The sequence below is a fragment of the Macaca mulatta genome, chromosome 10 (assembly GCF_049350105.2).
Source record: "Macaca mulatta isolate MMU2019108-1 chromosome 10, T2T-MMU8v2.0, whole genome shotgun sequence".
Taxonomy (NCBI): domain Eukaryota; kingdom Metazoa; phylum Chordata; class Mammalia; order Primates; family Cercopithecidae; genus Macaca; species Macaca mulatta.
The window spans coordinates 84,429,683-84,551,578 of NC_133415.1; the positions used below are offsets into that span (position 1 = coordinate 84,429,683).

The window sequence follows — 121,896 nt, forward strand, 5'->3', positions numbered from 1 at the left end:
GGCTGAAGCAGGAGAATCGCTTGAACCCAGGAGGCAGAGGTTGCAGTGAGCCGAGATTGCGCCATTGCACTCCAGCCCGGGCAACAATCTGAGACTCCATCTCAAAAAAAATAAATAGGCCGGGCGCGGTGGCTCACGCCTGTAATCCCAGCACTTTGGGAGACCGAGGCAGGCGGATCATGAGGTCAGGAGATCAAGACCTTCCTGGCTAACACACGGTGAAACCCCGTCTCTACTAAAAATACAAAAAAATTAGCTGGGCATGGTGGCGGGCGTCTGTAGTCCCAGCTACTCGGGAGGCTGAGGCAGGAGAATCACTTGAACCCGGGAGGCAGAGCTTGCAGTGAGCCGAGATCCCACCACTGCACTGCACTCCAGGCTGTCACTCCAGCCTGTGTGACAGAGCGAGACTCCGTATCAAAATAAATAAATAAATAAAAATAAAATAAAAATAAATAAAATAAACAGTTGGTGATGGCCGGGCACAGTGGCTCATGCCTGTAATCCCAGCAGTTTGGGAGGCCAAGCCAAGGCGGGTGGACCATCTGAGGTCAGGAGTTTGAGACCACCCTAGCCAACATGGCGAAACCTCGTCTCTACTAAAAATACAAAAATTAGCTGGGCGTGGTGGTGGGTGCCTGTAATCCCAGCTACTGGGGAGCCTGAGGCAGGAGAATTGCTTGAACTCAGGAGGTGGTGATTGCAGTGAACTGAGATCGCGCCACTGCACTCCAGTCTAGGCAACAGAGCGAGACTCTGTCTCAAAAATAAATAAATATAAACACTTAGTGATGAATTAATACTCTAATTTCCTCTGGTTGACCATTGTTCTTCCAATTATTTGGCAGTTCTTTTGAGCAGCAAACTATTCCCTGCCATCATTAATTTAGGATTGCTAAACAAGGCATAGGGAGTTGAGAGAGTTTTGGTGTGTGTGGTAAGGGGATGAGGAGTCTAGCTAATTAATTGATGATGTCTGTCTCTTTTGAAGCTGGTCTCACTGATTGGTTTGGTTTTCCTGGTTTCCTGATGTGGAGACAGAAGGCTCCTTTACTTTTCCCTCCTCCCCCAAACTTCTGTGGGAAAACGGAACCTGCTGATAACTCAGTGAATTCATTGCTGCGGGATAGTGGGGCGGAGGGGAGCAGGGAGGGACCATAATATCATCTTTCACTGGTGGGCACAGATTTTTACCCCTGCTAATGTTGTATGGCTTTAGGTGACTAACCTGAGCTTCAGTTTCCCCACCTGTGGCATGTCCAGAACTTTGCAATCAGACTGCCTGCTCTCAACAGGAAGCGATTGCATTGCAATACTGTACCCTCCTTATAATAACGCAACTATGATTATAACTCTCAGATGTCTTCTGGAGCCTCAGTTTCCTCCTTTGTATAAAGACACCAAATAGCTCCTCTCCTTAGAGTTGTGAAAAAGACTACAGAACTTGATCAAGCTGGGTGACAGAGTGAGACCCTGTATCATTATTATTTTATTTTGAGACAGAGTCTCGCTCTGTTGCCCAGGCTGTTGTGCAGTAGTGTGATCTCGGCTCCCTGCAACCTCCGCCTCCTGGGCTCAAGCGAGTCTCCTGCCTCAGCCTCCTGAGTAGCTGGGGGATTACAGGCGCGCGCCACCACGCCCGGCTAATTTTTTATTTTCAGGCACATGCCACCATGCCTGGCTAATTTTTTATTTTCAGTAGAGACGAGGTTTCACCATGTTGGTCAGGCTGGTCTCGAACTCGTGACCTAGTGATCCGCCCGCCTCGGCCTCTCCAAGTGCTGGGAGCCACTGCGTGAGCCACTGCGCCCGGACCCCGGTATCTTTTTTTTTTTTTTTTTTTTTTGAGACGAAGTCTGCTCTGTTGCCCAGGCTGGACTGCAGTGGCGCAGTCTCGGCTCACTGCAAGCTCCGCCTCCTGGGTTCACACCATTCTCGTGCCTCAGCCTGCCGAGTAGCTGGGACTACAGACGCCCGCCACCTCGCCCGACTAATTTTTTCTATTTTTAGTAGAGACGGGGTTTCACCGTGTTAGCCAGGATGGTCTAGATCTCCTGACCTCGTGATCCGCCAGCCTCGGCCTCCCAAAGTGCTGGGGTTACAGGTGTGAGCCACTGCGCCCCGTTTTTTGTTTTTGTTTTTGTTTTGAGATGGAGTCCCACCCTGTGGCCAGGCTGGAGTGCAGTGGCTCTATCTCGGCTCACTGCAACCTCCGCCTCCCAGGTTCAAGCAATTCTGTCTCTGCCTCCCGAGTAGCTGGGATTACAGGCGCACGCTACTATGCCGGGCTAATTTTTGTATTTTTAGTAGAGGTGGGGTTTCACCATATTGGTCAGGCTGGTCTCGAACTCATGACCTCAGGCAATCCACCCGCCTCAGCCTCCCAAAGTGCTGGAATTACAGGCGTGAGCCATCGCGCAGGCCTTCATTTTTTAAGATAAGAAATAAATGAAAAAAGATGATCAAGACAAACTCTTCACACAGTGCCCGGTGTACAAAGTAATGGTCACGTTTGTGATTATTAAAATACCAGGCAAATATTAAATATTAGGGCTCAGAGAGGGCATGCGACCCGCCTGAATCTACCCAGCTGCAGAGCTGGAAAGGGAACTCAGGCCTTTTTCCCCACGCTGGAGCGGGTAGCTGGGGCGGGGAGGTGGGGGGAGTAGTGAGGAAACCTCCCAGGCGGCCCAGGCTGTGCTGTGGGGAGATTCGCAGGTGTGGGGTGGGGAGGTAAGGTGACCCTTGCTCAGCGACCGCGCCCGCGAGGAACGCATTCCCAGGCCTCCCGCCCTTGGTCTGCAGGTGACGGGCTGTGGGGAGCGAGGGAACTAGCTAGCTCAGTTTGTCGTCTCCATGGCGACCGCCCGCGCGGCGCCAGCCTGACAGTCCGTCCGGGTTTTATGAATGGGTGACGTCACAGGCCTGGCGTCTAACGGTCTGAGCCGCTTGTTCAGACGCTGACACAGACCGGCCCGGGAAGGAGAGGGGGGAGACTAGCTCCGCAGCTGCTGCGCCGTGGGAGGGAGACCCTGCTCTGAGGTCTTTGAGAAAAAAATTTAAAAATGTAGCCAAAAATGGGAAAAAACATTTAAAAGTCACGAGTTGTTGCAGGTTTAGGAAATCTTTGCAAGGGGCTGCAAATTCAAGGTGGAATCGAATGCAGCCTCACTCCACTGCACTCTATCTAGTTCACTTCCCAGCCATCCAGCCTCAAACTTACTAGACCTTCCCGAATTAATTGCTCCGACCTGGGGGGGATCTGGGTAGGCCCTGCGGGTCTCAGGAACACGAACAGCAACATTATCTAGAAATTGAGAAACCCCAGGGGAGCAGATGTAAAGGAGCGCCGGCTTTAAGTTTCGGTCCTGATATTTGTAGATCAAGGTCCCACAGGTATCTTCCAAGAGGGTCCGGAAACCCAGGCTCTCTGGGCTATCCAGAGCCAGCCGCTTCTCCGTTTGGGCCTCAACTTCTCTCATCTGTGAAATGGAGCTGGAGAAGTGAGAAAGTGAATATGGGAAAAACTGATTCCTGAGGTCTTTTCATTATAAGGCAATGCCGGCTTAGCTTCCTTGCCTCCTTCACGAGGAGCCCAGTGCAGCCCTCGCCTCCACCCGCTGCCCTTACCACCCACCCACCCTAGCTGTTCTTGAAACTCGGGTAGTCTTTCCAGATTGAGAGGGTGCACTAGAAAAGCATAAGGCGGGACCTAGGAGCGCGGGCCACGCCCCCATACCGCCCATTGGCTGCTTTTGAACGTTCTGAGCCCGCCCCTCCGGGGGCCGTGGCATGTTTATAAAAGACCTGCGGTGGCTACGCGTTTTCATTCCACGTTCCTAACTGTTCCGTTTTCCGCCTCTGCTTCGGGCTCCCGCCTTCTCCGTTCGTTTTGCCCATTCCGTTTCAGCCAGTCGCCGGAAATCATGAAAGTAGCCAGTGGCAGCACCGCCGCCGCCGCAGGCCCCAGCTGCGCGCTGAAGGCCGGCAAGACAGCGGGCGGCGCGGGCGAGGTGGTGCGCTGCCTGTCTGAGCAGAGCGTGGCCATCTCGCGCTGCGCCGGGGGCGCCGGGGCGCGCCTGCCTGCCCTGCTTGACGAGCAGCAGGTGAACGTGCTGCTCTACGACATGAACGGCTGCTATTCACGCCTCAAGGAGCTGGTGCCCACCCTGCCCCAGAACCGCAAAGTGAGCAAGGTGGAGATCCTCCAGCACGTCATTGACTACATCAGGGACCTGCAGTTGGAGCTGAATTCGGAATCCGAAGTCGGGACCCCCGGGGGCCGAGGGTTGCCGGTCCGGGCTCCACTAAGCACCCTCAACGGCGAGATCAGCGCCCTGACGGCCGAGGTGAGATCCAGATCCGACCACTAGATTATCCTTATACCTACGGGGAAACTGAGGCCAGAGAGGGTGTGGGCGCTTGCACCAGTTCCGTCCCATCTTTGCGGGTAGCTGGCTATGCCGGGGGTGCCTAAGGAGCCTGGAAAAAGCGCTCTCCCGTCGTGTACTCCTGGGGAAGGGGGCGTCCGCTGCGCTCGGAGCGGCGTCCCTCCCAACGCTTCGGTCTCACCTCTTCTCTCGTTTTCACAGGCGGCATGCGTTCCTACGGACGATCGCATCTTGTGTCGCTGAAGCGCATTCCCCAGGGATCGGCGCACCCCAGCCATCCGGGGGCAAGAGGAATTAAGTGCTCTCCCCAACGCGCCTCGCCGGATCTGGGGGCGAACTAGACAGATCGGCGGCCACTGCGCCCTTACAGCATCCAGCCTAGGGCTGAGGGACTGGAGAGGAGAGGGCGACCCTCTCTCCACACCTACTAGTCACCGGAGACTTTAGGGGGTGGGATTCCACTCGTGTGTTTCTATTTTTTGAAAAGCAGACATTTTAAAAAATGGTCACGTTTGGTGCTTCTCAGATTTCTGAGGAAATTGCTTTGTATTGTATATTACAATGATCACCGACTGAGAATATTGTTTTACAATAGTTATGTGGGGCTGTTTCTTTGTTATTAAACAAATAATTTAGATGGTGGCAGTGACTTCTTGCATTGAGGGGAGGGTCCTCGGCTGGGGGTTGACCCCTGACCCTCTTCACAGCTGGTTCTGGGAGGAGAACTGGAGGGCTACATCTGGATTGTTGCTCTTACCGGCCTGAATGAGTGTTTCCGGTGTCTTTAAAGTCTATTCTTCCCCCCACCATCCCCGGCCATTTCCCTGCTCCCTAGTGTTATAAAACTAAATACTCTAGACCTCTGGGGTTTCTCAAGGTGATCATTGGGCCATCTGGATCACCTGGGGAGGTTGTTAAAATGCAGATGAACCTGCCAGGGCCCCCTCTGTGTTGGAGTATTGAGCAAGCCATTTAAGTTGGAGAACGTGGTCGCTGGACCACCCACTTCCTTGCCAAGATGTGGATAAAATGAGACCCAGTGGAAAAGGACTTGCTTAGGGCCATAGCTTGTGAGAGGCAGTGATTCTATCACCCCATTCCCCAGTAGGAGGTGCCTCCCCCAACAGCCTACCTCTGGGTTCCAGCAGGCCGCCCTGGGGCTCCTGGCTCATCCAAGTGGGTGAGCAAGTTGGCAGGGCCAGGTTGGGCACAGCTGCTGGGACACCTGCTCTAGGTCCAGACTCAGCCACATCACCCTGGCCTGGCTCTGTTGGCAGCTCAAACAAATCTCCCCCCAACCCCAGGGTTCCTGGGTAGGATCTGAGGAGTGGAATCTCATTCCCCAGCTCCTGAGCAGGATAAATACGTCATTGGCAACGGCCTATCTGCCTGGACATGTATGTGGATTTCTACTCAGGGAAGCGTGTATGGGTGTCTACTCCTGTGTACCTAACAGGAGTAAGCTGGTCTCCCCCTGCTACTCCACGGTGGGGATGGGCCAACTATTCACATATAGGCCTGGGGGTGTAAGTAGGGGTATGCTCGGGGCTGTGTGCAGAAGGGCAAATAGAGCACATGTGTTCTGCAGATAAGTGTGGAACCTCCAGCTGTTTGGGCTTGTGTGTTCTGCCTAAATGCATTGTGGGCATCTCTGCATGGGTCTGGGATGATGGATGGGTTTGAATGTCTGGGGGCCACAGAACCACACTGTGGGTTTCTGTGTATATAATTGTTCCATAGATTGGTTGGCATTCCTGGGCCTCTGCGGGTCTGGAGTGAAGGTGGGGACAGCTATGTTTGGGCAAATCCTTCCTCAAAAGTTCACGTGGCAACTCCCTGGGCTATCATTAGGTCCTGGGGGCACCAACCCTCAAGAATAGATGCCAGGTAAATCCCCATGTGTTACATATGGAGAAACTGAGTCCCAGGAATGGCAAAGAACTTGTCCCAGAAAGGTAAGGGCTATTCATACATTTTGTCAATAAACGATAGAATAAAATAAATAGCCCCTAGCACCGGAAGCCTGGCTCTGCTCAACTCAACCCTTTACAAAAACGGTTTCGTGGATACCTGTGGGGCTAAAGGCAGGATTGTGGTCCCCGTTTTACAGCAGAAGACACAAGCTCACAGACGGGATGAACAAAAAATCAAATGAAAGATTATGATTCCTTGAGCACTAACGTTAAGCCAGTTATACCCCCTCCACAAGCAGTTTATGGCTTTTATCAAACACAGTATTTGCAGGCGAATTATGTTCTTTGCTACCCCCTCTCCACCGGCTGCTGTATCAATAGTACTAACCTCACGGAAAGTAGTACAGAATAAATGAAAGTAAGTGGTTAAAACGTTTAGCACAATGCTTGGCACAATGTTGCATAGTTATATATTATCATGATTAATTGTCGCCTGTGCATCCTTGGAGTGTCCTCGGAGGCACACGTGTGCACGCACTCCCTCTCACGTGTGGGCCCTGGCCTGCAAGCCCACCCACGGGACGTAAGCAGGTTCCCCCTCGCGTACTCCGACATGCAGGGCCTTTCTTCCAGGGGAGGAAGGGGCTGCGGCAGGGGCCTGGGCCACCTCCCCCGCCATTCAGGCACACTCTGGATTCCACGTTCCCCTCTTTTCCCCTTTGGCCCAGGCCCAGCCCATCTGGAGGCCGGCTCGGCGGCGGCCTGGGAGCGTTTCCATCAGCTGGGCCCGAGGAATGCGGAGCTATTTAACCTGAGCATCCCCAGGTGTACGGAGGCGCCTGGCTGTCTGGGGCCCGCAGTCTTTGGCACGGCCGCGCTAGACAAACAGCGCGCCGCCCCCGCCCTGCCCCTCCGCCCGCAGCTGCAGCCGGGCCTGGGAACCGGCGGGCGCCGGCGGCTTGCATAAGAGGCTCCGGGCCTCGCAAAGGGAGGGAGGGAAGGAGGGAGGGGGACAGAGGCCACCGGTGTGTGTGCGTGTAGCACACAAAACCCTGCTCCTTTGGAAATCATTAACTCCTTAACCTCTCCTGGACAGGACGCAGCCAGGAGCTGGGGTGGAAGATGCCGAGAAACCCCAGGACCAAGTTTCTTGAGCACTGAACTCTGCCTTTCCGGGGATGTAATGTTAATATTATTTAAGAAATACGGAGAGCTTATTATGTGCTAGGCACCATACTAAACTCTTTACAATATCAATTCATTTAATCGTCAGAACTTTAACGAGGCCAGTGCTATCATCATACGGTCATTTGAATAACAGTAACAACCACCACTACCACAAGAGTAGTAGGCTAACATTTTAGTAGGGAGGCAGGTAGAACCCAAGCCCAGAATCAGCGTTGATGCTCATCACTTCACCTGTCAGAGCCTCTTTTCTTTTTTGGAAAATGGGCTTCAGAACCTGGGCCTCAAGGACTAATTGAACCAATGCACCTAAAAAGCATAGCACAGGCTCACAGTAGTGCATGTTGCAATAACGTGTTTTGAGTGGATTGTCTCAACAGCCCTACCAGGTGTGGGCCTACTGCTATATCCACTTTTTTTTGTTTGTTTTTCTTGAGACAGAGTCTTCCTCTATTCCCCAGGCTGGGGTGCAGTGGCACCATCTTGGCTCACTGCAGCCTCCACCTCCCAGGTTCAAGTGGTCCTCCTGCCTCAGCCTCCTGAGTCACCGAGATTACAGGCAAGTGCCACCATGCCCAGCTAATTGTATGTTTTTATAGAAAAGAGTTTTCACCATGTTGGCCAGGCTGGTCTCAAACTCCTGACCTCAAGGGATCTGCCTGCCTCAGCTTCCCAAAGAGCTGAGATTACAGACGTGAGCCACCGTGCCCAGCCTATATTCACTTTTCAGATGACAAAACGGAGGCATCAAACAAGTGTGGTGACCTGCCCAAGGCCACATTGCACATTGACTTAGAGGACTTTCCAGAAATCAGACTTGTCCAAATCAGGCTTATGAGGGGCCTCATGTTCCCAGAGTATGTCTAGTTCATAAAACCTTTCATCTTATTTCCAACTGAAATAATACCTGGTCATTATGTTTATTTGTTTTAAAAGCATACATCAGATAAATGCAAGAAATATACACATTTCACAACTTTTGCAACCCACGTTGGGGAATGTCTTTTTTTTTTTTTTAGACAGAGTTTTCCTCTTGTCACCCAGACTGGAGTGCAATGGGGCGATCTTGACTCATTGCAACCTCCACTTCCCAGATGCAAGCAATTCTTCTGCCTCAGCTTCCCAAGAAGCTGGAATTACAGGCATCTGCCAACACACCCAGCTAATTTTTGTATTTTTAGTAGAGACGGGGTTTTACAATGTTGGCCAGGCTGCTCTCAAACTCCTGACTTCAGGTGATCCACCTGCCTCAGCCTCCCAAAGTGCTGGGATTATAGGCATGAGCCACCGTGCCCAGGTTTTTTTTTTTTTTTTTCGTGAGACGGAGTCTCGCTGTGTCACCCAGGCTGGAGTGCAGTGGCGTGATCTTGGCTTACTGCAACCTCCGCCTCCTGAGTTCAAGCAATTCTCGTACCTCAGCCTTCTGAGTAGCTGGAATTACAGACGTGCACCACCACATCTGGCTAATTTTTGTATATTTAGTAGAGACGAGGTTTCACCATGTCGCCCAGGCCAGTCCTGAACTCCTGACCTCAGGTGATCCGCCCGCCTCAACCTCCCAAAGTACTGGGGTTACAGGCGTGAGCCACCACACCTGACCCATGCCAGTCACTCTTATTGAGCACCAGGAACTGCCAGCCAGAGAGAGCTCCCTGCTGCCCAGGGTCACACACAGCAGGCCTTCCTGGTGGCAGGCAGGCCTCACATCCCAGCACAGCTGCCAGAAAGAAAGGAGGTGAGTCACAGGGCCAGGCCAGGAGCTGGGTGAGGCTGGGGCCAGGGTCCAGGCGGGCGCCACTTTCCAGGAAAGGGAAGGGAAGGGAAGAGGAAACCAGAAGGCCAGGAGGAGCACAGGGAAGGGCGAGGGTGCCCTTATCTCCCTGGACCCGCCCTGGCTGGTGCTGCTTCCTGCTGCAACTCTTGCAAAACCTCCTTCCCAACACTGTCCTCAAGCAGGGTGCCCCAGGCCAGTACCAGGTTGCATCAAGGCCTTGTGCAAGGGGAGTTAAGAGGGGGACAGTGGCTGGGAGCAAGGCAGGGCGAGAGGTAAGGCAAATGTGGGTTCTAGGCCCAGTGCCACTTCTGGTTGGGCAGCTGCTTCACCTCCTGGGCTCTCAGGATCCCCAGCATTTTTTTTTTTTTTTTTTTTTGAGATGGAGTCTCACTCTGTTGCCAACCTCCGCCTCCTGGGTTCAAGCAATTTTGGGGGGGCATATTTTTTAGTAGAGAGATGGGGTTTCTACATGGCCAGGTTGGTCTCGAACTACTGACTTCAGGTGATCCACGTGCCTCGGCCTCCCAAATTGTTGGGATTACAGGCATGAGCCACTGTACCCTGCCATCCCCAGCTTTGTTTTGTTTTGTTTTGTTTTGTTTTTGAGATGGAGTCTCCCTCTGTTGCTAGGCTGGAGTGCAGTGGCATGATCTCGGCTCACTATAACCTCTGCCTCCCAGGTTCAAGTAATTCTCCTGCCTCAGCCTCCCAACTAGCTGGGATTACAGGTGTGCGCCACCACACCCAGCTAATTTTTGTGTTTTTAGTAGAGACGGGGTTTCACCATGTTGCCCAGGATGGTCTCAACCTCCTGACCTCGTGATCCGCCCGCCTCGGCCTCCTGAAGTGCTGGGATTACAGGCGTCAGCCACCACGCCTGGCCTCATTCCCAGCTTTTAAATGGGTGTTATACTCACTGTTTTGAGGTTTCAGTGATAGCATCCCAAACCTTTGCACTCCTCAAGCCTCAGGCTAGGCCATTGTACTTCTACCTGGAAAACTACTAGCCCCAACTGGTTCTTTCAACAAATAGTTTATAAAGCTTCTACAATATACTAGGAACAGGGCCCCAGGACTTAACAATTCAGATACAAATTCTTGCTGTCTTGGAACTTACATTCTTTTTTTTTTTTTTTTTGAGACGGAGTCTCGCTCTGTTGCCCAGGCTGGAGTGCAGTGGCCGGATCTCAGCTCACTGCAAGCTCCGCCTCTCGGGTTCACGCCATTCTCCAGCCTCAGCCTCCCAAGTAGCTGGGACTACAGGCGCCCGCCACCTCGCCCGGCTAGTTTTTTGTATTTCTTAATAGAGACGGGGTTTCACCGTGTTAGCCAGATGGTCTCGATCTCCTGACCTCGTGATCCGCCCGTCTCGGCCTCCCAAAGTGCTGGGATTACAGGCTTGAGCCACCGCGCCCGGCCAGGAACTTACATTCTTAGTGGGAGACATGCAGTAGATAAATATGCATATGTGTAATCAGAGGTGCATTTACCTGGAAATTACTGAAGCTTAAACTTCAAGCCTCCTCACCTGGAAAGAGTATCAGCCATGTGTTCACATGATTTCTGTGTGTTTTGCAAGATCTGCACAATGTTGTATTCTTTTCTTTGGAGGCTGTACAAACCTAGATCCTCTCCTTTAGAGGAGACAAAGCAGGGCCCAACTTTGAAGGCACAGCTGTAGAAGACAGGAAGAATCGTGTCTGTGGGTGCTGTTCATTTCTTGGGTTTGTTTTGTTATTTTTTTATTTTATTGATTTATTTTTATTTATTTATATATATTTTTGAGACGGAGTTTCCTTCTTGTCGCCCAGGCTGGAGTGCAATGGTGCCGTCTCAGCTTACTGCAACCCCCGCCTCCTGGGTTCAAGCGATTCTCCTGCCTCAGCCTCCCCAGTAGCTGGAATTACAGCGTGCAACACCACGTCCAGCTAATTTTTTTTTTTTTTTTTTTTGAGATGGAGTCTCATTCTGTCCAGGCTGGAGTGCAGTGGCACGACCTCGACTCACTGCAACCTCTGCCTCCTGGGTTCAAGCAATTCTCCTGCCCCAGCCTCCCCAGTAGCTGGAATTACGGCGTGCAACACCACGTCCAGCTAATTTTTTGTATTTTTAGTAGAGACGGGGTTTCATCATGTTGGCCAGGATGGTCTCCATCTGTTGACCTCATAATACGCCCGCCTCGGACTCCCAAAGTGCTGGGATTACAGGTGTGAGCCACCGCGGCCTGCCTATGTTATTTTATTTTTTGAGACGGAGTTTCCCTTTCCCAAGCTGGAGTGCAATGGTGCGATCTCGGCTCGCTGCACCGCACCCTCTGCCTCCTGAGTAGCTGGGATTACAGGCACCTGCCACCACGCCTGGCTAATTTTTGAATTTTTAGTACAGATGGGGTTTCACCATATTGGCCAACATGGTCTCCAACTCCTGACCTCAGGTGATCCACCTGCCTCGGCCTCCCAAAGTGCTGAGATTACAGGCGTGAGCCACCGCGCCAGGCCTGTTGTTGTTTTAATAGAGACGGGGTCTTGCATGGTTGCCTAGGCTGGCCTCAAAATCCTGGGCTCAAACAGTCCTCCCGCCTCGGCCTCCCGAAGCGCTGGGATTACAGGCGTGAGCCACCCTGTCCGGCCCGGTTTTTGGGTTTGAGACTCTAAAATATCCGGGCGGCAGAGAAGAGCTGGGAGGCGGGCCAGCGCTCTCCAGAGCAGCTGGTCTCATCCATGCAGCTGCAAACGCAGGCGCTGTGCCCGCTCCCGTCTTCCTCTGGCCACCAGCGCCCCCTCCCGAGCAGAGCCTGGGCTGCGCCACCGTGGGCGAGAAAGGCTGCGAGAGGCGGAGGCTGATGCCTTGGTGACCTCTAGTGGGCGCCTTGGGAACTGCAGCCAGAGCTGTAAGCATATTAGGAGAGTGAAGAGTTGTGCCCACAAGAGAGTTCAGCCCCCTCTCCCAGGGCCCCCTTCGCTACCGTTTCCCCCATTCTCTCATCCTCTTTCCTCTTCCTTTCTTGTGACAACCCCCTATAAGCCTCATTCCCTCCCTTTTAAAGGAGGGGATCTTGGGCTAATCTTGGAAATTTCTTTTTTCTTTTCTTTTTTTTTTTTTGGTAGCCCAGGCTGGAGTGCAGTGGTGCGATCTCAGCTCATTGCAAACTCCCTCTCCTGGACTCAAGCGATTCTCCTGCCTCAGCCTCCCGAGTAGTAGGATTACAGGCGCCCACCACCACGCCCTAATTTTGTATTTTTGGTAGAGACGGGTTTCTGCATGTTGGTCAGGCTGGTCTCGAACTCCCGACCTCAGGTCATCCGCCCACCTCGGCTTCCCAATGTGCAGGGATTACAGGCGTGAGCCACCGCGCCCAGCCCACTTTGTAGTATTCTATTATGTGATTTATTGCCCCAAGCTCCTGTGATGGACCTTTGGATTGTTTCATGGGCTTAGCTGTTATCAACAGTGCTGCTCTGAATGCCTTGGCACATATCTCCAGTGAATCTGTGTTAAAAGGAGTAGGATGGCTGCATCCTAGGTGATGCACAATTTAAACATTACTAGGTTGGATTTTTTTTGTTGTTGAGATGGAGTCTTGCTCTGTCGCCCAGGCTGGAGTGCAGTGGCGCGATCTCGGCTCACTGCAACCTCCGCCTCCCGGGTTCATGCCATTCTCCTGCCTCAGCCTCCCAAGTAGCTGGGACTACAGGTGCCCGCCACCACGTCTGGCTAATTTTTTGTATTTTTTTAATAGAGACGAAGTTTCACCATGTTAGCCAGGATGGTCCCGATCTTCTGACCTTGTGATCTGCCCACCTTGGCCTCCCAAAGTGCTGGGATTACAAGCATGAGCCACTGCGCCTGGTCTGGAGTCTATTTTGATTAAACAGAATAATCAGAACTGGGAGGTCCCTTACATACAGCTTAACCCAGTGCACTCATTGTAGAGATAGGAAAAGGAAAGCCTGGAGAAGTTCAGTGACTTGCCCAGAATCCCTCAGACCTGGCCTCTTGGGCTAAGGTCATAGCCTTAGAAGTGATTCTGGGAATGAGGCATGAGAATATATTTCCTTCTCATTTTGAAGATTAACAAGATATATTTTACCCTTAAAATTGTCTTCTAGGCTGGTTTTAGAATCTGGGCAGCCGGGCGCACTGGCTCACACCTGTCATCTCAGCACTTTGGGAGGCCGAGATGGGTGATCACGAGGTCAGGAGTTCGAGCCTGACCAACATGGTGCCACCCTGTCTCTACTGAAAATACAAAAATTAGCTGGGCGTGGTGGTGCACGCCTGTAATTCTAGCTACTTATGAGGCTGAGGCAGGAGAATTGCTTGAATCCAGGAGGCAGAAGAAAAAGAAAGAGAGAGAGAAAAGAAGAAGAAAGAAGAAGAAGAAGGAAGAAGCAGAAGGAAGAAGAAGGAGGAGGAGGAGGAGGAGGAAGAAGAAAGAAGGAAGAAGGAGAAAGAAGAAGAAAAAACAGGGAGGGGGCACATCGAGATCTGGCCACTGCACTCCATCCTGGGCAACAGAGCAAGACTCCGTCAAAAACAAAAAACAAACAAACAAACAAAAAAAAGAATCTGGGCAAACTAGAAACCCAGGATGCTCTTTGAAAACCATCCCACTGGGCACGGTGGCTCACGCCTGTAATCCCAGCACTTTGGGAGGCCAAGGCGGGCGGATCACCAGGTCAGGAGATCGAGATCATCCTTTCTAACATGGTGAAACCCCGTCTCTACTAAAAATACAAAAAATTAGCTGGGCGTGGTGGCAGGCACCTGTAGTCCCAGCTACTTGGGAGGCTGAGGCAGGAGAATGGCGTAGACCTGAGAGGCAGAGCTTGTAGTGAGCCAAGATTGTGCCACTGCATTCCAGCCTGGGCCACAGAGCAAGACTACATCTCAAAAAAAAAAAAAAAAAGAAAAAAAAAAAAAAAGAAAACCACCCCAAGACAAATACACATTCATACTCATTGCATCTCCAAGTCCTGCCAACTCTAACTCTTCCCCTCCACCCCACCAAAGACAAAGTCTCACTCTGTGGCCCAGGCTGGAATGCAGTGGTGCAGTCTTGGCTCACTGCAACCTCTGTCTCCTGGGCTCAAGTGATCCTCCCACCTCAGCCTCCCAAGTAGCTGAGACTACAGGTGTGTACCACCACACCCGGCTAATTTTTGTATTTTTTGTTTCGTCATGTTGCCCAGACTGGTCTCAAACTTCTGGGCTCAATTGACCTACCTGCCTCGGCCTCCCAAAATGCTGGGATTACAGACGTCAGCCAGTGCGCCTGGTCTTACCACTTTTTTTGAGACGGAGTCTTGCTTTCTTGCCCAGGCTAGAGTGTAGTGGCAGGATCTTGGCTCACTGCAACCTCTGCCTCCCAAGTTCAGGCAATTCTACTGCCTCAGCCTCCTGAGTAGCTGGGATTACAGGCATGTGCCACTATGCTCGGCTACTTTTTTTATTTTTAGTGGAGATGGGGTTTTACCATGTTGTCCAGGCTGGTCTCGAACTCCTGGGCTCCAGCAGTCCTTCCAACTAGGGCCTCTCAAAGTGCTAAAGTGATCCTCCCACCTCAGCCTCCCAAGTAACTGGGACTACAGGTGTATGCCACCATGCCCAGCTCATTTTTGCATTTTTTGTTTCATCATGTTGCCCAGGCTGGTCTCAAACTCCCGGGCTCAATTGATGCACCTGGCGCGGCCTCCCAAAGTGCTGGGATTACAGCATCATTTCACTGTAATCTGTTGGTTCAAGCAGTCACAGAAGCCCTCGCAGGTTCATGGGGAGTAGACATACACCCGCGTTTTGACAGGAAGAGTGTCAAAAATTTGAGGCCATTAAGAAATAAAATGGCCGGGTGCAGTGGCTCACACCTGTAATCCCAGCACTTTGGGAGGCCGAGGCAGGCGGATCACCTGAGGTCGGTGTCATGCATGTCTGTGTGAAGAGACCACCAAACAGGCTTTGTGTGAGCAACATGGCTGTTTATTTCACCTGGGTGCTGGCAGGCTGAGTCCGAAAAGTGAGTCAGCGAAAGGAGATAAGGGTGGGGCCGTTTTATAGGATTTGGGTAGGTAAAGGAAAATTACAGTCAAAGGGGGGTTGTTCTCTGGCAGGCAGGAGTGGGGGGTCACAAGGTGCTCAGTGGGGGAGCTTTTTGAGCCAGGAAAAGGAATTTCACAAGATAATATCATTGCTTAAGGCAAGGACCGGCCATTTTCACTTATTTTGTGGTGGAATGTCATCGGTTAAGGCGAGGCAGGGCATTTGCACTTCTTTTGTGATTCTTCAGTTACTTCAGGCCATCTGGGCACATATGTGCAAGTCACAGGGGATGCGATGGCTTGGCTTGGGCTCAGAGGCCTGACAGTCGGGAGTTTGAGACCAGCCTGACCAACATGGAGAAACTCCGTCTCTACTAAAAAAAATACAAAAAAATTAGCTGGGCGTGGTGGCACATGCCTGTAATCCCAGCTACTCGGGAGGCTGAGGCAGGAGAATCGCTTGAATCCGGGAGGCAGAGGTTTTGGTGAGCTAAGATGGCACCATTGCACTCCAGCCTGGGCAACAAGAACGAAACTTGGTCTCAAAAAAAAGAAAGAAAGAACAATAAAAGAAAAAGAAATAAAATAAGGCTGGACGCAGTGGCTCAGGCTTGTAATCCCAGCACTTTGCGAGACTGAGATGGGCGGATCATTTGAGGACAGGAGTTCGAGACTAGCTTGGCCAACGTGGTGAAACCCCATCTCTACTGAAAATACAAAAATTTGCCAGGCATGGTGGCACACACCTGTAATTCCAGCTACTCAGGAGACTAAGGCACAAGAATAGCTTCAACCCGGGAGGTGGAGATTTCAGTCAGCTGTGATCGTCCCACTGCACTCCAGCCTGGGCGACAGAGCAAGACCCTGTCTCAAAAAAAAGAAAGAAACAAAAGAAAAGAAACTGAGCCAGGGGTGCCAGTGTGCATCTGTAGTCCCAGCTACTTTGGAGGCTGAGGCGAGAGGATCACTTGAGCCCAGGAGTGGGTAACATAATGAGACCCTGTCTCTAATTATAAAAACAAACAAACAAAAACTGTCATGAGGACAATAAGCTATTCTAACTGCAGTATGTTCAGAGAGATTCAGTTCCTTGCCCAGAGGACAATTACAGATGTGAATGGTGATAACAACAAAAACCAGGTTGAAAGGAGATCGGGCCGGGCCTGGTGGCTCACGCCTTTAATAGCAGCACTTTGGGAGGCTGAGGTGGGTGGAACACCTGAGGTCAGAAGTTGGAGACCAGCCTGGCCAACATGGTGAAACCCCATCTCTACTAAAAATACAGAAAAACTTAGCTGGCTGGGCACGTGGCTCTTACCTGCAAAAATACAAAAAAATTAGCCAGGCATGGTGGCAGATGTCTGTAATCCCAGCTACCTACTCAGGAGGCTGAGGCAGGAGAATCGCTTGAACCCGGGAAGGGGAGGTTGCAGTGAGTCGAGATCGTGCCACTGCACTCCAGCCTGGGTGACAAGAGCAAAACTCCATCTAAAAAAAAAAAAAAATTAGCCAGGCATGTTGGTGCATGCCTGTAATCCCAGCTAATTGGGAGGCTGAGGTAAGAGAATTGCTTGAACTCAGGAAGGTGGAGGTTGCAGTGAGCCAAGCGCATGCCACTGCACTCTGTCTTGGGCAACAGAGTGAGACTCTAACTCAAAAAGAAAAACAAAAACAAAAACAGGGAACAGAAGAATTATTCAACTATGCTCCACCTTGATCCCTGACTCACAGAATCTGTGAGATATAGTAAAATGGTTGTTGTTTTAAGCCACTAAGTTTTGGGGTAATTTGTTATGGAGCATTTGTTATGGTAATTTGTTGTAGCCAGAGCCATCATGTTTATTTGATTGCTTACCATGTTTTCTGCCTCTAGAATGGGTGCTCCATGAACTGCTTTGTTCCCTGCCATGTGCTCACTGTCCAGCCCAGAGCCTGGCACATAGTTGGTGCTTAATAAATATTTGCTGAATAAATGAGAGAGTGGATGAATAGATGTATGCCCACCACACTTGGGTTCAACTCCGTGCATCCAGCTGGGTAGAGTTTCTGGGATAATCCTGCATATGTCTTGGCATTGGGAAGAGAGGCATTCAGGCACCTGCCATCCCCTGGCAGCCTAGTCCCCAGTCCTGGAAGGGGGTACTGAGAGTGGCTTTGGTTACCAAAACCTATTGTTGCATGAGGGCTCAGTTAGTGCCTACCTGCCATGACCTCTCTTTTCTGTTCCAGCCTCCAGACTTTGCACAAATGACTTCTGGTGATGTCTTCCAAGCCTCGTTTGTCTGAATTCACCTCCTCCAGAAAGCCGGTCTAGTTTGGAAACTCTCAGGCTCCCTTCCCGACCTCCAGAGACAACCTTCCTCCCGCTTGTTGACAGTTGCAGGGATTGCTTTAGGATCATTCCCACCCAGAGCCCCCAGGTGCCCCACACGGCCACCTCTCACCCTGCACAATTCAGTCCCCTAGCAATGACATTCCCAACCCAAAATACCTGCTATGTGTCAAATCCTGTGCTGGGTGTTTTGCTGCCGGTATCTCAGTTCAACACACTTCCACAACTCAGTGAGGTCAGATCCGTGATTGTCCCATTTTATGAATGAGAAAGGTGAGGCTCCAAGAGGAAACACTAGTTCCAGGTACCTGGCTGGCAGGTGCTCTTCTGGGATCCAGTTCATCATTATCATCATCGTCATCATCACCATTATCATCATCATGACTGTAACTTACTAAGCACTGACTGTGACGATAATGATCTACCAAAGGATGCCCAATTCAAGGGGTTAAACTTCAAGCAGAAAAAGGATATTTTCCTGGTTTCAAAGTATCTCCCTAAGTACATTTAATAACTACACAGAGTAAAATAATAATTTTTTTTTTTTGAGATGGAGTCTCTCTTTATCACCCAGGATGGAGTGCAGTGGCACAATCTCGGCTCACCACAACCTCCACCTCCTGGGTTCAAGCAATTCTCCTGCGTCAGCCTTCCGAGTAGCTGGGATTATGGGTGCACACCACCATGCCCGGCTAATTTTTGTATTTTTAGTAGAGACGAGGTTTCACCATGTGGGCCAGGCTTGTTTTGAACTCCTGACCTCGTGATCCAGCCGCCTCGGCCTCCCAAAGTACTGGGATTACAGGCGTGAGCCATTGCGCCCGGCCTAAGATAATAATTTTACAGTGGAGAAGTCCAGTAGATACTGCCCTAGATAACTGATCAAGGTTAACGTCATTCGTCATACATGTCAACATCAGGTGCTTCTGCAAGGATGCACTGAGGAAGGCATGACACCACTTCTGTGACATTTTCCCCATAATTCATGACTTCAATTTGATCACAAGAAAATTTCAGACAAATCCAACTTGAAAGACATTCTACTAAGCAGCTGAATAGGACTCTTCAAAAGTGTCAAGGTTGCAAAAAAGACGGAAAGACTGAGGAACTGTCACAGATTGAAAAAGACTGCCAGTGCCAGGTGTGGTGGCTCACACCTGTAATCCCAGCACTTTGAGAGCCTGAGCCGGGGAGGATCACTTGAGCGCAGGAGTTTGAGACCAGTCTGGGCAACATGGTGAAACCATCTCTGCAAAAAAAATACAAGAAGTTAGCTGGGTGTGGTGGGCTCACACCTGTAGTCCCGGTTACTCAGAAGGTTGAGGTGGGAGGATCGCTGGAGCCTCGGGGGCAGAGGTTGCAATGAGCTGAGATCACACCACTGCACTCCAGCCTGGGCCATAGAGTGAGACTCTGTCTGAAAAGAAAAAACAAACAAACAAAAAAACCTGGTTTAGGCCGGGCGTGGTGGCTCACGCCTGTGATCCCAGCACTTTGGGAGGCCAAGGTGGGCAGATTGCGGGGTCAGGAGATCGAGACCATCCTGGCTAACATGGTGAAACCCCGTCTCTACTAAAAATAAAAATAAAAATAAAAATAAAAATATTAGCCAGGCGTGGTTGCTTGAACCCAGGAGGTTGAGGCTGCAGTGAGTCGAGAGCGAACCACCGCACTCCAGTCTGGGTGACCATAAGAGACCCTGTTTTTTTTTTAAAAAAAAAAAAAAAGAAAAAGAAAAAAAGAAAAGAAATCTAAACTGCATAGGGATCTTAGGGAAAGTCTCTCTGAGATGATGTTTGAGCTGCAAATTGAAGGACATTGGTTGGGGTTTGGGTGTCAATACATAACAACCTCTTCTTTGTCCAAGTTCTGACACAACAGACAGCCAGATGAGGAATCAGGTATATTGAAATCAAAATAACACTTCCTTATTGTTCCAGTCACTGTTCCTGCATGACAAGCCAACTGGTGTTTAGTGCGTAAAATAACTGATGCTGATGGTTTCTGTGGGCCAGGAGGTCAGAGAGGGCACGGCAGGGATGACTTGTCTCTGCCCCATGAAGTCTGGGGCCTCAGCTGGAAAGACTCAATGGCTACGAGGGCCTTGATGGCTGGGGCTGGAATCATCTGGAGTTGTACATGTCTGGAAATGGATGCTGGCTGTAGGCTGGCACCTCAGCAGGGCCCTGAGCCAGCACATCTACACATGACCTCTCCATATGGTCTCTCCACCTGGGCTGGCTTGGCTCCCTCATAGCATGATGGCTGGGTTCCCAGAGAGAGTGTCCCAACCACGTGGCTTTTTTTTTTTTTTTCTTTTCTTTTTTTTTTTTTTCTGAGATGGAGTCATGTTCTGTCGCCCAGGCTGGAGTGCAGTGACACAATCTCAGCTCACTGCAACCTCCGCCTCCCGGGTTCAAGCAGTTCTCTGCCTCAGCCTCCCAAGTAGCTGGGATTACAGGCGCCTGCCACCATGCCTGGCTAATTTTTTTTTCTTTTTTTGAGACAGAGTCTTGCTTGTCGCCCAGGCTGGAGTGCAGTGGTGCAATCTCGGCTCTGCCTCCCAGGTTCAAGCAATTTTCCTGCCTCAGGCTCCTGAGTAGCTGAGGTTACAGGCGCTCACCACCACGCCCGGCTAATTTTTTTATTTTTAGCAGAGACAGGGTTTCATCATATTGGTCAGGCTGGTCTCGAACTCCTGACCTCAGGTGATCCACCTGCCTCGGCCTCCCAAAGTGCTGGGATTACAGGAATGAGCCACGGCGTCGAGCCTATTTTTTTTTTTTTTTTTTTTTGTATTTTTAGTAGAGACAGGGTTTCACCATTTTGGCCAGGCTGGTCTTGAACTCCTGATCTCATGATCCACCCACCTCAGCCTCCCAAAATGCTGGGATTACAGGCGTGAGCCACCGCACCTGGGCCCACATGGCATTTTTATGATCCAGAAGTCACATAGCAACTTTCACCATATTCTGCTGTTTAATGCTGTCACAAAGGTACATCCAGGCTGAAGGAAGAGGGACATAGATCCCACCACTGCAGGGCAGGAGTGTCAAGGTCACAATGGTCCAACGAGCATGTGGAATTGGAGATACTGATGAGGCTATCTTCTTTGAAAATACAACTTGCCACAATTCCTGATGAACTACTTAGTAAAGCATAGCTTTGGTCTGTGAGCGAGAGGCCAGGTGTGTTGCTCCAGTAGAGCTTTCTCAGATGGAAACAGGTGGTGGGAATAAGACTTGCCCTTGAGAGAAGAGCATTTTAGCAGAGGGAAGAGCAATGACAAAGGCCCTGCCATGGTCAAGGTTGGGTGTGTTCTAGGAACTGAAGCCCAGCGTGGCTGGGGCGTGGTGGGAGAGCAGGAGAGGCTGATGAAGAAGCTGTGTTTGGAAGGTTTGGTAGTGGGGACCTTGAACGTCAGGCTAAGGAGTTTATTGGGAAGCCAGCGGTGCCAAGAAAGGCTCAAGGATGCCATGAGGCTGTCCCCGCATAGGCTGTCCCCACATCTGGGGGCCAAATGCCCATGCCCATGTGCAGGCCAATTGTGTCTCAGCGAAGACAGAGGCCCTGGCCTCCAGGATGTGAAGGGACTAGTGCCTACCCTAGGGCACTCCCAGATCTCACCACCTCAGCCCCTTTGCCAGGTTGGCCCCCCTCCTCTAGTGTGTCTGCCCTGGTCGGGAGGAGGAAACAGGAATAGTATGAAGCGATCTGACCTGCCCCCAGGAGGTTTCCATATCTAGGCCACCTGTCATGTCCTGTCCCGGTGAAATCTAGTTAAGGGCATTCATCTACCCCTGATCACACTATGGGCTCTGTGGCAGGCCAGGAAACCTGCCATTAGTGGCATCCACCTCTATGGCAGTCCCAGCTCAATGTCAGTTTCTGTTGTTGTTTTTGAGACGGAGTCTCACTCTGTCACCCAGGCTGGAGTGCAGTGGCATGATCTCGGCTCACTGCAAGCTCCGCCTCCCAGGTTCACGCCATTCTCCTGCCTCAGCCTCCTGAATAACTGAGATTACAGGTGCCTGCCACCACGCCCGGCTAATTTTTTTGTATTTTTAGTAGAGACAGGGTTTCACTATGTTAGCCAGGATGGTCTCAATCTCCTAACCTCGTGATCTGCCCGCCTCAGCCTCCCAAAGTGCTGGCATTACAGGCGTGAGCCACCACGCCCAGCAGTTTGTTTTTTTGAGACGGGATCTTGCTCTGTTGCCCAGGCTGGAATGTAGTGGTGCAATCACAGCTCACTGCAGCGTAGAGCTCCTGGGCTCATGCAATCCTCCCACCTCAGCCTCCTTAGTTGGGACTGCAGGTGTGCACCACCACATCCTGCTAATTTATTTATTTATTTTTTGTAGAGGCAAGGTCTCGCTATTTTGCCCAGGCTGGTCTTGAACTACTGATCTCAAGCAATCCTCCCTCCTCAGCCTCCCAAAGTGCTGGGATTACAGGGGCAAGCCACCACGCCCAGCTCTCAGTGTCGGTTCTGACCTGGCTTGCCTGTCCAGGGTTTTAGAAGCACTTGCTGGACGGGCCACCGGAGCTGCAGGTCTTCCCGCGACGTCCTCCGAGCCTGAGCTGCTGCTGGGACACTCTCAGTGTTCAGTGACTCCCACGGCTCCGCAGAGCCTCCGCTCTCACGGGTGACCTGGGTGGGCCTTGCTCTCCGCTCCTGGCCACGGCCCTCGGCTCACTGACCACGCCCATCGGCTCGCTGGCCCTGCCCCCTCAGCTCCTGGTTTCCTTGCTGTCCCCTGGCCTCACTCCTCGTGGTTAGCTCTGCCCATTCCCGCCTCTCCCTGCTCCTTCTGTACTAGACCTCCTCCTTGGGTTCAAGGGGCCCTCGGGCCTCCCGAAGGGCTGGGAGTCCAGGTCTGTGATGTTTTGTCCAGCACCTCTTCCTATTTTCACCTTAGGGTCCTGCGTGAGGCCTAGCTCTTCCGCAGTATCCCCTCTAGGCTGGCAGGCTGGAGGTGGGTCCTCTGTGAAACCTAGAGCCTGGGTGGGGGTCTTGTTGGCAGGGGGATGCTGAGGCTGTGGCTCAGGTCTTAGCGTCTGGGCAGAATCTGGGGGTCTCCCTGGAGCCGACCAAGTGAGTGTGAGCTGCCATCCCTCCTGTTGGCAGGTCTTAACCTGTCCCAGAGCTCTCGGCATGTCGGCCCTGTTGTGGCAAGTGGCCTGAATGCCCTCTCCGGAGCCCTCTCCACCCTTGGACCCACCAGGGTTCCAGAAGACCCTTATTCCTTGGCTTTGGGACCCTGAGTGGCCTGCCTTAAGGGACAGTCCATCTCTTCCCAGGTTCAGGACCTCAAAAGGAGGCTCCGCAATCGTCCTGCAGGCTGTATTCCCTGTGAGCTGCTCAGGGCCTGCCTCTACCCCATGGCTCTCAGCCCAAGGGTGGGCTTCTCCCACAGATGTTCCTTATCACAGCATCACTCAACTTCTGGAACCTGATGTTCCCACAGAGGCTGGGGCGGAAGAGCGCAGGGAAGAACAGAGGGACGCCTTTCCCAAATGCCTTCCCTTGGGAGACCCTGTGAAACTGAGGGGGGTGGGGGGGAAGATTAGACCCAGAAATGGTGCCGCTTGGCCACTCAGAGTGGCTGTAGTAGAGCCATGCATAGACACAGGCCACTCACTCCAGTGCAGCCACCACCCTCCCAGCCACCCTGAAAAAGGTCTGGCAAGACTCATCAGCTTCTGCCTGGCGTGGTGGCTCATGCCTATAATCCCAAGCACTTTGGAAGACCAAGGCAGGAGGATCCCTTGAGCTCAGGAGTTCAAGACTAGCCTGGGCAACATAATAAGACCCTGTCTCTACAAAGCTTTAAAAAAAAAAAAAAAAGCCATGGTTTTTCCTCCAGATTCTTGAAGAAGCGTCTTCCCCTGTCCTCTGTCCATAGGACTACTCTATAGAACACCCTGCTCAGCAACCAAGAGGTAAGGGGTGGTCCTTTTTTTTTTTTTTGGAAAGGGAGTCTCACTCTGCGGGCCAGGCTGCAGTGCAGTGGTGTGATCTCGGCTCACTGCCACCTCCGCCTCCGGGGTGCAAGCGATTCTCCTGCCTCAGCCTCCCGAGTAGCTGAGATTACAGGTGCCCACCACGCCTGGCTCATTTTTGTCTTTTTAGTAGAGACAGGGTTTCGCCATGTTGGCCAGGCTGGTCTCGAGCTCCTGACCTCAGATGATCCACCCTTCTCGGTCTCTCAAAGTGCTGGGAGTACAGGCATGAACCACCACGCCCGGTCAAGATGGTCCTTTTGGGGGTCTCACATTTGGAATTACTTTGGTTGGGGAAGGGGAGGAGCAGCTCCCAGAGTGACCAGCAGTGGGCCCAACCTGGCCAGTTCTGGGAGCTGGACGTCTCATGGAACTCTGGAAGACTCCCAAGCTCCCTTCTCAAAGATTTGTCTCTGGCACCGTCTAGAATGGAGGTGATGTGCACTCTAGGGTCCCTCTAACACCTTCCCTTGAGCCCCTCACCTTCTAGGCTCATCTGCCCCCAGGACTAAGCCCCCTCCATTGATTGATTGATTGATTGATTGATTGAGATGGAGTCTCGCTCTGTCGCCCAGGCTGGAGTGCAGTGGTGCAATCTCGGGTCACTGCGACCTCCACCTCGGCCTCCCTAGTAGCTGGGACTACAGGCATATGCCATGATGCTTGGCTAATTTTTGTATTTTTAGTAGAGATAGGTTTTATTTTATTTTATATATATATATATATATTTATTTATTTATTTATTTATTTTTGAGATGGAGTCTTGCTCTGTCGCCCAGGCTGGAGTGCGGTGGCTCGATCTCGGCTCACTGCAACCTCCGCCTCCCGGGTTCACGCCATTCTCCTGCCTCAGCCTCCCAAGTAGCTGGGAATACAGGCGCCTGCCACCATGCCCGGCTAATTTTTTATGTTTTTAGTAGAGACGGAGTTTCACCATGTTAGCCAGGATGGTCTTGATCTCCTGACGTTGTGTGTGATCCGCCTACCTCGGCCTCCTGAAGTGCTGGGATTACAGGCATGAGCCACCACGCCCAGCAAGATAGGTTTTCTTCATATTGGCCAGGCTAGTCTCGAACTTCTGACCTCAAGTGATCTGCCCGCCTTGGCCTCCCAAAGTACTGAGATTACAGGCGTGAGCCACCACACCTGGCCAGTCTTTAGAGACTGTCTGGAGCAGGCCGCTATGGCCTCGTTAGGGTATAGGAACCCTGATGGAAGGCATGGGGGCTGGGCATACCTCAGGGACCTAGAGCAGGGAGACCTGGAAAGCTCTTGTCTCCAGGCCACCGAGGGGACCCCCAGCCCTCGCCCATTCATCTGCCATCCATATACTGACAGTCCCGGGACACATTTACTGAACTCGTGCTCTGCTCCATTCGAACACATCACTCCTTTTCTTAACTTTGGTTGCCTCCCACCTTCTTTTTATTTTATTTTATTTTATTTATTTATTGAGACAGGGTCTCATTCTGTTGCCCAGGTTGGAGAGCAGTGGTGTGATCTCAGCTCACTGCAACCTCCACCTCCCACCCCAGCCTCCTGAGTAGCTGGGACTACACAGGTGTGCCACCACACCAGTTTAATCACCTTCTTTAAATAAAATCCAAGCTCCTTACCATGACCTACAGGTCCTTCTTGGTGGTCCAGCCCACCTCTCCCTCCATCCAGCCTCCCCTTTAACCATGACACTCTGGCCAAGATGACCTCTCTTCTTTTATTGTTGGTTTTGTTGTTGTTTTGAGATGGAGTTTTACTCTTGTTGCCCAGGCTGGAGTGCAATGGTGGGATCTCGGCTCACTGCAACCTCTGCCTCCCGGGTTTGAGCGATTCTCCTGCCTCAGCCTCCCGAGTAGCTGGGACTACAGGCGCCGCCACCACACCCGGCTAATTTTTGTATTTTTAGTAGAGATGGGGTTTTGCCACGTTGGCCAGGGTGGTCTCGAACTCCTGACCTTAGGTGATCCGCCCGCCTCGGCCTCCCAAAGTGCTGGGATTACAGGCGTGAGCCACAACGCTTGGCCTAAAAGATGTTTCTGGAGTAGGAGGCTTTGGGCCTAGCTGAAAGGTTTGTGTCTTCAAAGGCCTGAAGAGAACATCCCAGGTGGGAGAAACAGCAAGGAGGGAACGTGTGGAGGAGGCAGGGAGACCCTGCTCTTGGGACTACTGTCTGCAGAGGGTCTCCAGAGGCAGGACCCCAGGGGTAGGGACACTGATGCAGGAGTCGCTCTGCAGTCCCTCCCCCCAAGCTGTGGGCCGGGGTGCCCCCAGGGACGCGGGCTGTGCGCTCCCACGCCCAGCCGAAGCAGGACGTTCCCACGCGGGGGCGGCCCTGAAAGGCTGTGGGGCGGGCCGGGGGCGGGCGCCCGCGCTCAGGTCCCTCCGCAGCGGGTTCTCAGTTGCTCTCTGGGCAGACCCAGGTCGCACTCCCGCTGCCGAGCCCGCGAGGTGAGTGAGTTGGCGGAGGACCCCGCAACCCAAGCCCGCGCGTCAGGGGCGCGGCTCGGTCTCCTGCCTTCGCCGCTGGGTCGCGCCCCGAGTGGTCCCTGTCTTAGAGGGTTGGGGGGCTTCATGCAGGTTAGAGTTGAGGGTTCCTGGGGAGCCCTCTGTCTGCATATGTATGCCATCTTTTTCCCCAAATACAGATTACACCCTCCCTCTCTGGATATGTGGAGCTCTCCCACCCACTAATCATAATCACTGGCTGGAGCTCCTCTTTTCTAGAAGTGCGGGCCGCCCCCTCCCACTTATCACCTGTAATGTGCCCCCTCCCTCACTCTATTTGTTGGGTGTCCCTCTCTCCCCCTAGATGTGGGATCCCCTTCTTTTCCCCAGATGTGTGTCTCCCTCCCTCTGACCCAGTTGAGTCCCTATCCTCTAAAGCCCCTCCCCACCCCCATGGATGCCAAACCCTGAGTCTTCCCTGGGGGTGGGGGACTGGGCTTAGCCGGTCTGGCTGAGCCCAGTCCCCCACCCCCAACCAGATCCAGCAGAGCAGGGCTGTGTGCACGTAGGCGGCCAATTATGGGGGAAGAGGTGGGGGCCAGACGGTCTGTCTGTTCTGCCTGTGCTGGGCAGGGAAGAGAGCCTGGGGACCTGCTCCCTCTCAACCTGGACCCCACCCAGCTTCCTCTGGGGAGCAAACAACTGAGCAGAGTTCTCTAGTCTGGCCAGACTGAGCTGGGGCTGGCACTAGAACCCAAGCCCTCAGCCTCAAACTCTTCAGACCCTGGCCCAAGACTTAGGCCTCCTCCCACTTCTCAGATGGTGAATTGAGGTCCCAAGAAGGGGCTCCAAAGGTCTAGGACCCCCATTGCCCCCCCTTCCCAGGGATATCAGACAAAATTAGAAGGGTCAAGGGCATGAGGGCGACCTTGAAACCCTGGGATCCCTACCACTACCATACCAGTGGAAAAGGGTTTCTCCGTCTGGCCCTAAGGTTTGGGGGCAGAGGGTGATGTGGGGGCAGAACTCATCTATACCTCCACGCCCCCAGATGCTGCCCAAAGCTGCCTGGAGCTTGGTGCTGAGGAAAGGTGGACGTGGAAGACGAGGGATGCACAGCTCAGAAGGCACCGGTGAGACCTGGAGTCCTTCCTCCCAGCCTAACTCCAGAGATAGGGGCAGGGGTCCCCTCTGCCCCCTTTGCCCTTCCATGCCACCCTGGGCCTGTTCCTACCACACTTCCTATGATCCCACTCCTTGGTCCCAGGCCAAGTTTCTCCAGGAAATGGAGTCCGTGGGGTGAGCAGACAGTGGCCATCTCCATTCCAAGCTTCCTTAGGAGCCCGCCCCCAAGCCTCAGGTCCCTAGGTCTTTTTTTTTTTTTTTTTTTTTTTTTTGAGACGGGGTCTCGCTCTGTTACCCAGGCTGGAGCATAGTGGCCGGATCTCAGCTCACTGCAAGCTCCGCCTCCCGGGTTCACGCCATTCTCCTGCCTCAGCCTCCCGAGTAGCTGGGACTACAGGCGCCCGCCACCTCGCCCGGCTAGTTTTTTGTATTTTTTAGTAGAGACGGGGTTTCACCGGGTTCGCCAGGATGGTCTCGATCTCCTGACCTTGTGATCTGCCCATCTCGGCCTCCCAAAGTGCTGGGATTACAGGCTTGAGCCACCGCGCCCGGCCTCCCTAGGTCTTTTGTCCTGAGGTGGAGGATGCTGACAGAACCTTGGACCCTGATTCCTCCTTTCCAGACCCCAGTTTGAATGCTAGTAAGAAGAAAGAGACCTAAAGCAGGAGAGACTTCAGCCAGATAGCAGAAGGGCCTTGCTGACCCATGGAGAATAACAAAGAAACATTTATTGAGCCCTTGCTAGTACCCCAAGCTATTATAAACCTTTTTTTTTTTTTTTTTTTTGAGACAGAGTCTTGCTCTGTCGCTGAGGCTAGAGTGTTCAGTGGCGTGATCTCAGCTCACTGCAACCTCCGCCTCCTGGGTTCAAACGATTCTTCTGACTCAGCCTCCCGAGTAGTTGGGATTATAGGTGCCCACCACTGCGCCTGGCTAATTTTTGTATTTTTAGTAGAGGCGGGGTTTCACCATCTTGGCCAGGCTGGTCTCGAACTCCTGACCTTGCAATCCACCCGCCTCGGCCTCCCAAAGTGCTGGGATTACAGGCGTGAGCCGCCAAGCCCAGCCACTTTCTTTATTAATATAGTTAGAGATAGGGTGTCCAAGGGGCAGCCTGGACTCAGCTCCCTCCATTGTGTCTGCAGCCCGTGGTGGGGGGAAGACGCCCCGCTACACCAACTGCTATGCCCAGCGCCACTACCCCATGCCAGAAGAGCCCTTCTGCACAGAACTCAACGCTGAGCAGCAGGCCCTGAAGGAGAAAGAGAAGGGAAGCTGGACCCTGCTGACCCACGCCGAAAAGGTGGCCCGTAGGTGTCAGGGTGGGGCTGGCTGGAGAGAGTGGGTTGGGGCCTAACTTTGGAAAGAAGGGCCTATCAGGGATCAGAGGGCAGAGAGAGGCCCCCAAGACAGCCAGAAACCTCCAAACACCTGAGGGGTGAAGTTTATGCCTTTGTTCGTTTCTTTATTCACTCACCTATTTGTGCATAGCCTGATGTTAGGCAATGCTGGGGACAAGAGGTGAATCACCTGGATAGTTCCTGTCCCCATGGTGCTCCCAGTCCCGTGGGGAAAACCAGTACAGACCCCAAAAATTGTAATACAGAATATGTGACTAGGGTGAGGTGTGTTCAAGGACTGTGAGATGAAATCTTGGTGGACCTCCCAGAGGAGGGCACATTCCAGCTCGCCTTTAAGGGTGAAGAGGAGGGCACTGCCAGGGAGTGGGAACTGCATAGGGAAGGGTGTCCAGAGCAGGAGACTGTGGAGGCTCCTGGAATTGAGTGATGTGGGAGAGATGGAACAGAGAGAGGCAGGTGAGGTGGTTGGGGAGGAGCCCTCTGACCCTGGGAGACTGGAGGGATGTGTGGTCCCTTGTCATGTCCACCAGAGCATCCCTGAGCTGACCCTTTGATATTTGGAGCACCTTATTCTCATTCCATGAATGGGAACACTCAGCCTGACTTCCAAGATTTCAAAGGATTCCTAGTGGGGAAAGGTTCATGCTTCTCAAATTCATTCATTCAGTCAACATCTTATTGAGCACCTACTGCAATACCATGCACTGGGAATGCAGCTGTGAGCCAGCCAGGCTCCCTTTCTGCCTGTGAGCTTGCATTTCTAGCCCTCTCTCAACACCTTTCCTCTCTCCCTCTCTCTCTCTCTGTCTCTCTTTCTCTCTCTCTCTCTCTCTCTCACACACACACACACATATCTTGGTTTTCTCTTCATTTCAGAAATTGACACTCTTTATCTGAGCGTGGTGGCACATGCCTGTGGTCCCAGCTATTCAGGAGGCTGAGGCAGGAGGATCGCTTGAGCCCAGGGGAGTTGAGGCTGCAGTGAGCTGTGATTGTGCCACTGCATTGCACTCCAGCCTGGGTAACAAAGTGAGACCCTGTCTGGGGGAAAAAAGAAAAAAAAAGAGAGAGAGAGAGAAATATAAATGACGGACATTCGCCAGGCAAGATGGTCATGAGCACCACCCCTAATATGTACTGCACGCTTACAGGTAGCAGGCACCGCTGTGGAGGTAGGTGCTCTCATTAGCTCACATTTGAGAGCCTCAACTCAGTGAAGTGCAGTCACTTGCAATGGTCGCACGGCTAGAGAGTGGTGGAGGCAAGATTTGAAACCACACAGACAGGCACCAGGGGTTTCACCCTTAGCTGCTATACCACATTAGCTACACTGAAGATTTGGTGGGATGCTTGGTGCATTGCAGTGTAGCCTCAAAGATCAGTTAAACAACTTTTTTTTTCTTTTTTTTCTCTTGAGACAGGGTCTCTGTCACCCAGGCTGGAGTACAGTGGCCCCATGTCGGCTCACTGCAACCTCTGCCACTTGGGTTCAAGCGATCCTCCTGCTTTGGCCTCCTGAGTAGCTGAGACTACAGGCGGGCACCACCACACCTGGTTATTTTTTTTGTATTTTTTGTAGAGACAGGGTTTCACCATGTTGGCCAGACTGGTCTCGAACTCCTGATCTCATGATCCACCTGCCTCAGCCTAAAGTGCTGGGATTACAGGTGTGAGCTACCACGCCGGCTATTTATTTATTTATTTATTTATTTATTTATTTATATTTCTGTAGAGACAGAGCAGTCTCACTATGGTTGCTCAGGCTGCTCTTGAACTCCTGGGCTCAAGCAATTCTCCTGCCTCGGCCTCCCAAAGCACTGGGATTACAGGCATGAGCCATCATGCCAGGCCAAATGCCTTGAGTCTTGTCAGACCTCTTCCAGGGCAGGCGGGCATAAGATCACATACTCCAACCTCAGCAGCAGAGTGAGACTGTCTCAAAAAAGAAAAAAGAAACGGTCTCACCCTGTTGCCCTGGCTAAGACAGCACTGTATGGGATCCTTGCTCACTGTAGCCTCAAACTCCTAGGGTCAAGCAGTCCTGCCTCAGCCTCTCGAGTGGCTGGGACCACAGGCACATGCCACTGTACCTGGCTAATTTTTTATTATTTATTTATTTATTTATTATTTATTTTTTTGAGATGGAGTCTTGCTTTGTCTCCCAGGCTGGAGTGCAGTGGTGCAATCTTGGCTCACTGCAAGCTCCGTCTCCCTGGTTCACGCTATTCTCCTGCCTCCGCCTCCCGAGGAGCTGGGATTACAGGTGCCTGCCACTATGCCCGGTTAATTTTTTGTATTTTTAGTAGAGACGGGTTTTCACCATGTTAGCCAGGATGGTCTCGATCTCCTGACCTTGTGATCCACGCGCCTCAGCCTTCCAAAGTGCTGAGATTACAGGCATGAGCCACCGCGCCCAGCCTTACCTGGCTAATTTTAAAATTTTTTGTAGGAACAGGATCTCGCTATATTGCCTAGGATTGTCTCGAACTCTTGGACTCAAGCAGTCCACCTGTCTTGGTCTCCCAAAATTCTGGGATTACAGGCATGAGCCACCATGCCTGGCCCCCTCCCTAATTCTGTTGAAATGAAATCCAGATTCTTCTCCATGGATTCTGACAAGGTCCTGTGTGAACCGGCTCCGGCCAGCCTCTCGTTTGCTAAATTCCCTCTCTTTTGCTCATTTCACTCCAGCCACAGTGGTCCTCACTTCACTCTTTTCCTACCCACTTCCTGCTTCTGGGTCTTTGCATTTCCTTCCGGTTTTCACCAATTTTCTCCCATTGATTTTTCAAGCCTCAGTTCCAATGTCACCTCCTCTGAGACACCTTCCCTGGCCACCCAACTGTTTGCCTGAAGCATTTGCCACGGTCTCCCTTCTTAACTCGACAAGGGCAGGGATTTTCATCTGGCTTACTCACTGCTGTCACCAGTTCTTGGTCATGCTGTGCATATAGTACATGCTCCGTAAGAATTTGCTGAATGAACAGCATCTGCTGCAGGGAGGCGGAAGCCAGGGATCACTTAGAGTGGATGCACCTGAGGCCCTTCCCCCCTCCCCCCCAATTGCCTCCAGTGTACCGGCTCCAGTTCAATGAGACCTTTGCGGAGATGAACCGTCGCTCCAATGAGTGGAAGACAGTGATGGGTTACGTCTTCTTCTTCTTTGGATTCGCAGCTCTGGTGATTTGGTGGCAGCGGGTCTACAGTGAGTAGCAACACCTCATCTAGATGCAATCCTGGGCCGTGACCTTGTGGTCACGGCCACCAGATGGTTTCTTAAAGGAACCATGCTGGCAGTCATCTGAAGAGTTGAAAATGTCTGAAGAGGTGTAGTGTGAAGGGCAGAGCATGGCTGTCTAGGTTTGAATGTAGGAACTTTACCTCTCTGGGCCTCAGTTTCCTCATCTGTAAAATGGAAATAGTAATGTTCCATTTCAGGGTACTTAAGAGGATTTTAATGAGAGAGGGCTATAGGCCAGTGTTTGGCTCATAGTCATGAATGGTGTTGTAACTGATTGTTGTGTATGAACTATGTGTTTTTCGGTGTGTATATATATATATATATACATACACGGAACCTCTGCCTCCACAGTTCAAGTGATTCCCCTGCCTCAGCCTCCCAAGTAGCTGGGACTACAGGAGTGTACCACCATGCCTGACTAATTTTTGTATTTTTAGTAGAGACAGGGTTCGCCATGTTCGCCAGGCTGGTCTCAAACTCCTGGCCTCAAGTGATCTGCCTGCTTGGAACTCCCAAAGTGCTAGGATTACAAGCATGAGCCACCACGCCTGGCCTATTTTTCAATATATTGCTTCAGCTACTGTAACAAAGAGTCCCCAACTTACAAGAGCTTAAATTAGATAATGGTTTATTCCTTTCTCACAACAAGGGCAGAGAAGCAATCCAGACAAATGTGGGGACTCCACAATGCAGGCTCCTTCTGTCTTGTTGCTCTGCATCCTTGACACGCAAGATGGCTGCTCCAGCTCCTGCCATCAAGCCTACATTCCAGCCAAGGAAAAAAGGGAAAGGGAAAATAGGCTCCTCTTTGAGGCCTAGAAGTTGCTCAAACCACTTCTCCTCACATGATATAGGCTGAGAAATGATCATGTGATCATCTGGCTACAAGGGAAGCTGGGAAATATAGTCTTTAGCTGGGTAGTCACATGTACAGCTGAGCTTTTATTACCTCTGAAGAGTGGTTCTCAAAAGTGTTCTCTGTGTACCAATAGCACCATCTAGGAACTTGCTAGAAATGCATATTCTCAGCTCCACTGGTCAGACACTCTGGGGGTAGACCCCAACCCCAACAATTTTTTTTTTTTTTTTGAGAGAGAGTTTTGTAGTGGTGCGGTCTCGGCTCACTGCAACCTCCGCCTTCTGGTTTCAAGCGATTCTCCTGCCTCAGCCTACCAAGTAGCTGGGATTACAGGCGCCCGCCACCATGCCCAGCTAAGTTTTGTATTTTTAGTAGAGATGGGGTTTCACCATGTTGGCCAGACTGATCTCGAACTTCTGACCTTGTGATCCGCCTGTCTTGGCCTCCCAAAGTGCTGGGGTTATAGGCATGAGCCACCGTACCCGGTCTGACTCCAATAATTATTTAATTAAATTAATTAATTTATTTATTTGAGATGGAGTCTTGCTCTGTCACCCAGGCTAGAATGCAGTGGCGTGATCCTGGCTCACTGCAACCTCCGCCTCCTGGGTTCAAGAGATTCTTCTGCCTCAGCCTCCTGAGCAGCTGGGACTACAGGTGCATGCCACCACATCCAGCTAATTTTTATATTTTTAGTAGAGATGGGGTTTCACCATATTGGCCAGGCTGGTCTTGAACTCCTAACCTTGTGATCCACCCACTTTGGCCTCCCAAAGTGCTGGGATTACAGGCGTGAGCCACCACATCGGCCCAGCAATTTTTATTTTAACTGCCCATCCCTCTGGTAGACCAGTGAAAGGCTCAGCACCTCCCATGCATCCTGGAAGGGCTAGTCTAGCCTAGTGCTTGGCACATAGTCGATGCTCATAAAGGTTGTTCCCTTCCTGCTTCGCTCCTGGGATAGAATGTACCAGGGATGGAGGTCAGGAAGGCTGAGTCAGCCTCAGGACCAGGTGGACCAGAAAGTAAGGTATGAGAGCTATTGGGAGCTCGGGCCTCCAGGCCTTTCCTGTCCCCATCCACACATCAAGGTGCCTAAAATGCCTCTATGAGTGCTTTCAGCTTTTAGGTTAAGTATTGCCTGTCCCACCAGATTTTTTTCTTTTTTTTTTTTTAAAAAAAAGACAGGGGTTTTTCTATGTTGCCCAGGCTAGACTAGAATTCCTCAGTTTAAGTAATCCTCCCATCTTGGCCTCCTGAGTAACTGAGACCATAGGCACACGCCATTGCACCTGGCTCTCCCCATTTTTTTTTTTCTTCTTTTTTTTTTTTTTTGAGATGGAGTCTCGCTCTGTGGCCCAGGCTGGAGTGCAGTGGCCGGATCTCAGCTCACTGCAAGCTCCGCCTCCCGGGTTTACGCCATTCTCCTGCCTCAGCCTCCCGAGTAACTGGGACTATAGGCGCTCGCCACCTCGCCCGGCTAGTTTTTTGTATATATATATATATTTTTTAGTAGAGACGGGGTTTCACTGTGTTAGCCAGGATGGTCTCGATCTCCTGACCTCGTGATCCGCCCGTCTCGGCCTCCCAAAGTGCTGGGATTACAGGCTTGAGCCACCGTGCCCGGCCTTTTTTATTTTTATTATTTTTTTTATTTTTAGAAAGAGTCTTGCTCTGCCACCAAGGCTGGAGTGTAGTGGCATGATCTTGGCTCAGTGCAACCTGTGCCTCCCAGACTAAACCAATTATCCTGCCTCAGCCTCCTGAGCAGCTGGGATAACGGGGATACACTACTACGCCCAGCTAATTTTTTGTATTTTTAGTAGAGACAGGGTTTGACTAGGCCAGGCTAGTCTCGAACTCCTGACCTCAAGTGATCTGCCCACCTCGGCCTGGGCGTGATTAAAGGCATGAGCCACCGCGCCCTGCTGCCTGTCCCCATATTTTTAAAGTGAACACTCTTACCTACTTCCTACTCTCAACCCCCTTAGAAAGTAAAAGGAATTATTTCATCCTTTACCCTGCCCAGCAAGTGGGAACAAACTCAGTAATTACATAATTATAGTAGATAACATGTATCAGGTGCTTAATATTTGTCTAACATTGTGCCAACAGCTTTGGAAATACTCAGTTCCCACAATCCTAGTGGATAGGACCTGCTTTTGACAGGTAAGGAAACTGAGGCTCAGAGAGGTGAAGTAACTTGTTGAAAGTCACAGGGCAAGGGAGTGGTGGAGCTGGGATTTGGATTCAGGCAGTCTTCAAATCAGTGCTCTTATTACCACAGGCCACAGAAGTAGGTAAGGCGACTGAGTTGGGAAGGACCTTGGCCTGGCTCCCACGGTCCTTGGAGTCTAAGGCAAAGCTGGGATCAGAACCGAGAGGTGCCTGGGGCGATGCTTTAGGAGAAAGTCTGGGGTGCTGGGCTAGACAGGGTGGAGGGAGTGCCTCAGTGCAGGATACCCCAACCCCGGAGTAACTTGTACCGTCAGCCTTGGGAGTAGCTGGGAGGCTACAGGGTGGCTGGAGACCCTGGCTGGTGGAGGAAGACTAGCCGGATCCTGAGCTCCCCCATGCACTCCCTGCAGTGTTTCCTCCAAAGCCCATCACCTTGACGGACGAATGGAAAGCCAAGCAGCTGCAGCGCATGCTGGACATGAAGGTCAATCCTGTGCAGGGCCTGGCCTCCCGCTGGGACTATGAGAAGAAGCAGTGGAAGAAGTGACTTGCATCCCCAGCTGTCTCCCTGCGGCTCCACCCTGGCTGGGAGCCTCTGCTGGCACCTCCCCTCCCCTCCCCTGCCCTTAACCCCAATAAAGCTGATTGGTTCTCTTCTGCCTCTCACCTCCACTTCAGACTTTACTTGGCATCTAAAATTAAGCATTTTACCAGGTGAAGTGCAAGAAGGGCTCAGAACTCATCTGGTCAGTGAGGGCTTCCTGGAGGAGTGGGGGCTAGAGCCAGGGCTTAGGTGGGATTAGGAAAGGCAAGAAGAAGGGAAGGCATCGGGGTGGAGCAAGTGGCTTAATCAAAGGTGAGGACACTCTTTTATTCAGCTAATTAACAAATACTTGGCCGGGCATGATGGCTCACACCTGTAATCCCAGCACTTTGGGAGGCCAAGGAGGGCAGATCACTTGAGGTCAGGAGTTCAAGACCAGCCTGGCCAATATGGTGAAACCCCGTCTCTACTAAAAAATACAAAAATTAGCCTGATGTGGTGGTGCATGCCTGTAGTCCCAGCTGGTCAGGAGCCTGAAGCAGGAGAATCGCTTGAACTCAGGAGGCAGAGGTTGCAGTGAGCCGAGGTCATACCATTGCACTACAGCCTGGGCGACAGAGAGAGACTCCATCTCAAAAAACAAAACAAAAAACAAATACTGAGCACCTACTATGTTCCAGGTTCTAATCCAGGCCCTGGGGATGCAGCAGTGAACAAGCAGGCAAAGACCTTGGCCTCACGGAGGAGACATTCCTCTATGCAGGGAGATAGAAAAATGAAAAAATAATGCAATAACTTGTAGGTTACATGGTAATAAGTGCCATGAAGAAACACAACAAAGCAGCATGAGGGGACAGGATAAAGGGGATTGGGGGTTGGTAGTGAAGGCCTTTAGGAAGAAGTGGTATTTCATTTCTTTTTTTTTGGTAGGGTCTCATTCTGTCACCCAGGCTGGAGTGCAGTGGCATGATCATGGCTCACTGCATCCTTGAATTCTCGAGCTCATGTGATACTCCCACCTCAGCCTCCCAAGTAGTGGTACAGGTATACATCACCATGTCCAGCTAATTTTTTTTTTTTTTTTTGAGACAGAGTTTCACTCTTGTTGCCCAGGCTGGAGTGCAATCTCAGCTCACCGCAACTTCTGCCTCCCGGGTTCAGCCGATTCTCCTGCCTGCCTCAGCCTCGCTGGTAGCTGGGATTACAAGCATGTGCCACCATGCCCAGCTAATTTTGTATTTTTAGTAGAGACAGAGTTTCTCCATGTTGGTCAGGGTGGTCTCGAACTCCCGACCTCAGGTGATCCACCTCCCTTGGCCTCCCAAAGTGCTGGGATTACAGGCGTGAGCCACCGCACGTGGTCATTGGTATTTTATTTTATTTTATTTTATTTTATTTTATTTTATTTTATTTTATTTTTTGGAGATGGAGTCTCGCTCTGTCCCCCAGGCTGGAGTGCAGTGGCACAATCTCTGCTCACTGCAAGCTCTGCCCCCTGGGTTCACGCCATTCTCCTGCCTCAGCCTCCCGAGTAGCTGCAACTACAGGCGTCCGCCCGCACGCCCAGCTAATTTTTTCTATTTTTAGTAGAGACAGGGTTTCACCATGCTGGCTCGTCTCAAACTCCTGACCTCATGATCTGCCCACCTTGGCCTCCCAAAGTGCTGGGATTACAGGCATGAGCCACCACACTTGGCTTTTTTTGGTAGAGACAGGGCTCCGCTATGTTGTCCAGGCTGGTCTCGAACTCCTGGCCTCAAGTGATCCTCCTGCCTCAGCCTCTCAAAGTGCTGGGGGATTTTATTCTAAGTGTGATGGGAAGTTGTGTCCATTTGGGTTCTTTGAGAAGCAAATGCCAAGAAGGAATTAACCATGTGAAGAGATTTACTGGGGGTAATGCCTGTGAGAGATAAAGGAGAGAGGAAGCAGGAGTAGGTTGGGAGAATCTTCAGACTGCAGTGCAGATCTGACACCTGTGGAAGAAGAGAAGGGAAGAAAGGAGAATTGCATAGGAACAGCCTCAGACTTCAGGGCCTCTGGATCATTCTGAGTCCCATCAGGAGACAAAAACCACAAAGCAATTTAAACAGGGGTTGTTTAATATGAAAACATTATTAATCTTACCCAGGAGAGTAACCATAAAGATGCAAAAGCCGGCTGCGGTGGCTCACCCTGTAATCCCAGCACTTTGGGAGGCTGAGGTGGGCAAATCACCTGAGATCAGGAGTTGAAGACCAGCCTGGCCAACATGGAAACCCCATCTCTACTAAAAATACAAAAATTAGCCAGGCGTGCTGGTGCACGCTTGTAATCCCAGCTACTGTGGAGGCTGAGGCAGGAGAATCGCTTGAACCTGGGAGGTGGAGGTTGCAGTGAGCCAAGATCACGACATTGCACTCCAGCGTGGGCAACAAGAAGGAGACTCCGTCTCAAAAAAAAAAAAAAAAAAAAAAAAAAAAAGAGACCTTTAAAAGATATCCAAGGAGAGTCCCCAAGGAAAGATAAACTTGGAAGGGGGTGCCCTCCCCAAGTGAGGTTCAGACCTCACTGGAGAAGGTGTGGTTGGTTGCAGCCCACTGGATGGCGAGAAGTTGGGTGGGTTGCCTACGGCCAGAGCTGGTCCACAGTCCACAGTTCCCTGGGTAAGCAGGAATAACCCTCAGAGGGCTAAGGGAGCTGAGACTGGTGGGCGGGTGGAATTGGGGCACATTTGCAGTTGTGAGGCCTAAAGCTTGAGGTGTCTGCATCAGGAGGTTTGCTGGAAGATGGTCCCCGGGCCTGAGGGCTGCAGTGTTGCTATAGGCTATGCACACTGGGCTCATGGCTGGGGCAGATCACCACTAAATGTCCTCACACACACTGCTAAGCAACCAAAAAACAGGAGCAAGAACAGCGCGCACACAGAAACCTCCTCTCCTGAAAGTCGCTTCTAGCACTGACTACTTGCAAAGCTCAGCATCTCACTATAAAGGAGTTCAGTTCATCTCCATTGTGCAGAGTGGAGTGAATTTGGAGCTGAACGGTAATACATTGATAACTGGCCCAGCATCTTTCAGAAAGTCTTGGCTAGGCCAGTGGGAAGTCCCAGAGCAAGGAATGCCCACTAGTGGAGTCCTGTATTGGGCAAAATTAATGCATCCCTAGTGTATTAGTCAGGGTTCTCTAGAGGGATAGGACTAATAGGATAGACGTATATATGAAAGGGAGTTCATTAAGGAGAACTGACTCACACGATCACAAGGGGAAGGAAGTTCCACAATAGGCCATCTGCAAGCTGAGGAGAAGCCAGCCTGAGTCCCAAAACCTCAAAAGGAGGGAAGACAATAGTGCAGGCCTTTAGTCTGTGGCTGAAGGCCTGAGAGCCCCTGGCAAAATCACTGGTGTAAGTCTAAGATTCCAAAAGCTGAAGAACAAACTTGGAGTCTGATGTTCGAGGGCAGGAAGCACCCAGCACGGAAGAAAGATGAGGCCAGAAGACTCAGCCAGTCTAGTATTTCCACGTTTTTCTGTCTTATTTATTTATTTATTTATTTGAGTTGGAGTTGCTCTCTGTCTCCCAGGCTGGAGTGCAGTGGTGTTAGCTCACTGCAACCTCTGCCCCCCAGGTTCAAGCAATTCTCCTGTCTCAGCTTCCTGAGTAGCTAGGATTACAGGTATGGGCCACCACGCCTGGCTAAGTTTTGTGTTTTTAATAGAGATGGAGTTTCACCATGCTGGCCAGGCTGGTCTTGAACTCCTGACCTAGGGTGATCTGCCCATCTTGGCCTCCTAAAGCCACCACACCTGGCCCCTCTGTCTACTTTCTTTCTTTCTTTCTTTTTTTTTTTTGAGATGGAGTCTCGGTCTGTCGCCCAGGCTGGAGTGCAGTGGCACCATCTCGGCTCGCTGCAAGCTCCGTCCCCCGGGTTCATGCCATTCTCCTGCCTCAGCCTCCTGAGTAGCTGGGACTACAGGCGCCCGCACCATGCCCAGCTAACTTTTTTGTATTTTTTAGGCGAGACGGGGTTTCACCGTGTTAGCTAGCATGGTCTCGATCTCCTGACTTCGTGATCCGCCTGCCTTGGCCTCCCAAAGTGCTGGGATTACAGGCATAAGCCACTGCGCCCAGCCCCCTCTGTCTACTTTTAACCTAGCTGTGCTGGCAGCTGATTAGATGGTACCCACCCAGCTTGAGGGTGAGTCTGCTTCTCCCAGTCCACTGACTCAAACGTTAATCTCCTTTGGCAACACCCTCGAAGACACACCCAGGAACAATACTTTGCATCCTTTAATCCAATCAAGTTGACACTCAGTGTTAACCATCACACCTAGTAACCCCATTGTGCTCAGTCCCTGGTTGGGAGCGGCCCAGAAAGATCATGGCCTCGGCATGAACACTACAGCAGGTCTGAAAGTGTGGCAGCTGGAGGTGGTCACACATCTACCCTCTTCATAGCAGGTTCTCTTGAAGAGTCTGAGTAGCACATCTCCATAGATACCCTAGGTGCCAAGGGAAGAATTTAGTAGAGCAGTTGTGACAAGTCATTCAACCAACAAACATTTATTGTGCATTTTAACTTAATGACTTTATTTGTTTATTTATTTATTTATTTTGAGATGGAGTTTCTCTCTTGTTGCCCAGGCTAGAGTGCAATGGCACCATCTCCGCTCACTGCAAGTTCTGCCCCTCGGGTTCAAGCGGTGCTCCTGCCTCAGCTTCCTGAGTAGCTGGGATTACAGGTGCTCACCACCACACCTGACTAATTTTTTGTATGTTTAGTAGAGACAGGATTTCACTATGTTGACCAGGCTGGTCTTGAACTCCTGACCTCATGATCCACCTGCCTCAGCCTCCCAAAGTGCTGGGATTACAGGCGTGAGCCACCGTGCCTGGCTTAGTCACCTCTTTTAAAAGGTCTTATCTCCAAATGCAGTCCCATTCTGAGGTGCTGGGGGTTAAAAGATCCACATATGAATTTGGAGGAGATACAATTGAGACCTTAATAGTTGGGCTCAGGGCTGGGCATGGTGGCTCACGCTTGTACTCCCAGGACTTGGGAGACTGAGGGGGGCAGATCACTTGAGACCAGGAGTTCGAGACCAGCCCGGCCAACATGGAGAAACCCTGTCTCTACTAAAAATACAAAAATTAGCTGGATGTGTTGGTGCACGCTTGTAATCCCAGCTACTTGGGAGGCTGAGACACAAGAGTCAGTTGAACCGGGAAGTGAATGTTGCAGTAAGCAGAGATTGTGCCACTCCACTCCAGCCTGAGCAACAGAGCAAGACTCTGTTTCAGAAAAAAAAAATGTTGGACTGAGGTTTATTCTGGTGTCTCTTTGTTCTGGGACCAGTGGACATCTAGGGCATGTTCTTCTCATGGCAGAAGTCTGAGACTTTGGCAGGGCAGAGGAATGGGTGGGAACACTCTTAAAGTCCAGGCCCAAAACAAGCACACACAAAACTGCACCACATTCCACTGGCCAAGGTGTTCCAATTATGATTGCTGCATTAGAAACCAGCCTGAAACTGAGTGGCATAAAACAATTACTTTATTAGGCTCAGAGACTCTGTGGGTCAGGGATTCGGGTCAGTTGTGGTGGAAACCACTTGCCTCTGCTCCAGAACATCTGGGGCCTCAGCTGGAAACATTCAAGGGCTGTGGCCAGGATTGGCTGGAGGTGTTTTCACTCATATATGCAGTGCTTGATGCTGGGACCACAGTTGGACCTGAGATCAACTGGAACACCACTCTGTGGCCTCCCTCCATGGTCCATCTGTGTGGACTAGTTTATTCTCCCTTAAAACATGGTGGCTAGAGGCCAGGCGTGGTGGCTCACGCCTGGAATCCCAGCACTTTGAAGAGGCCAGGTAGCCAGATCATGAGGTCAATAGATGGAGACAATCCTGGCCAACACGGTGAAACCCCATCTCTACTAAAAACACAAACATTAGCTGGGCATGGTGGCAAGCACTTGTAGTCCCAGCTACTTGGGAGGCCGAGGCAGGAGAATCGCTTGAACCCAAGAGGCTGAGGTTACAGTGAGTCGAGATTACACCACTGCACTCCAGCCTGGAGACCCAGCAAGACTCTGTCTCCAAAACAAAAACAAAAATACAGTGGCTGGGTCCCAAGAGAGCGGTGGGGAAGTGCTTTGTCTTTTTTTTTTTTTTCTTTTTGAGACAGAGTCTTGCTCTGTCGCCCAGGCTGGAGTGCAATGGCGCGATCTCGGCTCACTGCAACCTCTGCCTCCTGGGTTCAAGCGATTCTTGTGCCTCAGCCACTCAAGTGGCTGGGATTAGAGGTGTGCGCCAGCATACCCAGCTTTTTTGTGTGTATTTTTAGTAGAGATGGGGCTTCACCATATTGACCAGGCTGGTCTCGAACTCCTGACCTCAGGTGATCTGCCCGCCTTGCTCTCCCAAAGTGCTGGGATTACAGATGTGAACCACCACGCCTGGCCTGCATGGTCTTTTTATGATTCAGCTTCAGAAGACAAAAAGCATCACTTCTGCTGGAGCCCAATGGTCAAGTCACTACCAAAGGTACACCCAGGTTCAAGAGGGAGAGGACATGGACTCCACCACTCAGTAGGAGGTCATTGTAAAATGTGGGGTGCATGTGAGAGTGGAAATTTCTTCTTTTTTTCTTTTAAATTTTATTTTACTTTAAGTTCCAGGATACATGTGCAAAATGTGCAGGTTTGTTACATAGGTAAACGTGTGCCACGGTGGTTTGTTGTACCTATCAACTCATCACCTAGGTATTAAGCCCCACATGCATTAGCTATTTGTCCTAATGCTCTCCCTCCCCTCACCCCCACAGACCCCGGTGTATGTTGTTCCCTCCCTGTGTCCATGTGTTCTCACTGTTCAGCTCCCACTTATGAGTGAGAACATGCAATGTTTGGTTTTCTGTTCCTGTGTTAGTTTGCTGAGGATGATAGCTTCCAGCTTCATCCATGTTCCCACAAAGGATATGATCTCATTCCTCTCTTTTTGAGACCAAGTCTCACTCTGTCACCCAGGCTGGAGTGCAGTGGAACGATCCTAGCTCACCGCAGACTCAAATTCCTGGGCTCAAGCAATCCTCCTGCCTCAGCCTCCCAAAGTGCTGGGATTACAGGCATGAGCCAAGAGGCATCTGGCCAAGAAGGAAAATTTTTGAGATCATTTTTCGAAAATACAGTCTACCACCCAAGGTCAAGCCCAATGTTGATGGAGAGAGAAATATCCTACAGCCAGGGTGTGCATGGAGGCATGAGGAGAGAAGGCAGAATTGTGAGCAGATAATAAAATATTCTACGGATGTGGAGAAACGACCAACACAAAATCAAGTTGAAGGCCAGGTATGGTGGCTCACACCTGAAGTCCCAACACTTTTGGAGGTTGAGGCAGGAGGATAGCTTGAGGCCAGGAGTTTGAGATTAGCCTGGGCAACATAATGAGACCTGTCTCATTATGGTTTTTTTGTTTTGTTTTGTTTTGTTTGAGACGGAGTCTTGCTCTGTAGCCCAGGCTGGAATTCAGTGGCGCAATCAGCTCACTGACGCTTCTGCCTCCTGGGTTGAAGCGATTCTCCTGCCTCAGCCTCCTGAGTAGCTGGGATTACAGGTGTGTGCCACCACACCAGGGTAATTTTTGTATTTATAGTAGAGACAGGGTTTCACCATGTTGGCCAGGATGGTCTCCATCTCTTGACCTTATAATCCCCCCTCCTTGTTCTCCCAAAGTGCTGGGATTACAGGCATGAGCCGCTACGCCTGGCCATGTCTCAGGTCTTAAGATCCCTAGCTGGTCAGCCATCCTTCCACTTCTCAGAGTTTTCTTTTCTTTTTTCTTTCTTTCTTTTTTTTTTTTTTTTTGAGATGGAGTCTCACTCTGTCGCCCAGACTGGAGTGCAATGGCATGATCTCGGCTCCCTGCAACCTCTACCTCCTGGGTTCAAGCAATTCTCGTGCCTCAGCCTCCTGAGCAGCTGGGATCACAGGCATGAGCCACCATGCCTGGGTAATTTTTGTATTTTTGGTAGATACAGTTTTTGTCATGTTGGGCAGGGTGGTCTCAAACTCCTGGCCTCAAGTGATCCATCTGCTTCAGCCTCCCAAAGTGCTGGGATTACAGGCATGAGCCACGGCGCCCAGCCTGAGTTTTCTTATTCTTATTTTATATACAGTGTCAAAGGTTCTTAGTTTTACTTAGCAGGAGAAATAGGGAAAAGTACATCTGCTCCATCTTCCTAGATGTGGAAGTCCTGTGGTTCATCCTACTATATATTACAGTCTCTTTTAATATATAATCTCTCTGTTTCTCCCTACCCCTCCTTCCCCTTCTGTTTCATTTGTTGAAAAAAATGGAGTCATTTGTCCCGAGGATTTCCCACAGTCTGTATTTTGGTAATTGCAATCCCGTGTGTCACTTATTATGCCCCTCTGTCCCCTGTGTTTTCTATAAACGGTGATTACATTTAGAAGCTTGGTCAGACTCGCACTTGATGTTTTTGGCAAGAATATTTGATGGGTGTGCTGTGTTCTCTTGGCAGGCAGCACGTGACGCCTGGTTGTCTCTGTGTACCATTAGCAGCTTTCATTGGTCATTGTGTAGATTCATTAATGTATTAGGAGTACAGATGGCTTTCAAATACATGAAAAGATGCCGACCTCAATTAGATTTTTAAAAATGAAATTTTAAAGGATGAGTACTATTTTTTCATCTACCAGATTGACAAGGATCAGAGTGTTAACATGAATGTTGGCAAGAGTGCAGAGGACAGGCGACTTCACAGGCTGCCTGATTTGACTGTATCCATCAAAATGACAAATGTATACACCCTTTGGCCCAGCAGTTCTACTTTTAGGAATGTACCCTGTGGATACACGGGCACATATGCAAAATGATGGATTGCAGTATTGTTTGGATTAGCAGGAGTTGAAGCCTGGGCAACATAGTGAGATCTTCTATTAAAAATAAAAAATAAAAAGTAGCCAGGCATGGTGGTGCATGCCTGTGGTCCCAGCTACTTGGGAGGCTGAGGTGGGAGGATCCTCAAATTTGGGAGGTCAAGGCTTCAATGAGTCGTGATCACGCCACTGCGCTCCAGCCTGGGCAATAGAACAGACCCCATCTCCAAAAACAAAAACAAAAACAGTAACAACAAAAGTTGAGAACTACCAAATTGTTCCACCTGGAGTGCTACAAAGTTATCACAACTTGTGGCAGACCCTGTGGGCAATGTGCCTGCAGGATGCTCTCCGAAGCTTTGGTGGACAGTTCTCATTAAAGGGAACAGCCACCTGTGTGTTTTTGACCAAGCATGGGGCAGGCAGGAAATGCCAAATGTCAAGGAGAAAATCTTGAAGCAGCCCTCAGCCAATGAGGGATGAGTTGGTAGATAAACACCTTGGTGCTCTTGTCTCTAAGTGACAGGAAGTTTTTTTTTTTTTTTTTTTTTTGAGACAGAGTCTCGCTCTGTCGCCCAGGCTGGAGTGCTGTGGCCGGATCTCAGCTCACTGCAAGCTCCGCCTCCCGGGTTCCCGCCATTCTCCTGCCTCAGCCTCCCGAGTAGCTGGGACTACAGGCACCCGCCACCTTGCCCGGCTAGTTTTTTTTTTTGTATTTTTTTTTTTTTTAGTAGAGACGGGGTTTCACCGTGTTAGCCAGGATGGTCTCGATCTCCTGACCTTGTGATCCGCCCGTCTCGGCCTCCCAAAGGGCTGGGATTACAGGCTTGAGCCACCGCGCCCGGCCAGTGACAGAATTTTGAGCAGTGTTCCACGGGTTTTTCAAAGAATGCCCTGTGGAGGAGCCCCATTGCCTGGAGCGGCAGCTTACTCAGCATCACACCCTATATTAGCTCCCTGTCCTTCCTTGTGTCACTTCCCCACTTAAACCATTTGCCCCTGAATCTTTATTCTAGGCTTTGCTTTTGGGGGAAATCTACACTAAGGCAGAGCTTGGTGGTGGTATGGCAGCACAGTCTGATACAATTGATAGTAGTTACTATAAAAAATAGTACTTACAGTGCCAGACACCATCCTTAAGCACTTTACAAGCATTAAATCTGTGTAACTACCCCATGAAGTAGGCATGATTAACACCGCTATTTTTCAGGCAAAGAAACTCGGGCACAGAGAGGTTAAGTCACTTGTCCAAGGGCACCTACCTCCCCTGGGCAGTCTTGTTTCACTGTCCTGCTCCAAACCACCACACTATCCTTTCTCTGGTCCCCTGCTGCTTCACCAGCGTGAGCTGAGCTTGGCCAAGGTTGGCCTCTTCCTTTCTGGACATCGACTGTAGTGGTCAGCTGTGGAGAGTGGCCATCCACGTACACACTACAGTTGGTTTTCCAGGTGCCCAGAGAGTTTGGCACAAAGTCCAGGTAAGATTGATATACCCGGCCGGGCGCGGTGGCTCAAGTCTGTAATCCCAGCACTTTCGGAGGCCGAGAGGGGTGGATCATGAGGTCAGGAGATCCAGACCACCCTGGCTAACACGGTGAAACCCCGTCTCTATTAAAAAAATACAAAAAAACTAGCCGGGCGTGGTGGCGGGCGCCTGTAGTCCCAGCTACATGGGAGGCTGAGGCAGGAGAATGGCGGGAACCCGGGAGGCGGAGCTTGCAGTGAGCCGAGATCGCACCACTGCACTCCAGCCTGGGCGACAGAGCGAGACTCTGTCTCAAAAAAAAAAAAAAAAGATTGATATACCCTTTTAGGGACAGCCAACCAGCTGCAGAGGGATGTTGCACTTCACAAATGGTTTGTAACCTACAGCCCTATCATTTTATTATTATTTTTATAATGCAATCATAACAGTTATTTCTGGGGGAGGTTTGTTTGTTTTTTAAGTTTTTTGTTTTGTTTTGTTTTGTTTTGTTTTGTTTTGTTTTTTGTAGAGATGGAGTCTTGCTGTGTTGCCCAGGCTGGTCTCAAACTCCCGGGCTGAAGCAATCCTCCTGTGTCACTCTCCCAAAGTGGGATTACAGGCGTGAGCCACCACGTCCAGCTTTTTGTTTGTTTGTTTGTTTGTTTGTTTTGAGACGGAGTTTCGCTCTTGTTGCCTAGGCTGGAGTACAGTGGTGTGATCTTGGCTCACGGCAACCTCCACCTCCTGGGTTCAAGTGATTCTTGTGCCTCAGCCTCCTGAGTAGCTGGGACTACAGGCACCCGCCACCACGGCCGACTAATTTTTGTATTTTTAGTAGAGACGGGGTTTCACCATGTTGGCCAGGCTGGTCTGAAACTCCTCACCTCAGGTGATCCGCCCACCTTGGCCTCCAAAAGTGCTGGGATTACAGGCATGAGCCTCCATGCCTGGCTTGTTTTTTACATCAGTGCAATTAGAGCCTGATGTGGGTACTTGCTGACATGGGTACAGGTCATTTCCTATTCAGCAACAAGTTTACAAACCATCTCATTGGCCAGGCCACTATGTTATATTTATATTATTTTCTATTTTATATTCAGAAAAACTTTTTCTTGTTTTATATCCACATTCTTGGTATCTTAGTGTTGTATTATTATTTTTATTTATTTATTTATTTATTTATTTATTTATTGAGACGGAGTCTCACTCTGTCGCCCAGGCTGGAGTGCAATGACGCGATCTCGGCTCACTGCAAGCTCCGCCTCCCGGGTTCACGCCATTCTCCTGCCTCAGCCTCCTGAGTAGCTGGGACTACAGGCACCCACCACTGCACCTGGCTAATTTTTTGTATTTTTAGTAGAGACAGGGTTTCACCGTGGTCTCAATCTCCTGACCTCGTGATCCGCCCGCCTAGGCCTCCCAAAGTGCTGGGATTACAGGCATGAGCCACTGCACCTGGCAATATCTTAGTGTTTTTTTGTTTTTTGTTTTTTGTTTTTTTTGAGACAGAGTCTTCCTCTGTCACCCAGGCTGGAGTACAGTGGCATAATCTTGGCTCACTACAACCTCTGCCTCCTAGGTTCAAGCCATTCTCTTGTCTCAGCTTCCCCAGTAGCTGGGATTACAGGCACGCACCACCATGCCCAACTAATTTTTGTATTTTCTTTTTTTTTTTTTTTTTTTTGAGACGGAGTCTCGCTGTGTCACCCAGGCTGGAGTGCAGTGGCGCGATCTCGGCTCACTGCAAGCTCCGCCTCCCGGGTTCACGCCATTCTCCTGCCTCAGCCTCCGAGTAGCTGGGACTACAGGCGCCCGCCACCACGCCCGGCTAGTTTTTTGTATATATATATATATTTTTTAGTAGAGACGGGGTTTCACTGTGTTAGCCAGGATGGTCTCGATCTCCTGACCTCGTGATCCACCCGCCTCGGCCTCCCAAAGTGCTGGGATTACAGGCTTGAGCCACCGCGCCCGGCCAATTTTTGTATTTTCAGTAGAGACAGGGTTTCACCATTTTGACCAGGCTGGTCTCGAACTCCTGACCTCGTGATCTGCCCGCCTCGGCCTCCCAAAGTGCTGGGATTACAGGCGTGAGTCATCGTGCCTGGCCTATCTTGGTGTTTTAAAAATGACTTCCTCAAGTTTTAACATTGACGTGTTAACAGTTCATAATATGGCCATTTAAATTTCATTTAAGAACTTCAAGAATTCACAAGACTCCCTATAATGAAATTATTAAAATCAATTATTTATATGTGAATTTATTGAAATAAGATGGCTTAAATAATTTAGGAGAGAATACTCAACATGGTCAGAATTCTTACATGAGTGTATGCATATTAATTAAAAATCAGGCTGGGGCTGGGTGTGGTGGCTCACGCCTGTAATCCCAGCACTTTGGTAGGCTGAGGCGGGTGGATCATGAGGTCAGGAGATTGAGACCATCCTGGCTAACACGGTGAAACCCCGTCTCTACTAAAAATACAAAAAATTAGCTGGGCGAGGTGGCGGACGCCTGTAGTTCCAGCTACTCGGAAGGCTGAGGCAGGAGAATGGCGTGAACCCGGGAGGCGGAGCTTGCAGTGAACCGAGATCATGCCACTGCACTCCAGCCTGGGCGACAGAGCGAGACTCTGTCTCAAAAAAAAAAAAAAAAAAAAAAAAAAAATCAGGCTGGGTGCAGTGGCTCACGCTTGTAATACCAGCACTTTGGTAGGCCAAGGCTGGCAGATTGCCTGAGGTCAGGAGTTTGAGACCAGCCTGGCCAACATGGTGAAACCCTGTCTCTAATAAAAATACAAATGTAGCTGGGCATGGTGGTGGGCACCTATAGTCCCAGCTACTTGGGAGGCTGAGGAAGGAGAATCACTTGAATCCAGGGGACAGAGGTTGCAGTGAGCCAAGATGGCACCACTGCACTCCAGCCTGGGTGACAGAGTGAGACTTAAAAAAAGAAAGAAAGAAATGAACATATATGATCTATATAAATGTATGTCTTCTTTGATTTTTATTTATTTATTATTACTATTTTTTTCGAGATGGAGTTTCGCTCTTGTTGCCCAGGCTGGAGTGCAATGGCATGATCTCTGCTCACTGCAACCTCCACCTCCCGGGTTCAAGCGATTCTCCTGCCTCAGCCTCCCGAGTAGCTGGAATTACAGGCATGAGCCACCACACCTGGCTAATTTTGTATTTTTAGTAGAGACGAGGTTTCTCCATGTTGGTTAGGCTGGTCTCGAACTCCTGACCTCAGGTGATCCGCCCGCCTCAGCCTCCCAAAGTGCTGGGATCACAGGTGTGAGCCACCGCACTTGGCTGTGCCCAGTCATTTCTATTATTTTCTTTTTCTTTTTTTGAGATGGAGTTTTGCTATTGTTGCCCAGGCTAGAGGGCAATGGCACCATCTCAGCTTACTGCAACCTCTGCCTCCCAGGTTCAAGTGATTCTCCTGCCTCAGCCTCCTGAGTAGCTGTGATTACAGATGCCCGCCACCATGCCCAGCTAATTTTTTTGTATTTTTAGTAGAGATGGGGTTTTACCATGTTGCCATGTTGGCCAGGCTGGTCTTGAACTCTTGACCTCAGGTGATCTGCGCGCCTCGGCCTTCCAAAGTGCTGAGATTACAGGCGCGAGCCAGCATGCATGGCCCATTTCTATTATTTTCTTTTCTTTTTTTTTTTTTTTTTTGAGACGGAGTCTCGCTCTGTCACCCGGGCTGGAGTGCAGTGGCCGGATCTCAGCTCACTGCGAGTTCCGCCTCCCGGGTTTACGCCATTCTCCTGCCTCAGCCTCCCGAGTAGCTGGGACTACAGGCGCCTGCCACCTCGCCCGGCTAGTTTTTTTTTTGTATTTTTTAGTAGAGATGGGGTTTCACCGTGTTAGCCAGGATGGTCTTGATCTCCTGACCTCGTGATCCGCCCTTCTCGGCCTGCCAAAGTGCTGGGATTACAGGCTTGAGCCACTGCGCCCGGACTATTATTTTCAATATAGTAAGAAATAGTTCTTGTTATTTTTGCCTCATGACCAAGACTATGATGGTAGAGATAGAAAAATAGAAAGCTGGGCATTATGTAATAAATTATTTTATTTTATTGTTCTTATCTTTTTTTTTTTTTTTTTTTTTTTGAGACAGCCTCTCACTGCGTCACCCAGGCTGGAATACAATGGTGTGATCTCAGCTCACTGCAACCTCCACCTCCTGGGTTCAAGCGATTCTCCTGCCTCAGCCTCCAGAGCAGCTGGGATTATAGGTGCGCACCACCACATCTAGCTAAAATTTTTTTTGTATTTTTAGTAGAAATGAGGTTTCACCATGTTGGCCAGGCTGGTCTCAAACTCCTGACCTCAAGTGATCTGCCTGCCTCAGCCTCTCGAAGTGCTGGAATTACAGGTGAGAGCCACCGCGGTCAGTCCATTTTATTTTATTTTCTGAGTCAGGGTCTTACTCTGTTGTCCAGGCTGGAGTTCGGTGGTGTGATCACAGCTCACTGCAGCCTCAACCTTCTGGGCTTAAGTGACTATCCCACCTCAGACTCCTTATTAGTGGGGAATACAGGCATGTGCCACCCAGCCCAGCTAATTTTTGTATTTTTTTTGTAAAGATGGGGTTTTGCCATGTTGCCTAGGCTGGTCTGGAACTCCTGGGTTCAAGCAATCCGCCCACCTCAGCCTCCCAAACTGCTGGAATTACAGGTGTGAGCCACCACACCTGGCCTATGTAATAAATTTGATCATGACATAAGTTGCCGGGTTTTCTGCATGATTTGTTGATTTTTTTTTTTTTTTTTTTTTTTTTTTGAGACGGAGTCTCTCTCTGTCGCTCAGGCTGGAGTGCAGTGGCCGGATCTCAGCTCACTGCAAGCTCCGCCTCCCGGGTTTACGCCATTCTCCTGCCTCAGCCTCCTGAGTAGCTGGGACTACAAGCGCCCACCACCTCACCCGGCTAGTTTTTTGTATTTTTAGTAGAGACGGGGTTTCACCGTGTTAGCCAGGATGGTCTAGATCTCCTGACCTCGTGATCCGCCCGTCTCAGCCTCCCAAAGTGCTGGGATTACAGGCTTGAGCCACCGGGCCCGGCCGATTTGTTAATTTTTAAAAATTGCACAAGTGAGCCAGGCATGGTAGTTCACATCTGTAATCCCTGCACTTTGTAGGGGTCGAGGCAGGGGGATCACTTGAGCCCAGGAGTTCCAGACCAGCCTAGGCAACATAAGGAAACTATGTCTTCATTAAAAAAAAAACATTGCACAAGCAATATACAAAATTATTATCTTAAACTTCTACAGACCCAGAAGACAAGAAGTGAAAGCTGGCTAAAAAGCTTTTTTTTTTTTTTTTTTTTAATTTAATAAATCACGAACAGGTGTTGGCTGGGCACTGTGGCTCATGCCTGTAACCCCAGCACTTTGGGAGGCTGAGGCGGGCAGATCACCTGAGGTCAGGAGTTTAAGACCAGCCTCGCCAACATAGCAAAACCCCGTTGCTACTAAAAATACAAAAATTAGCTGGATGTGGTGGCAAGCACCTGTAATCCCAGCTACTCAGGAGGCTGAGGCAGGAGAATTGCTTGAACCCGGGAGGCTGAGGCAGGAGAATTGCTTGAACCCGGGAGGCAGAGGCTGTGGCAAGCAATTCAGATGGCACCACTGCACTCCAGCCTGGGCAACAGAGTGAGACTCCATCTCAAACAAAACAAAACAAAACAAAACAAAACCATGAACAGGTGTTGAATTTTAGAAAATACTATTTTGATATCTCCTGAAATAATCATAAGCATTTTCTTTGTTAATTTTTCAACACAATAAATTACATAGATAAATTTCTTGGCTGGGTGCGGTGGCTCATGTCTGTAATTCCAGCACTTTGGGAGGCCAAGGCAGACAGATCACTTGAGGTCAAGAGTCCAAGACCAGCCTGGCCAACATGGTGAAACTCTGTCTCTATTAAAAATACAAAAATTAGCCTGGCATGGTGGTGCATGCTTGTAATTCCAGCTACTTGGGAGGGTGAGGCAGGAGAATCACTTGAACTTTGGAGGTGGAGGGTTGCAGTGAGCTGAGATGGCGCCACTGCACTCCGTCTCAAAAAAAAAAAAAAAAAAGAAAAAAGAAAAAATTCCTGTGGCCGGGCGCGGTGGCTCAAGCCTGTAATCCCAGCACTTTGGGAGGCCGAGACGGGCGGATCACGAGGTCAGGAGATCGAGACCATCCTGGGTAACACAGTGAAACCCCGTCTCTACTAAAAATACAAAAACTTAGCCGGGCGAGGTGGCGGGCGCCTGTAGTCCCAGCTACTCGGGAGGCTGAGGCAGGAGAATGGCGTGAACCCGGGAGGCGGAGCTTGCAGTGAGCTGAGATCCGGCCACTGCACTCCAGCCTGGGTGACAGAGCGAGACTCCGTCTCAAAAAAAAAAAAAAAAAAAAAAAAATTCCTATATGTAGTCAATCTTGTTTACCTGGAATAAATCCTACTAGGTTGTGATATATTATTCTTTTAATATGTTGTTAGGTTTGATTTGTTAATATTATAACTTTGGCACACATGTTCATAAGTAATAGGGACCTATAATTCCCTTTCTTTTCCTTCCTTTCTTCCTTCTTTCCTTCTGTGTTTCCCTCCCTCCCTCTCTCCCTTCTTTTCTTCCTTCCTCTCTCTTTCTTGGTGTTGTACAGCCTTGCCCAGTTTTTTCTTTCTTTCTTTTTTTTTTTTTTTTTTGAGACGGAGTCTGGCTCTGTCACCCAGGCTGGAGTGCAGTGGCACGATCTCAGCTCACTGCAAGCTCCATCTCCTGGGTTCACGCCATTCTTCTGCCTCAGTCTCCTGAGTAGCTGGGACTACAGGCACCTGCCACCAGGCCCGGCTAATTTTTTTCGTATTTTTAGTAGAGATGGGGTTTCACCGTGTTAGCCAGGATGGTCTCGATCTCCTGACCTTGTGATCTGCCCATCTCAGCTTCCCAAAGTGCTGGGATTACAGGCGTGAGCCACCTCGCCTGGCAGCCTTGCTCAGTTTTAATAACAGTTATAATGGTAAAGAAAGAAAGAAGAGTTTGAAAGATTTGTATCTTTTCCTGTGTTCTGAAGTCATTATTTTAAAATATTCAAAACGAAAACGTACATTTGGATTGATTTCAAATCCAACTGAATACAAGAAATATTAACATTAATTTGTCAATTAAAGAAAGGAAGAGCTATTAGAATGTTTAAATATAATTTCAATAGTAAGCTTTGGAATGGTTTACATTTTTCTTTTATTTCCTACTTGAGATTACGAAGTCTCTTTTTTTTTTTTTGAGACAGAGTCTTGCTCTGTGACCTAGGCTGGAGTGCAGTGGTACAATCTCAGCTCACTGCAACCTCTGCTTCCCCGTTTCAAGCATTTCTCCTGTCTCAGCCTCTCGAGTAGCTGGGACTATAGATGTGGGCCACCACGCACAGCTAATTTTTGTATTTTTAGTAGAGACAGGGTTTCACCCAGGTTCAAGTGATCTCACCATGTTGCCCAGGTTGGTCTCCAACTCCTGGGCTAAAGCGATCCTCCCACCTCGGCATCTCAAAGTGCTGGGATTACAGGCATGAGCCACCATGCTGAGCCCTGTGTGAGCCCTTCCTTCCTTCCTTATGAGCCACCATACTGAGCCCTGTGTGAGTCTTTCCTTTCCTTTTCTTTTCCTCTCCTCCCCTCCCCTCCCCTCCCCTCCCCTCCCCTCCCCTCCCCTCCCCTTTCCTTTCCTTTCCTTTCCTCCCTCCCTTTTTTTGACGGAGTTGTGCTCTGTCACCCAGGCTGGAGTGCAGTGGTGCAATCTCCGCTCACTGCAACCTCCGCCTCCTGGGTTCAAGCTATTGTCCTGCCTCAGCCTTCAGAGTAGCTGGGATTACAGGCACATGCCACTATTCCCGGCTAATTTTTTGTATTTTTTTTTTTTTTTTTTTTTTTTTTGAGACGGAGTCTTGCTCTGTGCCCCAGGCTGGAGTGCAGTGGCGCGATCTCGGCTCACTGCAAGCTCCGCCTCCCGGGTTCACGCCATTCTCCTGCCTCAGCCTCCCGAGTAGCTGGGACTACAGGCGCCCGCCACCTCGCCCGGCTAATTTTCTTGTATTTTTAGTAGAGACGGGGTTTCACCGTGTTAGCCAGGATGGTCTCGATCTCCTGACCTCGTGATCCGCCCGTCTCGGCCTCCCAAAGTGCTGGGATTACAGGCTTGAGCCACCGCGCCCGGCCTGTATTTTTTTTTTAGTAGAGACGGGGTTTCACCATGCTGGCCAGGCTGGTCTCAAACTCCTGATCTCCTGATCCGCCCACCTCAGCCTCCCAAAGTGCTGGGATTATAGGCGTGAGCCGCTGTTCCCGGCCGAGCCATTTCAATAATAAAACCTCATATAAAAAGTTGCATTTACAGGACCAAAGTCAAGTTTTTAAAGAAAAAATTTAAAAATATCTCATGTATTTAGATGTTTTAATTAAAGTTAATACTTCATATTTTCTCTATGAAATATATTGTATTTCATTTCTTTCATCATAAATATGTAATATATGGAAATTGAATGAGTTTTTCCCCAGGAACCACATAGAGAGTCCCAAATCCCCTCCAGCTTTCCGTCTGTGCAATTCCAAGCATGTTCCATGGCAATATATAAAGTTGGGAATCAGGGAGAGGTCTGGTTTAAAACTTGTGGAATACCACACAGCTAGAAAAAAAGAATAAAGGTGACATCAGTTGGTAATTGTTGAAACTGCCTGGTGAGTACATGGGGATTCATGTCTGAATATGGAAACGTCTACAGGGCTGAGCTAGGTGGCTCAAGCCTGTAATCCCAGCACTTTGGGAGGCCGAGGTGGGCGGATCACCTGAGGTCAGGAGTTCAAGACTAGCCTGACCAATATGGTGAAACCCCCGTCTCTATTACAATCACAAAAATTAGCTGGGCGTGGTGGTGTGCGCCTGTATTCCCAGTTACTTGGGAGGCTGAGACAGGAGAATTGCTTGTACCCGGATGGCGGAGATTGCAATTCTCGAACCTGGAAGGTGGAGGTTGTAGTGAGCCGAGATCATGCCACTGCACTTTCTGCTTGGGAGACAGAACGAGACTCCGTCTCAAAGGAAAAAAAAGAAAAAGAAAAGAAAAAAAAAAAAGAAACCTCTACAAGATACAGTATGCAGATGGAAAAAGCAAGGGAAAGTGTGTTTAGTATGTTACCATTTGTGTAAAAAATTAGTGGAGGATCAAAATATATTTATATCTGTGCCAATATGTGAAAAGATGTTTCTGGGCTGGGCGCAGAGGCTCACGCCTGTAATGCCAACACTTTGGGAGGCTGGGGCCAAGTGATGGCTTGAGAACAGGAGTTCGAGACCAGCCTGGGCAACATGGCAAAACCCTGCCTCTACAGAAAATCCAAAAAAATTAGCCCGGTGTGGTGGCGTGCTCCTGTAGTCGTGGCTACCTGGGAGGCTGAGGTGGGAGGATCACCTGAGCCCAGGAAGTCGAGGCTGCAGTGAGTTATGATCACACTACTGCACTCCAGCCTGGGCAACAGAGTGGGGAGCCACTCTCAAAAAAAAAAAAAAAAAAAAAAAAAAAAAAAAAAAGCAAGCTAGTGAAGACATTTCTGGAAGCACATGGAGAATCTGAAGAAGGGACTTCAAAGGCTATGGCTAGGGGCAGGAGCTAGGGACACATCGTGGGGGAGGGGCGAGTGGGAGCTGGAGGCTTTGGTCTTGAACCAAACAAGATGGCGATTCTGAGCCCCAGAGAGCCCATACAAGCTCTGAATCCAGTACCTAAGGGTTGGAAGTGTAGCTGTCTTTCTGGTGAGTAGGGTAGAGGGTGGAAGGCACTGGGGAAATGTGGCCCAGCCACAGAGGTCGTGCACACTGAGCCGGAGCAGTTTGGGCTGGGGCTGGCTCTCAGGTCGCATCCTGTGGCCACCAGGGGGCAGTCAAGCCCATTCCGAAAAGCGGGCGGGGCGGGGCGCGGTGGGGCGGGGCGCCCAGGGCAGGTCCCACCTCCAGGGCCGCCCTCCGGCTGGAGCTCTTGACAGCTTTTCCCAGATCCCTCCTGGACCGCCGGCCGCGGTCACGCGGGACTCCGAGAGTGCGGCGCCTCCTCTCTTCTCCTGGAGAGCCCGGGGGGATGCCGAGTCCATCCCTGCGGTCACCCTCAACATCCAGTCCTCCTCCACCGCTTCTGGGTTATTGCATTCAATTGCCCATCACACCCATTTTGTAGAGGGGAAAGCTGGGTCACAGAGAGAGTACGTAACTCGCTGGAAGCCACGGCTCAAGGAATGATGACCTGGGACACAAATCTGGCTGTCCATCCTCAAAACCGGAGCATTCATGAAACCATGGCTTCCTCACTGATCTCCGTGTTTCCACTCTGCTCCTCGCTCCGGAACCTTCTCCATCCATCAGCCAGCGTTTTGGGGGCTCTCGGGCTGTATCACTCCCCAACTTACCACCTTTCTCTGGCTCTCACTGCCATTAGGATCAAGTTCAGTCCCCTCACTCCACCCTCTGTCATCATCTTAAACCCAGGAGCGCCCTCTCTCTTAGCTCTGGACACACCAACTTTTCTTCAGCCTGAAGACAATGCCTGCTCATCTGGTGCATTTACTGCTTCTTCCCTGGGCCCACTCTCCTGCCTCCCCACTTAATTGTAAGTTAACCGTGATGCACTCTTCAGGCCCTGGCTCTTATGTTACTTCCTCCAGGGAGCCCTCCCTGACTCCTGACTCCCAGACAAGCTCAGATCAAACTTACTATGAGTCTCTAGGGTTGCACTGGCTTCAGACGTGCACTTCATTTTTGTATCTATAATGGCACCGCTATTCTAAAAATCTGTCATCCTTGAGTCTCTCTGAAACTCTCTCTACTCCACCTGAAATCCTGTGGGATCTACCTTAAAAATCTCAAGTCTGATCCCTTCTTACCTCCTTCCCTACTAAGTCCTTCATGTCTTAGTAGAAGACCAAACGGCTTCCTCATGGTTGTTGCTTTTCCTCCTTTGCCCTTATTGGGGCTTAGAAAACAATACCCCCAAGTATGGCACTTTGGCATGCTGAATACTTTGAACTAAAGGAGGCTGGAAGGCCTCAGAAACAAGATCTCTCTTCTCCTGGTTTGCTGTCTCCCATTTCTCTTTCTCCCCTGAAGCAAGTAACAGAAACTAGCATTCATTCCTCTTCCCCAAGGTGGGTTATAGAAACTAGAACTCCTCTCCCCAAAGCAACTCACAAAACACAGAAATACTACTGTAACCTTCCTCTGCTCTACTATGTATAAGCTGGCCACAAATTATTGGCTGGGCGTGGGGATCACTGGAGGCCAGGTGTTTGAGACCAGCCTGGGCAACATAACAAGATCCCCATCTCAACAACAAAAAAAATTTGAACATTAGCCAGGCTTGGTGGCACCCACATGTAATTTCAGCTGCTCAGGAGACTGAGGCAGGAGGATCGCTTGAGCCCAGAATTTGAAGCTGCAGTGATCTATCACACCACTGCATTCCAGCCTGGGTGACAGGATGAGACCCTCTTAAAAAATAAATACTCTGACCTATGTCTTGTCTCCTGTACCGGGGAGGAAGGAATGCTACACAGAGGCCAAGAAGAATCTGGACTGGCCTTGCTGGGTTGGCTAATTTAAAATTTTTTTTGTAGAGACAGGGTCTCACTTTGTTGCCCAGGCTGATCTTGAACTCCTGACCTTAAGCAACCCATCCTCCACCTGCAAAGTATTGAGATTACAGGGTGTGAACTGCCACTTTGTTTTTCTTTTGTTATAGGAATGTCAGTCATAGAATCTTCTGCTGGGTGAGGAAAGGCATCACACCTTTCCCCGACACCCTACAGCAGCCAGAGCCGTGCTTGTGTCTGTCTCCTCCACTAGAATGAATGCTACGTAAAGGCAAAGATTTTGTTTGAAGAAGTCCCCAGTGCCCAGGACTATGTCTGTGTAGAGCAGAGCTCAGTAAACACTTGCCAAGTGGCTGTCTCTCCCACTAGAATGTCAGCTCCTGAGGGCAGAGACTCTCTGTCCCATCACATGCAGCCCCAGTGCCCAGCACACAGCATGTGCTCAATAAAACCCTGTCCTGGTACAGGTGGATACATTCAGGCCCAGAAGGAAGGAAGGACTTGTTCAGGGCCCTCCCCTGCGGTGGCAGAGCCAGGACCAGTACCCAGCTCTCCAGTGGCCCCTCCTTTCCCCATCCCAGAGCACACAAGAGCCCAGGCTCTTTGTTCACTGAGTAAACACAGTTTATTACTGAACTGCACTTTCACCTTCACACAGACTATTTCAAAGAGCTGGAACAAGTGTGGGGTGGGGGTTGGGGGAGGGGCAGGTGCCCCTCAGGAGCCAGGACCCTCGGCCAGCTTCCCTGGACCAGGGCAGGGGAGGGAGCATCAGGCCGTCCAATCTCCGGGCACCAGCTCTCCACGTGCACGCGCACTGCAAGCCAGCAGCTCCTCACACATAAATACAGACACGCTTAACAAAAATAGTATATCATCTTCACAAGGAATAAAAACTAGTCTCGAATATGTACAGCAGAGCGCCCGGGGTGGCTGGGACCCCTGGGGATGAGACAGGCCAAGGGTGGAGAAGAGAGAGGGAGGCCTGAAGAGCTCCTGGCCAGGCCACTCTGACCTTGGTAGCCTGGCTCCCCAGGCTGGACAGGCGTGGGGCACAGATGTGCCTGGCCAGGCAGGACTGGCCCTTCTAGTCAGCCCTACCCCACCCCATGCAGCAGGCTCTCCTTCCTGCCCTTCCTGCCTGAGGTAGGGAAGAGCCTGGGGCTCATAGCTGTTCCTGATAGCTTCCTTTCACCTTAGGACTGAGTCCCCTGAACCCGCCATGAGGAGCAGCCCAAGCCTGTGGTGCCACAGGCTGCTCTTGTAGGAAGTGAGGCAGCTGAGGCCATAAACAGCTCTGGGGCACCTGTCTTGGGCCCAGTTGGTCCCTCAGTCATGGTCATGGGAGCCAGGGAGGGGAAGGGACTAGGGTGGTGCTGAACTGCAAGGGCCACCCTAGCATTGGCATGGGGTGCTTCCTGCAGCTATAGCCCCCTCCCTCCTGGGTGGGGCTGGCCTCTAGCCAGAGGCTTCTGGAGGACATGTGGACTGGGAGTGAGGACTCTAGCCAGTCCAGAGGTGAGGAGGGAGTCCTGGTCCTTGCATCTTTATCCCAAGCAGCCTGAATCCCTAGTCAAAAGTGGCCCCTAAATGGCTCTTAGGGGGTAGGGATGGAAGGAACGGGAACCCAGGTTAGTGTGGGGGGGGCGGGGGAATGATCAATTCTGAGGCCACAAACATCAAAACAAAGGCAATCTAGTCTCCTTTCTGGGGAAGAGGTTCTGAAAACTTTCAAGCTCCCTGGCAGAAAAACATTTTCAGGGAGGCTAAAGGGTAAGGGTTGCACCAATCAGGTAGGGCCCTCCTGCCCCCAGCCACAAACCCTTCCATACCTGCCAGCCTCCTTGGGATAGATTTTGTGGAAATTTTATGAATTCTGAGGCCAAGGGAACTGAGGTGTGGGGGTCTCACAGAAGTGTGATAAATTCTAGAAAACTAACTGCAGGGGACCAGATCTGGGCCCAACCCTGTGGTGGGTAGGTGGGCATGGCCTGCATATAGTGGTTCTCCTGGTGGCAATGGCGGCTGGACGGAGGATGTGGTGGGGCAGAGGGTGGGAGGGTAGAGTGGATAGTCAGTGTCTGGTCATTTCCGACTGAAGAGTGAGCCCAGCAGAACCACGCCGGCCACAGTCATGCCCGTCAGGAACCAGCGGTTGAAGCGCTCCTGGCCCTTTCGGCTCTCGGCTGCTGCATTGTTCCCATAGAGTTCCACAAAAGTGTCCTGCAGGGAGAGAGAAGGAAGGCGCAGTTTGAATTCTCAGAGTAATGTAGGTGGGTGGGGAAAGGGGCCATGTGCATGCTATGGCCTTGGTGACATGAAAAACTGTAGCCATCCGTGCCCACTCTGGGCCAGGTAAAGGGCTAAGGGTGGTCCTCTTTCTTGACCCTCAGTTGGTGATAACCAAACCATGTTACTGCTCAGAAAACAGGTAGAGAGGAGGAAAGTGCCCTGAGGTCAGCAAGTAGCACTTTCTCCAGAATCCAAGGTGGGAACGAGATGGGCAGGGTCAGGGAACTGATGGAAGCCAGGTGACTGGAGCAGAGTGCAGGAGAAGAGGGCATGGGGGAGATGATGGTGCAGGGGTGAGCAGGAGCCAGACCATGTGTGGCCTGGAAGCCGCGAGGAGCCTGGAGTTGAGTCTGAGGGTAGTGTGGAGTGTGGAGACACTAGGCCTCAGACTTTCTACTGCTGCACCAGAGGGAGGGACAAGGAAGCCCAGGGCTAAATCCCCAGGGTGATTTGGGGCCAATTCAGGGGTAGACTGGGTCCTGGGACTTCAGCCAGAGGCTCCTCCCTCTGGAGGGAGTCTCTGGTGGGCAGGTTGGTGATGAGAAGAGCACGGCAGAGAAGAGAGGGTAACAATGACGCAGGACTGAGAGGCCTCCATGATGGGGTCTGTGAGGCCTTGTCCCTGTCCTCCACTGCAGGGAGTGTGACTCTGCGCCCAGGAGGTTGTGATCAACAGCCCTCTGCTCCGAATCTAAGTCAGAAGGGAAGCACATGATAGGGGGAAGGAGGAGCTGTGGGCTAAACTACCCAGCCCAGGGTGCAGCAGCCTGTGGGGCAGGGAGAGGGACACTTAGAACATACTTTTTTATGAGTAAGCATTGTACCCAATTTGTCCTTTAATCCTCCCAACAATTCTGCAATGCAGGCTGTCTCTCCCCATTTACAGGCCAAGAAGCTGTGCCCAAGGGCCAAGGACCCAAGGACTAGATCAAGGTCACCCATCTGTGTCAGTGGTGGAGCCAGAATCCAAAACTGGTGTCTGGCACCTAGAAATATGTAAGAAAGAAGTTCCAGGCTGGGTGTGGTGGCTCATGCCTATAATCCCAGCACTTTGGGAGGCTGAGGCGGGTGGATCGCCTGAGGTCAGGAGTTAAGACAAGTCTGGCCAACATGGTGAAACCCCGTCTCTACTAAAAATACAAAAATTAGCCAGGTGTGGTAGCACGCACCTGTAATCCCAGTTACTCAGGAGGCTAAGGCACGAGAATTGTTTGAACCTGGGAGGTGGAGGTTGCAGGGAGCAGAAATCATACCACTGCACTCCAGCCTGGGTGACAGAGACTCCGTCTCAACAATAACAACAACAAAAAAGTAAGTTCCGTGTGTGTGTGTGTGTGTGTGTGTGTGTAAAATGAATGAGTTACTGGCTGATTCTTGCCTCTCTACCAAGACCTCTGCCACACTGGGCCTACATTTCCAACCGGTCCCAAACAGGCGAGTGGCTGCTCCGTCAGGGCATGCCATCTCCAGTTGGCCTCAGGTCTCACCTACCAATTTGCTCACTTGTGACCCCTGCCTGGGCCCACTTCCAGTCTTGACAACCCCCTCAGTCTATGCTCCACACAGAGATTTCTAAAAACACAGGTCAGATCATAGCACACCTATGCTTGAAGCCCTCCAGCAGCTTTCTCCTGCACTTAGAAGGCCAGCATCATTATTTTTGTATACCTGGTACCTAGCAAAATGCCATATGCACTGAGGTGCTAACTTGACTGAAGGAATCCTCAACATTAAGCCAGTAGAGAGCAGTGACCCATGAATCTCAGCCCTCGCACAAGCACACTCCATTCAGTCACTCCAAGTTCTCAACCTTCCCAGGGCTTCCATCACACCTGAAACAAAGTCCCCACTCCTTACCCTGGTCAGCAAGGTCTAGTGGGATCTGGCTCTAACACTTTCTGGCCTCCTCCCCACCCCTGTCCCCGCACACTTCACTCCAGTCTCACTGGCCTCCTTGCTGTTCCTCCAATGTCTCCTGCCACAGGAGTCTGCTGTTCCCACTTGCCTGGAGCACCTGACCCCAGGTCAGCGCCTGCCTCACTCCATCATTTCACAACCATGACTCCCCTCAAATGTCACCTCCTAGGTGAGACCTTCCCTGACTGCCTTGTCTAAAACAGTATACCACCCCCATCTCTCTCTGCCTGTCCTCCCCTTACCTTCCTTGATTTTTCTTCTTAGTTGTTTCTTTTTTTCTTTTTTTAGACACAGTTTTTCTCTGTCCCCCAGGTTGGAGTGCAATGGCACAATCTGGGCTCATAGCAACCTCCGCTTCCCGGGTACAAGCGATTCTCCTGAGTAGCTGGGATTACAGGCATGTGCCACCATGCCCAGCTAATTTTTGTATTTTTAGTAGAGACAGGGTTTTGCCATATTGGCCAGGCTGGTCTTGAACTCCTGACCTCAAGCGATCCGCCCGCCTCGGCCTCCCAAAGCGCTAGGATTACAGGCGTGAGCCACCAAACATATCTGGCCTTTTTTTTTTTTTTTTTTTTTTTTTTGAGACGGAGTTTCGCTCTTGTTGCCCAGGCTGGAGTACAATGGTGCAGTCTCGGCTCACCACGACCTCCGCCTCCCAGGTTCAAGCAATTCTCCTGCCTCAGCTTCCAGAGTAGCTGGGATTACAGGCGCGCGCCACCACGCCCGGCTGATTTTGTATTTTTAGTAGAGACGGGGTTTCTCCACATTGGTCAGGCTGGTTTCAAACTCCCAACCTCAGGTGATCCGCTTGCCTCAGCCTCCCAAAGTGCTGGGATTACAGGCATAAGCCACCACGCATGGCTACCATTTTTTTTTCTTGTTTTTAAAAGATGTATCCAGATTGACTTTGAACTCCTGGACTCAAGCAATCTTCCTGCCTCAGCCTCCTGATTACAGGAACTACACTACACAGAATGACCACCGTGCCAGCTTTTCTTCTCGGCGCTTCATTTTCTTATTTTTAAATTTTTGTGACACGGTCTCGCTCTGTTACCCAGACTATAGCGGCACAATCATGGCTCACTGCAGTCTTGACCTCCTGGGCTCAAGCGATCCTCCTGCCTCAGCCTCCTGAATAGCTGCCACTATAGGCACACACCACCATGCCTGGCTAAATTTCTAAATTTTTTGTAGAGACAGGGTCTCACTTTGTTGCCTAGGCTGGTCTCAAACTCCTGGGCTCAAGGGATCCTTCTGCCTCAGCCTCCCAAGTGCTGGGATTACAGGTGTGAGCCACCATGCCTGGCCTCACCACCTCACCACTTTTTTACCCCCTTAAGCTGCACCCACTCCCAGCACTTTTCATGACTAGATTCTGTACTTTGTTTTTGTTGTGATGTGTCTTCCATACTAGATGTGTCTTTTTTTTTTAAGACAAAGTCTTGCTCTGTCGCCCAGGATGGAGTGCAGTGGTGCAATCTTGGCTCACTGCAACCTAGACCTCCAGGGTTGAAGCCATTCTCCCGCCTCAGCCTCCTGAGTAGCGCCCACCACCACGCCTAGCTAATTTTTGTATTTTTAGTAGAGACGGGGTTTTACCATGTTAACCAGGCTGGTCTCAAACTCCTGACCTCAAGTGATCTGCCCGCCTCAGCCCCAAACTGCTGGGATTATAGGCGTGAGCCACTACCCTCAGCCTATACTAGATATATCTTGATAAGGGCAGAGGTCCTGTCTTGTTCCTATACACCCAGTGCTCAGAACAGTGTCTTGCACATAACTGGTGCTCAGTAAATACATGAGTTAACAAATGTATTGCACGTCTACTACATGTCAGGCATTGGTATCCCACTTCACCTTTATCAGAATCCTGAGATGTAGATTTGAGCCACATTTCACAAATAAGATGCCTGAGGTTTAAAGCAGGGAACACTCAGCAGACAGCAGAGTCAGGATCGAACTGCAAGACTAGCTTCAAAGGGAGTGCTGCTATGGCAGGACACTTCCCTGAAGTCTGAGGCTGGAGGGACGTGTCCTGTCAGTAGTGCTGAAAGGATTTCCAGGAGAAGGAATGTGGGAGCAGGGTTGAGGTGGAGGATCTGGGGAGAGGAGGGCAGTAGGGCCGTGGCTATGCTTCCCTGTCTCCCACTCCATCCTAGCCAGTCTCTGTGGGTCTTGGCAGAGAAAAATATTCTTACAGGAGGTTTGATTTTGTTGCTCCCACGTATGCCCAGGTGGAGTCAAAACAGGATTATCTGTGATGAGGGAGAGTTCCAGACTATGAAGAGCATGGGAGAAGGCCCTGGTTATCCCAAAAGGCCAAATGTCTCTCAAGAAACCAGGGACACTGGGGTTGCAGCCAAAATGGGAGAGGCCTGGCTCCCTTGATGGGAACTTTCCTGAAGTAGAGGGCTGGCAGCCACAGGAAATTTTCAGCTCTGGGGCTGGGTTGGAGTAAACAGGCGCTGTCCCCACAAGCGCACAAAGCATTCACTGTCCAGGAACAGTCATTCCTGGGTGGAGGGAACATTCTCATTTCAGTGCCACACAAACATTCTCATTTCACCTGCCCCAGCTTCCACTCATGTGTTCCTGGTCATGACAACCTTCATCTCCACTTCAGTTTCTTTTCCTGGGGAAAGGGAGTAGGATTTCCAAGGGGTGTGGATTCTAAGGATTGCTTTTGCAGAGAGAGCACGAGCAAAATGGGGCGTGCTGTTCCAGGGCGGGTGCTGGAGAGGCGGTGGCGTGGGTATATTTAGCCCATGGTTCACACGACACACTTGGAAATAAACAGAGCCATTTTCTCAGCGGGCGGCTGCTCTGGATAAATAAACAGGATTGCAGAGCAGCCCTGGTCTGGAAAAGCAGAGATAAGCCCCGACTACTCCTTGGGTGGCTCCCACTGGTTTTAGCCAGGCTGGCATGGTAGGCAGGGGATGATGTTTAAGAGTGGGTTGCAGGGAGGTTTCTAATGTCACAAAGGTTTCTAGGAGACCCAGGCCCAAGGGCCTGTCTGCATCCTCTGCTTGAGTTAGAGGAAAGTGGGGAAAGTTTCTCTTTGTAGCTGACTTCCCTGTGGGGGTTTGTAGGGCCACTGGGGACAGACAATGGCAAATGATCTCCACAGGAGAGTCATGGATTCCTAGCCAGGTAGACCCACGAAGTCAGCAAGGGCAACCCACCTGCCCATTCTACGTTTCCACTGCTGGTTTTTAGTAGAGCCTACACTAGAAAATTGGGTCTCCTGACTTGGCCCCTAGGAGATGCCTAGGCTAGTACCACTTTCAAGGTCCTTCTTCCAATACTTCAGAGGCTTCAACAGTCCCGGCCACCCACTTGGAGTGGCCCCACACTACATACTCCTAAGTGCTTCAGGCCCTGGTGCCTTTGCCAACACTGTCCTTTAACTGGTCATTCCATATCTTCCTCAGTTAACCAACTCCTACTAGGCCTATAGGACTCCATTTTGGAGTCCCCTCTTCCCTGCTCATCCCTCCCTAACCTCTGGGATGAATGTCTCCTTTCCGCTCCTAGGGTCCCTGGACTTCTGTTTATACCAGGGGTACGCATTGAGGCTGGTACTGGAGACTCAGCCATGAGCAAGGCTTCCATGGAACTTATTTTCTAGTCCATTCTCAATGGTAGTAAGATCACCTCCAATGGCATGAAGTGAAGCATTCTTAGACATTACAGTGATTTGTGGCTCTCCACAGGGCCAAAGCACATAAAGAGATATATAGTATAGTATTCAAATTTCATGGGAGAGCAATTAGGACAAAAAAGTCTGAAAAAGACTCCTTGCAGGGGTGGGTGATTAAAAAAAAAAAGTTGAGAAACCTTGTCTTACTGGGAAGCAGAGAGGATAACAAGAAAAAAAAAGATAATTTTCGAGATGATAGGGTCTTAAGTCCTGGGGAGGTGATAGAGAATATCCGGGGGAGCTGGGCACAGTGGCTCACACCTGTAATCCCAGCACTTTGGGAGGCCGAGGCGGGCATATCACCTGAGGTCAGGAGTTCAAGACCAGCCTGACCAACATGGCGAAACCCTGTCTCTACTAAAAATACAAAATTAGCTGGGTATGGTGGCGGGCACCTGTAATCCCAGCTACTTGGGAGGCTGAGTCAGGAGGATTGCTTGAACCCAGGAGATGGAGGTTGCAGTGAGTCGAGATCATACTGTTGTACTCCAGTCTGGGCAACAAGAGCAAAACTCGGTCTCAAAAAAAAAAAAAAAAAAAAAAAAAAGCATGTTTTAGCAGAGGTAGTAAGTGCAAAGGTCCTGAGGTGGGAGGGAGGGGAGGGATGTTCCTGGGTTGATGGCCTCTGTGTGCCTGGTTTCCCCCAACAGCCTGGGGGCTCAGTGCAGATAGGGACCAAGTCTGGCCCAGGACCTACTCAGACAGGCACAGACTGACTTCAGCTAGATCTCTGCCCAGAGTCAGCCAACTGAATGATGCAGGTCACCTTGTAGGTGCCTGTGACCCTGCAGAAGTCAGGTGAAAAGGTTGGCATGATGCCCTGAGGAAAGGGGCCCAAGTGCCAGGGGACCAGCCAGAGGCTGAAGTATAGTCTCTACTTGAATCTGATCTTTCAGTTCCCATCCTGGTTTCACTGCCCACATTTTCTTCTTTTCTTTTTTCTCTTGTAAATTTTTGGAGAGATGGAGTCTCACTACATTGCTCAGGGTGGTTTCAAACTCCTGGCCTAATCCTCCTACCTTGGTCTTCCAAAGTATTGGGATTATAGGCATGAGCAACTGTGCCTGCCCTTCCCACTTCTTCCAAGTAGTGTGACTTTGAGCAGGTTACTTCACCTCTCTGGCCCATGGTGTCCTTGTTTTTTTTTTTTTCTTTTAAGACAGTCTCTCGTTCTGTTGCCCAGGCTGGAGTGCAGTGGCATGATCTCGGCTTACTGCAACCTCTGCCTCCCAGGTTCAAGCAATTCTTCTGCCTTAGTCTCCCAAGTAACCTGGGATTACAGGTGCCCGCCACCACACCTAGCTAATTTTTTGTATTTTTAGTAGATGTGGGGTTCCACCATGTTGGCCAGGCTGGTCTGGAACTCCTGACCTCAGGTGATCCACCTGCCTTGGCCTCCCAAAGTGCTAGGATTAAAGGCATGAGCCACCGCACCCAGCCCTTACTTGTTAACAGTAATAAAATACTTTAGGAGCTGAGGCAGGAGGATTGCTTGAGTCCAGGAGTCTGAGACCAGCCTGGGCAACATAGGAGGACCCTGTCTCTACAAAAAAATTTAAAAAAAGAAAAAAAATTTAGCTGGGTGTGGTGGTATGCATCTATGGTCCCAGCTACTGGGGAGGCTGAGGAGGATCTCTTGAGCCTGGGAGGTCAGGGCTGCAGAGAATCGTGTTTGGGCCACTGCACTCCAGCCTGGGCAACAGAGTGAGACTCTGTTTCAAAAAAACAAAAGATAAACAAACAAAAAACTATTATTATGACAGCTGACCATTACCAAACATTTCAGTGTTCTACCTGTGCTGGGCACTGAGCTGAAGCACTCTATGCACACTAGGCCATATTTCCCAATTACATGTATAATCATCATATTCACTTGAGAGATTATTTTTTGTTCTGTCTCCCCCACTTCACTGTGTGTGGCTTTGTCACCTGTATCTCTAGAACCTGGTGCTATACTTGGAACACAGCAGATGCCATTTTAAGTGAAACTATTTTAGAAGAACAAATGAATGCTTTCTTTTGATCCTCATAACACTTATCAATAGCCCCATTTTACAGATGTGAAAATGGAGGCTCCAGAGTTTACCCAAGATCCCTATCTAGGAAGTGGCAAGAGTGGGATCTGAGTTCTGGCCTCACACCATCCTTTTTTTTTTCTTTTAATCTACCCAAGATAGTACTTCATTCACACTCATTCTGACGTCCAATCTTGCCATCTTAGACCCTGCTATCTCTACCCACAGAAAACCTGACTTCCTTAGTGACTGCAGCAGCAGCGCACACTTCCTGAGCACATACCCTGTAAGGTACTCTTCTTGGTTTTTTTGTAGACTAGTTCATTAGTTGTCTCTACACTCTGTCAGTGGGTACTACCATTAACCCATATAGCTGATGGACATGCGGCCCAGATGATTTGTGAATTGCTCAAGGCCATGTAGTGAGCTGATGACCTAACTGGGATATCTACACCAGCGATCTGGTTCCAGTGCCTTTACTCCTAACATTGATGCAGCACTCTGCTCAGTTTCTAAAGGACGATCATGGGCCAGGTCCATGTACTTCTGTGGCTGAATAAGGCCTTCATTCTAAGTCCAGGTAACCCGAGGCTCAGAGATACTGAGACCTAGCTAAAGTAGATAAGTGGCAGCCAGGTGTGGTGGCTCACACCTGTAATCCCAGCATCTTTGAGAGGTCAAGGTGGGCAGACTGCTTGAGCTCAGGAGTTCGAGACCAGCCTGGGCAACATGGTGAGACTCCATCTCTATAAGAAAAATCTTAGAAATTTAGCTGAGTGCGTTGGCATGCACCTATAGCCCCAGCTACTCAGGGGACTGAAGTGGGAGAATTGAGGCCGGGAGGTTGAAACTGCAGTAAGCTGTGATCGCACCATTGCACTCCAGCCAGGGCAATAGAATGAGACCCCGTCTCAAAAAAACAAAAACGGGGGAAGCCATTTTTAAGCCCCAGTATGTTTGGCAGCAAACCCCATATTCTGGGCCAGCGCCATGGCCCTGGGTCTGTCAAGGAGGGTAAAGTAGCCCAAGGCCATCAGCTGAATGAATAAGCACTGGCTCCCGCCAGCTGAGGGGAACTGGTGCCACAGGAAAAGGATGTGACGAAGACCAGGAGGGAAAGTGAAACCCTTCCGTCCTGGCTTCAGTGAGGAACAAGCATGCCTGTGCCAGACGAACCCTTCCTTCCTCTTGGGTGACTCTGGAGGGCCCAGGCCCACTGCTTCCTTCCTGCTTGGTTATTTCAGGAAAGAGGTAGGTGGAGAAGAGGAAGGGGCTACTCTACTAGCAGCCAGGGAAAGTGCCAGAGACACCAGGACTGTACCTTGTCCTGTCCTCCTCACATCCTTGCATTGGCAGGCTGTGGGTCACCTGCAGAGTCACCTTCTGCACCTGGCCTCAGTTTCCCTGAGGGAGAGGCTGATAAATGCATACTGAATAGACAAACATGGCCTTGCTAGATCGCTGGGAGATGGTAGGAAGGGGGTAGGGCAAACGGAGAGGCCTTATCACTCTCGTGGCAGGGAGTTGCAGGCGGAGACTCGAAAGAAGTGAGGTTTGTGGTTGGAATCCACTTCCTCTGGTTTTCCTAGGGGAGCTGTTGGCTCCCGAGATGTGAGAAGAACATGGCCTTTCTCCTCTCCCCCACGGAAACATAGGTCTGGAGGTAGGCAACTTGGAGAAGCAGCTCAGTGGAGGCAGTGGCAAAGAGAGGGGTGGCGAGACTGTGTTGGGGTCAACACCTCAGTCCAGCCGGCCCAGCTATGGGTGTCACAGCAAGCCTTTGGCATCTGAGCCTCAGTTTCTCCTGCCTTGACCTCCCTAGCAGTAGTGGTGAGATCAGGGGGTGTCATAGAGGGCTCAAGCCATCTGGGCTATAGGGAATATTTGGTGCTTTCCTCACAACAAACTTCATGTTTCTCTTCCTCCAACTCTGACCCGTTCAGTTCAGCTGCCAGCCTCTCCTCCTCCACCTCCTCCCCCACCATTAGTTCTAAGAAGCTGTGCCTGACTGATGCACTTGCATTTCTCAGAAAAGGAAGCGGCTGTGCCGGGAGGAGATAACACCTCTGCTGGGGAATCGAGAAAGCTATCAGGCCCAGCAGTGCGAGTGTGGGCTCTCCATCTCTCTAGCTCAGAACCAGGGTGATGGGCCTGGGGGCAAAGAGAGAGAATTCAGAAAAGCATTTACTGGGGGCAGAGATGCTCTTTGGGGGCTCACAACCTCCTTCCCTTGAAGTGACAGTGATAAAACAGCTGATATTTACTAAGTACCAGGCATGGTGCTAAGTGCTTCGTCTGTAAGAATTTGCTTAATCCTCACAATAATCCCAAGTGAGTACATGCTGTTATTACTCTCCAGCTTACAGATGAGGAAACAGAGGCAGAGAGGACAAGTCACCCTCCCAAGGTCATAGAGGCCACAAGTGGTAGAGTTGGGATTTGAATACAGGTAGTCTGTCTCCAGAGTCCAAACATTTAACCGTTCCTGGGTGGCTGCTATGTGCTCATATGGGTTCATCCCCTGGGATTCTGATGCCTCCCCTCATCTCAACCCTTTCATTTCAACCCTGGTGACTCCCTGTTCTTTTGTAAGTAGATGGCCACAGCCCTCCATTCTTCTCCCAATGTCCAGGGTGAGAAAGACCAATACTCATCCTTGGAACAGAGTCGGAGACTCCAGTGACCTTACAGCATGCCCATCCAACATTCCATGTAATACTCAAGCTCATCATGAACACCCCCATTTCAAAGACGGGGTTCAGAAGGGTGGAGTGCTGAAGTCCCACAGTGGGTCTGTTTCATCCTGATGGTCCACACGCATGGGATTTGGTAGTCATCTCTAGGGCATTCTCTCCTTATGCACTTATGGAGAGCTCCCTCCTTCCTGGGTGGGGCATTTCATCTTCGGACAGCCCCATTGGAAAACTCTTCCCTGTTAGGGAGCTGATGCTCATCTCCCTCTATCTCCCTTGACTGGCTGGTCTTAATTCTGCTCTCTCTCCTCTGCTGCTCTCCTCCAAGTATCAGTTTCCTCATTTGTGAAACGGAGGTGCTATCTGGATGAAGGCAATTAATTTCGACTTCTCTATCAAGTTGGGCTGCCGGAGCACAGAGCAGCCAGAGAACCAATAAAATTTGCAAACTAGATTAAGATATTTTGCTTTTGACCTCATCTGTAAAATGGGGATTAAAAATGTCCTTATTTCTTCCTTTTTTTTTTTTTTTTCTTGAGACAGAGTCTTACTCTGTCGACCAGGCTGGAGTACAGTGGCACAATCTTGGCTCACTGTAACTTCTGCCTCCCATGTTCAAGTGATTCTCCCACCTCAGCCTCCCAAGTAGTTGGGACTACAGGTATGCGCCACCACGCCTGGCTAATTTTTTTGTATTTTTAGTAGAGACTGGGTTTCACCATGTTGGTCAGGCTGGTCTCGAACTCCTGACCTCAAATGATCCACCCACCTCGGCCCCCTAAAGCGCTGAGATTACAGGCATGAGCCACTGCGCCTTGCCCAAAATGACCTTATTTCAAAAGAATACCACGAGGATTCAAATTAATACATGTAAAGGTCTTAGACCTGTGTGTGGCACATAGTTAACTTTGAGCAAATGTCTGATTTATTGTTCTTACTAGTAGACCATGGCTCAGCTTGTGTCTCAGAGCCTTCTCTATGGCCTACAAGGGCCTGCAGGGTTTTCTCAGCTTCACCTAGGGCCAGGCTGCTTCATTCCTCACATGCCATGTTCTGTTCAGACTCAGGACCTTTGCCCACACTAGTGGGCTTCTGCCAAGCTCTGTCCCACTTATCTCTGAGGTCTTAATCTACAGGTTACTTTCTCAAGGAGCCTAGCTGCTCACTTCCTCCCCCATCTGACCATGGGCTCTGTCCCCTAGGCCTTGCCCAGTGCTGGGTCCAGAGAAGGTGCTGAAGAGTATGGCTGAGTGGTGGACAGAGAGGAGGGAAGAGAAGAAAGGCCAGTTCCCACTTTCTTCATTCCTTTCCTCACTGCCTGGTAAAACTAGAAAGAGGCCCCAATATAGCAGGTGATTAGGCAGGGTGTCCAGTATTCTCCAGACATTTTCTCTCAGGATAAGAAAGGGGGACAGGAAGCTTATGGGAAAGTTCTAGAAAAGGCATCTTCTGCACTGTGCTGAGGCAATGGGCAGGAATGGGGTAGCAATCTCCAAAGACTAGGACTTCTTTCTGAGGTCTTCGACCCCAAGTGCTCCATGGTCCAAAGCAGCTTCTCCTTCCTCCTCTCCATCCAAAGCTATGGCGACTACCTCGTCTGGTGCAGATCAGTGCTGGATGCTGCAGGGAAGAGAGTACTGGGCTGACAGTCAGCGGATGTGGGTTTTGTTTCCCAGGTCCATCGCTGATTTGCAGGTGAGTCCTTTCCCCTGTCTGAGACTCTGGGAAAGTCTGGGACTTTCCCCAACTGTCAAATGAAGTAGGAATCATCTCAAAGGGCTCCGTCTAGGGCTGCAGCATAAGGAGAATGAAAGTAACTCATGCAGACAAATGAGTGACTACTGGGGTTCTCTCTCTCAGGGGTATCCAAAAGATCCAGTAATTAGTGTGTAAATTGAGAAGCAACATTCTGAAGTAGGAGGACTTGTTGCCACAAAGGAGTCTGATTCTTCTCCACCTCAAAGCCTGCTGGGCATTGCTCTGAAACCTGCAGGATTCCAGGGGAAGAGAGCAATAGGCACATCTATGACCCAGGGCAGACTCCTGGGCAAGGCTAGATCTTTCCACGCTCTAGCTCCTGTGGCCTCGACCTCTTCACCCCAGCACCGCCTCCAACTAGTCCAGACAAGTCCCGAGTATTTTCAGCCACCTTTATCTGATCGGAAATGTTTGGAATTCCACAGCAGAAGGCAACAGCTCTGGAGGATTTGGGGAAGGGAGCAAATCCCTGCAACACCCTTCCCTTCCGCCTCAGCCTCCTAAGTAGTTGGGACTACTTGTACATTCCCACTGTACAGATGAATGCTCACACCCCACGTAACCAAACACTCAGGGCTGAAGGCACCCACGGGGTTACATTTCCTTCTGTTCTGTGATGTGATGGAACTGGGAAACAAAACCCACATCCACTGACTGTCAGCCTCGTACTCTTCTCCACAACATCCAGCATTGATCTGCACCAGACAAGGGAGTGGGTTCCTTCTAGTTTTCTGCCCTATTCATTTCTGCCCCAGTTCATTACCCCTTTAAGGTGCAGAACAGTAAGATGCCTGAGATGGTGAGAAGAAGGCTAAGGTACTTTGCCTGATGTCGAGGAAGGGGGCACCCAGAGGTGTGCTATTCACAGTCAATACCCAGAGCACCACCACCAGGAGGCCCGGAAGCAACCTACTGTCCCACCTGATGTGGCCTGTGGACCACCCAGAAATTTCAGAGCGTCACAGAGCTGTGTGGTTCAACCCTCAGCAGGTAAGAAACTGAGGCCCAGAGGAACTGAAGGGATGCCTCCAAGTCTTCATACAGGGACAGAGCAGAGCCTGGCCTCAGGCCTCCTTACCCTGGAGTGAGACAGTGTGGCTTCCAACCCTAGTTCTATGACTACCTGGCTGCAGGACCTGCAGCAAGACACTTTACCCCTCCAAGCCTGGTGTTCCAGCTGCAAAATGAAAACAGCTGTACCTACTTCACAGGCCTAGCAGCAGAGTTAAATGGTCCATGGTAAGCGTTCTGTAAATGTTAGTTGCTGCTGTTGTTGTTATTATCGTTATTATTTGAGACGAAGTCTCACTCTGTCTCTGTCGCCCAGGTTGGAGTGCAGTGGTGTGATCTCTGCTCACTGCAACCTCTGCCTCCTGGGTTCAGGTGATTCTCATGTCTCAGCCTCCCGAGTAGCTGGGATTATAGGCGTGTGCCACCACACAAATTTTTGTACTTTTGTAGGCTAATTTTTGTATTTTCAGTGGAGACGGGGTTTTGCTATGTTGGCCAGGCTGGTCTTGTACTCCTGGCCTCAAGTGATCCACCTGCCTCAGCCTCCCAAAGTGCTGGGACCATAGGCATGAGCCACTGCACCAGCCCTTTTTTTTTATTGCTGAAAAATGAGTGGCTCCATTTATGCTTCTCATAGTGTCTCTCTTATTTGTAGCTATAAGCAAACAAAAAGTAACAGCTAATATTTGCTGAACTAATATTTACTGTTTGAATTCTTAAAATCTTGCAAGTAGGTGCTGTTCCCATTTTACCAATGAGGAAACTAAAATTCAGAGAGGTGATGAGACTTTGCCTGAGGTCCCTGGTTACTAGTGAGGGCATTCAACTTCACGGCATGCTAAATTTACCAGCGCAACATGATACATGAAAAGATTTTACTAAGACCTTCTTTCCTTCACCCTTTCACCTACTCAATATTTACTGAGAATCTGCTATTCCTAGGCCTTGGGAGTCAGAGATGACTTTAAGTACATGGAAGTAGCATTCCCCCAGGTTCCCTGGGTGCCTCGAGGGGTGAGACAGGGAAGAGTGTGCTGAGGCTACTCAGTGATGAAATCAATTTCCCCCAAGCCAGCTCTGCAAGGACAGTATTTGCAGAGAGAGTTCCTCCCTCTGTCTGATCTTTATCTTGGAAACAAAAGTGATGCCACGTAGCTTTGGTGAAGCTATTAGATGAGTTTTCTAAGACGGGACATGGCCTATTTGTAAGCCAGGCTGACCTATGGAGTTGTAGGAAGGCTGCCTAGCTCTGGACACTCAATTCATTCACCAAATCTTCATTAAGTGCCCACTAAGATTCAGGCACTGTGCTAAGCGTTGGGGATAAAGCAGTGACTAAATAGAATGAAAATTCGTACCTGTATGAGTTTACAACCAAATGGGAAGAGACAGGCAATAAACATGTCAGATGGTGATGCGTTAAGAAAGAATAAATGTGAGAAAGGGGGTACAGAGAAACATGGAAGAAAGTAAGATTAGAATCCATGGTCAGGGAAAACTTCTTGAGGAAGTGAATTTGATCAGAGACCTGAGTGAAGTGAGGGAAGAGGCATTGCAAAGATCTGAGAAAAGGCCATGGGAATAAGTGCAAAGGCCCAGAGGCAGGAACAAGTGCAAAAAAAAAAAAAAAAGGCCCAGAGGCAGGAACATGCTTAAGGTGTTCCACGAACAGGAAAAATGCCAGTGTGGCTGAAGTCCAGTGAATGTGAGGAGACCGGTAATGATGAGATCTGGAAGTAGCCAAGGGCCCAATTGTGCAGGGCCTGGTAGGCCATTTGAAGACTTGGGCTTGTCCTGGGAAAGCACTGCAGGGTTTTGAGCAGGGGAAGGACATGACCTGACCTTGGTGTTCAATAGTGTCCCTCTGGCTGCTTGGTGGAGATCTCCAGGAGTCTGGTGAGATAATCAGGAAAATATGACGGTGGCTTAGCCACAATGGTGCCAGAGAAGTTGGTGAGAAGCAGTCAGTTTCAGAATTTATTTTTTAAAGTAAAGCTGGGCCAGGTGCAGTGGTTCATGTCTACAATCGCAGCACTTTGGGAGGCCGAGGTGAGAGAACTGCTTGAGTCCAAATGTTTCAGACGAGTCTGGGCAACATGGGAAAGTCCTATTTTTACAAAAAAATAACACAGAGTAGCTGGGCGTGATGGCATGTTCCAGCTATTCTGGAGGCTGAGATGGGAGGATTGCTGGAGCCCCAGAGGCTGAGGCTGCGCCACTGAACTTCAGCCTGGGTGACACAGCAAGACCCTGTTCTCAATCAATCAATCAATCAATAAAAGTAGAACTGAAAGGATTTGCTGATGAATTAGATGTGGACTGTGGGAGTTGCCTGCCCCTTTGGCCCTCTGTTTCCCATCTATAAAAGACAGGAGAAGAGGTCCTTGGCGATTTCTTTCCAGCTTGATAACTATGAGGACCTATATGAAGAAAGAGATAAAGCAACTATTTCTGTGCTCTCATGGAAGCAAAATCACTTGCTCACCAGGCCTCAAAGTGTGGATGGCAATAAGATGAGAAAGGCAGAGGATGCACAGAGACAGTGCAGCGAAGGGAGGGCAGGGCTCTGCCTAGGCTGTGGCTATCCCACTTTCAGCACACACATCACTGCTAGGCATATGTCAGGCCACAGAGTAGACAGGCTCCAGTGGGAGTGGGGGTCGGGGTAGCTTGCTTTATATTAGGAGGGAAGAGGCATCAGAGCTGTCGTTGTCCAGGGCCTACTAGGCAGAAGGTGCTCAGTGACTGACTGACTGACTGAATGAATGAATAAATAAATAAGGTAATGCCAGAAGGCCAGTATATGTGCAAGAACTTCCCAAGTCCTTCCAAATTAACAAGAGGTAGGCCTGGCCCAAAGGATTGCTCTCCTGTCACTTTATCTGCTTATTCTAGGCTGAGCTTCAAGTTCTTGTTCTCTGTGAATTGGAGACTATGTGGTCTGAATCACTGAAGCAGGATTTTAGAGCTGGAAGGAAGCACAGACACATTTGGTCCACTCTATCCACAATTTCAGCCATCACTGTTTTGACCTTATCTGTGATTCTGTTATTATTTACTTAACATTTTTCTTTTCTTGTCAAGACAGGGTCTCACTCTGTTGCCCAGGTTGGAGTGCAGTGGTGTGATCAAGGCTCACTGAGGCCTCAACCTCCCAGACTCAAGCAATCCTCCCGCCTCAGTCTCCCGACTAGGTGGGACTACAGGTGTGCATCACCATGCCTGGCTAATTTATTTTTCTTTTTCTTTTTTGTAGAGATAAGGTCTCACTATGTTGCTCAGTCTGGTCCCTGAACTACTGAGCTCAAGCTGGGATTGAGCTGTGATCCCAGCACCCTCCCAAAGTGCTGGGATTACAGCTGTGAGCCACTGTGCCTGGCCTACTTAACATTATTCTATCAATTTACTTACTTTTTATAAATTTAAATAAATGTACTGAAAATCCTTAATTTCTTCCCAAACCTGTTCTTTCTGCATCTTTCTCATCTTTAAATCCCCTCTAGCACTCATCTGTCAATATATCCTGATTGATCTGTATTCCAAATTTATCTAGAGTTCCACCACTTCCCACCACCTCCACTGCTATCATTTGGTCCAAGCCAGTATCATTTCTTGCCTGTATTGTCCTAATAGCCTCCTTATTGGTCTCCCAGCTTCTTATCGACCCCATGGTTCCTTCACCACATGGCAGCCAGAGGGGTCAGCAAAGTCAGTTTCTTGTCTGCTCAAAACCCTCCACTGCCTTCCCATCTCACCCAGAGGAGAACCAAAGTGTCTCACCACTGCTCACACAAACCTTCCTTTCCAACCACTTCTCCTCTGCTTACTCTGTTCTAGCCACACTCATCTCCCGTGCTCTTCCTCAAACATGCCAGGCACACCATTCCCACCCTTTGGCCTCTGCACTTGTTCTTTACGTTTGGAATGTTTTTTTCCAAAGACTGTTACATGGTTTTCTCCCTCAGATCATGCAGATCTCTGCTCACATGCCTCCTCCTCAGAGGCCTTCTTTAATTATCTCTTATTAAAAAGGCAAACACATACCAAAAGCTGCCTACCACAGGCCCCCCAATCACTCTCTGTCCTCTTAGAGTGTAAACTTCATGACGGCTGGGCGCGGTCGCTCACGCCTGTAATCCCAGCACTTTGGGAGATCAAGATGGGTGGATCACCTGAGGTCAGGAGTTCGAGACTAGCCTGGCCAACATAGTGAAACCCCGTCTTACTAAAAATACAAAAATTAGCTGGGTGTGGTGGCGGGCACCTGTAATCCCAGTTACTCAGAAGGCTGAGGCAAAAGAATCACTTGAACCCGTGAGTCAGAGGTTGCAGTGAGTCGAGGCTGCGCCATTGCACTCCAGCCTGGGCAACAAGAGTGAAATGAAACTCCATCTCAAAACAAAAAACAAAAAACAAAAAACAATGTGAACTTCATGAAGGTAGGTATCCCCAGTAGCTAGAATAGTGGTTGGCAGATAGTAGACACTCAGTAAATATTTGCTAAATAAATAAATGCAATGAAAAGGCAACTTATTATTCTTACTATAAACAGTATCATTTGCCCCAGATGGAAATCAACATAAAATATACTGACTATTAAAATAGACAATGTCCATCTGCATATCACCTCTAAGTTACCTTGACGATCTTGGTCTAACACTTCTACAGAGGAGATATTTGAGACCCAGGGCAGAGTCAGCCAGCTGACTGGAAGCCAGTCCAGAATGGCCCACAGGTACCCCCCAACATGCCTTGGAACCACAGCCTTGTCCCCCAGGGTGTGGACAAAGAGACTGAATCTCAGGAAAGGTATAGCTAGGTTGGACCAATAGAACCTATCTGAGAGGCCAGGAAAGCCCTCCCTAGCAAGGCACAGAGCTAGCAGTTTTGCTGAAGAGAACAAAGGCCAAAGAGGCATGAGTGTGCCAGGCTGGGAGAGCCTCATGGGGCTGCATCGTGGGCGACAGGCACGTACAAACCTGTAAGTGAGGTCCACAGAGACCAGACAGCTGAGAGCAGAAATGAAAACAGGATAGGTCCCAAAGGGTGACAGCTTCAATCCCGTAAACATCAGACAGGCGTGGGGTTCAGGTGTAGGTCTGGGGACCCAGCTGAGCCCAGGGGAAGGATGGGACCTCCCCAGTCTCCTCCATCAGTGATGATGACTCTAAGCTGAGCTGAGCAGAAGCACCACCAATCCAGCTATAGTCATGCCAGACATCAGACATTAAGGAGGGAAGAGCCAGAGCCACCCTTCTCATCTCCACATTCCGGATGGTCTGTCTCCTCCCAAACCCACTCCAGTCCCAGCCAGCTCCACCCATATGAGCCCTTGGGGATACAAACCCTATTTAGAAGGGACCATCCATTTCCCATCTTTGTGGGCCTTAGTGAACATGGCTACAGGTGCAGGGGTGAAGCTAGAGCTGTTGTAACTGCCAGGCCAGCAATGCCTGACCTACATCTCCACGGTTGGTTGCATGCAAAGAAAAATACCAGGGATTTCCGTTGGTGTTCACCACATGCAGCTGCCAAGGGAAGGCTGGGCCTTCTGAAGGCCTGTTGTGAATAGGGCAAGACAAGTGATAAGCTGGCTGGGATAGGCAAGAAGGCTGGCCTCTAAATTATTTACTGGCTCAGGGGACCTCCCTAGATTTTAGAGACTCTATATAATTTTTACCTGCTTTCTACCAAGGTCCTCCATTAAAGCTTTGTTTTTCTTCTTCCAGTATATTTTTATTAAGAATTGAGAAAGACAGCTGGGCGTGGTGGCTTACGTCTGTAATCCCAGCACTTTGGGAGGCCGAGGTGGGTGAATCACGAGGTCAGGAGATGGAGACCCTCCTGGCTAACATGGTGAAACCCCGTCTCTACTAAAAATACAAAAAAATTAGCCGGGCGCGGTGGTAGACGCCTGTAGTCCCAGCTACTTGGGAGGCTGAGGCAGGAGAATGGCGTGAACCTGGGAGGCGGAGCTTGCAGTGAGCCGAGATCGCACCACTGCACTCCAGCCTGGGTGACAGAGCAAGACTCCATCCCCCCATAAAAAAAAAAAAAAAAAATTGAGAAAGAGAGAGAGAGAAAGAAGATTCTATCTGGAATAAAGTTCCCCAAACTAAACAGTTGTTCTTATTGTAAACCACTGGCATTTGCAGTGAGCCTCTAGTTCCCCACAGAAAATAGGCAATTTGAAAGTTCCACATGGTCAGGTTCAAGAAACGTGAGCTTACTCCTGCTTTGTGGTGGCTCTATTTGGCTATGGTCTTGTCAATTAAGCACTATGGGCCTCACTTTTCTCATCTGACCAGTGTGGAGGATGGATCAGATGATCTCTAAGCCTTTCTCTCCAGCTTCAAAGCACTAAGACCCTATCCCCCCAGCTTTTTTTTCCCCCTCAAGGGAGCAGTGGAGTGTAAGGGAAAAGTAAGCTTTTTTGGCAGATAAAAGACTGAGTTCTAATCTCAGCAATGCCATTTATTAACTTACTGTGTAACAATGGCAACTCACTTCCCCTCTGGGGGCACCTTATTTTCTTCATATATAAGCCAAAGACCCAAAAGTGCAGTGAAACAGGGACTCTAGCAAGCCTTTGGCATTATTTTTATGCCTCCATTACATTGTTCATCCATTAGCATATCCTGGCCTCCCAAAGAACCTGTTCTTTACTTGTTGCTCTGACTTGCGAACCCCTGTCCTTGAAAATCAACAGGTTCCAAGAGCTATGCCATAGGAGCCGGAATAGCCTCTGGGTCCCCAACCCCCTTCTGATGTCAATAAAAAGATCACTGCTCTTTATTCAATGTTTTGTATATGCCAGGCCCTCATGGGTGTTTAAAACTCTTATTTTATGAAGACATGGACGTTAATGATCCTACGCTATTATTTTATGACTCCAGCCTGGGTTTCACCATATTTGAAAAAAGAGTGGAAGTAGCAAGCTGTAGTATCTTAGAGATGTTACAGCCCCACTTCTTTGTCTTGTGTCCTACTCAGGCTTTCTTTTGTTCACATCTGGTCCATCCTTCTAGGTTCCCGTTACTTGGAACCTCCAGGCCACCCAGCACGATACCCACAGTGCTCTCCCTGAAAGGTCATGGAGTGGAGGGGTTCAGAGTCCCAACTTTATCACTTATTTGTTGTGCACCTCTGGGATGATGACTTAAACTCTTGAGTCTCAGGATCCATGTTTATAAAATGGACATAAGACCTATCTCATAATGCTCAATGCATGTTTGCTAGCTATTTAAATTATGTTATGCCTCCTTTCTCCTCTGAATTTCTCTAACCCTTATAGTCTTTTCCATTTACTTTGACACTTTCAGTTTCATGATTTAAGTTGTTGAGAGCTAGGCTTGTACTTTAGACTTCTCTCCCACTGCCACAGTGAGCACATGACAGGTGTTCGAAGAGCACCTATTATACGCGTGGGAAATGGGTCCTTTTTGAAGTGGTAACAGTGTGGGCCATATCCGATAATCAGTCACCAATCTTCAGGCATCATGTGGCTGCCCACTCTTTGGCTACTCTGTGCTAAGTACTAGCAGTACAGGTAGGGAGTAAGGGGTAAATGGAAACTACAAGTCTTCTTTAAAACAGTGTGAAGTAGAGAATCCAGACTTACCTTCCAGAAAGGGCCTCAAACAATAAGGAAAAGTAAAAAAAAAGGCAGAGAGAGCCAAGGGAAGCCCATGGAGACCATAGTTAAGTGAGGGCTTTTGAGTCCAATATATTGGATTTGTATTCTGTCCTTACTATCATTTGACATTAGGATTATAATTTAACTTACTTTACACTCAGTTTTCTAATCTGGACAACGAGGACAATAACATGTTTCCCAAGAAGGATTATTGTGAAGATTAAAAATACCACATTGGCCAAGTATGGTGGCTCACACCTGTAATCCCAGAATTTTGGGAGGCCCAGGAAGGAGGATCATTTGAAGCCAGGAGTTTGAGACCAACCTGGTCAAGACAATAAGATCTCCATCTCTACAAAAACAAAACAAAACAAAACAAACTACAGTGTGCCTTACAGCATCTTGCACATGGCAGGCACTCAATAAATAGCAGCAACTATACTGTCATTAGTAGATTAAGCACAGATGGATCACCCGTAAAGGACCTTCTGATGGCCAGTAGATGCACACTGAGAACCAGTGACTTGAGGCTCTCTATAGCAAGTGAAGCTCTGAATGGAGAAAATCTCGGCTGGGCACGGTGGCTCACGCCTGTAATCCCAGCACTTTGGGAGGCCAACGCAGGCGGATCATGAGGTCAGGAGATCAAGACCATCCTGGCCAATACGGTGAAACCTTGTCTGTACTAAAAATACAGAAAAATTAGCTGTGTGTGGTGGCACGTGCCTGTAATCCCAGCTACTCGGCAGGCTGAGGCAGGAGAATCGCTTGAACCTGGGAGTCGGAGGTTGCAGTGAGCCAAGATGGCCACTGCACTCCAGCTTTGCGATAGAACGAGACTCCATCTCAAAAAAAAAAAGAAGGCCGGGCACGGTGGCTCACGCCTGTAATCCCAGCACTTTGGGAGGCCGAGGCGGGCGGATCACAAGGTCAGGAGATCGAGACCACGGTGAAACCCCGTCTCTACTAAAAATACAAAAAATTAGCCGGGCGCGGTGGCGGGCGCCTGTAGTCCCAGCTACTCAGGAGGCTGAGGCAGGAGAATGGCGTAAACCCAGGAGGCGGAGCTTGCAGTGAGCCGAGATCGCGCCACTGCACTCCAGCCTGGGCGACAGAGCGAGACTGCGTCTCAAAAAAAAAAAAAAAAAAAAGAAAAGAAAAAAAGAAAATTCTCAAACTCTTTCCCTGGGAGGGAGGCAGGCAGCTCAGTGTAGACCAGAGGCCTCTGATCAGACATATGTGGGTTCCTCATAGCTTCCACGCTGGGTGTTTTGTGGCCAGTTACCCTTTCTGAGCCTGATTCCTGTATTAGACAATAAGACCGTATGTTTTTCCTCCTGAGAGGCAGGTAAGGGTGTACCATAAGAGCACAGGCGTCAGAGGATTGAAACCTGTGCTTAATCCTAGCTCTGCCACTTAATAGCTGGACCATTACCATGGCACCTTGTTTAACCCTTCTGAGCTTCACTTTTCTCATCTAAAAGCCTTCCTCTTTGAGTGGTTATGAGAATTATCATATAATGTGCCTGTGCCTGGCAAACAGTAACAATTTCACTTGATACATGAAAGTGTTTACCTTATATCCAGTGCCAGGTACAGGAAGGCACTCAAGATATGTGCTGATGGCTGGCGCGGTGGCTCACACCTGTAAATCCCAGCAATTTGATAGGCTGAGGCGGGCGGATCACCTGAGGTCTGGAGTTTGAGACCAGCCTGGCCAACATAGCGAAACCCCGTCTCTACTAAAAATGCAAAAATTAGCCCGGCAAGGTGGTGGGCACCTGTAGTCCCAGCTACTTGGGAGGCTGAGGCAGGAGAACTGCCTAAACCCAAGAGGTAGAGGTTGCAGAGAGCCAAGACTGTGCCACTGCACTCCAGCCTGGGTGACAGAGCGAGACTCTGTCTCCAAAAAAGGAAAAAAGAAAAAGAAAAAGAAATGTGCTGAACCAAACTCTATACTTGGGTGGAAGGCTGTTCAGAAAAAAGATACTCCTGTAAACTGGTACCCACTGCTATGGGCCCAGGCTAACTAACCCTACTAAAATCCCAAGTACACATACCCTTTGCCCCAGTAATTCCACTTTTAGGGATTCATCCCCCCCAGATATACTGTATTCATATATGGGCCAAATGACAAATATACAGGGCTAGTCATTGAGTGTCACTATTATAACTGCAAAAGACTGGGGAAAAAAATGTGTCTACCAATCGGAACTGGTTAAATAAAGTATAGAATAGTGCCCTGTGTAGAATACCATGCAGCATTAAAAAGACTGAGAAAGCTTTTATGTACTGACACAGAAAGATCTTAAGAGATACAACTCTGATATTTGCATCCTATGACAACAAAATAACACCACTATTTGTATCGACCACACTAGGGTTGCTGCCATCTCTGACCCCTTGTCTTTGGATGCTGTTAAGCTAAAAGCGGACCAGGATCCATGATGAGGTTCCTCTATCCTCTGGGTTAAGTTTGTCCAGGTAAAACAATAGGGAAAGAAGAATACCATTAAAATAAAAATTGGCTGGGCACAGTGGCTCATACCTGTAATATCAGCACTTTGGGAGGCCGAGGCAGGAGGATTGCTTGAGGCCAGGAGTTCAGGACTAGCCTGGGCAATACAGCAAGACCCTGTCTCTAAAATTAAAGAAGAAAAGGAAAGGAAGAAATGGGAAGGGGAGGGGAGGGGAGGGGGGGAGGGGAGGGGAGAGGGAGAGGGAGGGAGGTGGAGGAAAGGGGAGGGAAGAGGGAGGAAAGGAAGGAAGAAAGCTGGGTGCAGTGGCTCATGCCTGTAATCCTACTAACACTTTAGGAGGCTGAGGCGGGTGGATTGCTGGAGTCTAGGAGTTCGAAACCAGCCTGGGAGACATAGTGAGATCCTGTCTCTACAAAAAAAAAAAAAAAAAAAAAAGAAAGAAAGAAAGAAAGAAAATAAAAATTATCCCATGGTGGTCCTGGAAGAAAAAAGGGAAGGTAGGAAACTTAATCCTAGAGGAAGTAGTAGTAGTCAGGCTCTAGGAGAAGGGCTGGCAATGGCCTGAAAATCCCCTCCCCAGTCTTTCCTTACCAATCTCTCTCCTGTTTTATTTAAAATCAGTCTCTTCCATGCCTGCTAAGACCACTTTATCAGGAACTCCTGAAAGCAGACAGAGACTAAATTGGCTCTGAAAGAATACAAATGGCTAATAAAACGTTACGAAAAGATGTTCTACCTCACAAGTAACCCTGGAAATAGTCCTTGGATATTTTTAACTTTTTCCTCCCCCCGTGACAGGGTCTCACTCTGTCATCCAGGCTGGAGTGCAGTGGCACAATCATGACTCACTGCAGCTTCAACCTCCCGGACTCAAGAGATTCTCCCATTTTAGCTTCCCAAGTAGGTAGGATTACAGATGTGTACCACCACAAACGACTAATTTTTTTTTGTTTTTTTTGAGAGAGACAGGGTCTCACTATGTTGTCCAGGCTGATCTCAAACTCCTGGGCTCAAGCAATCATTCCACCTCAGCCTCCCAAACTGCTAGGATTACAGGTGTGAGTTACTGTGCCTGGCCAATTTTAAACTTATTGTTATGAGTATATTTAATCATGTACAAAAGTAGACAGAATAAAACAAACCCATCATTCAACTTCAACAAGTATCAACTTGGTGCCAATCTGATTTCATCTGTTCCCCAACCACTACCTCTCTCACTTGGGTATTATTTTGAAACAAATCCCACACACAGGTCAGTATGAAGTCCTCTGTGTTTTTAGACAGAGTCTCTCTCTGCTGCCCAGCCTGGAGCGCAATGGTATGATCTCAGCTCACTGCAACCTCCATCTCCTGAGTTCAAGCGATTCTCATGTCTCAGCCTCCTAAGAAGCTGGGATTACAGGCGTGCGCCACCATGCCTGGCTAAGATTTGATAAACTCTTTCTCACATGCTGGCTTTGAGAATTGATTGAAAAGTTAAAAAAGAAAAAAGGAAAAAAAGCCCCAACTTTTTCCCAAAGAGGGTACCTTCGTTCATTATGAAATATCAATACAGTAGGCCGGGCACGGTGGCTCACGCCTGTAATCCCAGCACTTTGGAAGGCCGAGGCGGGTGGATCACCTGAGGTCAGGAGTTCGAGACCAGCCTGGCCAATATGGTGAAACCCTGTCTCTACTGAAAATACAAAAATTAGCTGGGTGTGGTGGTGCATGCCTGTAATTCCAGCTTCTCGAAAGGCTGAGGCAGGAGAATCATTTGAACCTGGGAGGCAGAGGTTGCAGTGAGCCAAGACCGTGCCACCGTACTCCAGCCTGGGAGGCAACGAGACTCTGTCTCAAAATAAAAAATAAAATAAAATAAAAATAAAATAAAATAAACAGGCCAGGTACAGTGATGCCCGGCGAACAAATTAATCCTAGCTACTCAAGAGGCTGAGGCAGGAGAACTGAAAGACTATATTTGTAACATGCAGAGACAAAGTATTAGTATTCAAAATATATTTTAAAAGCCTACAAACCCTAAGAAAAAGTCAAATCAAAAGGAAATGGAGCAAGGACTTGAACATTTTACAAAGAGGAAACATGAATGGCCAACAGATGTAAGAAAAGATTCACAGCCCCACTTGTAATCTGAGAAAAGCAAATTAAAACCACAAGATACCATCTCACACCCACCAGCTCCATAAAAATTTAAGTCTGACCATATCAAGTATTAACAAAGAGGTAAAGTAATGGAAAACCCATATGCTGTTAGTGGCTGTGTAAATTCAAACAAACACAGGAAAACAATCTGCCATTACCTTCTGATCAAGCAATTCCACTTCTGTGTAAACCCTACAAGGATTCTCAGTGAGGTCCCAGGACCAAGAGCGGCAGCATCAGCTGAGAAGTTGTTAGAATTGCAAATTCTGCCGGGCGCGGTGGCTCAAGCCTGTAATCCCAGCACTTTGGGAGGCCGAGACGGGCGGATCACGAGGTCAGGAGATCGAGACCATCCTGGTTAACACGGTGAAACCCCGTCTCTACTAAAAAATACAAAAAATTAGCCGGGCGCGGTGGTGGGCGCCTGTAGTCCCAGCTACTCGGGAGGCTGAGGCAGGAGAATGGCGTGAACCCGGGAGGCGGAGCTTGCAGTGAGCTGAGATCTGGCCACTGCACTCCAGCCCGGGCGACAGAGCGAGACTCTGTCTCAAAAAAAAAAAAAAAAAAAAAAAAGAATTGCAAATTCTGAGGGCCCCAACCCTGACATACATAATCAAACACTTTGGGGGTGGAGCCCAGCAATCTGAGGTTTAACAAACCTTCCAGGTGATTCTGATGGGCAGCTAAAGTTTGGGAACCACTGCCTGGGAGAAACTCTTGAACATGTGCATGTGCAGGAGACACAAACAGTTTTCATAACAGCATTGTCTGAAATAGCAAAAACAAGCTATTTGTTATTTGGTTATTTGGGAACAACCCAAATAACCACTGACAGCAGAATGGATACACAGCTTGAGATATAATCATAAAAAAGGGATATGAAAATGAACAAATTATGCTATGCAAGTAACATGGATCTCAACCTTGAATGAAAAAAGGAAAACTGCAGACCATAAACAGAGTAATACCTAAATGAAGTTTAAAAGTATGCAGAGGCTGGGCGCAGTGGCTCACGCCTGTAATCCCAGCACTTTGGGTGGCTGAGGCTGGTGGATCACGAGGTCAGGAGTTCAACACCAGCCTGGCCAAGATGGTGAAACCCCATCTCTACTAAAACTACAAAAATTAGCCAGGCGTGGTGGCAGGCACCTGTAATCCCAGCTACTTGGGAATCTGAGGCAGGAGAATCGCTTGAACCTGGGCTGCAGAGGTTGCAGTAAGCCGAGATAGCGCCACTGCACTATAGCCTGGGCAACAGAGTGAGACTCCGTCTCAAGAAAAAAAAAAAAAATTAGTCAGGCATGGTGGCGTGCACCTGTAGTCCCAGCTACTTGGGAGACTGAGGCAGAAGAATCGCTTGAACCCGGGAGGCGGAGGTTGCAGTGAGCTGAGGTCGTACCACTGCACTCCAGCCTGGGCAAGAAAGTGAGACTGTCTCAAAAACAAAAACATAAAAAAGCATGTAGAAGAATATCCTATATTGTTCAGAAATATATACTTACATATATATAGTAAAACTTAAGAAAAAAAAAAAAAGGCAGCCAGGTGTGGTGGCTCACACCTGTAATCATCCCAGTGCTTTGAAAGGCTGAGGTAGGAGGATCACTTGAAGCCAGGAGTTCTAGACCAGCCCAGGCAACATAGTCAGACCCCCATCTCTTAAAAAAAAAAAAAAAGGCCGGGCGCGGTGGCTCAAGCCTGTAATCCCAGCACTTTGGGAGGCCGAGACGGGCGGATCACGAGGTCAGGAGATCGAGACCATCCTGGCTAACACGGTGAAACCCCGTCTCTACTAAAAAAAAAAATACAAAAAACTAGCCGGGCGAGGCGGCGGGCGCCTGTAGTCCCAGCTACTCGGGAGGCTGAGGCAGGAGAATGGCGTAAACCCGATTGGCGGAGCTTGCAGTGAGTTGAGATCCAGCCACTGCACTCCAGCCTGGGCGACAGAGCGAGACTCCGTCTCCAAAAAAAAAAAAAAAAAAAAAAAAATTCAAAAATGAGCTACTTCGGAGGCTGAGGCAGGAGGCTCACTTGAGCCCAAGGGTTTGAGGCTGAAGTGAGGTATGATCATGCTACTGCACTCTAGCCTGGTTGACATGGTGAGGTATCACAAAACAAAACACAACTCAGGAGTATGGATGGTGGGGTAGCTATGATTGCAGAGGGGTACACAAGGGGCTCTAAGGTACTCACATTTATTTTTGTTTGTTTTTAGAGACGAGGTCTCCCTCTGTTGCCCACACTGGAGTACAGTGGCACGATCATAGCTTACTGCAGCCTTAAACTCCTGGGCTCAGGTGATTCCCAACTCAACCTTCTGAGAAGCTGGAGTTATAGGTGTGCACCACCATGCCTAGCTATTTTTTAATTTTAGTTTTTGTAGAGACAGTGGTCTCACTATGGTGCCCAGGCTGGTCTCAAACTTCTGGCCTCAAGCAATCCTCCTACCCCAGCCTCCCAAGTGCTGGGATTACAGGCATAAGCCATCATGTAAGGCAGACATATGTTTGATTATTTATTAAACTGGGTGATGAGTTTACAGGTGATTTTCCTATTTTTGAAATTGTACATATGCATTAGATATTCTCTGTTGTATTTATGATAGATTTCTTAAAAAAAAAAAAAAGTGTACTGAAACAGTGCAATACTCTGAGCCAGAACTGTAACCACTAACTTAACATACGCAGTGTCCAAAGGGTTAAGCCTGTTTCTCTGCCTGTGGGTGGGAGGGCAGGCAGCAGCTGGGGCACAGTGGGAGTTCCTGGCTCCAGCTGGCTCCAGCCTGGATGGAGCACCACGCCCAGGAACTGGCACCTGTAGGGGGGGCTTCTGGACAGGTGGCACCTGTAGCCCTTGGTGACCTGATACGTGTGAGAGGCTGGGCCCAGTCAGATGGGTGGTGGGCTCCTGTCAGAGCCCCTCCATCTGGTAAGGAAGTTTGCTGGTGGCAGCTTGGAGCTGGTGAGAAGGGGAAGAGGGTCTAGGACACAGGATGGGGGTGGGGAAGGAAGTGGGTGGGCTGGGCTCAGATACCAAGGGAGGGTGGTGGGATTAGCACCTGCTGAGAATGAGATTAAGTTTCTTGGGAAGGGCTCATCTATCTAATGCTCCCCGAAAGCTGTCTCCCTGTGGCTTTTCTCTGCTGGACAGATGGTGTCTGAGCTGCCTCTTGGAGGGTGGGCTCCTTGAAGGGGTGGTGGAGGTTGAGTGCGACCTGCTGCCTGCTTTCCAGAGGACCTTGAGGCCCTGGGACTTCTTGCTTTCCAACAATAGTAATAAGGATTAGAGCTAACTCTTACTGAAGGTTTACCATATGCCAGGCATTGTCCTAACCCCTTCATACAAATTACCCCCATTTAGTTTTCACAGCACCCAACTGCCTATCATCTAGACGGTAGGTTTACATTGAAGGAAACTAAGGCTTGGTAAAGTTAAACACTTACCCAAAGTCAAACAGTAAGCAGGGCCTGGTGGTGCACCTATAATCCCAGGAAGACTGAGGCGGGAGGATCACTTGAGCCCAGGAGTTTGAGACAAGCATAGGCAACATAGTGAGACCTCACCTCAAAACAACAACAAAAACAAAACAGTAAGCAAACTAGGACTTGAATGCAGGCAGTTCAACTCCACAGCCCTCGCAGGAAATCACTATTAGTCAAGGCATCTTCCCCTTATTAAATGGCAGTAAGGACTTTCCAGTTTCTTAAGCCAAAAACTTGGACTCTTCTCTCTCTCTTATCTCTTATCCAGCAATCATCAGCAAATCCAGTTGGTCCAACCTTCAAATTATATCCAAGCTCTGACCACTGCTTGCCACTTCCACCACCCCTCTACCCTGGTATAAACTGCTGTTATCACCCACCCGGCTTCTCACTGGTTTCCTGCTCCCGCTCTTACCCATAGAGTTTGTCCTCCACACCAGAGAGATCCTTCTAAAACCTGTCATTTCTTTGCTTAAAAATCCTCCATGCCTTTCCACTGCCCTTAAAGCAAGGTCCCATGTGGCCCTGCAAGACTTGGCCCCTGGTGACATCTCAGACCTGATTCCTACCACTGGCTTACTCTACTCTGGTCACACTGGCCATCTTGCTGTACTTTAATATGTTGGAGAGTCTTTTTCTGTACTTGCTTTTTAAATTTTTTTGAAACAGGGTCTTGCTCTGTCACCCAGACTAGAGTAGAGTGACAGGATCATAGCTCACTGCAGCCTCAAACTCCTGGATTTAAGCCATCTTCCTGCCTCAGTGTCCCGAGTAGCTAGGACTACAGACATGCACCACTATGCCCAGCTAAACTCTGGCTTTGTCACTCTGGCTGATCTCAAACTCTCAGCATCAAGTGATCCTCCCACCTTGGTCTCCCAAAGTGTTGCGATTACAGGCGTGAGTCACTGCACCTAGTTTTTTGTTTTACAACTTGCTGTTCTCTACGTCTACAACACTATTCCCCAAATATCTGCACAGATCATGCCCTCACTGCATTCAGATCCAATGTCACTTTATCAGAGAAGCCTTCCTAACTACCCTACCCTTCCTTTTCCCATCCCTAATCCCTTTTCCCTGCTTTATTTTTTCCTATAGCCCTAAATACTACCTCACATGTTATTTATTTTTTAGAGGTGGGGCGTCACTATGTTGCCCAGGTTGGTCTCGAACTCCTGGGCTCAAGCAATACTCCCACCTCAGCTTCCCAAAGTGCTAGAATTACAGGCAAGAGCCACCATGCCTAGCCCTGACATGTTAATTTACTTAGAATCTGTCACCCACATTGTAATGTCCACTGGGTGAGAAAAGGGACTTTGGTTTATTCAGACTGTATGTCCAACCTTTAGCTCAGTCCCTGATATATGGCAGGAACTCCATAAATACTTGTTAATGAACAAATGAATGAATGACCACTATTCCTCAGGAAATGACTCAGACTCAAATGGGAGCAAGGCTGCCTGCGTGTCCTTGGCTTTCTCAGCCCTGATGACCTTTGGTACCCCATGGCAGTGGTCAACATCCTTTCCTATTATGAAATGTCCTGGGTGCATAGCATCACCACTGTGTCATCTACTTGTGCATGTACCCATGCACACACACAGGGACACAAAGCTGGAACAGGGCTGGTTTTGAGAAGGAGTAAGCCTGGGCAGTTGAAACCCAGGTTCAGTGAACTCTGGGGCATTTATTTCTAGGTGACTGTGCTTGCCACTGCTGGCCTACCAAGGTCTCCCACTCGTCTGCCCATGCACTGTATACATTTTGGCATTTATTCTCATGAATAAAGTGTCATTAGAGGCCAGGCACTGCTGGCTAACGCCTGTAATCACAGCACTTTGGGACGTCAAGGTGGGAGCACTGCTTGAGCCCAGGAGTTCAAGACCAGCCTGGACAACACAGTGAGACCTTGTCTCTACTAAAAATTAAAATAAGCTAGTCGGCCAGGCACAGTGGCTCACACCTGTAATCCCAGCACTTTGGGAAGCAGAGGCAGGTGGATTATTTGAGGTCAGGAGTTTGAGACCAGCCTGGCCAACGTGGTCAAACCCCGTTTCTACCAAAAATACAAAAACTAGCTGGGCATGGTGGCGAGTGCCTGTAATCCCAGCTACTCGGGAGGCTGAGGCAGGAGAATCACTTGAATCCAGAAGGCAGAGGCTGCAGTGAGCTGAGATCATGCCACTGCACTCCAGCCTGGGCAACAGAGCAAGACTCTACCTCAAACAACAATAACAACAACAAAAAACTTAGCTAGACATGATGGCACATGCGTATCTTTTAGCTTCACTATTTTCACATGTAAAATGGATGTCACAGGGTATATGGCTCCTTGGAATATTACATGAGATAACATATTTAAATCATTCAGCAGTATACTTAGCACCCATGGAGTGCTCAATGGATGGTAGCTCTGTAGATCAGTTCTCAATAGAGGGACAGGCCATTAGATAAGCTTGGGGAAGCCTTCCTGGAAGACTGGCTTGGTACTGGACTTTGGAGCCCGGATAGGACATACATGAATGTTGGCTGGAAGGAGCCTATTCAAATGGAAGAGGGAAGAGGACAGGCTTTGGATGCTGGCAGTTAGCTGTGTAATCTTTTAACAGGTGACCTTTTTTTTTTTTTTTTTTTTTTAAAAGACGGAGTCTTGCTTTGTCACCCAGGCTGGAGTGCAGTGGCACAATCTCGGCTCACCGCAACCTGCAACCAATCCCGGGTTCACGCCATTCTCCTGCCTCAGCCTCCCAAGTAGCTGGGACTACAGGTGCCCACCACCATGCCTGGCTAATTTTTTGCATTTTTAGTAGAGACGGGGTTTCACCGTGTTAACCAGGATGGTCTCAAACTCCTGACCTCATGATCCACTCGCCTCGGCCTCCCAAAATGCTGGAATTACAAGTGTGAGCCACCGCACCTGGCCTAACAGGTGATTTTACCTCTCAAAGTCTCAGTTTTCTTCTCTGTAAAATGTAGATACCACTGCAGCACACCTCAACAAACTGTTGGGAGGATTAATGAGGTGCTATACTGGTAAATGGAAACCACTGAACAGAATCCCCAGCATGTGCTGTTGCTGTTTCTTATTTGGCAGAAGAAATTGCCTGGGCAAAGGCTGGGAAGTAGGATGTAAGAGAGAACAGCTATTACTCATTCCCTCTCTCACATCTGCCATCATCTCTCACCTAGACAACAGTAACAGCCTCCTTCCTGAGCTCCCTGCTTTTGCCCTTGCCCTCCTCTAATCTGTTATCTATCTAGTTACTGGTGATCCTTATTTATTTGTTTGTTTGTTTATTTATTTATTTTGAGATGGAGTCTTACTCTGTTGCCCAGGCTGGAGTGCAGTGGCGCAATCTCATCTCACTGCAACCTTCACCTCCCAGGCTTAAGCAGTTTTCCTGCCTCAGCCTCTCGAGTAACTGGGATGACAGGCACACGCCACCACGCCTGGCTAATTTTTGTATTTTTAGTAGAGATGGGGTTTCACCATGGTGGCCAGGCTAGTCTTAAACTTCTGACCTCAAGTGATTCACCTCCCTCGGCCTCCCAAAGTGCTGGGATTACAGGGGTCAACCATCGTGCCCAGCCTGGTGATCCTTTAAAAATGTATGTCGGACTGTCATTTTTGGTTCAAAACCCTCCAATGACTCTTTTTGCTGAGACAGGATTTCGCTCTGTCACCCAGGTTGGAGTTCTGTGAGATGTGTTCATAGCTCACTGCAGCCATTAACTCCCAGGCTCAAGTGATCCTCCCACCTTAGCCTTCTGAGTAGCTAGGATTATAGGCATGTGCCACCATGCCTGACAAATTTTTTATAGAGATGGAGGTCACACTGTACTGCTCAGGCTGATGTTGAATTCCTGGGCTCAAGTGATCCTCCCACCTCAGACTCCCAAAGTGTTGGGATTACAGGCATGAGCTACTGTACCCAGACAATTTTCTTTTTTTTTTTTTTTTTTTTGAAGACGGTCTCACTTTGTCACCTAGGCTGGAGTATAGTGGCATGAACATGGATCACTGCAACCTTGACCTCCTGGACTCAAGTGTTTCTCCCATCTTAGCCTCCCGAGTAGCTGGGAATATAGGTGTGCACCACCATACCTAGCTAATTTTTGTATTTTTTTTTGTAGAGACAGGGTTTTGCTATGTTGCCCAGGCTGGTCTCAAACTCCTGAGCTCAAGCAATCTGCCTGCCTCAGCCTCCTAAAGTGCTCGGATTACAGGCATGAGCCACCACACCTGCCCTTTTTTGCTTTTCAATTAGTGAGTCAAGGGGAGATCTCCAATAGATATCCAATAGTGTGGTGGCTGGTCTGCTCTGAAATGTAAGCAGTTTTTTTTGTCCCCTTGACCAGACTCTAAAAGTCTTAAGGTCAAAAAGTCCACAAATAATGTTTTGTTTACCCATCCTGCAGTGCTGGGCCTAAGCCTCGGACTTAGGCAAAGGAGATCAGAAGGGTCACATGGCTAAAAGTAGGTGGACGGGAGGGAGTCGGGGAGGGCCTTCCTGTGAATCCTCCTGCCTCTCAAGGACAATCTGTTCCCTTAGCTTGAGAAGACTTGAGGAAAGCTTTTGCCACGAGCAAGCTTTTAAAAACCTTTTAGCTCTTTAAAAGCAGCAAGCACTGTTCCAGCCATGACCCTGCAGACAGGTGGAACACCCATACTCCAGCCTCATTCTGAAGAGACTTGCAGAGCAGGAAGGAAGGGGTAATGACTTTCAGTTCCAGTAATGTATCTAGAAGCAGCAGCTGATTCAGCTAGATGATGTCACCTTCCCAAACCTCCTGACCAGCAGCTGAGATGGTAAAAGCAGGAAACAGGGGATACTCAGCTGGCTAAGTCCGAACATGCCTCTGGCAAGGGCCTACAGTAACCCCAGGCTCTGGAGGCAACCTCCTGAAGATGAGAAGAAAAAGTCCTCTCAGTTGGGAGGACAGTAGGTATCCTTCAAGACCCTCAAACCAACATGCTTCTCCAACTCTCCTTTTGCTAAGCAGCTTTCTGCACATCCAACCAACAACCCTTCATTTATTCCAAGGGTGGAACAGTGGAAAGAAGCCTGGCTTCAGAGCCAGCCCAATCTAGGTTCAAATCCAGGATTCACCATATAAAGCTGCAAGACCCTGGCATGCAACTTCACCTCTCCAAACCTGAGTTTCTTTAGTGGAAAAGAAAGTAGGGCTAATGGATCATTTACCACACAGTCTAGGTGAGGGGATTAAACGAGAAAATGCATGTAGAGTGCTGACACGGGCTAGGTGCTCAATAAATGGTAGTCACCATTATCCCATTGGATCTCTGCAGAGGAGATTTGAAAGATCACCTCCATCTATAACACAAAAGGAAACAAAGGTACCAACTAGACCCAACGGTGTCAAAGCTGAGTATCTGAGTGGGCCCATGCATAGAGTTGCTTCCCCAGATATTCCATTACTCATCTTCATTTTCTGTACAGCAATTAACCCATTCTCTGAAATAATCTTATTTGTTTCTTGGGCTAGCTGTCTCTCTCATTAAAGTAAGAGTTCTATAAGAGCAATGTCCTTGACCTTGTCTTGTTTATCTTAGCATCTTCAGCACATAGCACAGGGCCTGGCACATAGTTGGTGCTCAATAAACATCTGCTGAATCGCCAAATGAATAGCAGCACCTGGGATGGCCAAAAGCTAAACTGATAATGGCCCCACACTTACTCCTCTCCTCACTATTAGTTGAAGGCTCTGGCTCCCATTTCGGCAGCTGCCATTGCCACCTGGGAATCAGCAGCCCAACCAGTGGCCAGGATGGGCATTAGTCCCTAGGCATGACCTATCTATTGGGATACCAGGGCTGCCAAGGTGGGTCCTGAATCCTCCCCCTGGCACTTGAAGATCCTACAAACCTGGCTCTAGCTGACCTTTTTGGATTTATTACCTAATAAAAGAGTCCCCTCCACATATGCCTAAAACTTGACTGCCACTGCTCACAGGTCTCTTCTTGAGAGTTGGTCTCAGCCTGCAAATCTCAGCTCACGTCGACTCTCCTACTGGGAGTTACAGCCCCTTTGTTCCCTGCTTTGTGGTAAGGTTTGGTGCAAACCTCACCTCTTCTGTGGAGTCCTTCCCTCATTCAGCATTTATTGTTGGCTTTTACAAGATCTCTTTTCATGTATATTATGTCTTTTCTCTCTAATTCAATTGGAAGTATCTTGAGAGCAGAACTGGGCTTCCAATGGCAATATCTCAATTAATAAACCTTCAACGGAAAAGACTCCTTGAAACAAAGTTAGCTAGGTCCCGAGAGGACTGGAGAGGGGTCTAGGCTCTTCCCCGCTGGACCAGGCCCTTTGGCAAAAACAGGAGATCCCGCTGCCTCAATCCAGGAGACCAGCTGATGAGGCAGGAAGGGAGCCAGCAAATCCTAAACTATGATGTGCAGTTTGGGACAATCCCAAGGTCATCTATGTAATTAGATTTTTTTTTTTTTTTTGAGATGGAGTCTTGCTCTATTGCCAGGCTGGAGTGCAGTGGCGCGATCTCAGCTCACTGAAACCTCCGCCTCCTGGGTTCAAGCGATTCTCCTGCCTCAGCCTCCTGAGTAGCTGGGATTACAGGCACATGCCACCACGCCCAGCTAATTTTTTGTATTTTAGTAGAGACAGAGTTTTACCATGTTGGCCAAGATGGTCTCGATCTCCTGACCTTGTGGTCTGCCTGCCTTGGCCTCCCAAAGTGCTGGGGTTACAGGTGTGAACCACCACGCCCGGCCTGTAATTAGATTTTTAAAAAACCATCATTTTAAATGAATCTGGGCAATATTTAGTTATAAAGAATGGCAGAAAAACTGCTCAGTTCAAAGGACTTTTGTAACATACATTTGTGTGAACTAATTTTAGTTTTGGCTCTTGTCTTCTTACCCATATTTTCCTTTCACCTGACTCCCTTAGCTACATTATCCTTTTGGTTTTATGAATTTTCCTAAGTTGCTTCCAACTCTTTGTAAAACAGAGCAAGGTTCCAATAAAAAATAAGAGTTGGTCCAGTGGTACTCTTTTTCTAAGTGGTACAGTGGTATATATAAAAAATGATGTTCCAAACAACTCATTATAACAGTTAAGAATAAGTGGCAAAAATAATGCATGTAAATCACTGAATACAGTGCTTAGCACTTAATAAGCATTCAAAAGTAGGATGAAAGAACACTATTAATTCTCATTAGCTTCTCTTCTCTGGGCCTCAGTTTTTTCATGTCTTAGGTTTTCTTCATTTGTTTAATCATTTATTCAAAAACTATTCACTGAATGTTTACTACCTGCAAAGAACAGCTGCAGACACTGGAGATACAATGATGAACAAGCCGAACTCCCTATAATCATGGGGTTTATATTCTAATAGAAGAGACAGACAAAAACAAGTAAACAAACAAAAAGAAAATTCCAGGTACAGGTTGTTGCTATGACAAAACTACAAGAAGACTGGAGAGGAATTTAGAAGTAGCATGGCTACTTTAAACTGAAGGCCAAGGAAAGTCTCTCAGAAGAGGTGACCAGCAAGCTGAACCCAATGTAGGACTCAGAAAGGAAATACTAGGGGCAGAACATTCCAGGCAGAGTGAAGAGCAACTACAAAGGCCCTTGGGCAGGAAGAAGTTACGCCAGGATCCAGGAGCAGCAAGGAACCCATATGGTTTGAGTGGAGTAAGGGAGAGACGGAATGATGGAGGGGCAGCCAGGACCAGATCACAAAGGCCTCAGAGGTTGGTAAGAAGTCTGGGTTTTGCTGAGTGCAGTGGATCACAGCTGTAATCCCAACACTTTGGGAGGCTGAGGCGGGCAGATAATGAGGTCAGGAGTTTGAGACCAGCCTGGACATCATGGTGAAACCCTGTCTCTACTAAAAATACAAAAATTAGCTGGGCGTGATGGCAGGTGCCTTTATTTTTTTATTTTTATTTTTTATTCTTTGAGACGGAGTTTTGCTCTTGTTGCCCAGGGTGGAGTGTAATGGTGTGATCTCAGTTCACTGCAACCTCCGCCTCCCAGGTTCAAGCGATTCTCCTGCCTCAGCCTCCTGAGTAGCTGAGATTACAGGCATGTGCCACCAAGCCCGGCTAATTTTGTATTTTTAGTAGAGACGGGTTTCTCCATGTTGGTCAGGCTGGTCTCGAACTCCCAACCTCAGGTGATTTGCCCGCCTCAGCCTCCCAAAGTGCTGAGATTACAGAGGTGAGCCATTGTGCCAGGCCAGTGGGCACCTTTAATCCCAGCTATTCAGGAGGTTGAGGCAGGAGAATCGCTTGAACCCGGAAGGCGGAGTTTGCAGTGAGCCGAAATTACGCCACTACACTCCAGCCTGGGCGACAGGGCGAGACTCCGTCTCAAAAAAAAAAAAAAAAAAAGTCTGGGTTTTATTCTAACTACAGTGGAAGACCACTTGGAGGGTTGTAAGCAAAAGTGCAGTAAGATCTGAACTTGGTTTTTATTTTATTAAATTTTTTGAGACAGAGTTTCACTCTTGTTGCCCAGGCTGGAGTGCAATGGTGCAATCTTGGCTCACTGCAACCTCCACCTCCTGGGTTCAAGTGATTCTCCTGCCTCAGCCTCGCAGGTAGCTGGGATCACAGGCATGCGCCATCATGCCCGGCTAAATTTGTATTTTTAGTAGAGATGGGGTTTCACCACGTTGGTCAGGCTGGTCTGGAACTCGTTACCTCAGGTGATCACCCGCCTTGGCCTCTCGATACGCTGGGATTACAGGTGTGAGCCACTGCTCCTGGCTAATTTTTTGTATTTTTAGTAGAGACAGAGTTGCATCATGTTGGCCAGGCTGGTCTCGAACTCATTACCTCAGGTGATCCATCTGCCTTGGCCTCCCAAAGTGCTGGGATTACAGGCGAGAGCCATCACGCCTGGCCTGAACTTGGTTTTATTTTTATTTTATTTTTATTTTTGAGACAAGAGTCTCACTCTGTTGCCCAGGCTGGCGTGCAGTGGTGCAATCTCGACTCACTGCAACCTCCGCCTCCTGGATTCAAGTGATACTCCTGCCTCAGCCTCCAGAGTAGCTGAGATCACAGGCATGCACCACCACACCCGGCTAATTTTTTTTTTTATTTTTAGTAGAGACGGGGTTTCACCATGCTGGACAGCCTGGTCTCGAACTCCTGATCTCAGGTGATTTCGCCTGTCTTGGCCTCCCAAAGTGCTGGGATCATAGGCATGAGTCACTGAGCCCAGCCCTGAATTTTTTTTTTTTTTTTTTTTTTTTGAGACGAGTCTTGCTCTGTCACCCAGGCTGGAGTGCAGTGGTGTGATCTCGGCTCATTGCAACCTCTGCCTCCCAGGTTCAAGTGATTCTCCTGCCTCGGTCTCCAAGTAGCTGGGTTCTACAGCATCTACAGGCCCACGCCACCACACCTGGCTAAATTTTATAATTTTAGTAGAGATGGGGTTTCACCATATTGGTCAGGCTGGTCTCAAACTCCTGACCTCAGGTGATCCACCCGGCTCAGCCTCCCACTGCACCCGGCCCTAAAATTTTTTTTTTTTTTTTTTGAGACAGAGTCTCTCTCTGTCACCCAGGCTGGAGTGCAGTGGCCTGATCTCAGCTCGCTGCAACCTACGCCTCCCAGGCTCAGCCTCCCACTGCACCCGGCCCTAAATTTTTTTTTTTTTTTTTTTTGAGACAGAGTCTCTCTCTGTCACCCAGGCTGGAGTGCAGTGGCCTGATCTCAGCTCGCTGCAACCTACGCCTCCCACGTTCAAGCGATTCTTCTGCTTCAGCCTCCCGAGTAGCTGGGATTACAGGCATGCACCACACCCGGCTAATTTTTGTATTTTTAACAGAGACAGGGTTTCACTATCTTGGCCAGGCTGGTCTTGAACTCCCCTCATGATCCACCCACCTCGGCCTCCCAAAGTGCTGAGATTACAGGCATGAGCCACCACACCCGGCCTGAAGTTGCTTTTTAGAAGACCACTTTGGCTGGAGTATTGGGCAAGAATGATTTTCTAAGGTCCCTTCCCAGCTCCAATCTTCTGACTTTTCCCCTGTCATTCTAGGCTCCCATGAACTGGTTGCCTGAGCAATAAAGACACAGATTCTGGATTAGAGTGACTAAAGAGCTTAGAGTGGTTCCTTGCCCTTGGCCAGAGTAGGGAATCTGTGTCACCTTGTTCTGCAGGAGATGGAGGAAGTGACTCCCTCAGGGAGGGGTGGGAATCCCTTCTTGGAAAACATCCTCAAACCACCTGTATTGTTTCTGCCTCCTGTGTGGAAGTTTCTGCCAATGACACAGTGCTCTCTGGAATGCACTCCCCACCCCCAACGCACACACCCAATCTTCCGTTTACAAAGGCATAGCTGTACTTTGCATTCCTCCTAGGATTTAGTTCAAAGCTAGCCTACAGGAAATGGTCGATAAAGAGTTACTGATTGATTACTAAAGAGAATATTCTCAGTCATTAAGCAAATATTAATGAGTTCTATGAGTATTAATGAGTTTTATGTTGGTCTCTAGGGGTGCAAGGTGATTAAACGGGTTTCTAGTCTTCACTGAGCTCAGAATTCAGTGGATAGACCAAAAACCAGAGACGACTACAATGTTGGATACAACAGTTTTAACAGCAACATTTACTATGGCCTTCCTTATCCAGAGGTAGGACAAGTTGGCTTTGGAGCCAGACTACCTGGGTTCAAATCATGGTTTTACCACTTACTGGCTGTGCATCTTTGAACAACTTCCTTAACTTCTCTATAGGAATAATAAGAGAACCTACCTGAGTGGTACTATTTTGAGAATTCAACGAACTATCTCATATAAAACGCTTAAGTGCAAGTGCTCCATAATGTTAACTATTACTAAAATTACCTTAATACCTGTACTGTATGATCTTACATACATCCTTACAAAAGGTTCTTAAATCCTTACAAAAACCCTATGAAGTATTATTATTATCCCCATTTTTCAGATAGGGGGACTGAGACTCAGAAACGGAAAGGAATGCACCCAAGATCTAACAGCTGATATGGAATAGAGACCAGATTCAAACTCAACTCTGTCTGATTCCAGAGCCCATACTTCCAATAACAAAATGATCCCCTTTTCATAAAGACCCCCAGCACAGTGCCTAACACACAGCAGAGACTTTATAAAGGGAGCTATGGTTATTATGTCATTGTCCCTGGAGTTTCCAGCTGTAGATGCTGTAGAACCCAGAGGAGGGGGCCTCTCTTTCACCCTAAAGGGATCTGAGAAGGGTTTAAAGGTGCTGGGAGTTCCATAGGTTTCCCTCACTGGGGCCTGGGATACTAATATGGAACCTACACTTAGCACCACTAAATCAGACCCAGAAAGTTTCCCCAGGTGTCCAAACACCTGCATGAACAGGCAGGCAGTTTCCTCTAGGTTGACTTCTTGTCTGGTCCTACACATCTCTCAGTTTCATCACTCAGCCACCAGCCACAGGGCCTCATGTGTGCACCTGCTGCTTGACCTAGTCCCAGGAGACACTGAGCCTTAGAATTGGGCTCCCTCTCTGGACCTTGCCCCAAAGGGCTATTGCTGAGTGACTCCCTGGGACTTCCCTGACATGGTAACCCCTAGGGCTCCAATTGAACGTGGGTGCTGTGAGCAAAGGGAAATTCTTTGGAGTAGCAGATGGAGAGTGGGTAGAACAAGAGGCAGTTGTTCTGGATCAGAGATAAGCATGGGTGATCAGAGCTATACTATGGGTCTGGATTTTATGTTTAAGCAGCACTGATCCTGGATAGTTCAGAACCCCCACACTGAAGTCCAGCCTAGGCAGGTAAGGACCTCCTGGAGCTAGGTGTTAATACTCATTTCTGTTTCACATCTGAGTCATATTCAGAGTCTGGCCTTGCCTGGTAATTTGACTGCAGAAGGCAACCCATGGCTGCATCAAGGCACCTCAAGCCTCATAGAGAGAGAAAAGGGAAAGACTCAGCATTTGGTGAGCTTTTACTCTGTACTAGGCACTGTGTAAGTGCACTTTACATATACCATTAATTATTAGGAATGTTTATTAACCCAGTCACTAAACACTCAGCCACCAAGTACTAGGCCCAGCAGTAGCTGTTAAGAGTGAATAAGACACAGTTTTTATCCTCAATAAGCTCAGAGCACCTCATTTAGTCTTTCTCCCAACAACCTTCTGAAATGAGTATTACTTCCATTTTATAGATCTTCAGGTTTACAGAGGGAAAGTAACTTGTCTAAATTCATGAAGCCAGTTAAGTGATAAGATATTGCTTCCACGCAAAAAATCCTTGTTGACTGAATGAATGAATGAATGACACAGCTATGGCTGTGACTTTAGTCAAGGAGTAGCAACAAGACCAAATATTTATAGTTCTCAAAGTGCTTTTTCATCTATCATCTCTTTGGGCCTCCCTGCTAGCCCATGAGGGAGGCAAGGCGGGTGTTATCTTTCTTCAACATGTGAGGCAACAGGCAGAGCTTGGGCAAGAGGCTTGAGGTCACAGAGCAAACAAGGAGTGAGTGGGGCCATCCTGGAAAAACTCCAGAGTTCCCACAATGCCATGTTTTAGCATTCAAACACATGTCAAACACCTACTGTGTGCCAGGCATGCTCCTACACACTTTAAATATTTAACTCATTAAGTCTTCTACTAAGTCAACAAACAAGGAGGTCCCTGGGAAGATAAAACAAAATATGGGCCGGGCGCGGTGGCTCAAGCCTGTAATCCCAGCACTTTGGGAGGCCGAGACGGGCGGATCACGAGGTCAGGAGATCGAGACCATCCTGGCTAACACGGTGAAACCCCGTCTCTACTAAAAAATACAAAAAAACTAGCCGGGTGAGGTGGTGGGCGCCTGTAGTCCCAGCTACTCGGGAGGCTGAGGCAGGAGAATGGCGTGAACCCAGGAGGCGGAGCTTGCAGTGAGCTGAGATCCGGCCACTGCGCTCCAGCCTGGGCGGCAGAGCGAGACTCCGTCTCAAAAAAAAAAAAAAAAAAAAAAATTTTGGCCCATTGCCAAATGCCTAGTCAACAACACTAGCCAAACCTCTACTGTGTACAAGGTATGATTTGGGGTCCTTGTAGAGAAGGTAGGGGACAAGGTTGTGAGCCAAGGCCCCAAGCTTCAGGTACCTTAAAATCTCTAAACACTTGGTCCAAAGATATCCACATATTCTGTCAGCCTGAAAATTCACTCTTGGACAACAGCAATGACAACAATTTGCTTACCAGTGATTGCAATGTGACAATAACAGTAATAATAGTAGCTTGTTATACTAAGTAATTACTATATGCTGGGCTCCTTGGTAAGTGCTCCATGTATCTTTTCAACTGTTTCATGCTCTCAAGAGTGTTTCAAGAAAAGCACTGTAGGCTGGGTGCGGTGGCTCACGCCTGTAATCCCAACACTTTGGGAGGCTGAGGCGGAAGAATCACCTGAGGTCAGGAGTTAAAGACCAGCCTGATCAACAAGGAGAAACCCTGTCTCTACTAAAAATACAAAATTAGCTGGGCATGGTGGCGCATGCCTGTAATCCCAGCTACTCGGGAGGCTGAGGCAGGAGAATCGCTTGAACCTGGGAGGCAAAGGTTGTGGTGAGCCGAGGTCACACCATTGCACTCCAGCCTTGGCAACAAGAGCAAAACTGTCTCAAAAAAAAAAAAAAAAAAGAAAGAAAAGCACTGTATATGGTTATCTCTTTTTCATACATGAGGAAACTAAGGCTGGGAAAGATTAAGTATTTGCCAAGGATAACTATTAAGCAAGTGAGACTCACCAACTCAACACTGGTTTGTCAAATTTCATTAACAACGATGGAATTTCTCCCAAGGAGGCAAGGCAGACACCAGGAATACCAGGAGCAGCTGCTGCCTGAGAGAGTGGGGGGCCTCCAGAGCCCCCAGAAGAGTTTTCCTAACCCCTTTCCATCAGGTTTTAACATCACACTGAGATGGGGAGGTAAGGAAAGAATGGTTAGGTGTGCTCGATCTATCCTCAGAACAACAAGGGTCTGGCCCTCTTTGTTGACCCTCAAGGGAATAAGTTTATGACCTCCTATTTGTCACTCACTAACCCTCTAGAGAGAAACGGAAGGGGGCAAGGGCATGGGAGGATTTTATCCCTGGGGTTGGGGGCACACACAAGGGAAGAAGCAGCAGCCTTACTGGCTCTTTCCTCCTCTGGGCAAGAAGCCTGTACATGTGATATGGCGTGTGTCATTCACATGGAACCCCCTTGGGGAAATGCCAAGGCACCTTTTGGACCCAAGAAGCCTCAGAGAGGAGAGACTGGCAAAGCCCTGAACTGCAAGCTAAGCTGACAATTTCTAAGCATTGTAACTAGGTCATCAGGTTCCTGGAGAAGCCAGCTGTGGCTGGGGGATGGGGAGGAAAATTTTGCAGCCTACCAAGATCCCTACTTCCCTTTAGGCCCCACCCTCCCTGAAATCTGCACCTGCTCCCAAACTGACCCCTCCCCCCAGCTGAGCCCAGCTGTCAACGGCTCCCAGTGCCCCGCCCCTACCTTCCTTGGGCCAGAACCATGGGGGCCTCTTGGGCAGGAGGTACCTGATTGCCACCTGAGCTTTTCAGAGAAGGAGCTGTGGGGCAGGGAAGGATTGGCCTCTCCTGGAAGATATTTCTTGCTCCACCAGGGCAGCAAGAAAGTTAGGCCCCTTTGGGCCTACCTAGGGTACCCTTCCTGGCACTGTCACTGCAGGTGGCAGGAGACAGGTGATGTTTACCCTGCTGAGGCCAAAGTTGCCAAAAGGCTTCAATCAATCCTTTGAATCTGCACCTGGCCTTGAGTCCCAAAATAACAACCAGGGCAGCTTACCTGATCTGCAGGTTGCAGGTGCCTCTGGCTTTTCTCTCTCTGCAGCTCTGCCTGCTGAGCCCTGGCTGGCAAGAAATTCTTTTTCCCAGGGGTTACTGGAGACCTGACTGCATCCCACAGATGCTCTGGGCCTCTCCCCATTGGGCCCACCTCTACCATCAACCATCCCCATCCCTCTGTCCAGAGGGCTCTGTCATCAGCCACCTGCTTTTTTCCCTGACCAGCTTTTTTGCTGACACAGACTGTCTTCGGCTCTAGCCAGTATGCCTCCTCATCATCTCCCAAATGCTTCATACATACTCCACCCTGGGTGTTCTGTCTGGGTGGTTCTTACCCATCTGGCCTGCTCGTCTGTGTGTGTGTGTGCGCGCGCGTGACTAGCCTGATCTTTTGTGTTTGTTTGTGTGTGTGTGTGTGGCAGTCTCCCTCTGTCACCCAAGCTGGAGTGCAATAGCATGAGCTCAGCTCACTGCAACCTCCACCTCCCAGCCTCAAGTGATTCTCCTGCCTCAGCCTCCCAAGTAGCTGGGATTATGGGCGCCGGCCACCACGCCCTGCTAATTTTTGTATTTTTAGAAGACAGGAGGCGGGCGCGGTGGCCCACACCTGTAATCTCAGCACTTTGGGAGGCCGAGGTGGGTGGATCACGAGGTCAAGAGATCGAGACCATCCTAGCTAACACAGTGAAACCCCATCTCTACTAAAAATACAAAAAAAATTAGCCGGGTGTGGTGGCGGGCACCTGTAGTCCCAGCTACTTGGGAGGCTGAGGCAGGAGAATGGTGTGAAACCGGGAGGCAGAGCTTGCAGTGAGCCAAGATTGTGCCACTGCCCTCCAGCCTGGGCGACTGAGCAAGAGCAAGACTCCGTCTCAAAAAAAAAAAAAAAAAAAAGAAAAAAGAAAAAAAGAAGAGACAAGGTTTTGTCATATTGGCCGGGCTAGGCTTGAACTCCTGATCTCAAGTGATCTACCTGCCTCAGTTTCCCAAAGTGCTGAGGTTACAGGTGTGAGCCACCACGCCCAACCATAGCCTGCTCTTGTTACATTCTTTTCATCTATTTAAACCCATCATGGTCCACATCTTCCTAAGACATGGCAATGCCTAACATTGACTGAGTATGTCAGACACTGTGTGAGGTGGTCTACACAGCCACTTACTCATTCAACAAATATTTGCTGAATGCCTCCTATGTACCAAGCACTCTGCTAGATGCTGGGGATGAAGAAGACAGGATAAAGCCCCTGTACTCTGAGAGCTTATGTTTTACTACAGGAAACAGATGGTAAATGTGTAAACATGGTGGCCTCTAGGGAGGTGATACCTGAGTTGATACCTCAATGATAAAGAGAGAGCCCTGATCAGATCTATAGGATGAGTGATACAGGCAGAGGAAAAACAGCAAGCCTATAAGGAAGAGATTACTATCATCTTCATTAAGAGATTAGTATTATCCCCATTTTACAGACGAGGAAACTGAGGCCTCAGTGGGAACTGTACAAAGCTTGGTGCTGAGAAAGCTATGATTATTCAAGCTGCCAGTGACCTCTCTCCTTCCTAACCCTTTCCACTGTTGGTGCAGAAAAGAGTCTGGATTGGCAATGCAGTTGGCTAGGGAAAGGGTGCAGATTGATGATATAGGCTGAGGGTAGAGGCCTCTGGGCCCAATAATCAACCGAGTAGTTGATGGTGGAAGTGGGCCCATTTGGCAGAGGCCCAGGGCCCAGCAATGCAGTCAGGTGGACTCAACCTCTTCTGCTTTTGGAGTTTACTCCACAGGTTTGGCACAGTTTGCCTCAAGCCATTCACCAAGTGTTTGGGGTCTATTTCTACTGCTTCAAATGAGTTTGCTTCCTTAGGGGCAGAAACTTTTTTTGTAGCCTAACCTGTATCTAATAATAACAACCCTTCATGTTCATTGAGCAGGCCCTGGCCAAGTCCCCACCCAACCGCAGGCCCTGAGCCAGGTAGTCAGGGTAAAATAAGCCAGTCTGGGCTTGCAAGAACCAATGACGCTTATAGGCTTTTGCATCAGACACATCTGAGTGTAAGACCCAGCTCTGCCTCTTATAAGATCTGTTACTGTGGACACATTAGGGAGCCTCTCTGAACCCTAGATTCTCCATCTTCACAGGAGAGCATTTGTGAGAACCAAGTAAGACGATTATATCAAGGGCATAAACACAGCACCTGGCACAGAGCAAGTAACTACTCAACACATAGTACCTGTTATTATTACCAAAAAACACACTTACATTTCACTTTCTCATTCATGCCTCACTTACTCTGGTGGCTTGGCATTATTTTTTCAGGCTTATGGATGAGAATTTGAAGCTGATTTGCTTTGTGTTATGCCACCAGCAAGGAGTCAAGCTGTCTCAAATGTGAGGCCAGAGTTTTGTCTGTGTATGTGTTGAAGGTGATTAATACATATCAACTATAATGAATCTTGCCTGGTGTGTCTGGGAGCTGAGGAGAAGGATGGATGGCGCATGTAGACTGATTCAGATGGCAGACGACCACCACCAGCAAGACCCAAGGTGTGGAGTATGGGAACAGACCATTGAGGGATGGGACTCAGTTCCAGTTACCGCAATAACCACAGTATCGCTAGCATTTAGCACATTACAAAGCATTTGTCAGTATTTGCTGATTTAACAAAAGAAATGAAACTCCAAGGACAGCTCCAAGCCACATATCCAGCTTTAGGAGAGGCAGACAGTATCGATAATACTGTGTTAAAAGCCAGAACATGAATTCTAAGCCTGATGCTGCTATTTACTGTGGGACAAGACCCCTTAGTTTCTAGAGACCCCTTAGTTTCTAGAGACCCCTTAGTTTCCTCTCTAGAAACAGTGCTGAATGGCCGGGCGCGGTGGCTCAAGCCTGTAATCCCAGCACTTTGGGAGGCCGAGACGGGCGGATCACAAGGTCAGGAGATCGAGACCATCCTGGCTAACACGGTGAAACCCCGTCTCTACTAAAAAATACAAAAACTAGCCGGGCGAGGTGGCGGACGCCTGTAGTCCCAGCTACTCGGGAGGCTGAGGCAGGAGAATGGCGTGAACCCGGGAGGCGGAGCTTGCAGTGAGCTGAGATCCGGCCACTGCACTCCAGTCTGGGCGACACAGGGAGACTCTGTCTCAACAACAAAAAAAAAAAAAAAAAAAAAGAAACAGTGCTGAACATACCCACCTCACCTACTTCACTGGGAAATAACTTATAAAAGGAGTTTGGTAAATTAAAAGTATTATCAAGCACATAAAAAGAAAAATCATGACAATACAGACTACTAAGGCAATAGAGTGTGAATCCCAGCTCTTCTTGGTACTAGCCTCTGAAGCTCTGGGCACATCACTTTTCTCCGAGCCTCAATTTTCTCAACCATAAAATGAAGGTAACAACACCTACTTTGCAAGATTTGTAAGGATTGCAGATAAAAGGGACAGGCTTTAGAGTAAGAGAGACCTGGTTTCAAATCCTGACTCTGCCTCTGGCTAACTATAAGCCCTCCCAAATCTCAGTGTCCTATAATGATAAGGTTGTTGGGATAGTAACGGAGATGGTGTCAGTAAAGGCTGTCACATAGTGAGCACTGGATGAATGCCAGCAGTCATCTAGACAATAGTGAACTGGATGAGGGAACACAGTGGAGTGTTTAAAAGGGGGAGGTTGAAAGCTACCCTCCCAGGCTTTGCCACTTACTAACTCTGCTACTTTGCATAAGTTGCTTAACCTCTCTGTACCTCAGTTTCCTCACATGTGAAACAGAGATAATAGAACCCACTTCAGAGTGCTACTGTGAGAATGAAATCTATTAATACATATAAAGCACTTTGAACAATGGCTGGCATAAAGTAAGCACTCAATAAGTGTTAGATACTATTAATAGTAATGTTAACAATAATATTAATCACCAACTGGAATAAGAGGGAGGAACTGTTTATCCTGGGACATGGGTATCCCACGAAATAATTACAGAGAAGTCTCAGCTGTTTGTAGGCAAGTTCTTAGCCTCCGAGACTCTATGGAAAGGACATGAGGCTGGGGGTTCCTAAGCAAATATCCCAGTCCCACTGACCAGACCAGTCCCTAGGGAAGCGAGTCAGGCTCCTTGGAAGGGACACTGTGTTCCTATCCCTGCCTGACTCGAGGGAACAAAGGCACGTGTGTATGTGTGTGTGTGGCCAGGGAGGAGGGAGGGGAATGTTTCCCTTTCAAGAGAGGAACAAAGGATCTGAGGCATAGTTGAGTGCGTTCCAATCCCCTCCCAGGCCAGCTCCCATTCCTCAGATGATTGTCCAACAAGGTTTTCAACCTTCTAGCTTCCTCCTCAAAGGTGACTGGGGGAGGGGAAGGCAGGCTCTGTTTCACTCCACCCTCTATCATCAATTTCCAAGAGGCAGGATTTATATGTGCCAAACCTCGAGATATATCTTAAGAATCCCATCCTATGCAGGGGTGGGGTGGAAACTCCTATGGGAACTCAGGGTTAATGGATGACACAGGGCACTGCAAGCAACAGGTTTAAAACATCTCCAGGGGAAGTCCAGGACTGAAACTGCTAATGGGTGATGGAGCCAAGGAGACCGAGAACCCAGGAATTCTAACCGACCTCCCTCACAGCCTAGCCTAGGGTAGGGGGAAATGGCCTGGCAGAACCAAGTAGAAAGGCATTTTCTAAATCTTGAAGGGATGATCACAGCTGGAGGGAGAAGCCGGGTGAAGGAGGAAAGGGTAAGGAGCAAAGAAAGTAATTGACAAGAGGAAAGGTAGGGACATGTCCAAAAAAAGTAGTTTTCAGGGGGCGGATCTCTAGGGACATTGCTTTCCAGTTTCCACACTCTTGCCGACAGGGCTGGGACAGGAAGCAGTCCATGGAAGTCATCGCAATGGCATTTCCTGAAGAGCTGGAGAAAAACCTCCAGTTCCGAGGGGAGCACTGGAGGCTGCCCAAAAAGCTGTGTGGCTCAGAGTTTGCTGTAAGGCTCAAGCTTGGCCCGAGAGTCTCATCAGGGATGAAACAAAATAGCACATGGTCCCAAAGGTAGTTTCTTCATACAAAAACACAATTTCAAAAATCAATATGTAATAAAAAAGAAGCCAGATGATGTGAGTGAAGAGCCCTAGGATGACATGAAAGCCCTAAGGCATGAATTAATTCACGGAATCTTCAGAAAAAGGTGCCATTATTACAGCCATTTACAAGTTAAAAGACTTGCCCAAGGTCAAACAGCAAGCTAGTAGTCAACTTCCAATTTGAAAGTCCAAAAACTGCCTCTTCCTCCTGATGTAACCTTGGGCAAGTCAATTCATCTTTCTCACCTGATTTCTCTCCTTTGAAACGGAGATGGCATCCTTCCTGCTCAACTCTCTGGGTGGTTATAAGGATAAAAAAGGCAAGGTTGATCTGAAAATGCTTTGGAAGCTGTAAGGTGTTATAAATATAGGGTATCACTATTGTGGGCTCAGCGATAAACTAGCCTGCCTTGACACTGGGTTTAGTTAAGGTGCTGACATACCTGTCAACAGGAGAGAGACATTTAAAAATATAACTAATGTGAAATATGCCATAATGGTGGAATCTGCCACAAGGTCTAAGGATAGAGAGAACCAGCATTCCTATACTGTCTACGACCAGTGCTCATACCACCATTGCACACAAACACTATGGAGCTCCCACTACAACAGAAACGCTAGAAGGGCCTGCTCTGAGATGTGCCCATGGGTCACTATGGTGTTTAGAAAAAGGAGAGTGGATGCTCAAGATTCCGTGAATGGGTCTCTGACATGTGTTCTGTGGTAAAGATAATAAGAATAATGATACCAACATGGCTCCAGGCTCTATGCATCTCAGATACACCTCACTGTGTCTTTACCATCACCATCTGTGAGGCAGGTATTATTATTTGTCCCAAGAATCAGAGAGGTAAAAGAAGCTTGCATAGGTAGACATGGATGAGTTGGGAACTGAACTCAGACAAACTGCATTTACTCAGACAGAAATACTGTTGGAGTGGAAGAGGACCATTAATCAGGATATCACATTTGAAGAGAACTATTCCCCAAGAACATCTAGCTTACTTAACTTCAAGTAGTTGAAAAATATGGTTTCCAGGGTGGCTGGACCCATCAATATACCATGTGCAAGCCTGGTCTTATTCTCCAGTACCCCTCTCGCTGCACCTCCATCTCTAGGTCCAAGCCACCATTCTTTTTCACCTGGCAATTGCACCAGCCTCTTCACTGGGCTCCCCGTTGCCACCCTTAAGAATACAGACCATATCACCCCCACTCCAAATCTTTTGGCCTCTCATTCCACCAAAGCCAAATCCTCATCATGGTCTGTATTGTTCTACGCGATCTGGCCCCCACCTGCCTCTCCACCTTCTCCTCAACCATTTCCTCCCCACCTTCTACCCTTTTCCCCTTTGCTGTTTCTTCTCCAGCCACATTGACCTTCTTGTTCATCCTTGAAAATGTCAAGCATGCTCCCTCCTGAGTCCATTCCCTCTGCTTTAAACACCCTTTGCTGTAGGGTACCTACATCATCCACCGCCTTACCTCATTCAGCTGTTGGCTCAAATATCACCTTTAGGTAATACTTTTGTTGGGACTCAGGACATACTATCCCAAAATATGACTGAAGGAAAACAGAATATGCGCCGGGCGCGGTGGCTCACGCCTGTAATCCCAGCACTTTGGGAGGCTGAGGCGGGTAGATCACAAGGTCAGGAGATCGAGACCATGGTGAAACCCCGTCTCTACTAAAAATACAAAAAATGAGCCGGGCGCGGTGGCGGGCGCCTGTAGTTCCAGCTACTCGGGAGGCTGAGGCAGGAGAATGGCGTGAACCCAGGAGGTGGAGCTTGCAGTGAGCCAGGATCGCGCCACTGCACTCCAGCTTGGGCGACAGAGCGAGACTCCGTCTCAAAAAAAAAAAAAAAAAAAAGAAAACAGAATATGCCACCCCAAAAATACACTTCTTCGGCATATTTTGAGCTGGTTATTCTGAGAAACTGCAGACATAAGAGTAGCTCCGAAAAGCTGTCCTTTGTAAAAGAAATTCACATCTAAAAAGGAAATCTACACTAGTAAAAGTATCTGTATTAGGAAGAGGATTGCTCCAGACAAATTTTATTACCAGATAGACTTTTTATTTATTTATTTATTTTTTGAGACAGGGTCTTGCTCTGTCACCCAGGCTGGAGTGCAGTGGCGTGATCTCGGCTCACTGCAACCTCCGCCTCCCAGGCTCAAGTGATCCTCCCAGTTCAGTATACCCCCTCAACCGTAGCTGGGACCACACCACTACCAACTCTTTCCCTTACCCTGCCATAACTTGGGTTATGGCAGAAGTCCCAAGCCCCACATTCTTTCCTGTAGCTATATAAGCTTCAATTATCTGACCCTTCTTTGAGCCTCATATTTTGTAGGACTCCCGTGTATACCTATGTAATTAAATTTTTTTTTCCTCCAGCTAATCTATGTTAATTTAATTCTCAGCCCAGCCAAAGGACCTAGAAGGGTAGAGGAAAGCCATTTTTTCTCCCTTACACCTTCTTTGATCACTCTTTTAAAACTACAGCCCCACCCTCCCTTGCTAGACATGCCGTATGTCCCAACCTGCTTTATTTTCTTCATAGCATGTACAATCATCTGATATAAACATGTAATTATCTATTTATTGCTTATCACTCCTCATTGGAATGTGAGCTCCATGAGGACAGAAACTTAGTTTTGTTTACTTTTGTTTACTGCCATACTCCCAGTATCTTAAGACTGCCTGGTACACAGTAGGAGCTCAGTAAACATTGTTTGACTCAATGAATGAATTATTAGGTAAATAGCCACTCCCATGATTGTTACTCTGGCTTGATAACGGTCTGTTTTTTCAGAAATTTACTGGGTTTCTCTTTCATTCGATATCTGCTATGCCCAAGGCCTCTGCTCAGAGCTGAGGAAACAAGCATGGCCAAGATGTGGCCTCCACCCTGAGGAGCTCCTAAATATAGGAGAGAGTAAATCTGTTAGAAATGTCTTCTCTGCACATAATTTAAGCTCTACCAACTGTTAACTTCTTTTCATTTATCCAAGTTTTGCCAGGTACCACACCAATAAAAAAAGGACTCAGTCCTGGGGCTGGGCACGGCGGTTCACGCCTGTAATTCCAGCAATTTGGGAGGCCAAGGTGGGCGGATCAGGAGGTCAGGAGATCCAGATCATCTGGCTAACACAGTGAAACCCTGTCTCTACTAAAACAAACAAACAAACAAACAAACAAAAAAATTAGCCAGGCGCGGTGGCGGGAGCCTGTAGTCCCAGCTACTCAGGAGGCTGAGGCAGGAGAATGGCGTGAACACGGGAGGCGGAGCTTGTAGTGAGCTGAGATTGCGCCACTGAACTTCAGCCTGGGCGACACAGCAAGACTCTGTCTCAAAAAATAAAAATAAAAAAGACTCAGTCCTTCTTCCTTCAGATATGTGAAGCTGATCATATTCTCCTAGGTCTTCTCTTCCCAGGCTAAACAAAAAGACCCAGTGAGATTGTCTGACTCAGGTCGGCCAACTGGGAACAAGGAAGACAGACTGCTAGATAGAGGGGCTGAAGAGAAGAAGATCCAGGAGCAGAGTGACTCCTTCAAAGAAAAAAGAGGGAGTCCTTAGGGAGGACTCTGTGTAATTAGGTTGGAGGTTGGGATGGGGACAGGGCCCCTGCTTAATTAAGGCAGTAGGAGACTATGCTTCTGTAGAAAAGCAGTACACTGGGAATTACCCCTATGTCTACCAACATTAAACTCAGGCAAAACCACAGTTGCTTAAAGAAAGCCCCATGATGGAAGGTTGAGGGCACTGGCAAAATCAGGGAGGTCGGACACAGAGGAGGACTCTCAAGCCCACTGGCCTCAGGACAGATATCTGCTGAGGGAAGGGACAGAGATAACAACTGCTGCTTCACGCAGCCCAAACAAATCTGGGGACACCCATACAAAAGTCAAGAAAACTCTCCAGGTTCCATTGGAGCCCCCTGAAAAAATACCCGGGTAATTTTCGACAGAAGCTAAAGGGCTCTGTGGGGCTACTGGGGAAATTATTCCTAGGAAGTCTGGAAAACCCTGTGATGGTAACAGAATTTTAAGAGCAACCTCAAATGTACACTCAGAAGAAGTAGGTGTTTCAAGGGGGAGCCCCTGAGACACTTCTACTTCATTTTGGGACCCGAATGAGATTACTAAAAATTTCCACATTTGGGGTTTCTAATGGGGTTTCCCCAAGAAAACCGCAGAACTGCCACTATCTGCAAAGGGCTGAGGTGCTTCAACTAAGCATACATCCATCTGAAGAAGGCAGATTAGGCAATAAGAGATCTACAGAAACTCAGACTACTGAGCCATACAGCTTAAAAAAGGCCAAGTTATGTTTTCTGCCCCGCTACACTGTTCATTGCTCCCAACAATGACGTTTCTATCAGGCTAAAGGATTTCTTCAGGAACAGCAATCCCAAAGTGGCCAGGCCCACCTGGGTCCCTTCCCACATTCCCATTGGAAAGCACCAGAAACACTTGTGTCCCTTCGGGGAAGGTCATGTATACAACATTCCAGGTAAGTATCACAGGGACTTTGTTTCTTAAGGAGAAACTCTAGGGGGAAGAGTCAGTTCTCTGAGGGAAGCTGCCCATTCATTAAAGGGTTTCCACCCTACAATTATGGCAGGGGAAGGGCTTTTGTGCTAGATCCTTTACTAGAGTCAAGCTATGGAAGCTGGCTATCATTATTCCATTTTACAGGCGGAGGACAAGAAAGCCGAACAGGTTCAGCATTTCATCAGGTGACTCCAGGCAGGCAATAATCTGGCTAAGGGTCTATACTTTCAGTCCCTGAAGCATCACTCCACCACTAAGTGGAGATACCTGGGCCAGGCCACCTTCTTCCCCACACGCACACAGCTGTCATCTATTGGCAGGGCCTGAGAGGGTTTTAACAATGAAAAAATTGGCCGGAGCCAAGCAAGGTGGTTCATGCCTGTAATCCTGGCACTTTGGGAGGCTGAGGCAGGCGGATTACCTGAGGTCAGGAGTTTGAGACCAGCTTGACCAACATGGAGAAACCCCCGTCTCTACTAAAAATACAAAATTAGCCAGGTGTGGTGGCGCACGCCTGTAATCCCAGCTACTTGGGAGGCTGAGGCAGGAGAATTGCTTGAATCGGGGAGGCGGAAGCTGCAGTGAGCCAAGATTGCGCCACTGCACTCCAGCCTAGGCAACAAGAGTGAAACTCCGTCTCAAAAAAATAAGAAAAAAGAAAAGAAAAAGAAAAAATTGGCCTGGCGCGGCGGCTCAAGCCTGTAATCCCAGCACTTTGAGAGGCCAAGGCAGGCAGATCACCTGAGGTCAGGAGTTCGAGACCAGCCTGGCCAACATGGTGAAACCCCATCTCTACTAAAATACAAAAAATAAGCCAGGCATGATGGCACGTGCGTGTAGTGCCAGCTACTGGGGAGGCTGATACAGGGGAATCGCTTGAACCTGGGAGGCGGAGATTGCAGTCAGCCAAGATGGCGCCACTGCACTCCAGCCTGGCGACAGAGCCAGACTCCGTCTCAAAAAAAAAGCAATGAAAAAATTAATAAGCAGCTCACTCTGGGGCAAAACCCTGATGCCCACTTGAAACCTGCCATGTCTGAGTTTTAGCAGTGCCAGAATCTGAGGCTACCAACACACCTCTGGGAACCTGCTACTGCCAACTATCCTTCCCATAACTACCTGAACAAAGCCAGTTATCAGTCCAGAGTGAGCACCTTGACAGGCATGGTTTGCTTGGCCCAATAGCATCTCTGGCTTTCTGGGTCAGCCTGTCTGGGTCACTTTATTACTCCCTGGACAACTTGATAGGATGAAAAGTGTTTAGGCTTTAGAGTTATGCCAACCTCAGTGTAAATTCTCATTCAGACACTTAACCGGCTGAGGAATACCTGGGGTCAGTCACTTAGCCACAAAGAGCTTCACTGGGAATAAACTCGCCTACCTTGGAAGGTTACTGTAGAATATATGAAACAGCATGCCATTTCCATGAAGGAAGGTACCATGTGTGGCTTATGGCCGGCACCTAGAACACTGCCAGCTTCACAGTAGATGCTCAAGAAATAACTGGTTGCATAAATAGAGGACCTAACACAGTGCCTAGTACTTAACAGGTACTCAATAAAGACTAATTTCCTTCCCCTTTCCTGTAGGGATGCTAAATTTAGAACACAGCCCTGAGTAGAACAGCCCATAACTCCTACCCCCAAGGATCTCCCAGCTGCAGCCTCCAGGATAATTACCCGATGCCACCACAGTAGCCAGGTGGTGCAGCTTGGAACAGGACAGTACCTGAGAGGAAGGCGGGTACCTTCTACCCAGGCTCAAAGGATCCTGAGTCAAATGTTCTTTACTCCCTGGCCTCAGGGAGAGGATGCATGCTCAGAAATGGTTTTGACATAACTAGCTCTTCCACACACATCCCCTCTGTTCACCAAGAGGAAGTGACATGTGGTATGTTGTCCAACGGGCTCTGACAATTCTTAAGCAAAGAGATGGAAGATGGAATTTCAATCCAATGGAGATCTAATAAACTTGCCCAGAGCTGCTGTGTCTAAGACCTCTTTCATATGCACCACTGGGCAGCTGGCAATTCTCTGGTAGGGGTAGCCCTCTGCAGAGGCTGGCTAGCAGACCAGGCACCTCTCCCAGACTGCCTTTTGTTTATAGCTGGCAACAACCCACCTGGTATTAGGACCACTGGCCAAAGACAATAGTCAGGCAAAGTGGGCAAGTGGCCTCAATCCCCACTTGGAGATGCCTCAGAGGGTGTGTCTGCAGTACTGGAATCCTGTCCCTCCTGTAATCAACTGAACAAATATTTGCCCCAAAAGAGAATTCAAAGCAGGAGGGAACAGGAGTGGTCACTGCACAAACCAACAGGAACTATTTAATCATTTATCCCCCCAGGGAGTTCATTTACAGAATGGCTTTCAAGTCTAGTCAGCCTTAGCTCAAGAGAACCCACCACCTTTACCTCCCCTGACCCCACCCCAGTTATCTGACCTCTATTGACTTGACCCCCTTGCCTTTTAGAAGAGGTGGCACAGAAGAGTTGAAGTTGCAAAGAAATGGGAAATGAGGGGGTGGGGTTCCAGGGCAAATTCTGGTCTCTTGCTCAGTGGTAAAGTGAAGTGCCTGCCACGCCCTAGGCCCAGCCTATAGACAGTGCATTCTTGACATTCCTGAGTCCATGGTGCATGTCCCCTTCCACCTCAGCTCCTTCAATGGATGACTTATTTTCCACAGCTTGTTGCTTTTCTGCATATTCTGAAGGGATAGAATACCTCTCATAAACCTTGCACCTCCCCTAGGTAAGGAAATAAGCAAGAAACCAGGACTGAGTTCACTGAAGAGCAAAACTTGCCCACAGTGACCACTGGTGAAGAAGCTTTCACCACCACCTCATCCTGGCTCAGTGATGAGCAGGAGAACTCTCCCTCCCTGGAAAGGGAATTTGCTGGTGTTGGTCACTGTGCTCACATTATTGCCAAGATTTACAATACTCTGTAAGTCAAGGAGAGCTTGCCACATTTTTAGTGGAAGAAACTAAGCCTTGAGAAAGTAACCCAGCCTGTCCAAAGTCACACAGCTATATGACGGAGCTAGATACATGACAGAGTTTTAAGACAGGGACTTATACCTGCATCTGAAGTCTGTTACTAAATCTGAATGTCCCACAGAGCCCCAAAGACTGGGTTCTTGCTTTGCCAGCAAACAGTGCTTGGTGAAGAGGCCCCAGGGCTCTGGCCGGAAAGTAACAGGCAGAGCAGCTGGAGCTCCCCAACCGACCCCAGGCAACGAGGTGCAAAGTTCCCGGGCTTAATGTGTGACACAGCAAGTGCTCCACAAACAAGGCAACCATGCAGAAAGTCACACACTTTGGGGGAAATGAACTTAGGGGGCGCAGTGCAAACACAATCTGCACAGCCTACACTGCCCCAAAATCTGACAATTCTCAGCCATTCAACCCAGTGGGAACTCCTGCCTGTGGCCATGCCCTAGTCTGAGAGAAGAGTGCCTTACACGGAAACTTTGAAATAAAGGGAACTTTTTTTTTTTTTTTTTTTTTTTTTTTGAGACGGAGTCTCGCTCTGTCCCCCAGGCTGGAGCGTAGTGGCCGGATCTCAGCTCACTGCAAGCTCCGCCTCCTGGGTTTACGCCATTCTCCTGCCTCAGCCTCCCAAGTAGCTGGGACTACAGGCGCCCGCCACCTCGCCCGGCTAATTTTTTGTATTTTTTTTAGTAGAGACGAGGTTTCACCGTGTTAGCCAGGATGGTCTCGATCTCCTGACCTCGTGATCCGCCCGTCTCGGCCTCCCAAAGTGCTGGGATTACAGGCTTGAGCCACCGCGCCCGGCCAAGGGAACTTGATTTGGAGAAGAGAAGCCCAGGATAGGACTGAGACCCCTAGGGGGAACAGATGGAGAGGTCTGTGGGTCACTGATACTCATCACCCTTTTGTGTGTGAACCATTGTATACGGTAAGGGAAACACCAAACTAACTTCCTACCCTCACAGGTTTGGGACTTAATGAACACATAGGCTATAATTTTCTTTGCTAAGAAACTGGAACACAAGTATGGAATAGTGGAGTCATGGGGGTGACCAGGGTAAAAGATGCCTGATCTCTGAAGCACCGGGTCATTTATATTTCCAGGGAGTTAACCTCTTGTCGTGAAATGAGATCAGGTTTCCTCAACTATCAATGTCTCCAACAATCACCCAACCTAACAGAAAGAGATACAGAAGAAGGGCAGTTGGGGATCTCTGACCAGAGGCCAAAGAAAAGGGACACACAAGGGGCTTGGTTCTTACCCAGCCGCCGTTCTCCTGGATCCAAGGCTCTAGGTGGTCATTCAGGTAAGTGGCCATCCAAGCTGCGATCCGACTCACCAATACCTGCATCTCCTTGTCTACGCTTTCCACGCACAGTGCCCCGCCGAAGGAGAAAAAGGCCACAATGCGACCCCAGTTTACCCCATCCCGGAAGAGTTCATTCACTACCTGTTCAAAGCTCTGATATGCTGTCCCTGGGGTGATGTGGAGCTGGGATGTCAGGTCACTGAACGCCCGCCGGTACCGCAGTTCAAACTCGTCGCCTGCCTCCCTCAGCGCTTGCTTTACTGCTGCCATGGGGATCACCTCCCGGGCATCCAAACTGCTGCTGTGGCCAGTGGCTCCATTCACCGCGGGGCTGTCCACCAGGTGCCAGGATGGGTTGCCATTGATGGCACTGGGGGTCTCCATCTCCGATTCAGTCCCTTCTGGGGCCTCAGTCCTGTTCTCTTCCACATCACTAAATTGACTCCAGCTGTATCCTTTCTGGGAAAGCTTGTAGGAGAGAAAGTCAACCACCAGCTCCCGGTTGCTCTGAGACATTTTTATAATAGGGATGGGCTCAACCAGTCCATTGTCCAAAACACCTGCTCACTCACTGAGTCTGGTCTCTGGTTAGTGATTCTCTTCTAAGATCCAAAGCCAAGATAAGATTCTGAAGGGAGAGAAAGAGCTTTAGGAAAAAAAAAAAATTAATATGCATGCCACTTACCCTAAACATCCCATTCCCCCTCCAGGTACCAGAACTGGTTTCTTTGTGGGTCTTACGAAGGTCTGGATCTAGGTTCCAAGATACTTCAATTAAGTCAAATCGAAAGCACCAGTGGACTCTGAATCTCCCACCAGCCTTTTCTACCCCCCTCTTCTCCGAAATGCCTTCCTCGGAAAGTCACCCCTTGGGCAGTCCCCCCCTCACTCCCCCTCCCCCGCACCACCTACATTCAAATCCGCCTTAGGCAAAGGCAGGCAGGTGCAGCCCCCGGAAGATCTTTTGTATCACAGGTCGGGAGAGGAGGTGGCTGCGGGAATGCCGGTAACTCAGCCGGCCTCGCGGCGGCTGGCAAAAAACCCAGCTCCGGCCGGAGGGATCATGCGACCTGGCAGGCTGGGAGCCCAGAAGGCGACACAGGAATTGCGAAGCTCAGGAACCAGCCCCCTCGCTTGCTTCCTCCTCCATCGCCCGGATCGAGGGCGGCCGCTCCGCAGCCGCGGCCTCCTGCCACCCGGGAGCCCAGCCCCCTCGCTCTTGCACGCCCCTTGGCTCTCCGCCTCCTACTGGGAGCCAGGAGAACTCTCCCGGAGGTGGCTGGTATGGATTTAGTTGTTTTTTTTTTTTTCCTTTCTTTTTTCTATTTAAGTACCAGCCCAGGGTGAGGTGGAGGCGTCCGAAACCCTGAAGGGACTTCTCAATGGGGTTCAAGGTTTCGGTGAGGGACGCAGGGAGGGGGAAACTGCCTCGGATCTGCGATCTGACTTTGGGAAGGCCACCCCCAGGCCTGTCTGGGAGGTTGAAGGCCGGAGACCCCCTACAAATGCCGCTGGTTTTCTTTGAATTCCCCAAAGGCCCTGAACGTGGCGGTGGGGAATTGCCGGGTCCTCCATTCCCCGCCCGGACACAATGGCCGCCGGCGCCCTGCACAAAGACTGGGTGAGGGTGAGGCGCTGGGCCTCTCCTCAGGTCAGGAAGAGGGGTCGAGGCCTGCTCGACGGCCCCACAGCTGAGACCACGTTTTCCTGGGGACAGGCCCAAAGTGGCTTCCTGGCGCCCCCGGGAGGGCTCCGGGGCCGGGGGCTGCACCTCTCCGGAGCCCAGGGTGGGCCGGTTGCGGCCTCGCGGCTTCTCGCGCTCACTAGGCCGGGTACCCGCCGAGCCACCGCCCCGTTGCTAAGCAACCGCCCTCCCCCGGGGGCGCCCCCTAGACCTTTCTAGGAGGAGGGGCCTCGCCCCCGGCGGTCCTCCCCAGCGCCGCCAATCAGCGAGCCTAGCCGGCACGGAAGCGGGACGGCGAAGGCTCCTATTGGGCGCAGCGGCTGTCAGGCACAGGGGAGGCGGCGCTCTCACCTGTGAGCCCCGCGAGCCGTGGGGGGCCACATCCCCCTTCATCGGCCCGGTAGCTTCCAGACGCGAGAGCTCTTCGCGGCCGAGTTCCGCGCCGCGGACCCGGGCCGGCCTACCTGGCTGCCGGCCTACCTGGCTGACTGCTCGTGCCGTCTCTCCCGAACAAGCCGGCCTCAGTTTCCCCTGAAGAGACGGGGGAACTTGCAAGCTCAGTCACTTCCGGTGCTGCGGCAACGCGCGCGAGCCCGAGACGCAAAGGGAGTGCGCGCCTTGAGTGACTGGCATCAGGACCGGGGAGAGATCGCCCCCTCGCGGTAGATCCGGGGAATCGGAAGGCGCAAAAAATCAACATTTATAATCACATTTCCATGTATTCATTAATTCAGTCAGTCAGTCAGTCATCAGTCAATCAGCCTATTTCATCCGTCCGTCAGTTTATATATAGAAGAAGCATCGCCTTGTGGTTAAGCACTTTGTCTGGATTCTAACTCTGCCAGTTAGGCAAGTTTCTCAACTGCTCTGCGCTTCAATGTCCTCAATTGTAAAATGGGTAATAGTACCAACCTCTCTCGTTGAGCTATTGTGATGATTTAAAAAGTTATTAATTGTAAAGTCCATAGGACAGGCCGGGCGTGGTGACTCACGCCTGTAATCCCAGCACTTTGGGAGGCCGAGGCCGGCGGATTACCTGAAGTCAGGAATTCAAAACCACCCTGCCCAACATGGTGAAACCCCGTCTCTACTAAAAATACAAAAAATTAGCTGGGCCTAGTGGCGCATGCTTGTAATCCCAGCTACTCGGGAGGCTGAGGCAGGAGAATCGTTTACAGGAGAATCACAGGCGTGAGCCACCGCGCCCGGCCAATTTCCTTACATCCTGAACCACACAGTGTGTTATCAAATGTTTTATCTTTGCCAATTAGATGGGTAAAAACCGAAGGCACTTTCATATTTCTTTTTTTTATTATGAATGAAGTTGAGCAATTTGTCATATTTTTTAGTCTTTCTTTGGAGGGTGGATCTTGTATTGGTGAATTCTCTTCATATTGTTTACCCCCTTTCCAGGTGGTCTTTCTGTTGAACTTTTTCCTCATTTGTTGTTGTTGTTGTTGTTTGTTTGAGACAGAGTCTTGCTCTGTTGCCCAGGCTGGAGTGCAGTGGTGCTATCTTGGCTGACTGTAAACTCTGCCCCCCAGGTTCAAGTGATTGTCCTGCCTCAGCCTCCCTAGTATCTGGGACTACAGGTGCACACCACCACGCCCAGCTAATTTTTGTATTTTTAGTAGAGACAGGGTTTCACCATTTTGGCCAGGCTGGTCTCCAACTGCTGACCTCAGGCGATCTGCCTGCCTCAGCCTCCCAAAGTGCTGGGATTATAGGCCTGAGCCACCGTGCCTGGCCTTTTTTTTTTTTTTTTTTTTTGAGACAGGGTCTGTCTGTCACTCAGTGTGCAGTGCAATGGTGTGATCTCAGCTCACAGCAGCCTTGACCTCCCCATCCCAGGTGATCCTCCCACCTCAGCCTCCCCAGTAGTTGTGAATACAGGCTCGCACTTCCACGCCCAGCTAATTTTTGTATTTTCTGTAGAGAATGGAGTTTCCCCATGTTGCCCAGGTTGGTCTCAAACCCCTGGGCTCAAGTGATCCGTCTGTGTCAGCCTCCCAAAGTGCTGGGATTACAGGCATTAGCCACACTTAGCCCTGATTTATTATTATTATTTTTTTTTGAGACAGAGTCTCGCTCTGTCGCCCAAGCTGGAGTGCAGTGGTACAATCTCAGCTCACTGCAGCCTCTGCTTCCGGGGTTCAAGTGATTCTCCTGCCTCAGCCTCCTGAGTAGCTGGGATTACAGGCACCTGCCACCACACCTGGCTAATTTTTGTATTTTTAGTAGAGACAGGGTTTCACCAGTTGGTCAGGCTGGTCTCGAACTCCTGACCTCGTGATCCACCCACCTCGGCCTCCCAAAGTGCTGGGATTACAGGTGTGAGCGACCGCACCTGGTCTGATTTACATTTTTGGACCTGTGGTGTCACAATTATTTCAATATGAAAAGTATCATTATGGAAGCCTCAGTGTGCTTTGGGAGGCTAGCAGAGGGCAGATAAACTCTGTCCACAGATAGGGGCTTTACTGAACCGGCCCTCAAAAGAAGAATCGAATTTTGCTTGTGAGAGAAAGGATGTAGGAGTATTTTAAGCAGAAGATATTGCTTGAGCGAAGGCCTGGCAACCCAGCATGAGAGCCCATGGTGTCCTGGAAATAAATTGGGATGACTGAGGGGAGTGGTAGAGAGGAGATGGAATATAAATGTGTATCCATGCGAGCAGCACATCAAATAGCACCAGAGGAGCCAGCAAAGCTTTTTTAAACCAGAAAGAACATGAAGAAATTTATATTTTGGAAAGATGGATACAGTATTTTGGAAAAGGAATTTTGCAAGTCTTGAAAGTGGCTCTCAAATGATCTTCCACTGGATTCTAATTTAAAGAAAGTAAGTTACATTTAAATCTAAAGAAAGTAAGTTTTCTTTTTTATACTTCTCTGTATTGTCTACGCATAACTTTGTATTTTTTTTCTTTTCTCTTTTTCTTTTTTTTT

The 121,896-nt window shown here is 49.3% G+C and overlaps 3 protein-coding genes across 19 annotated transcripts; 2 read left to right on the top strand and 1 right to left on the bottom strand.

The window, feature by feature from the left end:
- Positions 1 to 3,904: 3,904 nt before the first annotated feature.
- On the top strand, positions 3,905 to 5,019 carry ID1 (inhibitor of DNA binding 1). Its single transcript, NM_001266351.1, has 2 exons — positions 3,905 to 4,349; positions 4,593 to 5,019. The coding sequence occupies exons 1-2, from the start codon at positions 3,927 to 3,929 to the stop codon at positions 4,632 to 4,634; spliced, it is 465 nt and encodes a 154-aa protein (NP_001253280.1). The 5' UTR covers positions 3,905 to 3,926; the 3' UTR covers positions 4,635 to 5,019.
- A 20,931-nt stretch (positions 5,020 to 25,950) lies between these two features.
- Positions 25,951 to 35,508, top strand: COX4I2 (cytochrome c oxidase subunit 4I2). Of its 2 annotated transcripts, XM_077948699.1 has the most exons (6): positions 25,951 to 26,081; positions 27,130 to 27,211; positions 28,349 to 28,513; positions 31,638 to 31,769; positions 34,780 to 34,833; positions 35,253 to 35,508. In XM_077948699.1, exons 2-5 carry the CDS (start codon positions 27,130 to 27,132, stop codon positions 34,815 to 34,817), a joined length of 417 nt encoding a protein of 138 aa, XP_077804825.1. In that variant the 5' UTR covers positions 25,951 to 26,081; the 3' UTR covers positions 34,818 to 34,833; positions 35,253 to 35,508. The 2 variants fall into 2 exon arrangements, with proteins under 2 accessions (XP_077804825.1, NP_001181409.1); NM_001194480.2 differs by lacking the exon at positions 34,780 to 34,833 and having other exon boundaries at positions 26,037 to 26,081; positions 35,253 to 35,413.
- A 22,461-nt stretch (positions 35,509 to 57,969) lies between these two features.
- On the bottom strand, positions 57,970 to 119,528 carry BCL2L1 (BCL2 like 1). Of its 16 annotated transcripts, none has more exons than XM_028827354.2 (3): positions 119,429 to 119,528; positions 117,406 to 117,892; positions 57,970 to 59,590 (listed from the first exon to the last, which is right to left on the bottom strand). In XM_028827354.2, exons 2-3 carry the CDS (start codon positions 117,778 to 117,780, stop codon positions 59,453 to 59,455), a joined length of 513 nt encoding a protein of 170 aa, XP_028683187.1. In that variant the 5' UTR covers positions 117,781 to 117,892; positions 119,429 to 119,528; the 3' UTR covers positions 57,970 to 59,452.
- Positions 119,529 to 121,896: the final 2,368 nt, after the last annotated feature.

What these genes read in the sequence shown, in the direction of transcription:
- BCL2L1 (XM_015149236.3), bottom strand. Translation starts at nt 117,780, where the DNA reads ATGTCTCAGAGCAACCGGGAGCTGGTGGTTGACTTTCTCTCCTACAAG. An exon ending in TCCAGGAGAACGGCGGCTGG is followed by an intron (nt 59,591 to 117,216) that starts GTAAGAACCAAG and finishes CTCTCCCTGCAG; the next exon opens with GACACTTTTGTGGAACTCTA.
- ID1 (NM_001266351.1), top strand. Translation starts at nt 3,927, where the DNA reads ATGAAAGTAGCCAGTGGCAGCACCGCCGCCGCCGCAGGCCCCAGCTGC. An exon ending in TCAGCGCCCTGACGGCCGAG is followed by an intron (nt 4,350 to 4,592) that starts GTGAGATCCAGA and finishes TCGTTTTCACAG; the next exon opens with GCGGCATGCGTTCCTACGGA.
- COX4I2 (NM_001194480.2), top strand. Translation starts at nt 27,130, where the DNA reads ATGCTGCCCAAAGCTGCCTGGAGCTTGGTGCTGAGGAAAGGTGGACGT. An exon ending in GCACAGCTCAGAAGGCACCG is followed by an intron (nt 27,212 to 28,348) that starts GTGAGACCTGGA and finishes TTGTGTCTGCAG; the next exon opens with CCCGTGGTGGGGGGAAGACG. An exon ending in CCACGCCGAAAAGGTGGCCC is followed by an intron (nt 28,514 to 31,637) that starts GTAGGTGTCAGG and finishes AATTGCCTCCAG; the next exon opens with TGTACCGGCTCCAGTTCAAT.